General features: G+C 37.8%; 1 protein-coding gene and 3 long non-coding RNA genes across 9 annotated transcripts; 2 read left to right on the top strand and 2 right to left on the bottom strand.

Annotated features, from left to right (window-relative positions):
• Window positions 1–2,056: 2,056 nt before the first annotated feature.
• On the bottom strand, window positions 2,057–8,053 carry LOC308193097. The gene is made up of 4 exons (XR_013949376.1): window positions 7,921–8,053; window positions 4,500–4,578; window positions 4,225–4,320; window positions 2,057–3,161 (listed from the first exon to the last, which is right to left on the bottom strand). It is a non-coding gene; the product is annotated as an uncharacterized lncRNA (long non-coding RNA).
• Window positions 6,029–89,932, top strand: MYOM2 (myomesin 2). 6 transcript variants are annotated; one of them, XM_080587328.1, is made up of 39 exons: window positions 6,029–6,876; window positions 15,140–15,219; window positions 17,820–17,953; window positions 18,972–19,091; window positions 20,253–20,391; window positions 20,592–20,749; window positions 21,628–21,720; window positions 31,090–31,178; window positions 31,258–31,308; window positions 31,598–31,762; window positions 35,962–36,123; window positions 38,337–38,478; window positions 40,054–40,253; window positions 41,425–41,478; window positions 44,217–44,344; window positions 47,666–47,849; window positions 50,685–50,859; window positions 51,986–52,107; window positions 52,869–52,889; window positions 54,155–54,342; window positions 56,874–57,000; window positions 61,363–61,541; window positions 61,714–61,828; window positions 62,400–62,556; window positions 62,663–62,769; window positions 64,639–64,683; window positions 65,181–65,317; window positions 69,356–69,500; window positions 69,617–69,676; window positions 70,914–70,981; window positions 75,468–75,581; window positions 76,946–77,033; window positions 78,553–78,591; window positions 79,267–79,372; window positions 81,902–82,065; window positions 82,397–82,433; window positions 82,551–82,573; window positions 83,421–83,476; window positions 87,443–89,932. In XM_080587328.1, the coding sequence occupies exons 3-39, from the start codon at window positions 17,847–17,849 to the stop codon at window positions 87,752–87,754; spliced, it is 4,377 nt and encodes a 1,458-aa protein (XP_080443454.1). In that variant the 5' UTR covers window positions 6,029–6,876; window positions 15,140–15,219; window positions 17,820–17,846; the 3' UTR covers window positions 87,755–89,932. The 6 variants fall into 6 exon arrangements, with proteins under 6 accessions (XP_080443454.1, XP_080443455.1, XP_080443453.1 ...); XM_080587329.1 differs by lacking the exon at window positions 6,029–6,876 and adding an exon at window positions 8,084–8,220; XM_080587327.1 differs by lacking the exon at window positions 6,029–6,876 and adding an exon at window positions 9,029–9,297.
• Window positions 53,550–58,484, bottom strand: LOC308193098. The gene is made up of 3 exons (XR_013949377.1): window positions 57,117–58,484; window positions 54,733–54,818; window positions 53,550–54,062 (listed from the first exon to the last, which is right to left on the bottom strand). It is a non-coding gene; the product is annotated as an uncharacterized lncRNA (long non-coding RNA).
• A 16,147-nt stretch (window positions 89,933–106,079) lies between the features above and the next one.
• On the top strand, window positions 106,080–109,870 carry LOC308193436. The gene is made up of 3 exons (XR_013949631.1): window positions 106,080–106,320; window positions 106,947–107,181; window positions 108,214–109,870. It is a non-coding gene; the product is annotated as an uncharacterized lncRNA (long non-coding RNA).
• Window positions 109,871–121,896: the final 12,026 nt, after the last annotated feature.

Genomic DNA, 121,896 nt, shown 5'->3' with positions numbered 1-121,896 from the left:
ATGTGTGACTGCCTGTAGATTGAGAGATGGCACAACTAGTTATGCTGGTAAGCTCCATGTAACCCTGATGATTCTGTGTCTTGGTGAGTGGTGAAAGATGGTAGCATTTTTCTGGTCCTCCTCTCATCTCCTTGGCTGGCACCAATAATAGAACACCTTCTTTTTCTTTTGCTGCTTAAAGATTATTAAGGAGGGAGGGAGTTGGGGGTATGTGGGGGGAACAGCAAAAAGCGATAATGAGCAAGGTAAACTGTGAGGCAGAAGTCCAAATGTTGAAACAGCTGCTCTACATTACTTGAGAATGGGGCTTTAATGGACTATCTCCCTGTGTTTCTCATTATGCATAATTATTTTCCAGGGCATGTGACACACTAGGAAATTTCTGCCATACTTCCATTGGAAAAGGTGTGACACTGCACATGTCCTTTCTGCTAGAAAGGATATATATGTGCAGTGATTTGTTCTCTTTTCAGTGCCATATTAAAAAACAAACAAACAAAACCAAACCAAAACAAAAAAAAACAGGAATGGAGGCATTATTTCTATACCAGATGTGTTATGTGTGAGCTTAAAACACAATAGATCAGAGATCCACAAAAAAACTGGCCTCACTTGTTGCCCATTTGAACTCACCAAGTCCAGAAGACGGTTCTTACTTTCCCTTCCACATGCCTTTGTTTGCTGGCTCTTTTCATGATTCCTCTGAAGAAATGACCTTCCAAGCTGTTAGCCAGACTTTCAGCCAGCAGCTATCGCAATCATTGTTACACTCTTTACACATTTATACTCACTGTATTAAGATTAAACAGGAAAAAAAACCACCTACAAAGCACAGTATACTATCTTTCTGTATGCACGCAGCTAAAGTTCAAGTTTGGGCTTTTGTATCTCAGTACAGGAATGCAATGCAGTCTTGCTCAGTTAGTATCCCCTGGAAAGCTTCTGAAAAGATCATAACCCTAAGGTGTCCTTTTGACATGGTTCCTCTTTCAACAAGTTTCTTCTTTCTTCAAGATTTTTTTTTTTTTGTAATGTACCACTGCAAACTATTTTTTCCATTGCTTAAAGTTTATCATGACCTATGTCTCTCCCTCATCTCCGATTGATTTTCCAAAGGTCAACATATAATGCAAACTTCCTCGTTATTTCATTGCCTACTTCTAATATTGTCTAATCAATCGCTGTATTTTCTCCTTTGTCTGGAAAATGACAATTATAAACATCCTAAAGCAAAACTTTTCCTTCTTCAGTCCTTTCTAGCACTTCATAGAATACCTGACTTCTGTGTGCTAGTGGGCTGCACCAGCGTCATAGTCAGAAACAGATATTCTGTCCAGCAGTTGCAGTGGGAAGGTGAAGTGCTGTTCACACCCTCAGAAAATCCCTCGCTGGTGATCAGTACTGTGTCTGGTACTCCTTTATCTGCCTATATCCCTATAGTCTCTATTTCACAGAAGCACAGAATGACTGAGGCTGGAAGGAACCTCTGCAAGTCAACTAAAGGCCCTGCTTAAGCAGGGACATCCAGAGCGGGTTGCCAAGGACCACGTCCAGGTGGCTTTTGAAGATCTCCAAGGAGGAGACTCCGCAGCCTCTCTGGGCAACCTGTGCCAGTGCTCCATCACCTACACAGCACAAAAGTGCTTCCTGATGTTCAAATGGAATCTCTTGTGTTCCAGTTTGTGTCCGTTGCCTCTTGTCCTAGCACTGGGCACCACTGAAAAGAGCCTGGCTCTGTCTTCATTGTATCCTCTCTTCAGATATTTATATATATTGATGAGATCCTCTCTGAGCCTCCTTTTCTCTAGGTTAAAAAGTCCAAGCTCTCTCAGCCTTTCCTCATAGGAGAGGTGTTCCAATCTCTTGATCATCTCTGTAGCCCTATGTTGGACTCTTTTCAGTATGTCCATGTCTATCTTGTACTTGTGGTGCCCAGAACAGGGAACAGTACTCCAGGTGCTGATAGAGTGGGTTTTATTCTGTAAACATTTTGGTGAATACTTTCTATTACTGAGAAATACATAGGACATTCCCAATCTACTATAAGTGGCCGTAGGATTAGTGTGTGAGCACCTTCAGAGGAAGAAAATACTGGTTTTTTTGTTGTTGTTTTTCCTTTTTTAATTTAAACCGAGAAGCCAACAAGTACTACTGAATGGAAGGCAATATTAGGTAAAATTCCAATTCAAGAAAAAAAGTACGATTTTTGACAGCAAGTGTGATTAAATGTTGGAGCAAAGTACAAGGAACAGGGAAGAATTAATCTCTGTACATATCCAAATTAAGACAGATTTCCTTTTTTTAGAAAATGTACTTCAGCACATTTTATTAATTTCATGATGTCACTCTACCAAAGTAGAAAACATAACTGAATAGACCGTGAGGTACAAATACGATGGCCATGATGATTCTCTGGCCTCAAACTTCATCTTTCCACTCAAGAGTTCCCATGCAGTGGAGACTGAGCAGCTAATTTGGGTCCCTTTCTCAGGGAGAGGGCAAGTATCTGTCACTCCCTGAGGTGTCCTAAGCAATCCCAATGGTTGCTGCCATGTAATGATGTTGCTGTTGTTGTTGTCCTCTCGTAAATGCCCAGACATCTTGACGACTGCACTCAGCTTGAGATATTTTCCTCTCCTCCTCTGCTGTAGTATTTGTGTCACTTGGGGAACGCTGCCAGTGGATTGGATCAGGTACAAGCATAACCAAGCAGGCCACTGAGGCAGGGACGGAGAACAGCTGTCCTAGGCATTCAAAGCTTTACATTCTGTGCAGCTCTGGTGTGATCTGGGCCTCAAGATATTTATCAAGCTGGAAGAAGGCCCTTTTTGGTCTTGCAGCTCACTGAATCTGCCTACCTATTATTTAGATACTTTACAGTAGAATCCAGAATGGTACCTAACGCTGCCTTATTGCAATAGAAATTCAAGAAAGAAACAGGTTTTATGCTAACTGTGGAGAATAAAATATACTGCCATCTCTGTGATACTATTAAGCTATTTGTATATCTGAAGTCTACAATAATGCACAAATGATTTGATTCAGATATCAGTAAGGTAGGAGCCAAAATATATATACATCTATCTGTAAAAGTTCTTTAGTCAGCAATGTAAATATTGCCTCGTGATAAAAATATAGTTGCAGAAGAATGGTCAGCAAGCCTAGGACACAAAACAAGACACAGGTTAGATGACTTACGGAGAAAATTAGAAAGAATAAAATATGAATAACTTGTATAAATTGCATTTGAAAGTGAGGAGTGTTAATGTGGGAAAACCTACTTACCTTTACTTGGGTGAAAACACCCTTTGAAGTCAAGTAATTCTTTAACTTGAGGATGAAGGATGCTAGTGTCAACTACACTGGGTGACTGATTTATTGACAACTGAATGCCAGAGAGTGAGAAGAGTAAATTAACAGCTAAATGGCATGGGCAAAGAATCCAGCAAAACGTCCCATCAGGAACACTTGCAGTTGTGTAATGACTGAGGAGTGGTAATAGTAATGGTGAGAGCTGGTAAGTGCCAAATGTATCTTAGTTTGAAGCACTAGCAGGACTGCAGCACTGCTCCTAAAGACCCAGAGAAGAAACTGCAGGGCAGTTGGAAAAGGATCAACGTGACTCATTGGCATTTCTTCAAAACAGGGGTTTCGTCCCTTGTTGTCACTAAAAATGCCAAATTCTCTCTTTTAAAATAGTGTAAATTGGGGGCCTTACTGGGACCAACAATGTCAGCGTACTTGTTGTTGTACCTATTTGTGTTGAACTCAATCCTTTCATTTATAACTACCACAACTTATATAACTTACAAATTCCTTCAAAGAATTCCAGCAGTAGCAAAGAATGGGAATTACAGGGTACAACTGCTATCATTCCTAAAGAAAATTGTTCCCGGGCTGCATTTCCAATAGTTCTTGCCTGTTTACAGTGAAATCCTGGTCAGATTTCCACTGTATCATTCTTTTAAGCAGCTGTGCATGTGAACAATTTAGTCCTGGAACCAAATAATATCATGTTTTCTAATGAGAATTACCTGCGGCCAGGAATATACTGAAGGCTTACAGCTCTAGAAGACATTTACATTCATATGTAAGTCAGATAGTGTATCATGTGTGGCACAGGCCATACGGTGCATAGCTACATGCTTTCAGTGACACAAACTGATGGACGTGTCACACAAAGTTCAGTAACCCTAAATAGCAGGATATGCCTGAATGTGATACCATTAGATGTGTTCACACGTGCTCTCGCATTGGACTCGTTGTGCAGGTGATCTGCCGTGTGATCTGCTACGTACTTGTTTCCTTCTCCCGTTTTCCCTGTGAAACAGGAGCAGACAATTTCCATGTTATCTGTGTGAAGGTATGTGGAATGGGAAAATGTTTTTTCTCAGTAAGGTGATGTGACCTTGTCAAATGGGATGAGGAGGAAAAGAGGAGAGCCAGAGACAAAAAACCTGTCTGACTAACAATGACAAAGTCAATAAGCAGTAACAAACCTGGTTTGTGGCACTACTTAGAGGAGGGTAGTGGAGTGGAGAACATTTATGCCAGCGACATGGTCTGATCGAGGAGCTCCTAAAATCAGGATGATAAGAAAAGGTGGTCAATAAACAAACATACAGAGACACAGACCTGGCAAACAGTGATCGAGACTGTGAGAAGAAACAAAACTTGCCAGTCACACTGACTGATGGGCTATCCCAGAAAGACTAACCTGGACTTTGCAACTGATACGATTGTAAACTGGGGAGATATGGGGAATTGTGGGGGGATCCTGAGTGCTGGATGGGAGGGTAGAATCTGGTAGAACTGTGCAAACTGATGAAGGATTTTGGGGGAAGGGAATGGGGGAGCAACAAAAGAGGAAAGAAACAGATATAGATGTTAAAGGGGCCTGTTGTGTATAAGCACACTTGTCTGACTGTGCCCTGTGCCTAATCACGGCTGTCTGTCCTATTTTCTTTATACCCCTTTTAAAATGTCTCTCTGTGCAACCTCACTCTCCATCCTGTGTATGTGAGTGCCGAAGTGCCAGCTACTGGGGGACCAGTGTGAGTGAATTTGGTGCCAGCTGCTGGAGCCAGCGAGGCCCCAGAGCCAGTGGGGGCCTTTAACCTCCAGCCACTAGGCCAGGAATGGTGTGTGTCCCCAAACCAGCTACTGGGCGAACCAACTGGGTGCCTGGAGCAGGGCTGTGTGCGACAGCCTGGGTGCCTGGTGCCAAGTGTCTATATCTTCCCCAAACTGGGTGTGTGTGGGATGTGCACATCTGTCATTTGCCAGAAGTTCTAAGATGGACTCAACGGGCCCTGGGTATCAGGTGGGTGGAGGATGCTCAGATTAGTTGATAGAGGTTACGGTTGCTACAGCACATACCTGGAGAACATTTCACTAGGTATTGTGTGATACTTGAATAAAGGTACCAGGGTAAGACAAAATCATTATCTTATCTTTGTACCTGGTTGAAAAATAGGTCGTAATGGTAAATGAAGAAAGAGCTGCTTATATACTGCTAGTGGGGTCTCCCATGGTATGGCTTGTCTAACTACAGTTAGTTAATTGTAGTCAGTGCTGCTGTTTTCATTAAGCTTTATCATAAACACTTCCAAAAGATTTGAATAAAATAAATAATTTGCAATCTGTGCGGTAACTTCAAGCCACTGGCAAGAGACTAACTTGCTTGGCTTACCTTAAAATTTAGCAAAACGTGTTTAGTTAAGTAATCCTACAGTGTGAAACCCTGATTTTGATTAAAATATCCCTGTCAGCCCGTTACCAGCTTTAGAGTATTTCATGCTGTCCAAAGCAGTGGAAAATATATTTTTGTTGCCACTTCCAGTAACTCACAAAATAAGAAGTTGAAACATTTTGCTGTATGAGGCAACCCTATATTTTCAGTTTGTGTTTGACCTAACCCTCTGTCAACTCTTTAAAGAGGCATTAAATCAAGAAGGATATGATTCAGAGCTTTCCTGAGTCAGTAAAACCTTACCGCTGACTCTGATGTGCTCCAAAGTAGGTCCTTGGACAGCAGAGTGACACATTACAGCTTAAATATCTTTCAAAAGGTTGACTCACTGTAACTCATGGGCATGCTTGCCTTAAATATAAATAAGGATACTTGCCAAGAGGCTCACTTTATCTTATGTTGCAGGGGAAAAAACGCAACATTTGGTATATTCAGGTATTTTAGCATTTGTTTGAGGGCTCATACTGGCAGTATCTGATGTTCTGGATGCAGTTCAGCCTAGCTCTGTAGAATTGCCTGTAGAAAATCCTCACCTGGCTGCTTAAAACTGCCTCTAGCAAGTGCTTTTTGCAGCTGTTGCTGTCTTCTCTCCCAGGAGATGCACAGCCTTCCCTTGATTGCAAGTGTCTCCTCCTTCTCCTGCTAACATCCTCACTCTCCCATGGGCTCATCTTGATGCAGCCTGTCCTCGTTTCTGGGAGGCTTAGTCTGAGCTTTCAGCAGTGTGCAACTGCATGTAGCCAGCCTTAAAATACTTGTGAGTTGGGCACTCAACAAAAAACAAAAAGGCTCTACTGAAGGAAAAGGAATTGCATCCAAAAAAATGAAAAGCAGCAGAAGGAAGGAGGTAGAGAAAAAATTGTGCAAGCTTCTTAGGAGCTGGGATGGGGTTGTCCTCTGCCCACCTGTGAGAGGCAGTCAAGGTGTGTTTTCCCCTGGGGATCTGTGCTCAGCTGTAGGAATACATTTACAGGGCTGTCAGCAGTCATGTGCAGCTGTTACTGCTCTCTTGTTAGCTAACCTTGATAAACAAGAGCATTGATCCCCAACATTTTGTGAATTAAATCATTTAGATTCACAAGACAATTTTAGGATGCTTCATATATTCTGCCCTTTTGGATAAGGTACATTATACTTGGCATATACGTGGATCCCATACTTTATAATAATCTCGAGCTTCTGACCGAAGGTGGTAACTGAGGAAAGAGCCTGATTTGTTTTTTATATGGTTGGATTTTTATCTATTGTTTTGTCTTTCATTCGTAACGCCAAGGGAGATGCTAGGACCTGGGTAACTGAAGAAAAATCCAAGAAACGATTGCCAGTGTACAAGATCTATTCTTATGATGTGGCTCTAAAAACCTCACCACAGGGCTTTGTAAATAATTAGGACTGCTGCTGAAATGAGGAATTTCATTTCTAGTTTCCAAACTCTTAGTTCATATGAAACTATAAATATACTAAAAGCATTTGAAGAAATCAAGAGCTAAAATATTAACAAAGCCAGACTTCAGAAGCTGCCTTACAAAGATGCGTAAGTTTTTCTTGGAAATGGAGAAAGGCAAAAGCACAAGGCCACCACGAAGGCACTCTTGAAGGCAAAAAACATACATCTTTTAATACCATTACATTTCATTTCAATGCTGTTTTGATGTTTCCTCTAGTAGCTACAAAGCTAATGCATCTTTTTTTTTTTTTTTCCTAAGCTCCATTTCAGGTCTTGATCTCCCCCTTAATGGGAATAGCTAAGCCATTACTTAAGCTTGCGAGCATTTAAACGTCCCACATCAAGGCACTGGTATAAGGTTGAGGGGTAATTCCAAAAGACCACATTCACTAAAGGATTTTAGCACATGCTCAGTTTTAAGTGCTTGAATAATCCTTTTGATACCCTGCTTAATCTTGGCTTTAAAAAAGTACCTCTTAGGGAAGAATTTCTGTTTGGGAAGTGCAGGGATCAGGGGAAGATGTCTTCAGCATCAAGGAGGAAGCCTGTGTGAGGCCATAATGTAAATTGTTTTATGATTAAAATGCTGGATAATTTTTGGATGGTAGGTGCTTTGCCACCTAAATTTCCTTACCACTCAATAACACAATATTGCAGTTTCCCCTTCCACCCTGTTTTGTGAATGTCTATAATGAAAAGGATAATTTATTTTTTGACTTACCTGGAGACAACCTGGGGCCAGCCCCCCTGCATGACTGGGTCCTGCCTCTGCTCTGTTCCCCACAGCCCTCAGGTTGCACTTTCACATTTTTGACATCCAACCACACCCTGAGGAAACAACTTAAAATAGAAGACAGCTCAAGTGCAAAGGCAGACAGAGCAGGCTGTACATTCCTCCGTTTCTTTATAGGTAATAAATATAGAACAAGAAATTAAAAGCAGGGAGTGTAATGAGAACTTTAAAGTTTTCCTGCAAACCAACCTCTTACCTCCCAAAGGAAAACAGGAGAGGGGGAGCTGTGTAAGTAAAGTGGGTTTGCTCTGGTTTATTACACACTAATCACTTTGACAGCTGTTTCTGAAGTAACATCTATGCTCGGTGCATATGTGCTCATTCCACTGCGTCTGTCTCTGCAGTTCTAATTCTGTCAGACTGAGTTATAATTTAAGATCGATGGGAGGAAGGCAGAAGTCTGTGTCAAGCAAATGGTAGTCCCTGATGATGAGTGGGAAAGATCTTTAACCAGACCTATTTAGGCACCTCGGATGAATATTGCAGATGTGATTAGAATCAGCTTGTTAAAGGATTTTCCACATCTTTTTCTGCTTCCCTGACATGTATGCATTAGAAAAAAGCATGACTTAGAAGCGCATCATTCATGTACCAAAGTTTCTTACGAAACTTATGCTCTGAAAGATCTTAATTGCCACTTAGTGACTTTGGTCTTGATTCCCTTCTTGTATAAGTGAATTGAAAATGGATCTTGTTGTTTTCAATATTTTGGACATCACTTAATTACTTATTTATTAGATGTTGCTGACTTACTATTTATGTCATTATGAGCCCGATCATGAGGTGTGATTAGGTGTGCTATATATTCCCAGACATGTTATCCTTATTTCCATACAGAATAAGAGGTTGATGTGATTGTTTCTTTATGTTTGTCACAAAGACTTGTCAGAGTTCCCTTCCCTTCCCTTCCCTTCCCTTCCCTTCCCTTCCCTTCCCTTCCCTTCCCTTCCCTTCCCTTCCCTTCCCTTCCCTTCCCTTCCCTTCCCTTCCCTTCCCTTCCCTTCCCTTCCCTTCCCTTCCCTCATCCCATATGTGTTCATGTCACCAGACAAAACCCTACAGGGTTGCTCACCACCAGAGCAGGGCACCACCACTGAGCCCATGCTCACCAGCTCTGCAAGCAATGCTGCTCCCCTGCCTCTTCTGGATGTGTCTGAGCCACCACAGTGGTGCTGTGCGATGATAGCATCCATGCTTCTGCCTTGGAGCTGCCAGATGTAAATCTACGAGCCCTACAAGCACCGAACCTCCATTTTAGTTGTCAATAGTCAGGGACCATCAGTCTCACAGAATTGTGAGCTTTGGGTACGTTTTTTTCTCTGTTTGTATATGCCTCTGATTATTAATTTCTGCTATTTTACCTACAAGAAGCAGAGAAATCTCTCTTGGGTTGACTGGTGACATTATGGAGATGGAAACAGTGAGTAGGAATTGGACTCTCTTTAAGCCTATGTTAATAGGCTTTTTGTATAGCTGCTATGTTTTAATGTATTGCAGCCATGCTCTCCAAAATCCAGGGAGCTCTTAAGGAGGCAATGGGGAGGCTCATTTTACAGCCTGAGGCACTAAGGGAATCTCATGTCTCTAATAAGATTCTGGAGTTTATGGCTCCTCACAGGTCTTCAAAGATACTGATTATTTTAAAACTTCAACCATTTCTAAACAAAATGTTTAAACTGTTTTCTTGCATTAAGCAGATTCCCATGTGCTTGGTGTTGCTGAAAAAACAAACCCCACTTTAAAGAAACTGCTTTATTTAGAAGTGAGGTCTACCTTTTATAAAAATACAGTTCGAAACTGCATATGGGATAGGGCTTTTCTTCCGCCCTTATATCATACCCTTATTGCCTATTAGGCTGACCTCAGTTTTGGGAGAATCACTTGGTTAGTGCTAAATATAGCATTGCATCTGCCCTTAAATGGGAGTGAAGGGGCAGTAGCCTTCAGAGAGGGGAATTATTTTTGTTTTCCTCAGCCAGAGTTTGCTAAGCCGGGAAAGGCTGGTCTTCCTCTCTGCTTTGCAATATTTCTATATCCTTGGTAAGTCCCTTCTTCATCTAGCTTGTTCTTGTTCAGAACAAATGGGGATTATGGGGAAAGCGTTGGGTGCTTTTCTGTGCAAAATGAATTATTATTACCCTTCCTTGGGAAGAGCCAGCAATAAGCAGGACACAGATTAATTGATGAAAAGACAAAAAAAAAAAGGGAAGTGTTTTATTTTGTGCATGGTCAGTTTGATTTTACTGCGTATTACATTTCCTGTTCTTTTTTTTTTTTTCTTTTTTTTCTTCTCCCTGCTTTTACAGAACTACATTATACCAATCTCCAGTTCTATTGGCCAATGTGCTTTCACAATTGCACATATATTGACAGTGTCACTTTTTTATGGGTTTATGCTGTATGAAGAGATAAAGCATGATATTTGTGAAGTCTGTGCACAAATAATTAAGCATAAAATACATTCTATAGTAGCTGGCAAAACTATTTGGCATGCTGAAGAGTAGAATGTAGCTGGGACAGAAAGTTCTACTTCTACTTTTTGTCTATCATACTTTTCAATACATCTTCAGAAGACACTTTTCTGGTGTCTGTATTGCTTTAGGCTACGTGATGTGTTCTGCGCCACATGAAAATTCCAGCTAAATACCACTGATAGTGTCTTGGGAAATCATGTTCATGCTCTTGAATCTTTGCCTGTGGGTTGATAATACCTGCCAATGAAAATATCATAATAAAAGATAATAAAGCTTGGGATGATGGGAAGTGACTGACTTTCACCATCTCCCTGTCTCACACTCCTTGTTTTCCAGCTGAAAGCATGTAGTACACTAACCAAGTGAAGGGAAATCCTAAAACTTTATTGGAACTTGTTGCAACTCTATCTGTATTTGGAGTGTTAGGATGGCAAAATTTTGGGTCAATGTGGCCAAATTCAGCCTCATTTAATTCCCAGTGAAGTAATATTATGAATTCATAAGAAAGCACCTACATCAGTACCCTCTCTGGGTTATATGTTGGTTAGACGATGGGGATGGGATCTCAACGCCCTTCCATTGTGAGAGTTGTGGAAAAGCCAAAATTATGTATTTTTTAGACTAGCAAGCATGCAAGAACTGGTGCTCCCCTGCACAGCAATGACCTCACTGGAGGGAAGGGTACAGAGCGGGACAGAGCCATGGCTCTGCCTCCTACCTACATGCTGCAGAGCATAGCTGGGGGTTAACTCCATCAATGGTTACAGCTGTGACCATCAGCACCCATGGTATATGCCAAATTGGCTGCACGCTAACTGGTTAGAAGGTGAAGCAAACCATTCAGGGACTATTACAAGGTCAATGTTCACATTCTAAGTAATCATACATGTGCTACAGCCAACTGATTGCATTAAAATGCTTAATATACCTGTATGTCTTTGCAAGCAGGTTTATTTCATGAGTTGTTAAATGTCTGCTTATTCAAAACATATTAATTTATTAACAAAAAATAGACATGTGATGTGAAAATGTTGCTTTGTTGGACGTTCAGTTGTCTAGAAATCAGTGAGAGAATTCTTTTTTTAGGTTTAATGAGGCAAGTAATGTGTCTAGTTCCGGAGATGACTTGAACCAGATCAAAGCTGTTGTCCACAAGATTTTTGTTTAAAACCAGTTTTTAGGCTAACACTGTTCTCAGACAAAGGAGGTGTGATCAGTAAAATGTGAGACCAGCAATGATGTAGCTAAAGACAAGACAAGGAAAGAAAAGACAAGGAATCTCAAAGCTTGATGACTAATGTCTGGAATTCCATATGGTTTAAGCACTGGAAATTCCATATGCTTTTTTAATTTCAGAAGCATTTGTATTCTGTTGTCAAAAAATTAAAACTGAATTTTTATTATGCAGAAACAAAAAAACTTCAATGCAAAAGACAAGTGTTTGAAAATGACAGTAGATTTTTTCTTTTTAGTTCATCCTTTTTCATACACAGAGCTTAATTTCCTGTGTAAGATCTAAATACACACATACACACAGAGATAAAAGACTGAAGAGAAATATTAGCATTTCATAAGTTTATTACTGAAATGGGGAAGATGTTACCAGACCCTTTACATACCATTCTGTTTTAGACTGCAGTGTCTATGAGCCACATAATGATTCATGCAGGTTTTACAAGATTTTTACCAAAGTGAATTTCCTGGAGGAAAATGTTCTTATGTATCTGTTGTAATTTCTACAGGATTGATATAACCATCTGGAAAGGACCGTATGTTTTCTGAGGCAGAGTGATAATTCTTTAAAATGGTCATTAAAAGCAACTGATGACTGGGAGGTGTTTTTTTATATATATATATATATATTTAATCTTCTGTTGTGACATATAGGTAGTATGGAATTAAATATATTTTATCACATAAATATCATGGGCTTTAATGTATGATGGGCATATAAGTTGGAAAACCAGACCTTCCAAAAAAACTTTGAGTGATGTGGAGAACAGCAAGCGGAACCACAGACAGGTAGAGGGACCAGCTCCTGTGTCATGGGGAAAATCAGGACAAACTCTTGATTCAATGCAAGTGTTCAAAGACATTTAAGAAAGATGAGATGCAGAGGAAGCTCAAGAATGAGGATATGCGTTTAGGAGCAGGACGTACTGATCTTTCAGCCAGAATAAGGAAGATAGGCTACGTGAGGGCAGGCAAGAACCTGAGAATCATTTTTGGCACTTGCAGATGGACAAGGACAGAGATGAGCAAAGAAAGTGCAAGTTGCATGGTATAGCATTGGCAGGTCAGGCAGAGAAAGTACATGCTGTATAGTGCATCTCTCATGACAGGAACCTCCTGAGTGTACGAATGCAAGTTGTCTATCTATGGTGAGCACAACCATGTTCTATTTCCCATGGCATTTGTCAATCCCATCCATCAATTTATTTGGTGGTGTGCCTGCTCTCTGAGGCTAGGTGAATGATCATCCTAGAATTTACTGCCTGTCCTTTAAATCTTAAATTAACTCACTTATCAAGCTAACAATGTCTCTATATCAGACCCTTGGCTTCCAGCTCAAGAATGTGGCCCCCTGTCACATGGTCCTAGATTATTGCTTTCTATTCAGGTCAGTATTACTATGGCTTGAAACTATGCATATCCTGGCCTGGGAACTCTGCCCTCTACTCGTGAGTTTTACTCTTTTATTCATGTACATAAATTGTTAAATACATGCTACTAAACATGAGGAAATGTATATTTGTGTAAACTGGTCTAATTCACCCATGTTTTATATCATTAATCTTTAAAGGCATTTTGGTTGACCTACTATTTTTGTTTGCATTTAATAGTCCTCTGAGTGGTTTATACAGCACACAGATTAGTGCAGTTTAGGTCCTGCTGATGTCAGAACCACCGTTTACAGTCACAGAAATAAATAGGAATGAAAAATAAAAATGTAGGTGTACAACTGTGCTGTGTTCCACCAAAAGACTGAAGGTCGGATAAGAAACTAAGTGAGGAACATCTTAAAAAATCCTTGGCCTGTAACTCTAGATCTTTTTCTTGAAATCCAGGGAAGTTAATAGGATCTGCATGGATGGACTTCAAGGGTTGTTTGTGACACACAGACCATATATTTCACCCAGTTCACTCTTGCAGTCACATACTAGTAGAACTTGGTGACCAAAACTTGAGATTTGCTTTTTAATTTATTACAATTATTCAAACTTTTAATTTGCCTTTCTCTTGGACTATTTATGTAATCTTTTTATGAAATTTTTAATTTCTCACTGGGAAATGGATTTTTTCTCCCCCTGATGCCTCTGTCAGAGCATTGCCTGCATCTTGCTATTGGGTCAGTTCCACCAAGTGACATGCCAGCATAAGTATGTCTCCAGCCACTACCAGTAATAAAATCTTGATTTACCTAAGTCAGTAAATTCAGTGGGGCTAAGCTGTCATCTGTGTTATCATATTACCTAACTCTGTTACTGGCATGTTGAATTGTTACATATTTCAAACATCTCACATAAATGTATATCAACAGAAAACTGGAAAAACAGTCAACATCTTGTTCCTAGGAAGACAATAGAAATTTCTCTTATCCCAAACTCAAGATACCCTATGGGCTCCGTAGACTCTGCTAAAGCTGTTTTTACAGTGGGGCTGTGATTTTTCTCTTCAGATACTCATTGTTGCAGCTCTGTTAAGTATTAAATACATACTCTGCAAGCATCATTGTAATTAACTGATGATGATTATTACATTTGGAACTGTTGCCAGGCAGCTCCCCTCTGTGTTAACAGAAGGCAAAATGAGTCTGGCTGCTAACAAGCTCAGTTAATTGCTTGCATGGAGGCTGGGAGCAAAGGGCTATGCCTGTTTCTATTCTATAGATGTTTGGGTAAATGCGAAGAACATCTGAACCCAAATTTTGAGAAACCCTGGGTGCTGATTAATAGAAGAAGATACACTAGTTAAAATGGAAGTTTTACATTCAGTGGAAAAGGCTGAACTGTAAATGGCTAAGATATTTTCTCAGAAATGAAAATAACTTAGACTGTGATCCATCCAGACACTCAGGCATTACTCTGCAACCTTTATACGTCAGATCTCAGGGGGAGTTATATACATAGCAACGCATAAATTGCATCTTGATAAATTCACAGAATTGTTTAACTGGGCCACACGTAAACATGAGTAGCTCTTAACAGCTGAGTCAGCTGAATCCATGGGTTTGCCATTTGCACCTTCATTTAAGTGAAAGGGCTTATTAAAAATAGAACAGAGGGAACATTATACCATTAACTGTCTGGTTAACATACAAACTTAGGGGAAAGTCAAAAGTAATGTACACAATAGTCACACAGTTAGACTGCAGGAAGAAAATCAGTATTAGATCTCTGCAGGCATTGGGTCATGTACAGATACCAAAAGTAGGAGAAGTCAGAGCTACTTACTTGTTTGTGTAACTGTTTATGTAGCCAAGAAAATGTGTTACTCATATAAGGAGTTAAATAGGATCATGTCAGCTCAGCATTGCACACCTCTGCAAGGTATTGAACCATGGTGTACTAATTCGGATGATGTTAATTTTCTTATTTCTCTAGAAATGTGGTAATATATTTCTTTAATGCCTGTTTCTAATGTTGTCAACCTGCTTTATTTTTGTCTTGCAGTGCCTGGTATTTTGCCTAAAGTTCTCATTCCTGCACTCGTGACTTGAAGCTCTCATATCTCTTTAAAAAGGATTGAAAAGGTAACTAACTATAGGCTGTGCAGAAGGTGCAGCTGTCAGGTGGTAAATTATAAAACCTCACCTCTAAATCTTACGGCTTTTTTTTTTTTTTTGCTAAGATGTTTCTGCAATTAACTATACCTCCTAAATATACCTAAATATACCTGCAGAGAGATATTTCTTGGAAAAGTAAGACTACCTGAAGTGAGAATGTCATGACATGGGGGCATCTGACTCAGCTTTTGAATACCCGAAACAAACTATCAAACACAGCTTGAATTTATAATTGTATATGCTGGAAATAGGGTATTTGCAGATAATTTACCATATTTTAAGTTTCAATTTCTTCAACTTAAAAGCATGTTTCTTTGCTTTTAATTAATTAGGGTGTGATTTTGAAGGGTTCGGGCAAAATTGCCAAATAAACACACAAAAAGGAGGACTTAGGGAACTGAGAATTACAGTTTTTCAATAAATCATCTTATGTTTTTCTTCCTAAAAGCATGATATGATGTATAAGAAATCTAGCACCCATTTTTCAAGAATAAATTGCTGCAACAAAATGTACAAAATGATTACTCCTGCATGTACAGTCTGGCTAGTAGTACAATTAGGAAAAACATTAAAAAGTCACATTAAAATTAATGCAAAATTATTGATAATATCCATGATTTTCAACAATTTTATATTTGATTTCCTGTTCTTAGATGGAAATTTTGCAAATGATTTTTCAAAACATGAGATAATAATAAAAATTCTGTTGCCTGACAGAAAACATCACTGCTTTCAGCATAAATAATAAATATTAAAAAAACTATTTTCAGCAGTATTTTACTGAACTAAATTGTTTGCATGTACTTTTCACACAGTAAAAAGATAAATGAAACAAAAAGAAATGCTTGAAATATGAAAGTTGACAATCAAGTAGTGACTGAGTTTCTTTAATTTTGAATTAGATCTCATTTTACCAGAAACATGTTTTCATGAAATAGTTATTCCTCTAGTTTTAAAGTGTGTACTACTCATTTTTCTCCTCAAAGCATGTATACCTTTCCAGGTATACAACAGGAAACAGAACACAGATTTGAATTGTTCCGTATCAGAACCTTTGAAATTAATTAAGGGGAGTTCACATTGTATTAAAATGAGTTTATAAGATTTCTGTTCAAATTCCATTGAGCTTTCATTTTATATGTGTCATAAACCTGCCTACTTCTGGGGCTTTTTGTGACGAATGCAGACATTTGGTGTGGTTCTGAGGCTTTCAATCGGGCCAGTTCTTCTCAGTTGGGCCCGTGGCCAGGCAGGGCAGTGCTGTGGGGAGCTGGGGCACGGGCTGAGGCCTGGGGGTTGACATGGGATCCGGGGCCATGGGGAAGGCCTTGGGAGGGCTAAGCAGGGACAGTCAGGTCCATGACTGCCCCTGGGCCTTGGAACCCTCTTGATGCGTCCCCTGGGTGAGCTAGTGGTGCTTTACCTCTGAGGCGGGTCCCAGGCCATGCCTCTGCCTGTGACCCAGCAGAGCTGCCTGGCAAAATCCCACAAAACAACTGGGGCATTCCCCTTACCTTTCAGGAAGAAATCAGATGTTGTTTTGTGAATCTGCCTAACTAAAAACTTTAGGACTTGGCCCAAGCTGCTTTACAGACGTTGTGAATGGAAATTGCTTCAGTTGTCACCAAAGTGCAGCCATTTCTTGGGGAAAGTGTTGGCTGTTCATTTGCCTTTTGGAGTCCCTCACATCCATTTAGACCAAGTGGCCCCACATCCAAATGAGAATGCAAACAAGACTTACAGAAGCAGATCGTAGTTACACAACCTGGCACCTACTCAGGACATGGCAGGTAGCATTCCCAACTTTTGTGAAAAGTTATCATTGTACTCCTAATGAGCATAAAGGGATGTGGACACCTCTGCCTTCTTTTAACACCATAGTTGGGAATTTGCTTCTCTCTGACAGAGTGGGAAACTTGCTTCCCACCCACATGCTTCTGGGAGCTCCCTGAACGTTCCTGAGAACCTTCTATACTGATCAAACTGTGTCTTTGTCGCGGAGAAATTGTGCAGGAGGACAACCAGAATGATTGGAGGTCTAGAAAACACATGAGAAATGATTGAAAAACCTAGCTTTGTTTGATTTAAATAAGAGACCTGAAAGATGTTAAAAAAAAAAATCTTCAAACCTTCAACAGGCTGCTACAAAAGTGAGTGGATATAGTCTATTTTGTGTTGTCATGGTGAACTGGACTAGTGAGTGCAAATTGCAGCAAGGAACAAAGCAAAAGGTTTGAAGAATGGAGAACTGAAATATCTAGAAAATGCCCCCAAAACTGGCAAATTTCTGTCCCTGAAAATTTCTAAGGAGGTATTAAATGACATCTACGAAGAAGGGAAAAATGATCCAACAATTTATCTTCTAGCTCTATCATCTGTAATTGCATGACTCACTGTGTGGCTAATAAGATACAGTTTGAGATGTGCATATATATAATTGATGGCTCTATTTGTCTGCAAAGTGATGAAATTTTGTACATCTGTTCCTGTACACACGTATATGTACGTATGTAAAAATATCAAACCTAAATGTCTGAAATATATGGCTAAATGTGATTTCACTACAGGAATTGTTGATTGTAACAAACTGAAGTATGTCATCACTAGCAGTGCCATTTTACCAGAGAAGGCACAAACACTTCGATCAGTCCTATCGCAACATTCAGACAAGATATGTACTTGAGGAATATGCAGCAAGAAAGTGAGTACTGTGTATTTCACATATGTAGCATAGAGATGCTTCTATTTTGGATAAATAGTTCTTAGAATCAAGATATATACATTCTCCTCTTCCCCATTTGTGACTTACTCAGAATGTTAGTTTTCCAAGTCCTTCCACAGGGATGCTACTTGTCCGTATTCTCCCACCACCACAGCTAGACTTTCTAGCTATGCAGCAACTCATCTACACAGATCCTTTATCTGAGAATCATTTCTGTTTACTACCTCCAACTTGGAATTTCCTTTTTTTAAGCTCTGATTGAACTCAATATGACTTAAGAAAAATTGCTATGAAATTAATTGGAAATCACAGAAGCATAATACCCATTCTTCCATATAACATGAGGATATTCCTTCTCCTAAGTTTGGCTATTCCTACTCCTGAAGTTAGCTATTTCTATTTTTTTTCCCCTCCGAAACAAAACAAAACATTTTTCTTTTATGTGAAATCTCAGAGTTTTAGTAATAAGATACAGGTTCTTTTTTATCTTGAAGCCTGGAATATTGAATCTTGGTTGCTTAAAAATCACTGTCCTCCCTCCTCAGTAATTAAGATGCCTAGCTAACTGTCCAGCTTGTCCAGATTCGCTTCTGAAAGAGGAGAGTTTATGAGGAAGGTTATGTGAAGTGTAGAGAGGCAGGAATATTTAGAAATAGACAGTATTATAAGGATTCTTTGTGCCTTGTTTCTTAGATGAGCTGGTACCCTCATGATTCGCTGCACAGTGAATAGCACTTGAAAGATTGGAGACTAAGTATAAATTTAATAGAACTGAATGAAATAAAATGCCTAACAATCCCCAATGACAAATGATGGGCATTAGGCCTCTGAAGGACAAGTGAGAATCAGAGCTACTAGGGCACTAGCATAAACTAGCATTCTTACTGAACAGTGCTCAGTCATGGAATTCAGCTCATTTAAAGTAATTTCTTTGACTTTAGCAAGTTCATGTTTTACCAGATCTGCTGGGTTATGACGGTGTCTTTTATATTTGAAGGGCTGCTTCTAGACAGGCTGCTTATTATGAATCATCTGGCTTGGGAAAAACAACATGTAGACTCTGTGCCAGGAGGGCACGCACCTTGGCTCATGAAACAATGCAAGAATCCAGGAAAAGGTAAAGCTCTGACCTGTGAAGTGGCTCTGGTCCCATTTAGTATCTCTCTTTTGCCAGGGCTCTTTTCAAAGTCGGCAAGACTGGAGTCTTCTCTGTCACTGTTCTTCACTAATCTATTTTGGCTGGAATACTAAATGACTGAGTGTCACTTTCAGTCTTATATTTCAACCCAGAGTTGTTCCCTCTAATCCCCAGCCTGACCCTTGAAAACAGCTTTAATACCAAAAGAAATTAGTATCTGCCTAGGATCCCAAATATTTTCAAACAGATCGACTGCACTATTATTGCATTTCTGGATTGGATCAATTTAAGCATTGAGTTCTTTCCATAATACCAGAGGACTTATCATCATGTCTCAATTACAGACTTGATATGAAGTCTTTGAGTAAATGTGCTGACAGCAATATTACAGTTAGTGAATTTGACTGTTTCTGCTCTGCCATGCTTTACAGTGACTGTAACAAAGACGTAGAGAATATGTGCTACAAGAATGAATTCTACCATCTTTGTAGAAAACATGTCAAGGGAATCGTACACATACATAGGGTTCTAGTACTTTGACTGTTTTGAAGGATATACTCTGGAAGTGGAATGTTCCAGGAAAATCAAACTCATTTGCATAATATATTATTTTAAAAATAATCTTAAATTTTATCAATATAAAATTATACATGGCAGAACAAGGCTGGTATTCAAAGTACACTGAAATAGTAAAAATAAATATTTCAAAAAACACCAGAGAAATCATGGCTTGATTGGTGAAGTTCATATAAGTCTTCCCATTTGCTTTACTACATGTTGGGTTATACTTTGAGAGTCTAGAATGACAGTCATATTAAAAATTTCTGGTAGTCAGCTCCTTACTTTCTTGCTATTGGCAAGACAGAGTACCATAGGCTGCTTATAGAGTCATCAGGATCGAAGGAGCCTGAGCTAGCTCCTCCTAAAAACTTTGATGAACTTTTTATAAGAATTTTGAAAAATTTGTAGAGTCATTGCTTCCTCTTGGATTAGGATAGGCAGATAGACTCTAAGAATAATTCCTAAACTAGATTTTACATCCTGATGATATTATTTCAGAACCCTCAGCTGCCTAATGTGTATGAGTGATAATCTTAAAGCTTCATGTTGATTACTCTTATCTTTTCTCTTGTCCTACAGGACTCATGAACAAAAGTCTCATGCTAGCGAAGAGAAAAGGATCCGGTTTGCCAGTGAGTTGTCGGCTTTGGAAAAAGAGATTCACACAGCCAGGCACCGTGCTAGGGAACAACTGGATAGACTTGCTATACAAAGGATGGTACAGTACTGAAGTTTTTTTGTTTCTATGCAAGCACAATTATAAGATATACTAAAATTTAGGTCTGTGTTTCAAATATTGTTAGGGATTTAGCATCTTTTAATCTTGTGGATTTAAAATTAAATCTTTTATCCCCTTTGAGTCTGGTGCTGAATTCTTCCTTTCTTCACCTGCTTTTATCATTTTGCCTTTTTTAATAGGTAGAAGAAAATATGGCTATGGAAAGACATGCTGTTGAGGAAAGAATAAGTCGAGCTCCTGAAATCCTGGTGCGCCTGAGGTCTCACACTGTCTGGGAGAAGATGTCTGTGAGTCTTTGCTTCACTGTACAAGGATTTCCCACCCCTGTTGTCCAATGGTAAGAGACTGGCCTTATCCAGGCCTCTAAAAATGTTGTTAATCTTTTTCCATTTGGAAGCTATGGCATAACTGATAAGTGTTGCATACATAATGGCTATGTTAAAACCCTTTTTTAATCCTCATATATGTGCTGGATTGTAGCACTCGATACCACAGTGGAAGGAGTGGGAGGAAAGCTGGCCGAATGGCCCTGTGCACTGTGAGAAGCAGAGCTGGGTATTTCAGAAGGCAGTCTGTGGAAGGCATTCCAGTCTTTTTGGCCATTCATTTTCCTGAAGATGAAGTAGCAAATGTCCCAATACACAAAGCTCACAGGCTACTTGCTAAGCCTGGGTAAACTTGCACAGAACCATTGCTGTCATAGACAATTGTTTTCACAGACTGCCTGTGTGTTCACTTTGTGTCAGCCTCTGTTGACGTGGAAAGTCATGTAATATCCCTGAAGCTGCCTAAGCACTGTCCTGTATATGGGACATCCACAGAGCAGACTGTGAATAACTAACCCGAGGCACTATTCTGTTGCTGTTTCTCTTTTTTGAGCTTAAGTGCTTTATTGCGATCAAAGACAAAATTTCCTTCCCATCTTATGTCAGGGATAGTGGATTGGAAAATTCAAGTCACGTCCTGTCTTCCCTCTACTGCTAGCTTTTCTGGTTTGGCTCCACATCTCTTTCCACATTCTTACTGCAGTGATGACTCTCCTTCACTTTCATGGCCCAATGTGTATCTATCCATACACACTGGAAAGTACACAGGTAGAGAAATTTATAAATATATAACTCAGATGGTAATAAATTATACCTCTAAGTAAAAATCAACTGAATTACTGCAGTGAATAGAATCTGCTTATTAGTTCATTTTTTTCTTGATTGTCAGGTACAAAAATGAGGAATTGATTACACCTGCAAGTGATCCAGCAAAGTACAGAGTTGAAAGCAAATATGGAGTACATGTGTTGCATATAAACAGGTAGGTTATTCTGAGGAATTCAACAGATTTTTATACTCTACACAAAATATTTTATATCAAATACAATAAAACAATCATACGAATGCTGCAAGAGAGTTGTTAAATTCAACAGACTTCTCTGTTGGTACTCACATTTAGGCTATAGAAGGTTCACTAAATAGCTGGATATTAGATCATGAAAATGAAATGAAAAAGAAAAATTAGATATTTCTATTATTTAGCTCCAGCGATATACAAGAAGGTAGCAAAATAGAGGTAAGTAGCCGAAAGAAGTAGTTCCTTTTATATTAGAATTTTATTTTCTTGGCAGTCAAAGTGGAAAGTTGTCTGTATATTTTATGATCTTGTCATGATGAAACTATTTAAGGTAATCAGAAGTTTAGATGCTCATGGCAAAGATACCCAAACATCAGTTTTTGTTTTATTATATGGTAGGTTCTCTTTCCTTTTGATCTAGATTTGTTTGTTCTCCGAAAAGAAGTGTTAAGTTAAAGAAGAGAAAATATATAATTTAATTCATTTTATTTTTCACGATGTTAATGTTGCAGTATAGAAAATGCCCGTGTACAACAGCTTCCTAAAACTAATACTAGATTGTCTTAAACACTGAAATATCACCTGTTACCTATGACTCAGTACAAGATTTTTTAAAAAATATAAACACCCAAATTAAAATGAGGACATAACAGTGGTATTCAAAAGGAAAAATTAACATCTAGAGAAGAGACACACAAAAAAGATATTTTTAATTTCTCCAGAACATGAGTATCAGCTGTGTTCACATAGCTGGAATCTTTGTGGCTAGCACTTGTCTAGCCAAACATTCATCTTCTACCTTGTCTTCACGTGTCAGCAGTGGAAGCAGCCCTGAGCACAGCCTTGTGGCATTACTACAGAAGATAAATGTGTCATTCCTTGTACTTTTGGGAAGGACTATGCAACTTTGTCATCCTGAAATGAAGTCCATCTTGACTCTCCACCTTTCCATAGCTCAGGATGGGAGAAGCATATTCCTGTACAGAAATTCTCAGCCAGAAATACTCTGTTGTTGCTTCTTAAGGGATACTTCTCAATCACTAGTAGTACTTACAGGTACCTCTGAGATACTCGAAGTCTTCAGCTTCCAGGCCATGAGTAACTTGCTGACTGCTCTCTGTGACATATCTCAGCACAGCTGTTTTTATCCCACTAGTATTACTTTTGTAGGTGAGAGCAGGAGGTTAAAAGATAAAAGCAGGTTGTCCTCCTGCAATCGTCTTCCTTGCAGCAGGGAAAAAGGAAAATGTTCTCCTCTGTATGGGTGTGAGTGACAGTGAGGAGATGGATGAAATTTAGGTGACTTCTTGACAATGAATGATTGTGCTTGTGTTTATCTCCCTTGGTTAGTGTTCAAAAGTGGCTGCTTGGTGAGTCCTGGTGCTTGATATGTAGCATAGTTCCTTTTTGTGACATTCTGGGAATAAATGGCTTTTTGAAGAAATGAGGATCGGTGTGGATGGTGGTTTCTAAGCATCAGTAACCATCAGGCTGAAGGGTGATATTGTCTTATAACCCCTTGGAGATTTTTTCTTTCTTATACTGGTTATCAGTCATGTAGATGGCATTCACAACCAGCTTTGGGATTGTTCAGACATACCTTAGAGTCATTTATTGGCACCCACTCTGATTCCCACATACACTTATCATCATCCACTGCTTACTAGGTGCAGATCTGTATGTATTCATACACGGTCCCTTATGTTCAACCAAGCTGGCATATTCAGAGACTGTTGCTGTATTTCTCTTTCATTCTCTTTGGTAGTGTGATCTTTTTGCCAGCTAAAGATGCCCAGCTGCTCTATGACAGGTCTCCCTTCTCCACTTAAAACATTGGACATTGAACATTGGACATAAAACATTGGACATTGGAGGATTATAGACCCAGAGCTATGATTTATTTACCATAGATTTATACAGTTTATTAAATTATATATATATATATATATATAAGCTTAAATATAGATCTTTATTACTAACGTATTTTATTTCAAAATTTGACTATCAACTGTGTTGTGCTTCCCAAAAGATGGGAAATCAGCTTGCAGGACATGGAAAAATGTTTTGATAGTGTTTTACATTACTAGTATCAGTGGTATTAATATTAGGCAATGAAATGATATGTATTTGGTTAATATATATGTATATGTTATTAATGTTTTAAGGATAAACTTGTATCAATTAACTCTGGATCCTCCATAAATATCTCTATACATGCATATTTGAAGTATTATTTTTTTTCCTAGAAGTAGAACAGTTAGGATTTTCTACCTATCCACTTCTTCTGTGCTCTTCTCAGCTGTTCATACCGAAGTGCTGAGCTGCATGTCATCTGATCCACAGCCACTCAGAACGGCCTTGGAATTTCTTGGCTACCTTTTTAGTGCTTCAGTGAAGCTTAGGGAGTGAACTTTTCCTTCTGATGCAAGTGTGATATTTATTCCTATGAGTATTCCTTGATCCCAGTGGAAAAATTCTTGAGGCACCAAAACTAGAACGTCATTTTGTCATCTTAAAGTAGTAACTGGACACAATTTCATCCCTCCCATTTGCTGTCTTCCAGGGCCCATAAGCCTATACAGTAACCAGATCACTTTCATTTCTCTGTCTCATATTTTTATGATGCTTTGTGCTCAATTTACCACATTTTCTGCATTAATTTAATGCTATCGATATCATATAGCGCCACTCTCTTGCTCCTTTTAGGCTTCCTCAGCTGGGAGCCTGGGCTCAAGATCTCCATTGTGCAGTAAAAAAAAAAAAAAGGGATTTGAAGCTTTTATTACAATTTTTGCACATCTCACAGTTATAGGAGCCTGCACTGAGGTAGTGGTTCATTTCATCTTCCATCTCACTTCTGATAGGTGATTTGGAGAAGACTAAGTGGAATTCTCTCAGGAAAAGCTACTGGTAGCTGAAGTGATTGACACATGCCTGAAAATGTGTGGGTTTGGTTAATATGTTTTCTTTATCCCACCTAATTTAAACTAGAGATAGGCATATAATCCAAGAAAAGATTTCTGTATTGGAGATAGTTGAATATACCCTGTTGCTCTATAGCATGGCTGAAAAATATTTTGTATGTTAGTGTATATCGCAGTACATCCTAACATACTGAATTTCTTATTTAGTACTACTTGTTTAGCCACGGGTTTGTTTGGTTTTTTGTTTGCTTTTCTACGATGCATAGGATAGTTTTTTCACTGGTATGACAGTTAAGTTGTTCCTTAAATGAATCATTAGGCTTTATGCAACTGTGAAAGGCTATATTATGTTTCATAGAGGGGACAGCAGTATGCTCCAGTTGTTCCTGACTCCCTGCAATGAGCAGGCAGGTGAGCTGGTGGGAGTTGGATGGTAGAATAAGCAGAGAAGGAAGCTTGATTTTCCAGAGCTCTGTCAGTGTGATGTGGCTGCACACTGCCACTTGTACAAGGCTCAAAGATTGGCAGTGTTTTATCTTTTATTAAGGCCCTCTTCCTTTCCTGTTTCAGCAGGTCATTGCTTAAATGTTCTAATTGCGGCAAGAAAGGGTTCGTGGTTGCATCAGCAAAAATGTGTGGCAAAGCCAGCAGAGTGCAGTGTAATACCTGCTGCCAGAAGGCAGAGCTAGCCCCCTAATCAAGCGCTCAGCTCCTAAGCACTGTCAGCATTGCTTTTTAAAAAAAAAAAAAAAAAAAAAAAAAAGCTTAAAATGGAACGAGCCTTCTTTTCTAACTATTGTCATTTAGCAAATGACACTATGCAGTCAGTACAGTGCTATTTTAGTTTGATTAGGAACAAAAGGCTTAAAATGATTTAAAATGGAAATACAGAGAATGAGGGCTGCCCTTTCTCCTGCGGTGGGTGGAAGCGGGACGGAGTGCAGGCACTGCGGCAAAGGCAGTCCTCCAGTTCAGGAGGCAAATCCTGGGAGCTGTGTAGGGTTGATTGTGTGGTGATAAACAGTAGGTCCCAGGGCTTTGCAGATATGCAGTGTCAGTGTGTGCGTAGTCAGCATGTATGGTGTACTTCTCTTCTTTCCTCGCTGAAACGCAGGCAACATCCCCCAAATGAAAAGGTCTGTGATGTTCTGGCCTGTCAGTCACTGTCCCCTATCAGCTGCAATAACTGGGAGCCACTGAGATGAGCTTGAGGAAGATGCAGCCACAAAATAGAGCTCCCCTATTCAATAAAAGCAAAAGCCAACCAAACAAAAAGAACAAGTCCAATTCAGTCTGACTGGAGAATCACTCTATGAGATGGTGTTCCTGCAGAGTACTTCCACATTTTGGTGTCATTTAAACATTACACCGAAAATTTTGTCATTTGAATTCAAAGGAGGCAATTTTAACTCTGTGTAATTTACTACGTTGTGCTTCCTGTTCTTGACATGCACCAAATTGTGTTCTAATTCAGGAAAAATGTTACTTCACTCTCAACTCCTGTGTTTAAATCTACACAAGGCAGATGGATGAATACATGCATTTTAAACAGATGTATCTGCCTGGGGAATATTCCCCGCACAAACATTAGCACTTCAGAACCTCATGTGGATTCAGGGCAATTTAATTTTCACGAAAAGTATTCGTACCTTGGGACAGATACAGCTCTGCCCTCACACTTCATGCTATCTAAATGTACTCTATGCATATTTTATCTGACCTTTGTAAAGGTTGGAAAACACGTTCTTCATCATGATGCAAGAATAACTGTTGGAGAGACCACACCTTTCCTCCTGGGTACTTCAAATATGATTTCTAAGTTGTCTTGACTCAGTGCACTTTGCAGTGCTATTAGGAAACTTTATTTCTTTATTTATTTTCAGCATAAAAGGAAGCAAATAGTTTTTAGGATAATCCTCAGTCGAAGTATTATCTGGCACCAAAGAAGAATTAGGGCTTGAAGTAACTTGCCATCCTGTTCAACTTTTTTTCAGAGTGTATATTAAACCAATGTGCTGTGTAGACCTTACCCACTAATGCCATACACTTCCAACACCAGGTTTGAAGGCAGACCACTGAGTATTAGGCTATCTAAGATGATTTGATTTATCCCCTGGTGAGCTAGGTTAGAGATCATAAGAAGGAACCATAAAATGCTTTCAAAGCAGTGACCTCCAGAAAATAGGTAGAATTATTAGGATCTCTTAAGTAGAAGAAAGTGCCTGGACTGGGGACTTATTTTTATATGTTCATAAAAAAAGGACCTTGTTTCTCATCATAAAACAAAAGTGTTGTAAAAAAAAAAAGTGTGGTCAGTCAGTGGGTCAGTAATTCTTCTTTCTTTTTTACCCTCTGATAAAACTAATTCTCACTCCATCACTAATCCAGACAACCTCTGTCAAATAGTTGCTTTCAGACACTGAGCTGGTTGGGTTAAAAACAATCCTTTTGTGAATCTCCTGTCTGGAGACTTTAATGATTATTTTTTGTTTCCTCTACTTTGGAGACCCTCACAATCAGGGAAATCATGAGAGGCATTTTGCTGTTCCTTCTGAGATGGCAAGACAATGGGGAGGGGACTGAGAGTAGCACAGCTACACATCCATTTGAAAAATTAATCAGGTATTTGGCATTTTGCTTCCTCGTTTTAGGGAGACAGCTTTGCAATTCTTACACCTCTAAATTTCTGAGGTTTGGAGTGGTCAAGCAGACTGTGGCCTCACATTTGTTCAGAATATGCTTCTAAAGTTTTTGGGTTATTTTTATGCCATCCGGTGTTTAATCATAAATCATGTTTCAGATACTGAATCCTGTGTAATTCTTAAGGTAATTAATTCCTATTGACTGTTTTAGCTGCTGTTTTGCTAGAAAATGAAGCCAACACTGAGAGCAAAATATAACTATTTTAAAGTGATAGTTAATCAGAATTAAGCTCATTTTAGATACACTGTTATTTTATTCTTGTGCCAACGGTCTGTAACAACAAAATGTTAAAGAGCAATTAAGCTGTATTTGATGAAGCAGAGCAGCCTGAAGTAATGCTTTGCTTATGTAAGCGAACAGCCCAGTACGGCAATGGTGGGGCAGTCATCCATCCCTCAGATATAGTTTGGGGGCTGTAAGCTGCCTAACTTGTGTACAGCCAGGGATGGATCAACACTGCACCTGCAGCATGGCTCCCCCAGCACACGTGCTGCTGGATGGAAGTGTGCACTGTGCTCCTGGAGGGTATGGCTTCTCCAGGAGAAGCCTGGACACCTAGGCTGGAGGAAGACCTTGTGCACCTCCATAGTCTTCAGGTAGGATGGTGAGGGGGCTGGACAGTGGGCAGGAGGACAGGAATCCTTTATAGGGCATGCATTTGGGGACATGCAGTGTATGCTATACCTCCCTCCAGTGACTAGGAATTGCTGTCCTAGACTTTGCCTGCCATGGTAACCTAAAAACATCCTCTGACACAGTGGCCCCCTGGCATGGGATGCACTATATCCATGCTGCTCATCTTATCTTTCAGGACAGGGCAGCTACATCCAGAATGTTTTCTGGGAAATGAATCCTGCTGTCTCCTGAGCTGTGCCCAGGAATCTTTCTGGGGACCTGTCACACACCAGGGCATGTCTAGGGCTGTTCTAGCACATCAACGCCAGAGTAATCAAAATACAATTTCTGGGGACAATCCCTAACACTGTTTAATATATATTTTATTATATACGCAGTATAGTATGTACTATATACTATATATACCTCCTTTAAAGTATGGATTTAGTGCAGAGTAACTGGTACACCTTATTGTTCCACTACAGTCAATTCTGCAATGCCCCTTTAAAAAAACTTTTGACATGCCACATTTGCTGTTAGCTTATTTCATTATAGCAAGGCACTGTATTTGGCTGTGAAAAGTGTATGAATTATGTACATGTCAATATAGAGACATTACAACGTGACTTAGGAAAAAATCCTGTACCACAGGTTTATCTTGCTTTTGGCATCTTATAATACAAACATTAATACCGTGAAACCGGAATAGGAAAAAATTGTTCTTGTTTTTAAGTTAGTGTTACCAAAGCCAACAACTTTCAAGCAAGTCCAGAAATCAGTTAAGCTTTATGTAGATTTGTGAAAAGGTATGGTCATTTTTTAAATCCTTCCTGAAAACCCCAAGATATTGAATAATATTTAGCTTAGTATTTCAGCTGTTCTATAGTGTTTTTCAGACTTTTCCTATACAGACTGTAGTGGAGCACTCACAGGCTTCATATTCTACAGCAGGCTTTCTGGTTAAGTGGGTTAATCTTAAGAGTTACTCCTCTGGCTTTAATAGTTAATTGTATGATAGACTTGGTATTTTGCTGCTTTATTTTGTGAAAATTGTGGCCGAAGGTTTACCTCTAGGAGGAGCTGTTACTCCTGTATGTTTAGGGAGGTAACTAAAAAGACAGCTTTTATCAAGCTGTATTTTAGGCATCACAGTACAGATAGTATCATTTTTGTGATATGACACTGTCCAGAATATATGCAAGAGCTGGAAAACAGGTGTCTGATGTGACTATCATAAGTGCTACATGGCCCCAAATTGGCATCCTGTTATACAATTTACATCAAACACTTTTACATATTCTTTCTTCTTTCACACCTGGAATACACGACCTCTTAGAAGACAAGTACAACCATAATTTCATCCCTTTCATCTGGCAGTTGCCAAGAAGATACAAATTCGTTCTTTTTAGAGGAAACTAAGTGTATGCAGACATTATATCTCATCAACAGAAATTCCTGAGAGTGTCTCTAATAAATGCACTGGAACTACACAGAAGCAGGATTTAATTGTATGTATTTCAGCATTCTGATTAACTGATGGCTAGACCTATTAGAAATTCCAAGAAATAGAAAAAAAATCAATAATCTTGTTTGACACAGACATATTTTTGAATACTTGGCTAAAGAAAAAAAGTTCAAGAAAAGATATCAAATTGGGCCAAATAAAACATTTTGTTTATTTAAAACCAAAATATTGGAGTATTTCATATTAGAGTGTTTAGTATGTTTCTAAAAATAAAGCAGAAGTAAATTCTGAAATATTTTTGAATTGAAATGTTAATTGTGAAATGTCAAAATGAAATATTTCAACTTTTTCAAAATAATTTTTTCCTCCAGACTAAGTTCCCTCCCTCCCTCCCTCCCTCCCTCCCTCCCTTCCTTCCTCCCTTCCTCCCTTCCTCCCTCCCTTCCTCCCTTCCTTCCTTCCTTCCTTCCTTCCTTCCTTCCTTCCTTCCTTCCTTCCTTCCTTCCTTCCTTCCTTCCTTCCTTCCTCCCTTCCTTCCTTCCTCCCTTCCTTCCTTCCTCCCTTCCTTCCTTCCTTCCTTCCTTCCTTCCTTCCTTCCTTCCTTCCTTCCTTCCTTTTTTTCTTTTTTGGGGGGGTGGGGTGGGGTGGATATCACTCTACCTAAATCTGTATTTAGAACAATCTAAAGTATTTTTAATGTTTGTAGCCAATAGGGAGTTATATTTATATTTATTAGACACATATCACATAAGTTTATTTAACTGTAGTTTCATGTAATTGCACCAAAAGTATATTTGCACGTAAGGAATTAGTTTCCTTTCTTTTACCTCAATTTTATGTCATATCCATGGATGTAATACTTCTCCTGACTGAACCCATTTTAAGTAAGTAAAGAATTGGGAAACCAAGGTTTGGACTTGTATCTTAACTAGACATATATCTACTAACATAAATTATCCTTCAAGAGAGGATGCAGTAAATAAGACATTCCAACACTGGGCTCTACGTTGCATGAATTAACTATTATTTTATTTTATTTTATTTTATTTTATTTTTTATTTTATTGTCCTTACATAATAAATATATTTTCTCACTAAAAATAAATAAAACCAAAATTTTTGTGCCCGTAAAGAATTTAGGTCATATTCCATGGTTTTGTATCATTTCACATGTACTGCCTAAAAAGAGGTATGAGAGAGGCAAAAAATACCTGTATCTACCTGCTGGGGATAGCCACAGAGGGATGAATTTTCTGCAAGCATCACATCCTTTTCTTCCATGTCTCTTTCTTAAAATATGTGGCAGAAGAGCAAGACAAATTAAGAAGGTTACATAGAGAAAGGAAAGAGCCAGACTGGCATATTCCAGCTATCTCCTTTTGATCACTCTCTAAAGGTCATTTCCAGTTTGCTTAAGTTAATGCAGCCCGCACACTAATCTGTGATAAAACTACTGCAAAACCAGTACCAGATTTCTGATTGTCTTTCATCAACTTCTTGCACAATGTGATGTGAGCAAAGAACTTTATACACTTTGCTTAGGGTTGACACAGCTTGGTTTGTAATATTGATCATTAAGAGCATTTGTATTTGCCTAGTCATTTATTTTCCCATTTTCCCTTTTCAGAGCTGATTTTGATGATTCTGCTACTTATTCAGCAGTTGCAACAAATGTCCATGGGCAGGCATCAACCAATTGTGCTGTGATTGTACGAAGTAAGTCCTACTTCATGATTAAAATAAGAAATAAATATTATGTTCTTGTCATTGAATCTTTATTGTCTGTATTTTACAGGGTTCAGAGAGGGTGAAGAGCCTCACCCAGCTGGGATAATGCCCTTCCACTGTAAGCAAATATATTTTTTTTGCTTAGATAGTTTGTACACCCTTATCGTTAATAAAAGCCAGAATAATGTTTTACAGATGAGAAAATAAAATATGCTTTTTTTCTTCTGATTTTGCTCTTTAAGCACTCAGTAGCAACCTGAGCTGTCCAGATGCTTTTTCTTTCCCATTTGCATCTCTAGATCAGTATATAGTATACTAGAGAGTTCTATCTCCTCTTCAGATTCGACAGTAATCCGTTTGTTATAACTAGAAGTTACTTAAGAATGTTTTCATTTTCTCATGCATAGTGCCCCTGTCATATGATGTTTGCTTCACACACTTCGATGTCCAGTTTTTGGAGAAATTTGGAGTTACCTTTGCAACTGAAGGTGAAACACTGACCCTTAAGTGTTCTGTGTTGGTCACCCCAGAGCTGAAAAGACTACGGCCCCGTGCTGAGTGGTATAGAGATGGTAAGTTAGTACATTGAATAGAAGCTATCTGGAAAATGCTGGAGAAAACACTGATCAGTCTTGGAACATGAGATTCACAGAACTAATTTCAGAATAGAGCAAATAAATATCTCTAGTTAGAATTTACAGACTTGATATCTTTCTAAATTACATTGCTTTGTCCACCTTTTCTTGAGTGCACATTTACAGCAAAGGAGGTAATCTCATATTAACTAATAACACAGTGGTTAGAACATTTACTGAGTAGGTGGAGAACCAAAGTCAATTCCTAGATTTGAGCATAATTTATAATTGAATGCTGTGACCACTGAACTGGAGGGTACTCACAAAGCAGTAAATTAACGTTTGAAGCACTGAAGTGTGGGCGTGGTTCTCTCCTTCCATCTTGCTCCACTATCGTGAATTTTACGTTAACACATATTTAATTTATAGTTCAGAAATACTTAGAGGAATCAGGCCTGAAATACAGGCTTTTGCTCTGCTATGTAAGTACCACATTTGTAGGCCTTTGTCTCTTTTGTCAGTGAAAAATTATGCTATGCCAAGTGAAACAGTCTTTACTGGAAGTACTGAAAAAAAGCATCCCTGAAGCATATTGCAGTGTTTCATTAATGGTATACCAACCCTGTATGAGTAGTATTTGTTCACCATCCACCCCCCCCAAAAAAAAAAAAAAAAAAAAAAAAGGTATTCAGTTTACAACTTTTCACCAACTACAGTCTCAGTGTAGGATCCTAAAGTCAATATTCTGGGGATTCAAGTGAATGGTGAGACCTTTCCCCAGAGGGACAACATTTGGGAGTAGCAGACTCCCAGTGCTGGTATTTGGACTGGTCCTAGACAAGGTAGTAAAATTCCATAGCTAACAAAATGTGGTGCATAAACAAAGAAGTATTAAGAAGATTAATAAGGAAGTCGAGAAAATTTGAGATTAGGAAAATCAAAAAAGGAGTCATTGCTGATAGTTATACCTTTTGTTTCATGCACATAGTTTTACATGAATTTGATATTAAATGAAATTATGAAGTAATAAAAATGGCTGTTTTGTTTGGTGAATAACTTAAAATACAAGGCTCATCCTTGAACCCAGATTCTGTTCCCACTGAAGTGCACAGGGGTTTGTAAATTGCTATCAATAGACTCTGAGGTGAGCCATTATTTTCAATGGTACTTTTACTTTGTCTCCTACTGGACCCAGATTCTCTAGGTGCCAAATCTCTGAACTTTGGTTTTGGGAACTACAGCCATAAAGAACTACTAATTTTCAAGGGATGCCCCATGTTGTTTGAATTTTCATCCACTGTGAAATGTTCTTGCACTAGTTGAACAGTAATTTATCCCTTCAAATTAATTCTTTATGATGCCAAGATAATTTCTTCTTGATATGTAAAAAAGTTATGATCTATTTTTCCCCTTATTTGCCGTAAGATTACCTTCCCCATGAAAACCTGAGATGAAAACATGGTCTCTTTGAAGGCAATGGTATTTTACTAGTGAGTCAGATAGACTTTCATCCCATTATTCTATTTATGTTACAGGAAAATATGATGATATGAACAAGCTTAAGATTGTCTTTCCTTGTGATCCTACATGGATCACAATATTTTGAAGAGGTGTACAGATGTATCAACTGGCAGAACTTGTTTCCAAATACAGCAGGAATTCTTGAGCTATGAACCTTTGCTATGTGCTACAATTCCCTGTATTGAGTCTCTTGAGAGCTGGAGGCAATGCATAAATATAAATGATGAGAAGGTTAATAATTTGTTCAACATTATGTGCTTTCAATGTTCTTTTTTATTTTTATTTTTTTTTCTTTTGAGAGGTAATATTTAATTCTACTCTTGTATTAAGACAATCTGTATTTTTCCTAAGATTTTTCACTTTTTATTAATCAAATAATAACAACTAAAGCCCTGAGATGGATCTGTATGATTTACTTTTAATAATTATACACAAGAGAAATATGTGTTTATCCAGTATTAATAAGCTTCACTTGAGTGAAGCTTATTGAGGTTGTCTACTAGACTCCTAGGGGCATATAAGTCAACTGAATCAAATCCTCTAAAGTGTTTTGGGATTTGACAAACATGAGTATGATGTCTACAATTCATGGCCCACTTAGAACAATTTAAGATACTGAAAGAACTAAATCAAAATAATACTTCAGGAATATATATCCAATCTTGATGTGAGTTCAGCTGGTAAATGGAGCTTTCTGTTATTGATCTCTAGTGTAATATAAACATTATAAAGCTATACAAACCAGCATTCTGCAGTTATTTATACTGTAATCTAGAATAAAAAAATTTAATTCAGAGAAAAAAATCACAGAGTGCAGAACTGAGCTTATATTTCAGCAGACCAAAATACATGACGAAGAGAAACTTCAACTTATAGTAATTCCCCACTCTATATGCGATTTTTCAGCAGGTTGTTTTTCAGCAGAACAATGTTTTAGGAAAAATATCTCATGTAGTGAAGTCAGCAAGTGAGGGTTGAGTCACGCTGAATCTGAGTGATAGTCTCTTCCAGGTTAGTTCCTTGGTAAATTCTGATAGGGGTGACAGAGCACAACATGTGAGTAGACCGGGGATTTGATCACCACAGTGAGGCCCTCGTATTGTAAAATTATTGTGATCACAGGTACATAAATACCTGCTCTATTAAAACCTGTGAATACCTTTACTCTTCTTCTTGGCTTATCATCTTCTTCTTACCTTCTCTTGTCATCCATCCAGACTGCATTAAAAAAGAGTCCTCTTACTTTCTTAAGGGGTTTGGTGTTTCTTTGACCTTGTGTGAAGGAAAGAAGTTTTTCTGCTCTTAGCAAACACAACTGGCTCCATAGTTTCTGGTTTAAGGTGCACATAAGCAGTGGGAATGGATGATTCTGGCCTTAATAGACAAAACAGGTTTTCCTGCCGTTTCTATATATTCAATCTAGAATGTCTATGATTCCACTCAAGCCTGGAATCTAAATAAGTGACCTGCTGTTCAAAGCTGCTGGTTGTTCAACTTCATTTTTTCTTCAAGATTTTCCACAGAAATCACACTTAGTTAAAGTTTCTAGGTGGAGACATTTTCTGATTTCATTTAAAGTACTTCATGTCTCTCTACACTTAGTAACTGTACCATTGTGACATGACAGAAAGGGGACACGCAGATTTTCTATGCAAGGATCTCATGATAAAGGATCTCGTGTGAACAAATGTGACTGAATTTACTTTGTACTCTTCTCACTAAACAACTGTATGTTTAGGTGATCATGTAATTTACTGCTGTAAGTTTTAGTAGTGTGTCTTATAGATGCTTTATTATCTGAACATGTTTCATTTTTTATACTTTCTTATGCAACTCAGCTGGTAGCTGGGAAACCTGATTCCTTTACAATCATTCAAGAGCCTGCTCCAGACTGTATTTAAGCAATAGAGTAATAAACATTTATAGATATTCAGCTTCTTTAAATATAATTCTGCTGCATCAATTAGAATAAATTAGTATGCAATAGGTCTTAGGGAGTTAAGTATTAAAAATAATCCAATCAATTATTAAAAAGGTGATATGAAGACAGTCTCTTGGCTAGCATAAAATATCCTGCCCATTCTTTTGCTCAGGTTTCACTAGGCAATCAGATTAATTTGCATTAATCATGGGTCACCACCTCTCACCTGTGAGAAATTCAAATTTAATTTCATTCACTGCTCAACAGGCATGCCTTGAGGATTTAAATTTAGTGTGTATTTATAGCAGTCCAGATTAAACTGAAATCTTGTCTCTTAAACTTGGAGAAATAAATTGAGTAATCTGACATTTGACCTGAACAGGTAGCAAAACTTATTAATAGTGAAATGAAGTTCCACCCTGCATTCATTACAGGGTATGACAGGTTTTCACATAATAGTTTCAAAATGTGGATAATATTTTTCTCTGTCAGCATGTGCAAAGTGTCGGTGATGGAAATTCTGCTGTTGGCATTACATAGGGTATTCTGAGACTTCATATTCTGTAAAATTCACTGAGGAAACAAGTTTCCTCAGCTTGAGTTTTCATAGCATCAAAGTACTGTCACTCTGAATAAAGTTATCATAAAGCTGGCATAGTGGGTACCTCTGATTAGCACAGAGCTGCACAGCTGCACCAGGACATTTGCAGTTCTGGCCAGCGTGGTGATGGGTCTGATGGGTCTTCTGTTCCAGATGTGCTGATAAAGGACTCCAAGTGGACAAAGCTGTATTTTGGAGAAGGCCAGGCAGCTCTGTCCTTTACTCATCTGAACAAGGATGATGAAGGTTTATACACCCTGCGTATGATTACAAAAGGTGGAGTGAATGAATGCAGTGCATACCTGTTTGTCAGAGGTAAGGTGTTCATTCCTTTCTTGGGAGAAATTAAAAAGAGCAGTAGAAAGAGCTATTTTATTAAAAAGTCACATGTAAATAATGAAGCAGAAAAGAAAGCTGGCATTGTGGTATTCCATAATTGTTAGATGTATACAGTAGTCTGTGCTAGAAACAACATAGTCACTTTACATGAGTGGGGAGCTTCAAAAGGACATGCTTCTGATGTTATCTTCCTTCCTGGGGAACCAGATAAATCATACTTATGAAGAAAGCACCTGTTCCTTTGTTTTCTCCTTTCCTGATAGGAACTAAACATCTTCATATGGCACCAGTACTCACTGTGACTGTTTTACTTAGAGATTGCTAAGTGGGAATGAGTCTTGTTGGGCATTCTCATAACCTGTGCCTGGCCTTAGGAGGAGGCACGGGACAAAGCAACAGAAATATTCCCACCAATGTACCAATCACAGTCAGCTTAATAATCAGAGAAAAGAAGCAAAGTAAGAAATTAGCTCATTGAAGAAATACAGTTTTCACAAGAGACATAGTTAAAAGGAAGATAAATGTATTAAAATAGAATAAAGGTCATAATTTGCCCTTGCATTTGCATGTACAACTCCCAGTAAAGGGAGAATGAGCTCCCACATGCACCTCCAGGTAAAACTTAGTTTTTCCTTTTAAATTCTTTTACTGAAGGATGAAAACAACTCTAGCTGAGCAATGCTTTCACTCTCTTAAATACATTGGACAGCGTGTTCGGCAGTGGCAAGCTGGAGCAGCCCCACTGAAGCCATTAGAGCTGTACTAATTTTAAACCTACAGAGATCTGGGATGTTCTTGGAAATGTATTGTAAAATGCTTGTCTTGCAGAAGTGTTTTCCAGACAGTTTGCATGGAGCAATGAATGTTTTTTTTGAATGGTCATGATCCATCTTCCTCACAGGACTAGCACATGGGCTTCATCAGCTTTGCAATATGTCCTAAACAAGCCACCCTTATCTCACTGGAAACAATTTGCTGAAGATTTTTAGTTCCCAATTACCTTCTAAGAAAGGAACTACTCAAGTGAAAAATGCTCACTAATGTATACTAACTTTCCCAGAAGATTTTTGCATATTGGTGGGTCAATTTTAGGTATCTCTATGTTCCATTTTGCAGTTTGTCTAATGCATTCAAATGCACAGAACCCAGGACTTGAGCTATGTCCTCCAGAGTCTGTAGTGTCCTCTGTTGGTCTTTTTCTCATCTTTTTTTAATGTAGGTTGTGATCTGATGCTACAAAGTCATTGTCATGTGTACAGTCAGGACCATAGAAAATAAATCTTTTAAGGGATTACGGGCCTGATGCTGAGCATCAGCCACCTCAAAACTGATTGCCTTTGCATTATGGCAAATGATTTTCTCAGTCCCTAGGTTTCCTCCTCTATGATACCTCAAATTCATCTGCAAGAAATGTGCATAAAGGACAGCAAAGTCTGGGGTATCCTTGCGGGAGGTAGATTGTTATAGGATCACAGTGGTTCTTTGCTGATATTTTAGGAAAAGTTGGGAAAACACCAGGTTAAGGTTCAAATTAAACTTGCAGCTTTTGCTTTGTTATTTCAGAAAAAAAAAATCCATACAAGGATAAATTTGGCCTTTATACAGGATGTTTTTGTATTACAGAAATCATTCTTTGAAGGGAGAGAACCTGTTAGGAGACTCCACTAGGAGTCATGGGTCTATATCAATCAATACCTTAGAAATGAAACCACACAAAAATATCTTAATGAAAGTACATTCATTACTTTTAAGACTTTAAGTAAAAAGCAGCCTTAGAAATGTACCAGGAGTTCGGAAACTTTTCATTTCCTAAGAGATTTATTTTCCTCAGCTACATAGCTGTTACTGAGTACCTTGGTCTGGTCAGTAACCCACTGACCTACAGCTTTCATTGGGAAAGATCAAAAACACATGGGGTAGTAGGGCTTTTAATTCCTGTGAGACGTAATGGGGGCTTGATGCTTCAATTGTTTCCACACCCTAAAAAATATCCCTGAAAACTTTTAACCATGGGGAGAGATACACATGAGCCTGATTCATTAGTGCAGTGAATTGGTGTATAATGAAATCTTCAGGCTCCCATTCACGTAAAAGACCAGCAGAGTGAACTGAAAATATTCCCTTTTGTCTTTGTTGTAGATTTCAGAGGAGTCACAGTCAAAACTGATTTATTTTTATTTGTGATCCAGATGCTGATGCACTGATTGCGGGAGCACCAGGGGCACCGATGGATGTGAAGTGCCATGATGCTAACAGAGACTATGTTATTGTTACCTGGAAGCCACCAAATACGACCTCTCAGAGCCCAGTCATTGGATATTTTGTTGACAAGTATGTAAACATGGGCATTTATTTAATTTTGTTTATTGCCCAAACCATGCATGTACTTAACAACAAAAATGCCATTATATCCTTGACTACTTAGGTTCTTTAGCTATATTTTTGCAGACCCCAGGCACTGTAGGTTGCCTACTTTGTTAAATGACTGGAATGTTTTCTGGCATACTTTTAGTTCTAGTAATCTAGTTGTTTCTCAGGCAATTCTGAGCACAGTCAGGGAATTAGTAAGGACCAGAGGCCATTCCCAGTAATCATTTGCAAGCAGCCACACTTTATCAGACCATGAAAATGTTCAATAGTATGTATGTGGCCAAATCAGTGAATGAGCCCTGGCATTATTTAATTTATAGAAGCCAGAATCCATAGGTATCTGGAATTAGATTTAGTCTCTTTAATCTGTATACTGTAAACACTGGAATCTAGGATTTATTATATATTTTTCTTTCAGCCATAACTGTGGTATATCAGGGGCTCAAGTCATGGGCTTTTGGGAGCTGGTTGTTTAAATCAGAATGGCAGTTCTCTCCCTCTTCTAGTCTGCTTTGTATTTTGCTGGGGTTTCAGCTCAGTGCAGGCAGCCCAGGATCAGGGTCCCAAGTGCTGTTTTGCATCTCTTCCACTGAAGTGCAGGCTTGCCCCTTGCAGCCAGAGCAGAACATCTGATATTTAGTATTTGAAGCTGACAGTCAGCAAAAACATTACTGAAATGATTTCACAGTGTATAATGCTCTGCACTCAAAAGCAACATTTGTAGCTCATTGCTATTTGCTACCCCGTAATTTGGTCTAGTTCAGAGACAACTGTCTGGGAATTGCTGGAAAATGTTGGCTTATGAATAGCAGTCAGCATGAGGAAATTAACTTAAGCCCTGGGGACTCTACCAGTTATATCTAATTTGTGCAGTGCATAGATCACAGGAGTATTTCACCTATTTTGTGTATAATCTAGCGAGCTGTTCTTTTGACATTTTTGCATGGATTGCTGCAGTACCAAGTAGCCTTTGATCACGACCCTATTTTTTCCAGTACTGTCGGGGCAAGAGGCAGTCTTCTCCATGAAAGTTTACAGTAATAGGAGACAAAACAGATGTGTACACACAAAGGAGCCACTATGGGGACATCACTGTGCTTCATGATGACTCAGTGGTCAAACCATTGTCAGAGGGAAAAGCATAACGGCGCTTGCTTAAAAAGATGACAAGAAAGAGATGGAAAAAAATAGGTGAAAGCTCCAATTTCAGCATCTTCTGGAGAGATGCATATTAAAAATAAAAGTGAATAACTTGTATCATATGACAAGTTAGAGAACTAAATGGAAGGGAAGCAGAGAGAGTTGACAAGCACAAAAAAATAACCTTTGCAACTGCATTATGAATAAATACGAGCAAGGTGAGAATTGGTTGTCTGATCAGAGGAAAGAGTGTATAAAGAGTGTTTCATTGATGACTGACATGGTTTAGTCCTTCAGTTTAATGAGGGTGGCTTCTGTGATTCTGGCCTTAGTATGTAGGACAGTGTATTTTATTGTGGGATGACACTGATAAAAGCTGTCTTATGCTACTCCAAGATGTGAAGTAGGCTTGGAAAACTGGGTCCAGTGCAATGATGCTCCTGTAAAAATCTGCAAGTATCCTGTGACTGGTCTTTATGAGGGACGGTCCTACATATTCCGCGTGAGAGCAGTGAACAACGCTGGCATTAGCAGGCCTTCTCGAGTCTCTGAACCGGTTGCAGCTCTTGACCCTGTTGACCTGGAAAGAACACAAAGTAGGTTCTGCGAGGCTGGAACAGATGATGAATATGCAATCTTACATTTTTTTCAGATTCTGTTTGCTTAGTTAACCTAAGCAGCAGTGTTTACTTCTTCCTTTGAATGAATATCTCACTAATTTCAATGGGAGGGTGGGGGGTGGGGTGGAGGGTGTATAGCTGGAATGGCAAGGTCCACATGGACAATTTTTCATGGACCTGGAGATTTCATCTCAGTTTTAGCTGTTTTTGCTTAGCTTTAAATACAAATAATATAAATTACTTCAAGGAATAATGTTTTCAAGCTTTCAGTATGCCCTGGAAGCTTGTAACATTTGCAATGTGAGACAGGCACTGAGGTCCCATAAACTTCTATATTTGCTGGCAGAAACATTTGAAAAAGTAATTGAAATGTCTATCTTAGCAAAAAAAAAAAAAAAAAATCACAATCCCACAGACTGCTGCATTTATCCACTTTTTTTTTTTCTTCTTTTTCTTTTCCTTTTTTTTTTTTTTTTTTCTCCTCAGTGAAGTGCCATTACTGGCACAAAGCTCCCCTGCTACAGGTTGGGGGTATCTGGTATTGTGACTTTTCTGGCAGATGGAAAAAGTAAATCTAATAAATAAACTCCTTTTGAGGTCTTGTGCTAAAGGCCACTTCAGTCTGCAAAGGAGCCTTATGAGAGCTCCTCCATGAGTACAGTAAGCTGTCTTGCTCTGGGGAGTACTTTTATTCCATATATTGTATACTTGTGCACTTTTTGTTTTGTGTGCTCCTTTTATACATAAGGGAATTAAAGTCATTATGAAGACTGCAGAGCACTGTCCCAATGCTGCTTGTAAAACCTGAGCTGAATATGCTGTTTCCATTGACTTTATGACCAATACCTATGGCAAAAGTCAATATACAATTGTTTGCCAATCTGCCAGACAATTGAATAAATCTATTGTGGCTGTGATTCTTACTTTTTAGCACATCTTTAAATAGTACTGTCTTGTTTGGGTTTCCTATGGAAGTTAAAGAAGCAATGTATGACTTTGAGTTGATTGCGTCTGTGGAAAGATTGAAAGCAGAATTTTACAGAAATAGAGGCATACAGGGTTCTTGATAGATGATGAACAGTAATTTGCAAAATTTGTAAATATAGTAATCTGGTTCAAGAAACTAACTGAATGCTTTGCTTAACAGCTATTCATGTGGATGAAGGGAGAAAGATTGTAATCAGTAAAGATGACCTTGAAGGTATGTTGTATTTCTATTATTTCAGTCAATTTGCTTGTATCCCAGGATTTCAGCAATTTGTTTTGAAACATAGCTTTGAAAGAAATCCGCCTACTGAGTAAACTTTTTATAGTAACATATATAGTCAGATATTTTGGCTTGCAAGCCTGAGAGAACACAAGTGAAAGGTAAAGGTCTAAAAGGACAGACAGTACCATACCAGTTTCATTATGTGCTGACAGAGTCTCCTCATCTTTTACCTTTGGCCAGTGCTAGGCTGAGTTTGAACAGCTGAACATATTTGATCACCCAAATTTCCTTTTCAGCTATCCTTCTGGGAGCTAAATATAGTTTATTTTTTTTTTTTTTAGATTGAATTTGATGATCTGAGCAAGTTGTTTCTGCTTTCTCACACACACACACACCACACAACACCACACCACACCAAAACAAAAACACCTTATGCAAATCCATCCCAATTCTTTAATTAATATCTCTCTCCCTGAACAGAGAGGTTGTTAAGGTTATAGACTAAACATTTTATATAACTAAAATATATATATAAATATATATATATATAAAAAAATATATGTATAACTTTAGTGTATAACTAAACATTGTTTTTCCTCAGAAGAACTGGAGAGATCATTTCCAAATTTTGAGTAAAGCCCAAATGTCTTCCATATCTGTTTTTATTTCTATATGTGATGATTTTTTATTTTTTATTTTGGCTTGCATAATGATTTTCTTTTCACTTAACCTGTCAAAAATGTTAACTATAATGACATAGCAGATAACTATCTTCAACGAAGTAAGCTTATAAACCTGTAACTCCAATAATAACATAAGAAAATCCACCTGAGAACAGGTGCAATTGAATAAAGAATTAGACGTTAAATAGTTTCTCCAGTGCATGGGTGGGACAGATGAAATTTCTCCATTTTGATGATGGTATCCTAAATGAAGTGATAGGGATGTTGTAGGATCAGAATCACAATATAGGATCAGAACACATTTGTTTAACTTGTTTGGCTTCAAAGGGTATGTTCCTCTTCTCAGGATTGCCTGAGAATGATCAGGAGGTTAAACAGCCAATCTGGTGTAAGTATAAATAATAAGATTGAGATTCATGTTTCATTTATTCATATTTAATAGAGGAATATGAAGCTCCACATACTATTGCTTGTATAGATCATTATTTTCATCCACAAAATTGGATACTTCTTTTGAAAAAGTGATCTCATAGATCACAAATGTATTTCCTTTTTAGTGCCAGGTGACCTTTCATTCTGAGCAAGTGGGCTGTACTATCATGTCATATCATTATAAACTTTGTCAGCTTCAGGTTTTTCAATAATGTAAAAAAAAAATATTTTGAGATTTACTTATGTAAAACCAATTGGAAGACATTTGACTGTATGCATTGTGTTGCAGATAGCTATATTTAATGATTAACATTATTTTCTTGACTGTAAATTGGAAAATTTGTCTTAGACTCATCTGGTTCATGTGCCTTTCTTAAAGAAAAAGGTTATCTGTAGGAAATCAAATATTAGAAAGCACTGAGAGAGTGCGTATCCAATTTTCTTTGGATATGACCATATACTTTTAAAAAGTCTGGTTTTGATTGGGAGATTGATATGATGAAATAACTAGTGTGCATTTTGAGCCTTGTTTGTTCTAGAGATGTTTAGAAAATGTTAAAACATCACTTCCATATTTAGATATTATTATAGAATCATTTTTCTCTTTTTTGATGTCAAATGCTGACCATTTAGAGGACATATGGCCCCTGTTAACATGAGAAGTGACAAAATTTGGCTTAAAAGAATGAAACTTTTTGCTTTCTCCATTGTAAACAAACAAACAGACAAAAAGAAATTGAAGGTGTCTGCTGAATTGCTATTTCTGAACTATTACCAAGAGGAAGCTTCTTCAGAGCTGTGTAGCTCTGCCTGAGGCTGTCTCTCATTGTCCTGAGCCATTCCTATGTAGTACTGCTTTACACCACTGTAATCCCACTGGTAGGGGAACTGGCTTCTTCTCATGCTGCTGTGGGTGATTGCGGACATGAATGGCCACGCTGACTGCCTCCAACCTGGCACACAGGTCATGCCTCACCTTGCTGTTAACACTGTAGGGCAAATGAGGAGAGGGGGTTTGGCTTGGCCACTCCAATTGATGGAGTCAGCAAAGGGCTGGTGACATTTGTCTGCCTCTGATCCATGGTTTTTAAAAGTGCTTTAGACTATGCTAGCTGGTAATACCATCACATTATATTGTTAATAGGTTCTGTTTCCTTTTCTCCTTTCCACTTTGCTGTTCTTCTCCTTACTGTACTTCGCTTGCAGGTATCTTCTAGCCTAAGTTCTTGTAATGCCACATTGGAATTCTGTCTTTGATCAAAAAATACATTTATTTTCATATAGTGGGGAGTTTTTTTTTTTTTTTTTTTCCCAAGGCTTTCTGTCCAGCAGATAAAAGTAATTCAAATGTGATCAAAGGAAAAAAAATGTGTGACAAATGCACAGCTTTTCAGGGGCATATTTAACTTTAACTGAAAAAGTAAATAACTAACTTTTAATGTTGATACTTCATTCCTCAAAATGGAGCTGAAGTGAGCAAGTGGACTGCATGGATGATGTCCTAGCTGAGCACTGTGCTGCAGGGTGGGTGTTCAGAAAGTTGAGCTGTAGTGTAAAAGCTGACCCTGAGGTTAATCTGCTGTTTAACGCCCGCTACATTTATTACTCTTCCAGGCGATATTCAGATTCCAGGCCCTCCCACCAATGTACATGCTTCAGAAATCAGCAAAACATATGTTGTACTCAGCTGGGATCCACCTGTTCCCCGTGGCAGGGAGCCATTGACGTACTTCATTGAGAAGGTACATTGTACTGCACAAAGGCATTCAGCTATGAGGGGTTTCATTGCCACATGCAATTATATTCAACTCATTTTTAGAACTGCAGAATGAGCAATAAAACTAACACTTTCTGAGGTCTCGCAGGATCAGGTAATGAGATGTTAGAGAGGCATGGACAATCAAATGTCATATTACATGATTTAATGAATATTGAAATTCAAGGTCCAGGGAAAAGGATACCCCTGTGCAATTTGCTTGCTGCTGTCTAAAATGAGAGCAAACTAAGTGTGTAAGGTAGCAGTTTAATGGGAAAAAAAATAAATAAAATCTTAGATTTCACATCCCTACAGGCAAGACTTGCAGTTTGCCTGTATTACAAGGAATGTTATGGTAGTCCTGCAGTAGAGCAAGGAATAAGCAGTGACTCGTAACTTGATTCTCACTTTTCTTTTTGCAGGCTTACTGCACCCTGTGCTATAACCTGATATTTCCAGTTTATTCCCTAAAAGCCTAGTAGTGAGGCAGATGTCTGTTTCAGGTTCACTGCTCCCTGGTAGTCTTCCTGGCAGCCCTTAGACTTGATAGGGAACTTGGGTGATGACAGTAGAAGAAGCTTGTTCTTCTCCCATCTAAGCTACTAAGATTTAGATAAATCTGTCCCCGTGCCAGCTGTGTAAATTAAATATGTTGAATTACAGCCAGAGGTTGTAATCTTTCCTCCTTGCTTCAAAGTTTGCCCATTACTTCAATAAGTAAAATGGGCCTCATACCTGACCTCTAAAACTCTTACATGCCAAGCTATACTTAGTTTTTATGAATGATGGATCTAGCATATGCCCCCTCTTAATGATCCATGGACAGTGAAACCGTCCATAAAACTGCCACACATTCAGTTTCCATGTTGAATATTGTGTCAGCAGATCCTTACCACGCATTTTTTTTCTTCTCACAACTGTTCAGCACATTCCTTTAAAGTTAATTTATTAGCTAACCATTTTGTGCACATCACCCCACTTTTTGCAGCTCACCATCCTGCCTTTTTATTCTCAGTCACTTCAAAATCCCCAATTCAAAAGCCCTTCATATCCTATCTCTACTGTATTCAGCATCCATTACCTGCCGGGTGTTGAAATAATAAGGATAAAGTGAAGTCCACTCACTAGTTAGATTTTCAGCTAAGCACGTTTATGATTTCTCCCACTCTGCCTTTCACATTCAAGAAAGGTAATAGTAATTTCCATTTAAATAAATATCTTGTTTTCTCTCTATGCCACACAATATCATGTCATTGCTTCTTTGTATTTATTCCTAGTTGTATACATCTGCTCTTATCTATAAATTTCATGCCAACGAAATTAAGCATTTTGAACCAGCTCTTTGTCTTGTATTTATACATCAGCTGGAAGGGAAGTTTTGGTCACTGACTCTATTTAGAAAAAAAAAAGGCAATATAAGTAACGTGCCCTTCATCAGGAGCATGCTTTCGATCACAGTCTGACGACAAGTACAAGATTTATTCTAACTTTATCTGCCTATAATTTAGAATTGTACATCTGAGCTAGTTACCTACACTTTCCTATAGAGATGAAAGAGAAACTGGAACTTTCATGATTCGGATATCCTATGTTAGAAGACTACTGTTGGATGAAATGTGGTCTGAAAATACCTACTTGTTTTCAGAATCAGATCTCATCAGGATGAAAAGTTCAGATGTAAATGTCTGCTGAGTGGATACTTACACTTAGCTGAATTTCAGTCTAACTATGAACTAGAAAATTTATGTATCTGCATGTTTTACAGGAATAGCTTTATATCTTCAGAAACACTGTACTGAAGTGGCAATGAGGAACAAATGAATCTTAATTAAATGCCAAACTTACTGAGGGAAACTGAGAATGAGGAGTAAAAGGCTATTATTAGAAAAAAAGGTTCATTATACTAATTAATACCTGACTCTAAAATCCTTTGGCATATAAATAGCTTATATATATGAATAGCCCAATCAGTTCATAGGTGAATATTATTTTTTTTTGTTTTACTTTTTATTTTTTTGCTTTTCACAGTCATTTGTTAATTTAGGAAAGCACGATTTCTAATTAATATATTTCAAACAAAGAAGTCTCAGTGCTGAGGAACAAAAAGAGTTTTTAAAGGCCTCAAGAAACACAAATTGAAACTGAGTTCTCCGTGCTGAATAGCAATGTTCCTTTAAAGCATTCTTTAACAGATAGATCAAATCAAACTACAGAGAAAAATGTGATGTTGATTCATGCCTCTGTGAAATTGAAATGCAAAAATTAATGTTTTTTATACTAGAAAGTAAAATATATGGCAAAATGATGTTGTTTTCATATATTCCATCTTCTGTTTAACGAAGAAAATGGATGTTACATTTCCTTTTTGCTACTGAGAACAGCAGGTGAGTTCAGTATCTATAGAAAAGATCTTGATATATGGGCTCCAGCTGTTTACCTTTTCATTATTTATCTATAGTAAGCCTCATTATATACAGGGTAGTTTCACAGGACCCATGAAACATTGCTTCTTCTGTAAGAAGTTTACAGTCTATCAGGTTTTGTTCATGGACTCTCTGTTCCAAAACTTATGAAAATTTAATTTTTATGCACCTTTCTGTGTCAGAAGGTAATTTTATTTAAGCTGTTTAGTGGGCACTTGAGTTTTACTAAAATCACTGAAATACACCATGACTAATTTTTGTTTTGGGCCAACAGATTATCCAGGGGATCTAATGGACAACATAATTCTCCCAGAGTGCTGGTTTGCTGGCTCTCTTCTATGTATTGTTATGATGCTAATTAGCTCAGCTACTATACCAAAAGCAGTGCAACAGAGAATATTCAGAAGTAATTATTTCATTTGATGAATGCTTTAGAGACACAGCTTTACATAACAGAGTACATAAAGATATGTCAGTGAGTAGAGTAACATCCCCCTCCCTACCTTTTTGCTGAATCTGGATTAGGACTTTTGCTTTATACTCAACCTTTGAGTGTTCAAGTGAATTTTGCAGGACATGAGAGTTACTCTTTTGGTACCAGTCATGGGTGACAGTCATGGCCCTAGCTGAAGGTTAGCTGTATGTACAAGAATACATATACCAAAGTCTAGGCAGACAGGGAGACAGTGAAGCACTCAGACCTTTATTGTAGAGAATTTGAATGCATGAGCTATGAGAATTTGCATATGCTAAAGTGAGGCATTTGAGAATGATCCTTCTCCTTTAGCTCATGAGCAAATTCATGACAGTATGCAATATAGCAATATGTTCACTTTTTGACAGTTCCCAGAAGTGATTTGCAGCTTTTTTTTTTTTTTTCCTAGTCCATGGTTGGCAGTGGAAGCTGGCAAAGAGTCAATGCACAGGTTGCTGTAAAATCTCCTCGCTATGCAGTGTTTGACCTTGCAGAAGGAAAATCATATGTCTTTCGAGTTCTGTCAGCAAACAAGCATGGCATCAGTGATCCATCTGAAATCACAGAACCTATTCAACCACAAGATACTGTTGGTAAGGCATTAATTGTAAGGCATTAATAATAAATACAATTGATGTTGTACAAAATGTAAATAGAGAACTCTCCTTATAATTAGATTAGCATAATTACAATAATAGTAATCAATTTCATTTTGAATTTCAAAAATACCAAGATGTTAAATTTTGGAAACATTCAAAATTTTTCATAATGATCATAAATCTCCTTGCTAAGATCAGTAATTGTTAAAAAGTTAAATTAATTTTAGTTAGTCATTCCTCAGAGTGCTCTACTAATACGACTTTTCAAAAAATAAGATAATATGTGTTAATTGCTAACTTAGGTAATTGTATTGTCTGGCTCAGGTAATTATATACTACCTAATTCCCTACACTTTTAGCTAGATAAAGTAGCCTTTCCTTTCTTCCTTAGTATTCTAAGTTGCAAGTTACTGTTGGTGCAGAATTCCTGTGGCATGCAGATGAGTAGATTTCAGTGATGGGGGAAGATACATCTTCATATTCAGTGGTAAAATTCCAAATGAAAATGAAGTGTTTATTTCAGGGCCACATTCAAGTACACAAATGAAAATTTAGGGAGTGGTTATTCAATGCGTTGTTCAAATATTTAATGTACTTTTGCAATTTAGCAAAGGTCACAGATAACAGCCTCATGTATTGACAGCTGTCACTTTCAGAGCACATCTTATTAGTGCACTTGCTAGAAATGTAAGAAATGAATACAGTATCTGATATGCCCATAGCTCACTAAATATTGCTAGACGTAGACTTCTTAATATTTATCATAATTTTTAAAAAATGTAGCCCACTGCCTTCAGCTTGATCTGTAGCTATGCAAAATGAAACAAAATTATGTTTTTCTTTTATGTATTCTTGATTTGATGTTTCATTAATGCATATAAATTATTTAAACTGTTCAACATTCCCCAAGGTGGGGAAGAAAAATACTGTATTTATTTAACTTAGTACAGAAAATAGACTACCCCTTAGGGGTTAACACACAAAAAAACATTTTGAATAAATTGTAGTCATACTTGAAAGCAGAAAGAGAAGATTCTATTTTAAAGAGAAACTGTAGGAGTACTTTCAGAGATGGAGTTAACCACCTGAGCTAAAATGCATCAGACACACATGGCTTCATTTAGTTGCTGGCACACAGTGCCATTTGACATTCCTGAGGGTAGCTGAGACACCTTCATGGGGCTGCCAAACATTACACATGAGTTATGGGTGGCTCTCTCTCTTGAGCAGAAACTAGAGGGCAGAAAGGGTATGCTAGGCCATCCAAAATGACACTTAGTACTAGACAATTGACTTGAGTGGTAAAAGTGGATGCAATTTGAGATTGACATCCAGATTTAAGTATCTCCATGTAGGCATCTTCAGGTGCTTGGGATGTGTCTCCTTTCACTGCAGTGAGTGGAGCCTGGAGAATAAATTGGCTGACCAGCTATGGGGCATTTACGTCAGGGTGAGATGAATCATTTCAAACACTCCACCAACCACTGATCCGAGGCTCAGTTCAGTTGCCCAAGCAGACATTAGTAACTTTTGAAATGCTTTCAGTCTGCCATTTCAGAGGGGTGCAGGTGTTCAGTATCTCCTGAGTCATATTGCCAACTCCATGAAGAAGGCTCAGATGCTCTAAAATGGTAGTAAATGAATTTGGGTAACTGAATTAAGCCCTAGAACTTTGACTATAATGCCAGCTTAAGAACATGTGCTTGTAGACACATAAACTCCTTAACATAGGTACCTTTATCTCAAGCTGAACCCACTTCCCACTTGATATTACAGCCTTACTGCTGTACTGTGTACTTATACATTATAAGAGTATGTAAGTATTCTTTTGGGACTGACCAAGAGTTCCAGTGGATAGCAACCAAGATGGCCAGGGTCCCAGAGGTTGTGACCTGTAGAGAGGTCAAGGTAGCTGGGTTTGTTTAGGGTGGTCACTTAAAAAGATGATGGTACCACACTGATCTCAGCAGTGCCAGATGATGAAATACAAGGCAACGGCCATAAACTGTAGTTTAGAAGATTAAGGTTTGACAGTACTTTCTTGGTGAAAAAGGTGCAATAGTGCAATGCTGGAACAGGTTATGCAGGAAAGCTGTGAAATCTCCATTGTCGTAAGTTTGTGAGACTCAGACAAAGCCATGACTGATCTGGCTTAGTGCTGGTGATAGTTTCACCAGGTGACGGGGTGGGCTAGGTGATCCCCTAAGATCCCTTCTAACCAACGTTCCTATGCTTCTGTGAAATCCATCTTGCTAAGTTTAGCTAACCACTTAGCATTCAAACATATGCTTGAAGTTGTCCTGAAAAGTTGCCTTTTCTGAATTGCCATCATCATTAGTTGACTGACAGGTGGTATTTCCTAACTCTCATGATATTTGTACCTTTACTGTTTAAGTGCATTTTTTACTGATGCAGTAGTGCTACAGGAACTATATATAAACTTCATATTTGAGAAAGAATATTTGAAAGAGCATTTTCATACCTGTATGCCTTTATCCACACTGATATTTGAAAATATGTTCCCTTATAATTCACACTTCAGAAAACCTGTATAAAATCAGACTTGTAGGAAGCCTAGCAGCTTAGACTAAGTTTACTGTAATTAAAGAAATTGAAAAATAAATATATTTATAAGCATTCATATAGAAATATCGAGAAAAGTGACTTAGCAAAACAAATACACTAAAATATAAATCATATAGCAATATTGACATGGTAGGATAAATCATAGCTAAAGTGGTTAAACATAGTAACAGCATGCAGCATTGTATCTACTTATTTTTACTTTGATGTGTTCCATAACAGTACATGTCTTTCTCTTTTTCTTAGTTGTTCCATCTGCACCTGGTCGAGTAGTGGCCACAAGGAATACAAAAACATCAGTTGTAGTTCAATGGGATAAACCAAAACATGAAGAGGATTTGTATGGCTACTATATTGACTATTCTGTGGTGGGATCAAATCACTGGGAACCTAGTAACCATAAACCTATTAAATATAACAGGTATTGACAATACTTCTGTATTTTGGGGAGGTTTGAAAACTGTAGTTAATTTTAATCCAGTTTATGTGTTAAGCAATGGTGTTATCATGGGAGGTGGATGTTGAATGAATGAGATGAAAAATAGTCTGCAGATTCTTGGAGCTAGACTTTTTTCAGACTGCTGGGCAGACTTCCCATTGGGGTGAACAAACCTGGTGCACTTGAGAAAGCATATGCGAAGGAGAGGGGACTGTTTTGGTTTAACCCAGCAGGCAGCTAAGCATCTTCCCCCCCAAGTGGGATGGGGGAGAGAATCAGGAGGAAAAAAAATTAAAAGCTTGTTGGTTGGGATACATACAGTTTAATAGGACAGAAAAGAAAGAGAAATTATAATGATAGTAATAATAATAATAATAATAGGATGTACAAAGCAAGTGTTGCATAATGCAGTTGCTCACCACCTGCTGACCAATGCCCAGCCTGTCCCAAAGCAATGGCAGCCTCTCTGGCCAACACTCCTAGCTTTTATTGCTGACCATGATGCCACATGCTGTGGGACATCCCTTTGGTAAGCCTGGGCCAGCTGTCCTGGCTGTGTCCCCTCCAAGCTCCTTGTGCACCCCCAGCCCCCTCGCTGGCAGGGCAGCACAAGAAGCAGAAAAGTCCTTGGTCAAAGGGATTGGGACAGCATAAAAATAAGAAAAAACATTTAATTTATTCATAGGTAAACACATCCTACAATAGGATAGTTCTGACTATTCTGATGTGACAGTAATTGCCCAGAACCTCAGAATATAACTGAAAGCTATTTTGGGTGGTTAATATGAAAATGAAGTGAGAAAGGAATAGATTGGAGTTTTTCAAGCCAAAGTTCAGATGAAATGTACTATAGTTTACATGATGCTACCCAGTAGATCAGCACTATCCATTTAATATGAGTCCTATAACTTTTGTTCCAGTGCCCCATCCAATTATATTGTACTAACTCATAGGATTGTATTTCAGTTTTCCTCCTGGAAATATTTTCCTTTGTGAAGCATTCATGAAGTTGAGTTATTGTTGCCAAGATTTCATGTTATAGCAGACTATATCTTATCAGAACCATGCTAATATGTGATGCGATTTTTTTTTTTTTTGTTTAACCCAGGTTTGTTGTTCATGGTTTAGAAACTGGTGAGCAGTACATCTTCCGTGTGAAAGCTGTGAATGCTGTAGGATTCAGTGAAAACTCACAGGAGTCAGAGGCTATAAAAGTACAGGCAGCCCTCAGTAAGTAAGATTCTACGCAACTCAGTCTCACATTTCTTTGATGAGTGACCTATTTTCAGCAACTAGCACCTTTGGTCTTATTTTGTAGCCATGGAGCACATCTCCTCAGTGAAGTTTATGCTCTGGCATGTAACTGTTCTACAGAGAAAAGATGATGTAAAAAAAAATGCTATTCATAAAGTCTATTAGAAGTATTGGGTCAGATTCACTCTAATGCTCAGTCTGCCTTTGGCTCCTCAGCTGTAAGAAATAAACTTGATTAAGACAGTAGATTCTGAGTGACCTGGAGTGGTGAAAATCAATTTAGTATGGCATTTGCTCCATTTAGAAGACTTCTAGGAAACTTCATTACTGTGTGGCTGGACCAAACAGAAAATTGCATTAGGCTGCTCTAGATCAGAGAACAGTCTACCTGCACTTGTGCCCTGCAAACAAAATTTCAGCGTATGAACAATCCACTATTCTACCTTCAATGGGAATAATATGTGCTGAGTGGAGGGCTGAAAAATATTTAGAACACAGATCTGGGCTTCTGTTGTCCAACTTTCATTTCTGCATAGTTTCAGTTTCTTACTGAAAAACTTAAAATGGAACAACTTCCCACACCCTGAATAGCCGCCATATCTTACAGAAGATAACCAACAAACATCCTTGTCAGAAATAATCCTTTAAAAGATTTATAATTCAGAATAGCTCTTAGAGGATGCCTTCTTAACTCTGAATGAGATGTTACTGACAAACCTACTCTTCAATTTTTTTAGGACGAAGTGTGTCTCATATGGGTAGGTGGGACACAAACACTTCTATGTCTGTCACCCAGTCATAAATGCATTCACACCTTTTGATTTGTCACTATGTGTTTTGAAAATGAGAGTTGCATGGGGTATGTCACCAAACACAAAGCACATGGATCTTATAAACACTTATGGGATGTGAATGGCTTTAATCCGTTTCAGTAGCCTTAACAGGAATTTAGCACGGCTATTTATAAGTGACTTACATTTGCATGGAAAGAATCTTTCTGCGGTATTATTTTAAGGATGTTTATGGAGTTTGCTGTGTTCATTCTTAGTTGCAAAGTGCTAGTAATTGCAAAGGCCATGTTTTATGGCCTCTGAAAGTCACACCACGCTTGAAAAAAAAAGAACAAAAAGACCATTTCTGCTGATTATTATCCGTTTTCATGCTAATCACTAGTACAGCTAGAAGATCAGGGTCTGTGTCAAGGTCTCTATTAACATACTCTCTTCTACATGAGGAAAGTCACATTGTCTCAAGTTATACTGGCAATTCAACTGAAAAGATCAGGTGAGCTTTAAGTGCAGGACCTTAGGCTGTACTGACTGTAGCACAACAGGGCAAGAAAGGCATGTCTTCTGGCAAACTGTCATACACAGACAGCAAATACAAAATGGTGCTTGCTAGAAAGGGTGTTTGCCAGTTCGATAGGTCTAAAAAGCAGCTCAGGAAAACACTTCTCTTTATAGGAAGCTGCCTACGTGGAATTTATGCTTCTGCCACAGGTGGGAGTAAACTCATGAAAGAAATGTCTTTTCTGTCTAACATAGATTAAGCTAATGAAAGCCTAAATATTTTCTATTCCTTAAAGGGCAGATAGCGCTCTTTGTCTATAGTAGGCTTGTAACATGGGGATAGGAGGAAAAACATGAAAGCCATAGATCAGACAGTCATATGACTTTATTTCATTTAAGTTCATAGCCATTTTTTATTGATTAATTCTTAATGCATTCCAAAATTTGATTAGTTTATTTGCTTCTTAGCAGGAAGATGTCTTCTGAGCCATTTCAATCTTTCAGCATAATATTTGGTCTGGAGACACTTTTGCTGACATTACTGTTTCCAATACTGAAGATCTTCATCTGTTCCTTCTTACTGTCTCCTGAGAGGGCAGCACATTAGGCAGATGTTTCATACAGGAGCTTCCACATTTATGCCTGGAGACAAAATTAATGTTTGTTAGCAATTTTAGAACTACACTGCAGTGTTTTAGACTGTCCTAACTCTCAGGATGTTTATTTCTTTATAGCTTGCCCATCATATCCTCATGGTATTACGCTTCTGAACTGTGATGGTCATTCAATGACTCTTGGCTGGAAAGCACCGAAGTACAGTGGAGGTTCCCCAATCCTTGGTTATTATATGGATAAACGGGAAGCTAACCATCAAAACTGGCACGAAGTCAATTCTTCCCTTATTACCCGGACAATTTATACGGTTGGTACTTTTTAATCCTTAGCTTTCTGGACTTGGGCTATTTCTTTGCTTTTGGCAGAGTTCTGTTTTCTTACAGATAAATTATTTAAAGTTTATTTACTGCAATACAAACAGGCCCTCCCACAGTGTATTTTGGAGTGCAACAAGCCTAAAAACTGGGCTGGAGATACCATAAATCAGTGACATCTGTTGCTATGAAATTCAAAGACCAATACTTCCATCTAGATGAGGAAACTTTTGAAGAAATAGTTGTGAAGCACATTTCTTACAAAGGACAAGATAAGCTATGGAATGCTTCATAAACTGTATTCATTAATGAATACTATGTGTATCACCACTGTAATAACTTGCAGAGAAAAGATGGAAGAAGCGTTTAGCAGGACAGATTACCATGTTGTCTGTAGAACTGGAGACATGAAAATGAAATGGAGATGGGCTGGAATGTAACGGTCCCTGCTCTTTCTCTCAACTTTTGCCTGCAAATGGAAAGGGGAGTATATAGATAAACATACCATTATGTCTACTATCCTCCTTTCCAGAGTACTAGATCAATAATTTTAGTTTTGAAATAAATTACTTCTGGTAGCTCTTATGTGTTGAATGTTTTTTTAACAGAGGAAGTCTCTGATGTTAACCTCCAAGAGGAAAGATTAGTAAGATAGGATATAGCAAGTAATTAATATCAATATGATACTTATTATCAATATGATAAAATCAATATGATGCTTGCTACATTAAGTTAATCAGATTTTTTCTCCCCCAAATGCTTCTTAAAATTATCTTTGCAAGCCATCAACTTTTCCATAAATGCCAGGGCAGAAGTAGGTCTTTAGCAGAAATTTGATGCTAAAGTAGAAAATGCTTCAGATGAGCTCAGTAAGAATATTTCATGCATAGAAGGCAGTTGGCAATACTCAGGTGTATGAATGCTTTTGACTGAGTTTATAACTGGCATCTCTGACATATCAGATGGAACATGGATGGTGAGAAATAAAAAAAGGGTGGATAGGATAGGCTCAAAAAGGCAATGCTAAGCAATGCTTTCCAAATATTTTCATTGTTTAATGCATTTGTAAACAAATGAGTAATGTAAATTAAGGGAAACCATTCAGAATTTAATTAATATGATATTTAAATCTCAGTCCTGCTAGTAGCTGTATTTGTGCCTGAAGGTGCGTCTTCATACATTATTTTGATGGACTGGAATCTGAAATACTGATGGGAAATAAAAGGAAGACAGTTTTTAGTAGCACAGAATATTTATGATAACTGCAAGCAGACAAAGCCCTCAGATACACAGTACAGCACCAGGAAATCACTAAAGTGTAACCTTCTCTGATTAAATAATTCTATGGGAACCCACAGACATTCTTTCTGTAATAATCTGGGTTTTCAAAACTATATTTACAAGCTGAGCTGTTGTTGTCTCTTGTAATTTATACTATATAGCTCTCTATTGTCAGGAAATTCTATCTAAATTGTATCACTGCCTGGCTTTTCCTAGCTTACTTTGTTTGCTTTGGTCTTGCCTCAGATAACCATCTCATCATATGTTTGTTCCCATAAAAAATATCACACTAAAATCCTTTCTCTTTTCTTTTCCCAGAGAATATAGTCATAGTTTATTTATTCATGAAAATTTAAACCAGTCTAGATTTACTGCTACTAGATGTACTGACCACAGATGCATCTTTCTCTTGAGATATATAATTAAGCAGAACTCTGGGAAAATTACCCAGAGGACTGAGTTGCAGAACACTTGCTTATTGTGGTCTGGTAAAGGAATGAGGTGCTCAGGGTGTCAAAAATCTCATGCCTTATAACTTGTATACCTTGACCTCAAAATCTGAGATGGTGATGCGGTGATAGACTCACTGGGAAAGTCCAGGTTCATTTACTAGGGACATTGGCAGAGGAATAGCATGGATTCCATACTTACTTCCTCATCTTGTAATGGTAGGTAATGTAAAGAAAAAGACACATAAGCCGGAAAAAAATTGGCAAGAGAGACTTTCCCAGTGTTATACCAGCACACTGCTGAACTGAATGAATCGGCTTTTCCTTTAGTTTCCTGTTTTCCTCTCTCCTGTTCAGTCCACTATAACCTCTGTAGGCCAAAACACCATTTGAACTCTTCCTGAAGTGAATGGCTTATGAATAATCATTCATAAGTAGTGAAAGAAGGTATTTCATCTTAGAACACTCTTCCCTAATTACCTGCTGGTGGCCATTCATTGTGTGAGGCTCCCAGGACCTTTGTTCTAATCTTTTACAGCCTCTCATGCCCATGCATTGAGTGCTGTTATTCCTAGGATGATGTGACAGAAATGTGGAAGTACAGCCTAGACCACTATAGCGTGTTTGGTTTAAGAGTAAAATTCTCTAGATTAGAGCCTGTCAGTACTCCAAGCAGAGCAGTAAATCCTGATAATGAATTAAACAATGGCAAAATGTTTATTTTTAAGTGTTTCATTTATTTAAACATGGTAAATCATAGCTTTTGATAATATCAATTTATTTTCTCAAAAAAGGTAGAGGATTTGACAGAAGATGCCTTCTATGAATTCAAAATTGCTGCTGCAAATATAGTTGGAATAGGTCAACCTTCAGATCCTAGTGAGCATTTTAAGTGTAAAGCTTGGACTATGCCAGAACCTGGTAAGTTAATTAGTTTCTCATGGATTTAAATTTAATATAAAGTCCTTAAAACACAGACATTGTAATACTCCAGCCGAACTGCTCGATGTCTTTTGGTCCATTCTTGCCATACTTACCGGTTGATTTTGCCAGTGCTTCTGAGATCCCCTGTTAAAAGCTGCCTCCACATCTCTGCTGATGACATTGGATGTCCTGAGAAGTAGGTGACCCTTACTTAGCTTGCTGAGCATCACCTTCTTTCACTGCCCATATCAGAACAGAAAGTCTTCAGCCTTTATTGTGTGTTTTCATTTCTGTCAGTTTTTTTTATCCCCAGACCTATAAGCTCCATCTCACCCTCTTCACCAGTACAACATATTTTGCTTCTGTGTTATACCCAGGACAATAACTTCAGTATATTAAGACTATTTCTGGAGCTTCATACCCCAAAACTATGGTTTTGTTCATAAATAAGACACAGCAGGGGCCTATTTCATGGCCTATGGGCAAGTATCACAACATACCCCACAACTTACAGCTAAATTCTCACAGCCTCACCTACTGTGCTCCCTTATTTATGTGATTACCTCAGATTGTACCCAGGTGTTACCTGACAGATTGTTATTAGCCAAGTGTTAGAAAAAATGTGCTAACAACCACATAGTAGGAACACTTGTGCACTGGTACTCAAACCTGTGTTTAGGTTGCTTGTAGTTTAACAGTGCAGATACAGCCCAAACCTGTTAATTGCAATGCTATCTTCTTAAAAAAAAAAAAAAAAGTTAAATAAGAAGTATTGTGAATTCAAGACCCCCAGCAGAAAAAAAGTTGATCTCGTGAGCATATAAATTTGTTCCTGAATTTTAGACATCTAGGGAATTGATTCCCCTCAGTAATGCTTGAGTTCTGTAAATAATCTGTGAAAGGGCTTTTGAGGGCCACTATGCTTATTTCATAACACTCTCACTAGTGCTGAGCATCACTTTTGCTGAAACTAGTTCTGATGTCTGGTACTGATTTCCCTAAACAAAGGGTGTCACAATATGTATAATGATATATGCCCATAATGAAACACAGGCATCTACCACTTTAATGTATTTCTACCTTCTTTTCCCCCAAATGCTGTAAAACACAGATGTGTTGTTAAAATGTATCCTATTTATGACACCGAGCTTCGGAATACAATTAAGGATCCATTCTAATACCTGTTTAAGTAATCAGGATCTGTCTGACACCTACACATCTGCTTCATGCCTAAATGTTCATGCAGATTTTTTCTCTATAAAACAAAAACAAATGCCTTAAATTATTTTTGTAAAACTACTGGAATTTTTAGTTATTTCAAAAAGGCATAATTAGCTTAAGAAGGTGAGAAAATTTCATTTTCCCTTTCTGTTTTATGTAAAATATATTTATTGCCTAGAACTAGAAACAAGTAATAATTCAGTGAGATAATAGAATCATTTACTATGGAAGAGCCTCAGATGTCATCTAATTTGACTCCTTGCCCCCATGCAGGATCAGCTATACTTATCTAGCTGTTGACAGAGGCTTGCTTAATCCATCCTTAAAGACTTCCACCCATGAAGGAAGTCCAGGTTCTCTGGGCAGGATCTATTCCTAATCTTACTGTGCTTACAATTCAAAAGTTTTTCTGATATTCCTGAATCTTTCTTCTTGCAATTTAATCCTTTTTATTCCTTGTCCTGTCCACTGAAGATGTGAAGAAGATACTGTTCCTTTCCTTTTTGCAACAGACTTTCTGTGTTTAAAACTTTATCAGAGCCCCAGCTTTCCCCTTCAGTTAACAAAAAACAGTTTGTGCAGTGTTTTCCCCTGGATCATGTATTCCCTATCTCTAAATAAATATATTTTTTTCCTCTTTTGAACTTTTTCTAGTTGGTTCATGTCCTGAATGGCAGCACACAAACTGGACGCCTTATTTCAAATAAAGATTTATCAATACTGAGCAGAGAAAGAGTAATTCCACACATCATAAAATTATTTACTTGTTTATAAATCCTCTTCTATTTGTCTTTTAAAAAATATTGCACTGTTATACTAAGTTTAGGGTTTACTTCGTTTTAATATCCAGATTCTTTTCTGCAAAACCACGTGTCAGAGAGTTGTTCTCCATGTTTTCTAGCTAAATTCTTCTCTGAGTTCATAAATCTTACCTTCTGGATTTAATGACGTGACAAAGTTGTCAATAACAACATGTTTAATCTTTTGACCTTAACTCTCATTGTGTTAATTACATTTTCTTATCATTCTGTAATATTTAGTATAAATACATCATCAGAGGAACGATTATTTTCCTTATAGAAAGGATGGATCTGTGATTTATAGTGTTTTGAAAATGTCAGTGAAATTGCCTAGTGTAAACCAATGAAGACTATCCTTCATCCTTCATTTTAAATGATATATAAAGAAATAAAATAAAAAGTACTTTCAGGAAATGAAGAGAATGAAATTTTCATTTTCATAATGAACAATCTGACCTTTGTGCACCTTAGCTGATTACATTGTTCTCATTATGAAACAGCTGAGCAGAGTATTGCATTCTTCCTGCTTAAAAAACACCACAAGGAAACAACCCCCTTGTCTCCCCAAATCCAAACCTGTTAAAATATTTCCCAAGCCTTTTTTAAACAGTGGCTTAGCAACAGCAAAAAGAAATATTTGAGATTTAAGACAGGAAGAAAGAGGCTGATCCTTTTCCCTGGCTGACTAAAGATATCGAAGACTAATGTAATGTGACTGCAATATACTCCCAGTGTCAACAAAATATTCTTCCACATTTTGATATGGAAGAGAGGCTTCCTTCGAATGACCAAAACCCCTTGCAAGACTTCAAGTGTGAGTGATGTATTCCTTCCCCAGAGCCCATTATTATTTCATCATTCTACAGAACTTCAGTCTTAGGTATATCTGTAAGCCTCTGTGAGCTAGAGATGATATCTAATGAATTATTTTACATGACTTTAAAAAAAAAAAAAAAGAAAAGAAACATCTGTGGACTCAAACTCCTCAGAACAGAACATACTTCATTACACATTTTCTTCTGCTATCTAGATTTCTAGTAAATGCATCTGCTGGTGGAAATTTAAGTATCTTTGGATATATAGACATTTAAGTTGGGATTTTCCCAGAGCCCTGAGAGAAGACTTTAGGCTCCCTGAAAATTGCGGTCTTTCCACAAGAAATGTAATATTTAACCTCATAAGATCTGCAGCAGGTACCCATATGTTTTTTCCTGAAATGTGTTTATCCACTATGGAGAAACTCCTGCTGTTTTTGCTGTAATGTGCTGAATTTCAACCTTTAGAAATCTCATGTTCATTCCTCACAAGTTGACATCATATAAGCTGCAATGGCAACCATGTTTATTTGTAAGTTTTTTCTACTTTGTTTTACATAATGAGACAATAACTAGGAAAAAGTATTATCTTTATTTAGGCCAAACTGACAACACTGGTATGTCCTTAAGTCTCAGGTACTTTCCTCTTCCTTCACTCTAAATTTAAATTACAAGAGGAAAGCTGTCATCTACATTCTTTGGCTGAAAAGCAGTATTGTGTCACAGGTGATGTCAGTATGGTAGTAAATGGATATGGTTATGCCTTTATAGCCTAAAGATATAAATAAATATCAAGAGTGTAGTAAAAAAAAAAAAAAAAAAAAAAGAATAGTACTTCAGGTTAAACCGAATGGAACCAAAACAGTTAAGTGAAGGGAGAGGAAAATATTGCAGTGAGAACATTACCTGATAGCTTCAAAAGGAAGAATGCTCACATGTTCCTACAGCATTGGGATGCTTTAGATGTAAATAAGTTTCCTAGCAGATACTCTATTCAGAAGTTCTTCTTGGCTATCATTATTCAGCTCACAATTAAAAATACTTTTCTGCCAGGGCACATGAAGTCTGATCCCAAGTCCACTGTACTGGTGGGTTTTGGACCAGGCTGAAGGATCATGTTTCCTGTATACCAAGAAAAAAAAATCCTGCTGCTAAATTATGAACCTGAGTCTAAGCTCAGTGAAGCAACTTTGATTTGGGACTAGAAAATTAAATAATACACAAGAAACCTCTGTTCCTTGTTGGAAAATTTTAAACTTCATGGATTTTCCAGATGAATAACTTTCCCTTAGAATGGAGTTACTGAGATCCAGCTAAGAATGCATGCTTTCAAATACTAATATCACTCACCATAAAAAGCAGGTATTACTGTATGCCTCAATATCACATATACTAAGTCTATTGTATAGGAGGAGATATTTGAAAGCAAACAGTCAAAACAAAATCAAAATTGTGCATTTCCATCTCTACTTTTTAAAAGTTTATTATATTGAAGTGAAATTCCAATATTTGAAATATTTTAGGTCCTGCCTATGATCTCACGGTTTGTGAAGTTAGAAACACATCACTGGTTCTTTTGTGGAAAGCTCCTGTGTATGAAGGCAAAAGCCCCATTACTGGGTATTTAGTGGACTATAAGGAAGTAGATAAAGAGGACTGGATCACTGCTAATGAAAAACCTACTGCACAGCGCTATTTTAAGGTAACATTTACATTGTAGTTAGTGTTAATTCAAAACTGAGTTTTAAGAACACATGGTTGGGTACAACAAAGATATATATATATACATATATATGCTTCTGCTAACATCTTCATATAGTTAAAAGAGTTTAGACTGTCCTCTTAAATTGACTATGATCTTTATTATGTTCAAGGTTACAGATTTACATGAGGGTCATACCTATGTGTTCAAAGTTCGTGCAGTGAATGATGCTGGGGTAGGCAAGTCGTCTGAGGTATCTGAACCAGTGCTTGTTGAGGCAAGGCCAGGTAATGAACTGTTTTATCTCCTCTACTTCTAAAATACTGAAATACTTAGAGGTGGATTTGATCAATCTGATTTGATATTTTAGTGCAGATAAGTATTTTGAGAGGAGCTCTTAGGCTTAAAACTTGAAAAACTGCTGTGGGTACAGAGGTACTGCCAAGCCTTGTTGCTTTATTTACTGCAGGAAATATTTTGATAATCAGTTATTTTAGTTTTTCTTTTCACAAACAGAGGTGCTACTTGCTCTGAGTGAAAAGAAGGATAACATTACAAGTCTATTTAAACTTCAAGACTGATAATAAAATTGTTTACATATTCTCATATTCATTTTCATTTTATAGCTTTGTTTCTCAATAAGTTTTAATATTTTAGCATGCCTTTTATTTGAGTAAGAATGTTGCTAGGATGTGATGCTGAATCAGAATATGACATAAACATTCTTCTATATATATGCAAGTAAAACAATATATATAAGTGGAGAAGGACAGAATCTGCATAGGCTTTTATCACTTCTGAATTGCAACCCTAAAAAGAAATGTACCTTTGACATTTGATTTGATTCCCATTTTGCAGGAACGAAAGAAATCTTTTCAGGTGTGGATGACGAGGGTAATATTTACCTGGCTTTTGAGTGTAAAGAAGCTACAGACGCATCTCATTTTGCGTGGGGTAAATCATATGAAGAGATTGAAGACTCTGATAAATTTAAGATTGAAACAGAAGGAGATCAGTAAGTCATGCAAGTTTGTATCGAAGTACCAGAAGCTTGTACTGTTAAAAATCTCTATAACATGAGAAAACCTACTAATTATATCCTTCATTATTAATTATTTTAGTTCTAAGCTGTACTTCAAGAATCCTGATAAATCAGACTTGGGAACCTATTCTATCTCAGTTAGTGATACTGATGGAATTTCATCCAGCTTTGTTATGGATGATGAAGGTAAGGTTCTTAACATCTCAAGTGCTTCTTCATTTTATCACCTTGACTGCACTGAAAATTGCCCAAGAAAGAAAAACAATCAAACCACACATTCTCTCCTGTGCATAAAGGAAGAACAAAAGACAACTCAACTGACTTCATGTGATTAGTTATTTTTCTGATTATCACAATAATGAAAGTTGGGATAAATTAAGGCAATAAAAAAAAATACATCCAATTAGATTTGTTTTCTTTATGCTGGGACTATAATGCTGTTTGCAAAGATCTTTTTCACTTTCACTAGAAAATGTTTCTTTTTTCGTTGTTTTGTGAACTTCTTCATCTTGTATGTCACTTACGCTGTGCTTTGACTTTCTAGCCTTTTACACCTTATAATTGGTTCTTCATTAGCTGCCTAACAAGGAGTCTTATCTAATATGACAGAGACAGAACTTGAGGCTCTACATATGATATAATAAAGCTGAGATGCACAGAAACTTAAATTAGCTTTGCTTTACTTCATTTTAGCTATGCTATATCATTGGAGTTACACCAAATTTGCTTCAGTCTGACTTTGGTTTTCCAAGGAGGGGTACTGAGGTGAAAGGCAAAGGGAAGAACTTTGCTGTTTTTTTCACAAAAATGACTGTTGCTTTCCCAGCCCACAGGCTGCAGTTGTTATGCCCAGTTCCCAAACTAAGCATGATTATCCCTCCACTTACCTTCTTTTTGACGTTCAAGAAGAAGCAACGAGACCGTGTGCAAGTCTGATAGTAGGCAGGACTTCTGTCACAGTGTAAAACGCATCAATCCCATTCAAAGTTGAGAGTAAATTATTGTGCAGCCACAAAAAGAATGGTTCTCCAGGACATGGACCATTTGTGTATATTCTTAGAATTACCAATATCTGCTTTTGCTAGGGAAGGTAAACTTGCAATATTTTTGATTAATATTTTTGCTATTGATGATCAGGCCTGCATTTGATTATGAGAACTTCCTTTTGGTTTAGTTTTGAAGCATCACTCCGAAAACTGTTTATAGGTCTTGTTGCCTTCAGTTTTATATTTCCAGGTTTTTCTATTCAAGTTAAGTTGTTTCATGACCCACTTTTAGCACGTCTTCTCTGGTCATATCTGTCACTCAAAATTACACTTGTATTTGTACTGTGTCCCTGAACGAGTGTCAGTTTTTGTCTTAGTACTGAAAACCATTATATCACAGCCAACTTCCTCAAATGCTATAAATTCTTCTGTAATTTTGCTAAATCCTCAACTATGTCACAAATACTTGCTATTTTTCATCTGTCTTTACGTTATCTGTAAATATGGAATTGGCAGTGATGTTCATATTCCAGATCTTTACTAGTAATTAATATGATAAATAGGGTTAGTATGAAAACCTAAGAATATGATTTCTAGACTTGCACAGACTTCATGAGGATTCAGTGTATTAAGTAGAACTTTCTGCACCTTTTTCAGACAAATTTGCACTCAATATTGTTTCCTGCCACAGTAAAACAAGATTTTCAGGTACTTTGTCAGAAAGGAGGCCAGCAGATAAAAGAGCCTTATGCACTGTTTAGAAGCTATTGTCTCCCATCCTTAGTTTCAGTCCCACAGGAAGTTAAAAATAGGTTTCATCCCCTGTTTAGATTCTCTCGCATAAGAGAGTATGCTTGAAATAGGAACATTCACTAAATCCATGCATCAGAAATTAAGTTTCTTAAATCTTATTTTTAAGACATTGTCTTCTGAAGATAGTTGAGTATTTCACATATAAGACGTAAGGAGATTAATTATTTGCCGATGCTCTTATCTACCTTCTTTGACACTCATATTCTGACTACTTTTTCAGAATAAATGAAAACATGCATCTTTTTCTTAATTTCAGAGTTGGAACGTTTGATGGCAATAAGCAATGAAATAAAAAATCCAAGTAAGTTGAAGATCTGAATCTATTCTATATTTCTAGAAGAAATATAATTATGTGGTTATGACTAGAGTTCCCAAAAGGTTCTTCCTGAGACAATGGAAGCTTCATTTTTCATGGAACAACTTGCTTTCCTTGTCTTTCTATTCATTTAGAAGAATATTAGTTTGCATTGAATAAAAATTGTCATTACTTATAAGTCTTTTTGGAGTTTAACTTTACTTTGACAATATGTTATAGGCTGCTACTAGCAGATTCCTTAAATATTGTGCAAACAATAAATTGTAAACACTGCTCTCTCTTTGAGAAAGTAATTTAAAAATGAACATTAAATGCATTTTCCCTGCATAAAATTAATTCTATATTCAGCGTTCCAAAAATAATGGGGATATACTAATATTTTACTACAGTAGTCTCTTTTCTAAGAAGGGTTCATGCATTATTGACTCTTGATTACCTTTTTTAAATTATTTTTTATTATTTTATTTTTTTTCTCCCTGCAGCAATACCTCTGAAATCAGAATTAGCTTATGAGGTTCTTGAGAAAGGTGAAGTTCGTTTCTGGATTCAAGCTGAGAGTTTATCACCAGCTTCTACCTTCAGATTTGTTATTAATGATAAAGAAGTTGAAAACAGTGATGTAAGTGCATATTGAGTATTATATATGTGTGAATTTGCTTAATAACAGTTTATGCACTAATAGTTTTTTTTTTCTATTTTTATAGTTGTTTAAAACTACTTAGTATCAGTCTGATAATACTTGAAAGCAGTGTCAATCTTTAGCCTAAATCTTTTTTATAATGTAGAATTCATGTTGCAGAGCGATCTTATTCATACCAAAAAATAAGAGACCAAAGTTCAACCCTCAGAAGTCCATGTTAATTTTGGGGAGCGAGATGACCAACAGCAAAAGAGAAGAAGTTAGACCCTTAATAAATGCATCTGATTAAAAGTAGCACCCAAATATTTTAGGAAAAGAACTCAAGCCAAAAAAGCTGCTTCAAGTACAGATTTTGACTGCAAAACAGCAAGATGCTCTTCCCTGAGGCCCTCTGAGGCCACTGCTAGTAATTCTATGTATAATGTGGGAGGCACTTGACAATGCAACAGTAATCATAGATGCAAAAGTTTTAGATGGTGTTTCCTTTATTTTTATTATTATTTTTAATTTTGGCCTCGACAGTAAATAGACACTGAATGGCTACATTAAGATGAAAGAACAGAAGAAATGCATGGTCTAGGATGAATGCATGGTCTTATGGTCTAGGAAGACCATTCATGCTAAGGGACACTAAAAAGACTGGGCTGAGAAGAAAGCAAGGTCATGTCCTTGCCAAGCTGGAGTGTGGTTCATATAAAGGGCATATAGCACAGTAATGGAAATATCTTTTCCTGTGAGGAATCCACCTACAGTGCAGCTGTTTGAAAGTTTCAGTTTATTCCTGAGGTTGCAAAGCCTGTTTTTGGCCAGAGAAGCTTGTCAGCATTCTTACACCATAGAAAAGCAAGGAGCATTTCCTTTAATTACATATTGACAGGTGGAAGAGGAAGTGTTCCTCAGCAAAATACTTCTCTTCTCTGCATTTCTTAATTTAAGAAGTAATAAACTCTGGCACTGAAAGCCTGAATATTAGTGACTAGGATGTATTGAAATTGCAATATTCTGTCTTGGCAGTCTCAGTGGAACAGAATAAGCTATTTTTAGTTCACATATGTTTTGAAAGTGTTGACATCAGAGAGAGAGAGTGCCTTGAAGTGGATCTGCATTATTTCACCTCTTTAATTAGTAACCCACAGGTGACATTTACTTTTGGAGATTGATGATATTTTTGTGGAAAATCACATAAAAGCCTGGTATTTATGGTGCCAATAAAATCATTGAACTTCATCTTGCTGCATAATGGCAATAGTTAGAAGCCTAATTACACTCTAAAACCTGCTTGGAGACTGGACTACAGTCACTGAACATGTTCAATAGACCATTATGCTGGAGAATTGTAGCCTGTTTCTTGACACTGGCTAAAGTGATAAATTTTTCCTTCTAGGTCCTACAAAGGGAACAGTTTCTATAACATTTTGAAATAATCTGAGAATGGAATGAACTGAGCCCCACTTACTCAGCTGTAATTTTAATCTTTTAATGATTTTTCTTTACTCTAAAGCAAGAAATACAAACATTTTTGGAAGTGTGTTAAAGGATCAGATTGAAACATACACCTTGCTTTTCTTGTTCTGCTTCTGGAAAATCTCAATTTAACCTTCTCTCTGAGAACTCATTAAATTCATGCAAGTGTTGTCCTTGACTTCTGTGGGCAAGAAATTATAAGTGAGAATTTGAATTTGCGCTGTTTGACAATTTGCTGCAACTATACCCTATCTTTTAAATCTACCTGGCCTATCTTCTCCACTCATATATATAACCTCTTATATAAGTAATTATACTTATTTTTGGTTATATTAATTATTTTGGAACTTTTCACTTTGCACAGATTCCTATACAAGAGAATAAATAATTTGTGAAGCTTACACTTTCCCTTCTTTTCTAATTGATTGCCGTATCTTCCTAACACCTTTCTGAATTTCAGGTGCCCATTATTTCCATATGAATTGCACTGAAGTCTTTTCATTCCCAAAGCCTCAGTGTTCCTTATTCTGATTTCTAGAAGAGGGCAGGCACCACCTCTGTTCAATTCAAAACAGGGTGAAGGTCATCTGGTCCTACTGTCTTCATCCATTTTAAGATATTTTTTGTCATTTCATAATTCCATAATTCTTCCTTTTTCAGGTATTCTGTAATATCATTTGGTTTATAATGTGCATTGGATGTATTTATGCATTTTTCCTTTTGTTGTTGTTGTTGACGTTGTTATAAACTTGACAGCACTTTACAAATTCATACCCTAATTTACACTTGTACTGTTGGTACATTTGAAAGCACCAGTAACGAATGCTAACAACCTTGAATATGTCAATGCTATTCTTAGATAGGCACCTCAGGTAGCTGCAAGTGTGGCAGATTTCCCTACCCTTACAGCTGTCCTTCAGTTGACTACTTTTGCAGGTTTTCCCCAGTTGGTAGTTTTGGTGTACTGAACATACTTTCAGTGAGCATACATTGCATGAAGTCCTGCATCTGTGTGGGAGCTATTCTACCAGGCTTGCTGTCCCTGTAATAGTGAATCTGTTCTTGAAGCTGGCCAGGAGGCGTCCCTCAAAGGTGAAGAAGAAATATATGTGGGGTCATTCTTTCTAATTTTAGACAAGTACTTAAAGTTCCTTCCACTTAAGGAATTGGTCCCAGAGAGTTCAACAAGTGTTATTTTTATCCCCCCCGCCCCGTTTTTTTTCCTTTCCTCTTTCTTATTCTTTCCTAAACACGCAGATAAAGCTTGTGGCTTTATCTATCTGTTTCTGGTTTTGGACTCCAAGAAGAAGGTTAATAAAAATATTCTGTTTATAAGGCCTTCTGTCTCCTTATAACAACTACAGGCTCTGTAATCACTTAAAAGTGATACTTTTGTCCCCTCATGAATGGAACAGTTGTCTTGTAACATCCTTGGCTGCATTAGTTACCCAAACACATTCACCAAGTATATTCTGTGAATTATTTTTTGCTTTACTTTAGGAATTTTTTAGTTGAGATTCAAACAATGTCACTGTTAGTGGGACACACGGTCCTCATAGTTTACTCATTGAATGAAAGAGATATTATTTAGGATAATATGGTTGTATCTAAAATAGTACCTGCAAATTCTAAACACATTTTGCAATTATTGTCCAATATTTGCTTATAATTTTCTATTTTCTTGAAGATTCCTGCTAATTATTTATCTTTCTAGAATAATTATTAGAAAGCAAACACAAAAAGGACACAAACAGTGAAAACCATATTTATCTTAGAAGTCAAGTCAATATTTGGTATTTTGGGTATTCTCCAAGGACTTTAGTAGGTAGCTAGATGTTTTGACAGAATCCTAATTCTCTTTTGCTGGACTTTGTTGATCTTCTTAGTTCCCAGAATCTTTGTGGGTTTTGAACAGGGAAGCCACAAGTTACTGTTCTCTCTCGTGGTCTTACGCTTTAGCGTTCCCCAAAAAGAATATGTAGTAGAAGATGAACAAATCATTATATCCTTCCTAAATGTATTTTTTTTAGTGAGGAAAAAAATCCTGTATCAAGCTGCCACTTATGTCTCAGAGGTATTTAGTAGTTATGATGGTTTGAATTTGTTATGGATTTATTTACAAGGTACATATTTGAAGATCCACGTCTGTGTCTACAAACTTAACACTTGCAGCTATCTTTGTACTCTGCTAGGAACAGTGTTTCAAACTAGCAAAACCCTTTGTTGAGCTGGAAGCTGTACTGCAGCTAAAGGCTGGATGTGCAGGCTCTTCTTCAAACGTGCATAGTACAATAAACTATTATTTTTAAATCTAAAACATCTGTATTATGATGATTTGAGGATTCCAAATGCACACAGAGGTTCCTGCCACCTCTGGGACCTTGTTGTACAATAGCAAATAAAAGCACAGCCCTCTTCCTATAGTTTATGATTAAAAAGAATGAAAACATGAAAAAAATCAAGTGTGGAGTTGGGGGATCCAAAACATGCCTACTTTGGTAGTGAATCGTAAGTAATTAACACTATACTAAAGTTATTGTTTCTTTATTTCAGAGGCATAAAATAAATTGTGACCGTCCAAATGGTATTATAGAAATGGTGATGGACCGATTTACAATTGACAATGAAGGTACCTACACAGTACAGATTCAAGATGGAAAGGCCAAGAACCAGTCTTCATTGGTTCTCATTGGAGATGGTAAGTTCATTGAAACATGGAAACTTTCAGTGAATCAGGTGAAGAAATGAACTTCAATTATTCCTTGAGTACTTTTGTGACTAACTGATCTTTTATTCACCTCTTCTGAAATCTAGCATTTAAGGCAGTATTGGCTGAGTCTGAGCTCCAACGAAAGGAATTTCTCAGGAAGCAAGGTAAGAGAACAGATTAGTGATTTTTGGCCCATTTTGCAACTAATGATACATTCCTGGTGAATACTAGGTGCTTCTAACTTCCGTCGACTTCATTAGAAGATAAGTATATCATACAGTTGGAAGGGATATTGAACCCTTGCTGGATGTGGATCTTATTTTCTAACATTGTTGTATAATATTGCAACTTTTGACAGAATTTTCATTAAGTAGAGAAATAAAGTGGGAATCCCTACAAGAGGTTATTTTTGCTGAATATTCATGAGAAGTATGCTTACTGTAGGCTCCAATCCAGCAAAACACTTCAGCACGTTTAGTTTTAAGCACACAAGTTGTCCATTCATTATAATTGACAGAAGAGCTGACAGCAAAACATCAGTAAAGGAAGACTAAAATCCTGAACCTGTGGTTTCTGTCCAGGCAAAATTTCAGGTACCAAATGTACATACATTTGTTTTATAGTCTAAGACAAAAGTAGATTTAGGGAAGAAATTATACTGTATATATACTCACAATCAATGATTTAAGTGAAAGTCTAGGACTTTGCTACCTCCCATGTGTGGGTATTGCAATTATAGGCCCTGATCCTCCAGACATTAAAACATACTCAAAAATTTACTGATATGAGTAACCACAATAACTTCAAAGAGTATGTATATAGGTAAATTTACTGAAGGACATACATAATTGACTTTGGAACCTAAATAGGGAACAGGGATATTTCTGTTCTGCTTGTAATGATTAATATATATTTTTTAACTTCAATTAATTTGGACAAAAGCTGTCTGGCATGGGTTTTTTGCTTTGAAAGTGTAATTTGGTGAGCATTTGAATACAGTTTTTTATTCTCAAGTTCCACCTGCATTAAACACATCATCTTGTTTGTAACTATTCTGTTTCTTTCCTATGCTTGCTTAGAAATTGGGTATAAACGTATTTAGTAAACTTACTTGTTTTTCTCACTGTTTTACATTTTGGAATGCTACATGATTTACCCTATAAACCGATAGATACGTGCCTCAGGTTTCTAATCTATACTTTAGAAACCTGTGTTAATACAATGAATACTTACAGCAGGATTTTCCTTCTTGTTCATGGGTAGTTCAGGAGTGCTCTCTGATCATTCTGGTGTAGGGATGTGAGAATGTAATTATCAGCCTTTTTGTTTCTTTCACTAGAACTCTCTGTTATCCTTTCCTTCATTTAACAAAATATGCTTTAAGACTATTTTGTTTCTTAGGTCCTCACTTCTCAGAGTTTTTGTATTGGGAAGTTACAGAAGAATGTGAAGTTCTACTTGCTTGTAAGGTGAGGAAATATACTTAAAATAATTTTTAGAATTTGTTGCTTAGTAGCTGAGGTAGGAAAATGTGTGGAAAGATTTTGATGTTTTTACAATGGAAAAATTCCTACTGAAATATTTTTATTTGGACAAATTTTAAATCAAACTTCCTGACTTGTTGTTCTTCAGCAATAGTCTTCATTAAAAAAAAAAAAAAAAGAAAAAAACAAGATCAAATCCTCAATGTAGAACGGGAGCAGTCTTAAAAATTAAACAAACAAACAAACAAACAATTTTTGGAAATATGTAGATAATCTAATCTTTTATAATAACTGCGAGTCACAAAAATTATTTAAATAAAATAATCAGCCCTAAGTGGTCCTTCTTCCTTCCTAAAAAAATAGCCACAGTTCAAACTCTTTCCTTACAGTTTTCTGATTTGGAACTTCCTCTAACAAATTGTCCATTATTTAATCAACTGTAACCAAAGATGCAATAAAAGTTTTTAGAATTGAAGTTATAGAACAGGATTTTTATTATATTTGGCTAATGACTTTGGAATCATAACTAATGCATATGTGCATAGAATTCAGAGTAACTTCTGCTATTAAGGTCTTTATATGCCATTCTGAACTGATATATTTTCATTTTTGTTTCTCTTTTCTAGAATGACTAATTAGAGGTCTCAATAACAAAGTTAATTGAATTCAACAAGCATTGAACTCTTCTTCATTGCCTTTTCCTATTGTACAGACTTTACTTTATTCATTTTCTTCATTCTTTTGAATAAGTTTTTGACTTTTAATTAGATTAACTTGAATCATTCATAATGAGTAATATACATGCAATTTTTTTTTCTTCCTTTTTTTTTTTTTTTCCCCTCTGCTCACTAATTAGGAGGCCTTTAACCTCAGTTTATTCCCAGCAGAAGTGACCTAGGTGGTGAAGCTGCCATTCTGCGTGCCCCCATTTTAGTGCTCAGGACTCATTAGCTAACACAGTACTTTTGCTGGTACTGCACTGCATAGTTGCTGCTTTTTATAATCTCATAGTGCATTTGCCTCAGGCATGAACTCTGCTTATTCTTTCATTAATTAAGTGATGCTGAACCAGTTATACTAGTGTTAATTCTCTACAAATTAATCTGAAATTATCCTTCTTGTCTTTGACAGTAGAGCCTGTTTATACCACAGAAATTTTGAAAGGCTGATTATATGCTTTTTACCAGTGTACTTTTTATTTTTTCGGTCAGAACATTTTATGTAAATACAATATAGGACGTGGGCAGTCTGCAAATTCATCCTTTTAACTATGCCTTTGACCTTATAATGTTTGTTACTGTTAGTGTGTGACTGGCTGTTAGGTTCAGGCCATTGTTGTTTATGGCCGTTTAACTGTTATTTATACATAGGAAGAAGTTGAACAATAAAACCTGGATTTGTCTGACTAGTTTCAGGTACCTGACATTCAAGTCAGAGGTGTGGCTGACCTGGGCGGTATCTTCAGTAATAAAAATATCCAAGGAGCAATTGTTGCCTTCCTAGGCCATACCATTTCCTTCAGAGTGGCTCATATTCACACTGCTCAGTTGGCTTCCTGTAGAGAAGACTGGGCTTGCCTAGATCCAGGTCTCTTCTAACCTCTTTGTAGTGCCTTTGTGCAAAAATAATCTTTGTGGGTGTTCTTACCTCTTGAAAGAGCCTAGGATAATGTGAAGGACGTGATGTGACATGCAAGAGAGGACTTTTGACCAGGAATTTCTCAAAGACTATGGCATAAAATAGAAGACTTTAAAAACTGGTAGCTTGTGTAAGACAGATAACTGATGGTACGATCCAGATATATAACAGTAATTATATGGTTCTACATATAAAAAAATATGTAAAATATGTAAGGTATGGTTCTACATACAATGGTTCACACTGGAAGGGACCTTAAAGGTCATCTACCTCCAACCCCCCTGCCATGGGCAGGGACACCTCCCACCAGATGAGGTTGCTCAAAGCCCCATCCAACCTGGCCTTGAACACCTCCAGGGATGGGGCATCCACTGCTTCTCTGGACAATGTGTTCCAGTGCCTCACCAACCTCACGGTAAAGAATTTCTTTTCCTTTTATCTAATCTAAATCTACCCTCTTTTAGTGTAAAGACATTACTCTGTGTCCTATTGCTACACTCCCTTACAAAGAGTCCCTCCCCAGATTTTCTCTAGGCCCCCTTTAGGTACTGGAAGGCCACTATAAGGTCTTTGCAGAGCCTTCTCTTTTCCAGGCTGAACAACACCAACTCTCTCAGTCCGGCCTCACAGGAGAGGTGCTACAGCCCTTTGACCATCTTCGTGGCCCTCCTCTGGACTTGTTCTAATAGGTCCATATCCTTCCTGTGCTGTCAATAATAATGAACAAATATAGATTGTGCTATGTCACAGAACATAAAATGTAGCATATGTACTCAGGTACCACTTCCATTCTATGGGATTGGACTTGACTGACTTTTGTTTGACTTAATCATTAATTCCGTAATAGCTGAGGCTGATGAACTGTACTGATGAACTTTTTAGACCCTGAATGCGAGGGAGACATGTTTGTCCATCTCAATAACAATTTGATGGTGTTTCCTTTTTATTGCATGTTTATTTTTCTTTACATGCCAGCATCTACTATCATTTTCTTCAAGTAGTTCTAAATTTCAGAATGTTCAGAAGCTACCCACTCTTGCATAGCCTTGACCTTTATTTGTACTGTATTTGTTAAAAGCAAGATTTTTGGTGTGTGGTTAAACAGTAAAAAAGGTAACTTTTCATAGTAAATGTCAACATGAAATAACTTCGGCACTGCAAACTGCATGTGTCTGAATCTCAGTCTATTTATTGTCAGATTGAGTGCTAACAGTCTTTGATGAAAAATTGTTGAAAAGCATTAAAGGCTTGTTCCTTCGGGCTTTGTTCAAATAAAATTGCCACTCATGTCATATGACTACAGGAACAGCCACTTTGTAGTTACTGGTAAATGTAAAATGCTGCTCATTTTTTTTTCAGGCAAGACATTGCTTTAGGCCAGGTTGTGATCCCAAATACTCTGTCAGAGATACATAGCAACCATGCTAGTTATTAAACAGCAATATATGTGATTAATGTGAACAGGATTTAGAGAGCTTCCAGGAATCAGCACAGGAGAAAGGTGGTGGTGGTGGGGAAATTCCTCCTATTTGTCTGGTCATCTCTACAGGGAGCTTTCATAGAGCTGTTCATCTACAGAATAAGACACTCTAACGTGAAAGGGTTAGAAATTGGTGCATATATTTTCCTCCTAGCAAGCCACTTGAAAACTATTTCAGAACTCAGAACTAAATTAACTTCTGGGCTGCCCAGTATCCATTTGTTCAGTTCTTTAAGGAGTTTTTTTTTTTCTTTTTTTTTTTAAGCGACTGCCTGGGGATAAAACATCTTGCCAGCCCTGTCCTTCTACCAAAGCCATGTTGATGGGGATTCAGGCTAGGCACAGAAATACCACTGTATTTCTGTGATTTCTGGAAGGATATGGGGATAGTGATGTCAAATAAACCATACTGCTTCTGAAATGAAGAAAAATAAAATATATTACCAAAGTTTCTAAGGAGATCTGGGCTTTTAACTTCTTTGAATTCACACTTTGAGACCATTCATCCAGCAATATTTTAAGCGTCACTATTAGACAATTTATACTTCAAAATTATAGCAGTACTTTAGGTATAGCTGTAGTTTATTTATGCATTGCTTAGAGCAGCTGCTACTATTACAGCAAAATTTGGTCTTTCAAGAACCTTCTCTGTATCTGCAACATTTTGTTAAGCTCCTTTGTATTGAAAGAGACTTCATTTGTAGAATCCCTCAAGTTTTCGTATTTCCCATAGGATACAATGTAGTGTAAAAAAAGAATTTGTAGTGCAGCTCACAATTTTGAAGTCTTTTTGAAGGAAAGTAAAATGCTTTCAGAATAGTAATTTCAGTTGCTTTTTGTGGTTTGGCCCTGAAAGGCATTGCTTAGATGGCCAGGATGAATGCAAATTGGCTGAATGTTCTCCAAGATAGGGCCTAGAATGTGTTGCAGGTCTGTGGCGACCCATGGCAAACATAAAACAATAAAGGAGAGTTCAGCATCTGTAATTTCAAATATACTTCTCATAGATATCTCTAGACAAACTACAACCGTATAGCAAGGATGCAAAATCCTTTAAGGGAGGAGATTGTCAGGATTGCCTTTAAGGATTTGATAGTGCTCTTAAGCTCTGAGCTGCCTTCTTCTGACCAGTTCTGTGCTGAAAATACAGCACAGAGTAGGACAGAGTAGGACTAAGTAGGACTAAGATTTTGCTGAGTAGGAATTGGTTTTTTCTACTTAGCTATTTGATGTACATTATATTAAAAAAAAAAAAAAAAGCCTTCTTATGCTGAAAGTACCTGTGTAACTACATACACTACAATGTATTTCATCAAGATATAGCCATGCTTATGTGCCTTTTTTATTGTACAGGTTGCAAACACAAAGAAGGAGACTGTTTTCAAGTGGTATAAGGATGGTTCTGGGATTGATGTCGATGAGGTGCCTGATCTGCAGAAGGGAGAATGTCACCTCCGTATTCCCAGGGTACAGTATCACCTACTGATTAGAAACGACAGTTCTGCTTGATGTGTTATAGATTTGCCAGGCAGAGCACTAAAAGAGCTATCATGATTTCTATGAACCATTTTTAGGAAAAGGTGTATTCGCTGCCTTTCAATTAGCTAGTGAGTTGTTACTGCTAGAAAAAAATTATATATTTTTGTTATCAGCTCAGCCAGGTTATGCTTAAGTTGCTTCAGCATCCTTTGTTGAACTCTTTTTTTTTTTTTCTTATTGCTTCTTAGTTTTTCAATTTATTCAAGCACCTCATATTTGACAGTTGTCTCAGTTTTATTTAACAGAATAAATAGGTTTGAGGTATATGGCTTCCTAAGATTTATATTTATGCAAAAAAAATAACCTAACTTGTGTATGAAGCTTTACCTTAAAAAGTTGCTTTCTTTCTCAAGTGCCAAAACCTCCCCTGGATCGAGTCTTTCTGCTTTCAGAATAATGTGCATTCCATTTAATTATTTTATTTAATCATTGTCTTCATATTCTTATTATTTACTCCCTTCGTTTCACTTGCAATAGGATACTGAATTTCCAGTCACTTCATTTTTTTGAGTAGACTTTTCTGTGGGAGGGTAGTTTCAGCTTAATTGAATTGCTGTCATTACTTATCATTTAAATATATGACTCTTTTTCCATTATTTAGTTGTTTGTGGGCTTGTATAAATCTAAGATTAAATTAAACAACCTCTAACCTGAATGTAAGTATTTAGATATTTCCCTTCGTGTTTTTAAATAAAATAAAATAAGATCATCCAAACAGAAACTACTGCCTTTAAAGCAGTATCACTGTGTTAGATTTTAGAAAGTAAGCCCTCCAAGGGTAATCAATACATTATTTACTTAGTATACATATAATTTGACTACAGCTGCTACTTGAATGAAAGCCACTTAGTTGATACTTGGACAGTTAAAGGATATATATCAATTGTCATGCTCTACACAGTGACTCCAAAAAGTAATAGTTTTAGTTGAAGAAAAAATGCATTTCTAAAATTTGTGTGGGTTGAAGTTACCCTCTATTATATCTTACTAACCTACTTATAATTTCTATTGACCAGAATCGATCCTATTTGTCTCTATGGAACAAGAGAAAAGAGAGACAGGAAAAAAAAAAAAGCTTCTCAAGACAATTGAACTGAAATCAGATTATGTTTTAGGTTTAGGGACTAACTATAGCTGCATAAAAAAGCATGCACAAGCCACTTATAGTTTAGTAAGATTATTTATCCAGAACACAGTACAATGTGTATTGTTTAACTTGTGAATGCGTGCAGTGGTTAAGCAAATATATTCTCATTAAGTTGTTCAGTAAACATCCTGTGCTTTCCTTGTAGTTGTCTCGCAAAGATGAAGGTGTTTATAAGGCAACACTATCAGATGATAGAGGTCATGATGTATCTACTCTTGAACTATCAGGAAAAGGTAACATTCCATTTACTGCACTGAAATAATGTACATTCTCTGAAGAGGTGTTCAAGATCTATCTTTGCAAATGGCAAGTCAGCATGCATATTTGGGGTCCTTTTTCAGTTCTTTTCTTATGTTATAGGGGCCTGGTCTGCAGATGACCAGTTTAGTATGGGTGACATTGGGCTTTGTAATGTTACTCTTAAATACCTTCACAGGCAAGAAGTAAGTTTTAATTAGACACTCCCCTTTTATGTTTTTTTTTTTTTTTTTTTTTTTAAAGAGCTCTTTCCCTCTGTCAGATTTGGTAAGTTTTAGCGTCTACAAAAAAACTAACAGTACCAGGACCTTCAAAGCACCAAATATGTTGAGGTGGGTGTCTCGGTGACTGTAATTTTGATTATAAAATGGTAAAGCTGTAATTTTGAAAGTGTGAAAGAAGAGACCCAGTTGTAAATGTAGGGAAATAAAAATCATACACAACTGAATTTGCAACTCATCAGAGTAGGATTTTCAAGTAACAATTATCCTGATCACTGGAATGAACAGAAAATACTGTAGTTCTCCATCTTTTGATCGAGGTCCCCTCCTACTTCTGGAATGTATACTTCAGTTACAGAAAAACTAGCCTGTGCTGGAAATGTAGACAGTGAAATGCCTGTTTTGAGAAAACATGATGTCTAACTTGTGGAACCAGGAGGCTTTGAAAATGTTAACCAGCAAAATCACAGGAACTACAGTATTAAACCAGTCAGTGCATCCCCTAAATGGTTGATTTGACCCTGATAAACAGAGATGTTTAGTAAGAACTGGGCTCTTGAAACTGCATATTCTATGAGGCAAGTTAGTTTGAGCTCAACGTTCATTGGAATTCAAATGAAAATAAATGCAAACAAAGATAAGAGGATCTAATTGAAAATGCACTGATGATAGGCATCTACACAAGGTTTTATGTGTTACCAGATATTCTCTCCCTTTTTCATCCTACACAGTGACACTGAATAGGATACTTGTGCTACAGAAAGTGCCCTAGTCTTCTGCCCTTTTGTCTGAGGTTCTCCCCTTCCACAAACCCAACAGCTCTGTCATCTTTCAAAAGCTTGATATGATACCTGTTTTCTTCCTGCTGTCGAGAAGTTTACATTTGCCAAATGCCATCCTACAGGGAGCAGGTGAAAACTGTTTTCTCCAAAAATGCAGTAATTTTTATTTCTCTTAACTCTTCTTTGTATGTGAACTATCAAGTTTTAATGACCTTCTATTGTTTCTGGCACGAAGGATACAAAGAGAAAAAATTTGACAGCACATCTGACTCCGCATACAGCAGAGATATTCATTAACACAGCACAGAATTCATATAATGTACGCAGTCTCCAATTTGTCCTGCATACCTGTTGCAATTTTAATGGTTTTCTTTGCCTAAGGATGTGAAGATTTCCCATATCATTTTAATTAAACTAAACATAACAAAGCTATATTCTGATTGAATTTTGATTGTATGCTTTCTTTTTATTTTTATTTTTTTTCTCCTCAGTGTATGATGATATAATTCTGGCATTGAGCAGAGTCAGTGGTAAGTAAAGTCTCTCTTGGATTTTCATGTCTTTTTTTTTTTTATATTAAAGTCATCTGAGCCTGAGGCAGACAATTTTTATTGTAAGTGGGAAATATATGGGAGTCATGATGCTTATATCTTTATGGGCACGTTATTAAGGTTCTGAACAGGCATTCAACCTTGCTAATTGACACTATTAAAAGGGAACAAAGAATTGTTCCACCTGGCTTATTTGGTTTAGATACTGTGACGATGATATAGCAGTCATTTTCTTCATACTTCCCATTGGTAAGCAAGCCTTATGATACAGAGAGAACTAGATTCTGATCCTATTGACAGTAAGAAACTGGGAGTCATTCCAGTGAAAGAACATAGGTTGTACAGGAATAAAATTTTTATGCAAATAAAATCATGATACTATTATTTCATGGCAATTACGTAAGTAGCTTATTACTTCACAAAGCAGTCATAATGTTTGTATATGACAATAAAACCATAAACTCATGCTAAAATTTTAGCTGATGTAAATCAGCAGATCTTTGAGAAGCATGAATCACTGTCTTTTTGTGGTACTCAAGAACAGTGGATCAGATCTTGAATTTCCTTTTGTCCTGGTATTGCAAACTGTCCATTTGACTGTTTTCTGTTTATTCCATTATCCTGTTTGATTTGCATATATTCTATTTTATGTAGGTAAGACAGCTTCTCCACTGAAGATACTCTGCACTGAAGAAGGAATAAGGCTTCAGTGTTTCTTGAAGTACTACAATGAAGAAATGAAAGTCAGCTGGTCTCACAGGTAGGTGAGAATATTTTTTCAAGTTCATGTGTACATTCAAATTTATCTGAGAAAATTATAGTCTTTAAGATTTACTATATACTATGCTGTGGCATTCATTTAGGAAGTGGAGCACTTTAGTGAATTTTTTTCCAGCATCTTATGTTCCCTTTTCACATAGTACATATGGTAAATGAAATATTAATAGACAGTTCTGTAATGTCCAGAAAAGAAGAATCAGCAGTATTTCAAACTCTTATTCAACACCAGACTGTTTGTCTTCCACTATATCTAGTTAGTTCAAAGATAGTAAAATACTGGAGCATAGTTTTCTGCTCAGGGTTGCCCTTTTCTATAAATAGATGAAATTTCTCTTCCAGGAGTAGGTGAACACCAAACATCTACTCTCACCAGCCTGTACCAAGAAAGCAAATCCTGAATGAAACAACACCTCCCCCCCCAAAAAAATAACAAACAACACAACAATTTTCAATATATAGTCTTATATAACCCCAAATATTTTAATTCTATTCATTTTCTTTGAAAATATATTCAATGACACAGGGAGGAGGGGCAAGAAGTACCGAATATTTTGAGAATAGCCCTCAGAGCTGAGAATATGACTAGAAATGAGCTGGGAAATTCCAGATACTTTTCCAATCTCTTCTGTTACATTAATGTTAGCCTTTGGAGGTACTCTTTATATATCTGTGTATTTACAGTTAAATGTATGTTCAAATACTTTGCTATGTTAGGCCTTCATTTTGTGAAACTGCAGGTAGGGCTTTGAACGATTTTAAAACTCTTCAGGTTTTTTCAACTTTCACATTCCTTGATGACCTCCAAAGATGACACACAGTGAAGTGTTCTGACCAGGACAGGAAGAGGCTGGTTTGGCTGCACATTGTCTTAGTTAATTAGGAATGTAAGAAAAGTGTCAGTGATCATCAGGTTCAGGGAGCTCAAGCAGGCTTCCACAAGGGTACTCAGCTGTACTCATAATTCAAGCTTTGTATTCAGCAGGTTCTGCTCCTTCTTTCAGTAAATGTGATATTTGTATGAAGGAAAGGTGAAGAAAAATATCTTTTTGCCTTTGCCTTCTACTGTATCTGCTTGAATTTTAAAGGGGATGTTCCATTCCACCATCCACTTCCTAGCAATGTAAAACTAGAGAATGTTCCATGGCAAATAGGGAAACAATCAGCACAGATATTTGTATTTGCTGTCTCCCTCCCCCCCCCACATACTAATATTCCAGATTTTATGGTAAACCTTACATGTTGATCATCCTGAAGATCATTAAACACAGATTTTGAACAAATAACATTTCAATTATTTCATTAAATACTATGATTAGAAGCTAGAGTTGTTATTAAAAGCTAAAACAAAAACAAAGACTGAAACCAACCAACCAACCAGCATCCTCCAGACTCACCAAACCTTCTTGCTTTTTCAAATGGAATTGTCAAGAATTACTCCCGGAGAAAAGAAAGGCTAGATAATTCCTTTTATTTTTTTAACTATTGTCTGCATATCCCAAAACATAGCATGCAAATTTCCAGCTAACTTTGAATTATACTGCTTTGAATTAACTTTGAATTAACTATACTGCTTTGCAGGAAACATAAGTCATAAAGCCAGTATGCATTATCCACTCATGGCATGGTGGGGAATGTAGTATTTTGTAATAAATAGCAGTTTCCATCCAAGTATCTACCCTGGTACATTGAACTCAATGTAGTTCTCTTACAGAAAGGGAAATAGTAAAAATTCCTTTTCCTCGTCAAACAAGCTATGAAGCCACATCAGCCCTGTCTATGCAAATAAATTAACTCATTAAAGAGAAGCAAATGCTTACTTTAATCTCAAGCATATATATATATGAGCATATATAGATATAGATATAGATATATATGAAAATAAATATCCAGCTAAAGATGCTTGGGAGGAAGATAGTAGAGAAAAATTTCTTTAGTTTATGAGGGAAAGAAGAAACTTCTTTGCAAACCATTGAAAATAGCTTGGTTTGCATGCTCTCCCTAGATAGCTTCTTCTATTTCCATTTTTCCATTATTCAGAACAGATTATGGACCAGAAGAACCACTAATCTGAATCAACAGAGCATTTCTTATATTCTTAATTTAGGAAGTGATGATAAGTCAATTGAATGCTACTGTGTTTTTTTTTTTTTTTTTAAGACATGTTTATTAATTATCTGCAATTAGAACATTTGCTTCTTGTCTTGTTCTTAACAACAAATGAACAAACAAAGGTATATTTTGACTTGATGTGAGGATAATAAATTATATGCAAGTCTTCCACGGATTTCTTAATTAGTTTTTGAAGTTAATGGAAGGCAAAGATCTTTTGTTCCTGTTCTATTTCATACCCATGCTAGAAAGAAAAGAATCTCCTGTGAAATTGCTCTCATTAGTTGCATTTTATTTGTAATTTAGAAACAGTGTGTTATCCTTTGTAATTTTTTATAGATGGTCTCTTACAGAGAATATCCATGAAAATAATGTTCAAACCCATTTCTATTCATTCAAGGGAATCTAAGATTTCTTCTGGTGAAAAGATGAAGATTGGAGGTGGAGAGAATTTTGCCTGGCTGCAGATAACTGAACCCACTGAAAAGGATAAAGGGAACTACACCTTTGAAATCTTCGGTGACAAGGAATCCTTCAAACGAACACTTGATCTGTCCGGGCAAGGTATATTTATAAGACCATAATTTTTGGATTAAATCCACTTCATGGATTAGATAGAATTAATCAGGAGTAAACAGAGCAATGTAGTAAAAATGGAAAACCTTTGGTCAAAACCAGATGCAATTTAGTTGCATAACTGGTATGATCTTTTTAGTCTCTTATCTGTTTTTACCACTAGCACTGTTGGGTTCCAGAGGTTTGGTTTTCCATTTTGGTACTGTGTAACAATGTTTTTAAAACAGCTTTAGTATGGGTATGTGTTTAAATGCTTATACTGAGCCCCATATGCAAGTGATGTTCACGTACAATAATTCTGTCAACTGCTTTGTTACAGCTTTTGATGATGCCTATGCAGAATTCCAGAGACTCAAGTAAGTGCTACAATTTTTGCATTTTAATGCTATAGCAACAATCTTAATTTACAGAAAAAATATTTATTAATAATGCTATTAATAACATTATGTATGTCTCTTCCTCAACAATTTTAGGGCAGCTGCTTTTGCTGAGAAGAGTAAGTTTATTTTACATTTTATCAAAGATGATCAAAGATGTTCTACAATCTAGTCTAGTATTCTCTTTAAGGCATCTATCATTATATGTTGGAATAGCTTTCAGAGTTCTGAAGTTGCAGAAATCTCCTGTTACTGAGGAATAGTGCAATAATAGTAACCATTTGTGGGTTTGCACTTGATGTGCATTTTACGCATTTTGTAATGCTCCTCTGTCTGTTTTTGTCTGCAGAGTTTTGGTGAGGTGTGAGCTTCTGGGTGTCACACAAGGAGGTGTTGGCTCTGAAACCAAATAATTGTATTGGGATCTACCCACTGAGCAAAAAATAACATGCTAATGTCTGTGGAGTACAATGGATGCTAAGAGAGAGATAGTGGGGAAGCTTGTTACTGTTAGGGACTGCATGAATTCTGGTACATTGATATTAAGTTCCCTGATAATGAAAAGATGTTTCTACCCACAAACAAAGTGGCAAAATAGATTTTTCTCTAATCTTACATACCACCAAGTTGCTAAAATCATCTTCTTTGCTTTGGTGCTCAAAGCTCCAGCTGTCAAACTTGGAAGCAGCTTCAGGGATGTCAAGTGTATCAGTTTAGAACTCCATAGCACAACCTCTGCTAAAAGTCTGAGAAGATTATAAAATACATAAATAGGAAATAACACAAAATATTGCAAAAATTGTATTATTTTACATTTCATTAACCAAGCGTTACAGATGTTTGTTTTTAAGATAAGCCCAACTACAGCTGTGATTGATATGTCACTAAGTTATAAAATCATGAAGAAATAAGTAATTTTGAGTTCTAAACGTCACATAATCCACATATTTTTTCTTTAACTCCTAGATCGTGGTAAAGTCATTGGTGGCTTGCCTGATGTTGTTACTATAATGGACGGGAAGGTAAGGACTGTTTTTGTCAATTTGTTGACTGGTGAGATATTTGCTTTAATGGTGGAAAGGGGAGGAATACAGATGATTTTGCAGAAGCTGAGAGAAAAAGGAGGAGAATTTAAACCACCTAATGGTGGTTATTTAATTGAGGCACATGCAAGTCATAAGTGAGAATGTGTACCATAAGCTGTCTACATAGTCAGGGGAGGCAGAGTCTAGTTCAGTTCTCAGGTAGGCAAGGTCAGCCTCCTGGTGCTTTTGTGATGATTATGTAGAGACTCTGAGTTAACTGCATACTCCAGTCTGGGCTGGATTTCAGCTCTGTGTGCTGATCAGAACAGTTCAAGGGCCCACTCCTTCCCTGTAGTAGAAACTGAAGGAGGAGGAGACAGCCACTCTCTGAGACCCAGTGTAAAACAAAGAAAACCTAGGTCCCATTCTCCAGCAGGCCAGTCATAGAGCCTTATGTGTGGTAAGAGCAAAGCAGGGTAAAGAACCTACCTGGTCCAATGGATTAAACTCTTTCCTCTACATAAATTTTGGCAGATAGCCCCACTTCAATGTATAATTACATGAGATTGAAGGCCAGTGAACACGTGTTTTTTTGACATCAGTAATAACTAAACACCCAGATACAAAGTCAAAATGGGTAAATATTCCCAAAGTCCCCTCCTAGGTCAGCTTTTCTGGTGGAGATGAAATTTCACATCTGGAGGTGTCCCTCACTGGGGTTTTTGTCATGGTGGAGTGGGATCTCATGCAACCTGAGCCCAAATTCTCTAGACAGCAAGATGAGAAAAGACTATTAGTCTGAGCTGCTATCAGTACTTACAAGTACAAGAAAGCTCTGGGGTTTAGTCTCTCCATCCTTGGGGGTGAATTCTAGGCTTCAGACACCCAAGTCTTCAGTCCAGAAAAATCCATTTCATCCTTTCCACACTGCTTTCTCCTGAAACGAGCCTGTTTCTACTGTGTGTTCTGTCCTTCCCTATGGGGACAAACTAGGTCTCCTCAGCCTAGACAGAAAAATCTCTGAAAGAGAATGGGGGGAAAGGACAAAAATCTGCATCATTGTGCATGGTGCAGAGGAGGTAATGACTATCCAGCACTTCTCACAGCACAAGAACTAGGGTGTGCCTAATTTAATGGTCACTACAATTGAAAGGAAGTAGTTTTTCAAGTGTTTCATAGTTAATTTGTTCCTTAGTACCTTAGGTCAAAATAGATTTGGGTCCAAAGAAAGAAAACAGGCAATGTCATGAAGAGAAGTCTAGCAGGGACTATTAAACACATTTGTCTCAATACAGCTCATGCTTATAACTAGTTTATAACCCACCAAATTGTGGAAAGTAGGAAGGGAGCAGTATTCATTCTCATTTTTGTATGCTTTCTCAAGTAGTTTCTTTTGACTTCTAAAAGAGCTAGATGGACTTTTATTCTGACTGTAGCAGATTAGCTTGTGAGCCAATGTGACTCATACCATCTGCTGGCTATTGAGAACATATTGATCAGGGTGTTTACGTCTCTTGTGTGATGTGCATCTTCAGAGACTACAGCTGTGTTGTTCTATGTGGAAATTGTCCTTATTGCCAGAGAAAGTGGTTGGAGGATCAAGTGAGCCTTGCACTGGATACTGAAAGCTACCCAACTTTGGACAAAACTGACATGATCTCCTTCTTGGCCTATTCCTTCCTTTGTCTCTATTGAGTATTCACATGAGGTGCCTTCTTACTGTAGTAGACAAAAGCACTTCACAGTAAGAGAGCTAATCTCTTAGGAGGTTAGGTATAAACCACTTGATGACCAACATCTTAAAACAATCTGCTAGGAAAGAGCCTGGCAACGTCATCCCACCCCAACTGCATGTACATACTAGCTGCAGTTTCCTCATACAAAATCATGCCCTAAAAAGCATGACCTCAAATCAGGGAAATGCCACATAGCAAGTTTCCAGAAGTAGAAGGGTTCAAAGGAGGCCTAACCATGTGAGGATTAAATAACTGAATGTGTGAAGGGAAAACCTCTGATTCCTGAAATCAAGCAAAACAAAATGGACCCGAAGGAAGTGAAATTTTAAAATCATCTCTACATTAAATATGAACAGCTACCATGCAAGATTCATGTAAGTACAAGAGAGAAGTAGCTACACACATGCGTGCATGTACACACACACACACACACACAGAATAGAGAATTTTCCCCATACAATGGAATGGTCTATCTGTGCAAATGTATGAACACAAGACAAAGCTTTACTAGTGCTTCTTAAGAGGGTATAAATGATTTTAGGTCACATCTATAATTTAGTAAATTAGAGCAGGCCCAAATGATTTAAAATGACTGGAAAATATCTGTTCTCTGGCAAGCTTTTAATATTAACATATTAAGACTTGATTAATGAATTAATTATTAATTGCTCTTAAATGAGATCACTTTTGAAGGCAATAGTTGTGAAATGCTGCCTGAGTTACAGAAAGGACAGTAAGATTTAAACTTGCTGTTTGCCATCAGATTTAGTTGATTTCCCAACATTTTATTTTCATCTTTGCATCATTACTCCTTTAAATATTTTATAGTAAAGCCAGTTCCCATAGTCATTAGTTAACTGTAGATCCTACATGAAGGCATTCCTTTAAGGGTACTCGCACACTTAGGTTGTCACCAGGTTGCACCCAGAGCATGTAAATCTTCCTTCAATGGTCCTCTCTGATTTTGGAGGCATGTAGTATGTAGAACTGCTTCTACTTGGGAATGTACGGTACTTTTGATTACTTAAAATTTCTGCCTGTTTTTTTTTTTCCTCTTCTTTTTTTTTCTTCCCCCCCCCCCCCGAGTTATGTATCGTATCTTTTCAGAATTCAAGAAAAATAATGCACAGAAACATGCACATGTGTGCACAGATGGGCTTTCTCTCCTCCCTCTAGATTAGAATTCTGTGGAACCTGAAGGGTAATGTTGAAGGGAGGGAATATAAAGAAGCATTCTGATACATTTTTTTGCATTTATTTTTTAACGCATATGGGAAATTATGCTGATTTAAATGATATAGGCTAGAATTCTGGGCAGAATGATATTCAAGCAAAAGTGAACAAAGTAGGTAGTTATCAATGCACCTTCTCAAATGATTCTTAAACCTATTCTATCATCATTTTACCTAAATACATAAAATTTACCTACATATACATACAGTGATAAAAATAGGTTTAGCGGTAACTCCATATAAATTTGGAAGAACGACCATCAGAATTTTGTGGGCTTCTTCAGTCTTTTTTCAGTCCTTGGAAAATACATGAACTTCCAGGATGGCCTACTAGGTCTTTTCAGCTATTCTATTAATACACTGTACATGCATGCAACACTTTTACAACCTTTATGAATTATTTAGTCTTCATAAAATATTTCCATTTTACGAGTCAGCAGCATTTGGAATCAATGACCAATGATTCATGTTATGTACTATTTTTTAAGTGATGTTTTTTATCATCTCAAGCAATAACCTCAGGAGGCCTAGGTCAGAAAAGATTTGCTCAGTTCTCCTTGGTGCGTACAAGGAATCTTCAAGGATGTTTTTAAACCTATCATTGCCTGAACATCATGTCAAACTAATGGGTTGCCAGGAGTTTCCTGCAGGCAGGACTGCATTGACAGTCCAACTTACCATCTTCAGGATCTGTTGCCCTGGGGCTATTACTGCTTCACAGTCACTGGTAAGATGGTAGAAAGAGTGAAAGGAAGTAAAAAAAAAAAAAAAAAAAAAAAAAAAGCAACAAACAAACTAGGAACTCTACTTTTCAGTCCTCAGAAACATGATATCTGTTTTACTTTAATTAACTAGGAATAAGAAATGCCTGAAAGCAATACTGAGAATACTGTTAAACAAATCTGCCAAATCCTTAAAAATATTTCTCTTCTTTTTTTTTTCTCTTTTTCTCTCTCTCTCTCTTTTTTTTCTTTTTTTTTTTTCCCCTCCATCAGACTCTGAATCTGACCTGTACTGTGTTTGGAAACCCTGACCCAGAAGTGGTTTGGTTCAAGAATGACAAGGCCCTTGAACTTAATGAGCACTATGTGGTTTCACTGGAACAAGGAAAATATGCCAGTTTAACAATCAAGGGAGTGACCTCAGAAGACTCAGGCAAATTTAGCATTCATGTCAAGAACAAATATGGTGGGGAAACAGTGGATGTCACTGTAAGTGTGTACAGACATGGTGAAAAAATGCCTGAAGTTAAACCTGGCCAGCTTGCAAAACCTAGACCAATACCACCATCAGAAATTAGTTCTTAGAACCTGAGAGCAAGACAAAATCCAATAAATAACACGCGTAACTACATTTGACAACCAAAATAGCATACATGAGCTGTAGCTGAGGTATTCCCCCACATAACTAATTGGTACTCTCCAACGGCAAACTGAGCTTTTAGGAGTTTTGCTTTAGGGAAGTAGTTGTGCTACAGAGCTGTGCAATGTGCAATGATCTTATTATAAATCCATGTAATAGGGTGGGACTTGCAAGTAACAAAAAGTCAATTTCCTGCCAGAAGTTTCCATGTGCAATGATAGATTGCATAAACCCACAGTAAAACTCCATTTCCATTCCCCCACTCCCCACTCCTCTGAAAAGTAAACAAACCAAACAATCTGCCCCCTGCCCCAAAAAAAAAAACAACAAAAAAACAACAACCAATCCAGCACGCTCTTGAGAACATTGACAACAAATGTCCCATCAATAAATGTAGTGAACTGCAGTTAGACACATGTTCAGAAATGATTCCTGCTTTGCTACACACACAGTCCCCTTGGCTTTGAAGTCTCTGATTGCATAAATTTAGTGGATAGTCCCTATTTAGTAATGAAATTGTTATTTTATAGTGTGAATTTATCTTTAGTGGAGTTTAATAGAGTTTTACAGATGTTCACTGTTTACGCCTTGAAGCATAGGTTACATGGTTGTATTTTGTTTTTCTTGCATTGTGCTAATAAAACTTTAAAAGTCACCTTTGCTACTCACTGCTCCAAATCACACCTAACTAGTTTTGTTTACTCTTTCATTGTTTAATTATTGCTTATTGCACAATTTCACAGCTGGTAGCGTGCAGACAATCGACTTTCAATAAAGAATGCAAATTATGGTTAATCACAGTCACTGGGTGGCACTTACAATATTAATTTCACTCTTTACAATACAGGTCAAGATGCAAGATCAAATTGGTACCAAAAGACATGTATACAACTCAGTCACTTAGGATAATTATGTCTTTGATTCTCCTCTATACAAAATGAACAAAACTCTTCCATTGGTGGAGTAATGTTCTGCCAGGCAAAGCTTTAACTATACACGCTTCATGAAATCTTCAAGTAGAATGGGCTTCAGTGAGATTACTCACATATCTTTCATACATAGCAGATGACTACAGCACTGTTTTTTGTTTTTAGAACATGTTCTCTATTAAGTACAAGTGTGTTTATCTGCTTAGATGTACCTTTGTAATTTGCTAAACAGCTTCCAGCAAATTCCCCAGTGGCACTGGAGAGCCTGGATGAAAGTGTTTGGTGCAAATGTTAGGTCTGTAAATTTTGTTTGGGGTCATGCCTGAATGCCAGAGCTTAGGTATGAAAATATGGAAATAATTCTCCTGGGTTTGTTTGTTTTATTTTTGTTTGTTTACTCCAGCAGACAAGCTGAAAAAAAAACACAATTCCAGAGTAAATTTAACCTCAGGGATTTTTTTTTTTCTTTTTTTTTCCCCCCACTTTTTTCTCATCTGAGTGACATAGAAATTCCATTTTTTGTCTGGCAAATAAATACTTCACTTGATTCAAACATATATTATTGTTGAGGCAGATTGAACAGCAGAGGAAATGAGAAGCTAATTTTCAGACTGTCAGAGCTAGTAGGTTGGAGCACTCATATGGGAGACAGGAGAGCAATATTTAGTCATTCCCCTTCCAACTCTTCTCAGTCCATGGGGATCTGAACTTCTCTCTCTGACCATCAAGGGTAGTGCATGAATCCCCATTCTTCCCTGTATTTGGAAGTGCTGCTTCTCCCACTTATTCATCCTTTGTCACTTTGTATAACTAAGGTAAACAGGAATTACATTAAACATTGATATATGCTTATTTTGGGTGGAAAAAAACAACTGTGCTTATGGAACCAACATGACCAGTTGTACAATCATGGTTTGGGTTGGAAGGGACCTTAAAGATCATTTAATTCCCACTCCCCTACCATGGGCAGGGACACCTCCCACTACATGAGTCATTTATTCAGACAAGTGTCTGGCAGGGTTAAACACTCAAAAACATGGCATTACTGAAAGGTATTTTAATTAAGAGATTTTAGAACACGAAGCAAAGTGATGAATTATCTTCCAAATATCTATCAAAACAAGAAAATATTTTTTGTATGAACCTGCTATCATAAGAACTTCAGCAAATCTTTCAATAAAATATTTCAAATTCTTTTTCTTTTCCATCCTAATTTAGTAGTTAAGGCCTTTAAGGTTTTCAAAATCTTTCTATTGCAGGCTCACAAAGCATCAGAGCCAGTCTCTGTAGCATACAAAGTGAGTATCAGCAAGAATTTAATATTATTCTTATCTCCTTCTACAGTACACAGGTTAATTTTAGCTGAGACTATCAAATTATTGCATGTTATGGCAGATTTTCAGAGGTATCCTTGGACACAGGAGACAAGGTTAGCCTCATCTCAGTTATACCTTTAGATGGCCTTCTTAGTTAAGCAAGCCTCACTTATTTCCCTTCAGGCAAAAAGAAATAATTTATTATGACACTTAATCCTCTGCTGAAGTACAGAAATTATCATTCACAGAAACAGTGTATTCAAAAGGCTAAGGACTTCTTATAAACTGTGCAACATTTTCCAGTGTTCAATGTACCTTTGATTCGCTTGTACACATTTAAAAACCTTGTTATTGGTGCTAGGAAATTAATCAGGTTAACTCTGTTAAAAAAGGGACTACCTTTTCAGAGTGACTGTGCATCTAGCTGCCCAGTGGGGCTATATAACCGGATGGATATCAGAGGGACAAAGAGGATGCTCTGGTAATTGTCAGATGGAATTCATGATGAGGCACATTAGCATTTGCACACACCCATCACAGACTTGGTGTCAGCATTAGTTTAGTTAATAAACACTTTGAAAGAGGAAGAGAAGAAAGTAAGATTTTCTGGGGAGGGTCTGACGTCAATGAGCCTACCCCCACCTAGGCAAACGGGGATCTCATTTATACTCAATATGAATCTCTCCTGTTATTTTTACAAATTCAGAGGCCCATTACAGTGAATTAGCTATTTGTTACCCTTAAGAAGAAATGCTTCTGTTAGAATGATTTTCTGTCACTCTGGTGAGTTTTGTGTTGTCTGAGATTCATGTTGCACTCTTCTAGGCAGTGCTAGCGTGGAGCATCGCTGGCTTGTCACGGGAGGCAGATAAGATGTCAGCCAGTTGTCTTGATGGGCCCAAAACCGTGGCTGTGTCTGTCATGTTGGCATTCTGCTACAAGCCTGGCAAGGCTGCCTTTTCTCTGAGCACCTGCTTCCTTTGAATCAGCTTTGATATGTTACTGTTTATTTGCTTGAAAACAAGTTCTGTGAAAATTCCTCCCAAGGCCAATTTACAGGTGCTTTTTATGAGAAAAAGTGTATTTTATTTTTTTTATTTTTTTTTATATGACAGTATTTGCCTCCAGTGTAAATCTTTCCCCAGCCCATAATGTTCACTTGCATCCCAAAGTTCAAAAATTTATGCATACTACATTAATCTGCTCTTGTATGGAGACAGAGGTTCAGTGATAATAGCACCCTAAGTGCTGTTAACGCACAGACAGTTTCTAAAGGAAACTTTGAAATATAATAAAGCACTTTATTTTCAGTTTAGTAGAAATGAGAATCAAACCTCTAGATGGCACCAGAAGAACAAGATAAAAACGAACAGGTCTTAAAAAATTCTGCCAGCTATAGCATATCCATCTTTTTGATGCAAATACATCACTTAGGGAATGGGAGATTATTAAAAGCATTACACTTATGCCAGTGACAAGGACAGGTCCAGCAAATGACTGTTTCCCGGAAACAGCAGGTGATGCTGCCTCTTAATCTGCACATGATACACATTAAGAGGGTAAGCACGCCTTTGTAAAATATTGCAAGATATTGCAGTATTACAGCAAGTTCCTTCTTAAGATGTGAAAACTATAGCATATCAACTGTATTGACATGGGGAGATACGAATTCAAGCTCTAAAGGTAAACCTCTTGGACAAAGCAACCTCCACTGTTTCTAATATTGTGAGGCCCTTTGCCCTACACTTTTTGTTCAGTCTTTATAGAGGGATGATTCCATTTGAAATTAGCAGAAGGACTGGGAGCAGACAGTGCAAGATCTGGCGCCCAGCACTGCCACTGCAAGATTCAGTGATGTTAGGACCTGTAAGAAACTACTAGTAGCCTTCCATATTAATATTTCTTCCTTCATTGGAATGTGCAGTAACTCAGTACTGGCTTTGTCCTTGGATATTAGCTCAAGGTTTATCAGATTGTTACATTTTAAAAATAGCGCACTTGACCTCACCTCATTTCCTTTACGAACATTTGAACTTTGTGTGGGTGCATTAAAGGACTGTTAAATTGTAATAAACTTGTCTAATTTTTTAAGTTAATGTAACTTCACTTTCTGTTATTGTTGCTCCTATCTTCCATTAATATTGTACATCTGAGCACCTGGTAGAAAAAAAGACACCCCACTGCAGTTAGTAGTAATATGCGTAATAGATGCAGCTGAAACCTTTCCCATGGTATCCTAAACTACCCAGCTGGGTTGTCCCATGCAGATTTCACCTGTCACCAGTGTCCCCCAACAGGGAATTTGCCCTCCACCCAGCCAAGAGCCTCTGTCGGAGGCCATTATCCATCCGATGACGGTGGTGCACACAGCATGTAGAAGAGAGGCAGATGGAAAGAGCTACAACTTCTGTTAAACACGGGGCCAATGTAGCTCTTTAACACGTTAAGTCATGGTAAAAAGGATGATCAAAATCTTAGTCTGCTGACTTAGTGACCTCCGCTGGACCATTTTGAATGAAGTGCACTAAAAGCCAGTCCAACAATCATAAATCAACCCAAAGCTAGCCCTCCTGATTGCAAGATAATGTGTGAAAAAGAATTCCACAGTCGTGTGCCACTTTTGCTGTCTGGGAAAAAATGCCTTCCATATATGAAAATGGCAATCAGCCTCCTGCATGGTGCTTAATGGGAGGTAAAACACAAGACGACTCCCTGGCTGGGAGTTATGAGGCCACATGCAGATGTCTCCATCTGAGCTAATCACTGAAACTCCCTTCTTAGAAAATGGAGAGAAACAAGTACTAGTAGGGCACAAGTCATGCAATTCTAAAGTAGGTGTCTCAAATAATTGAGATGAATCATGTCTATTATTTCCACTGACTGCAAAGGGAGATCACTATAACCAGCTTGGATGGGAGACATCTACATGGCTGATGTTTGAATTTAGGTGTGATAAATTCTGCACCATGTTTCTCTAATTGAATTGGCTCTTTAGTCGAAAAATCTATTTACAGAGATGCTTCATAATAGCTGGAATTTTTGCCATGTGTTTACAGGCTGGCTTCCTCCAGCAGACTCTTGTATCTTGCAGTCTTTACTCCCTTCTCTGATTTTCATGTTATTTTGAAATCTCTGGGCAAGCCTTTGCAGACTTCCAGCTGCCGCTTGGTCCCAATTCATCATCGGCTCTCATGATTTGGCCTTTATCAAGACATTGTGTCAGGCCTTCCATTCTTTTAAATACGTAAGTCTTCGACCCAGGTTCAGAGTGACTGTGCTCGTGCTGTTAGTGTGGGATTTGTTTATGCCCTTGTTCCTCTCAGTGCCATCATTCTGTGGCAACATCTCAATCAGCAGAGGCTGTGAGCCTTTCATGGTCAATCAGTGCCCTTCTGCTAAGCCTATAAGATGTGACTTGTGCAGTTTCTCTGTCGAGCTGGCCAGGCACATCTTCTGGCTGGAGAAGCATGATTCCATGGGGCTCGTGTGCCAAACATCTTCCCCTGCGCTGAAGGCAGCTAAGCAACTGGTCAAAGCTCTGAATCCTCCTGGTCCTGGCTTTGACCTGGTCTGCTCTTGTCTTCTGTTTGTCTCTAGTTAGTTCCCTGTTATCTTTCTTTTCAACTATTACTCTCTAGACTTCATGGTTAGTTGATATTATCTGCATTTCTCTGTAATTCAGTCTGCTGTCTTTTGATACTGCCTTAATGCCAGCATCTAATTCAGAAAATAAAACAGTGCCAAGCTTGATTATCTAGTTCTTAGGCCAACCTCCTGTGCACATTAACTTCTTCTAGCATCCTGCCCCCAAAGTGTGACTTCATCAGAACTGCCCAATAGGGATAGTCCTTACCCACCCTAAGTCCAAAACTTTGCTAAGGTCAGTCTGAACAAATAAAAGTACTAGTTAATTAAGCTCAGTGCTGATGCCTTGGCACTGGTTAATTTACTAGCATAGTTTGTGACTGAAGTGTCCAAGTACCAGCAGCTGTATGAAATGTTTGGGTGATAGCATCGAGTCTTGGTGTCCTGTTAGTAAGTATGTAATTGAGTCAACGTGGCCTGCTGTTCTCAACCACTTTCAGCAAGAAAGCCCACCTTAATGAAATGTTTGGTTCAGTCATCTTTGTGTTTCTGTACTGTCCTGAACCCATCATTTCTAGATGCTGACCCGTTCCTCTTCATGATGCATTTTTATCACCATCCACTGATTGTCATACACTAATTTTGGGGTAACATGAGGGAAAACAAAAGTTATGATAAATTGGCATATTAGTACCTGAACTCTGTAATGCTGTACGCAGCACTTTGCAGGCCTAGACCCTAAGAGCTTCCTGTTTTTCGTAATTTGGATAGGCCTCCAACTTACATTCAGTGAACACTGGTAGCAGCTTTTGTTGCTAAAGGTTATGTTCTGACCTTTCAGGAGTAGGCTGGGCTCTCATGAGACATTTCTCCTTATCTTGGTGCTTACCTGAGCTGCTCCCGTCTGGTTGGCATTTATGGCAGGTAAATAGTCTCCCAGGTTGCCTCAGACAGGCCTTCATTCTTCAAGCGTGACATGTGGAGCCTTTTTAGGTTGCCGTCGGGTCTTAAACCTGCTTTTGTGTTCTCTTTAAATACAATCCTGTTTTACATGCACAGCTCTCCTTTTAATTGTTTCAGGTGGGTAAATTCCCATGGGTCTTACTCCTTTCAGGCTGAATCGTCTGAAGTGTGTGCTCCGTCCTGTTGCGATTGCCTGAAGTGTCCCATTGCGCATCAGAGAGTGTATCTTGCAGACGTTGGTGTCCTGTAACATCAAGTCACCTGCATTGGAGCCCATTTAATTAACCACGATTTCTATTGTCAGTACTTTCTCCTTACCTCACAGGGCTAAAGGCTCAGAAACATAATTTAAATCGGTTTGAGAGCTCAGCTGCCTCTCCTCCATGGTGCTTCCTGGTGGGTTGCGGCCAGCACTCACGTCCATCCTGTGCCAAAATGTGAACTGATAGGACAGTTCCATTCTGAGGAGCACAGCTAGCAATTCCTCTTCCATTCCCTTTGGGCCTGACAGGCTTTAATTGAAAATGCCATGGGCCAATGACTTTGTAGCAACTGTGCTCCCAAGTCTCCTCCTGAGGCCTCGGGCTGTAATTACAGATACTCCACAGGCATTATAGGATTGGCAGCTTATTCATATTCATCTCTCTTCTTTCAGATGATCTTGTATCCTGATGGTCTGCTTGTTACATTATGGCTTCTTACCTATTCCTAAGCTTCACGAATGGCTGATACGAATGTGCAAAATGTAGAAAAACTGCTAGCTGCACCTGTACTTTTCTAGACATTTCCTGAAGGCTCTCAGTTCCTCAGGATCTATTCAGAGATGTAGTAGAGTTAGGAAGTGCTGACAGTGGGAAGAACACTTGCTCTCAACACCTTCTTTGGAATTACTTTATACCAGGAGTCTTTTTTTCTTCATAGTATATCAAAATGATTAGGGACAGCAAAAAATCCTGGCACAAGGGTGTTGTTTTGTGTTTATTCCCTTTATGCAGCAGATAACTGAAAAAAGGAAAACAAGGAATAGAAAGACCACATGGCTTCATTGTCAATAAAAAAATAGGTACTTGTGGGAGGGATTTGATTCCTCTTGCATGTTTAACTTGAAGTTGCGTACATCGTGCTAGCAACACCTAAGCTTTGAAAGGTTTTACAATACATTGCCAAGCTTCAGTTGACTATTCAATTTATTGACTGCTACTCAGGAAAACAAAATTACTGGTTTGCTATGGACTGAGAACTAACTTATTTTCTGTTTTTTTTTTTTTTTTTTTTTTTTTCCCTGGAATATGGCCACTATATGCAGTTGACTACATATAGTCAACTATATGCACAGAATTCTTGCCGTTCTCCCTGCTCATTTAAGGACACGGAAGGATGGGGTAGTAGAGGGAGTGGCTGCATTCATGTCCTAAACATCTCTGTGCTATTAACATTCAGGGCATGCTATTGTGTATAAACAGCTGTCAAACAGAAAATTCACATGCTGAATATTTTAATTTCAAAGTCCTAATAAAAAAAAAAAAAAGGAAATGAAAACTAAGTCTAAAACAGCACCGAATAAATTCCAAGTCTGTTCATATCAAATATGCTTGAAATATGAGTTTTATAGTATTTTTAGAAAATCTGGAGAACCTAAGACTACTAGTAGCATTCTTATTCTCTGAACATACCCAATCCATTCAAGTATTTTGGATCAACAAATAAACAGATCTCTGCAGTGTTTGCAACTGAAGTAGTGCAACACTGGGTTTGTGCCAAAGAAACTAGAATTCACTAAAACCACAGGCAATCAGAATATTAATTGTTTGGTCTATATTCATTGCCTGAACTGAGAGAAAGGTCAAAAGAAAGTAAAAATGGCAATTAAATCTGTTTTTTAAATTATTCATGCACAATAATCAATGGTGTTATGACAATATATGCAAAGGCAAATTAAAAAATCCCCCAAACCCTGATATTTTTATTGTCAGTTCTTCAACTTTTTTAATTTAAAATGTATTCCTTAAAGCACTTTTATGCAGTTTTTATTTTTTATTTCCCACTAAAGATGTGGTTTTATTAAGGACAGTCAGCTAGAAAACATGTGGAAGCACACAAACACAAAAGCATACAGTGTGTTCAGACTTTGTACTAACTGATAATAGTATTGTTGCTCATCGTTTAAACACTGCCAGCCCAATCCTATCTGCAGTGCAAGAAAATGCACTCTAAAAGCCAAGTTTAACAATCCTAACACTTTTTGAAGCGATTTTAAGTAGCACCACTGTGCAAGAGAACATTTCTGTTTCTCTGGTCTACTTTTGTGAATAAACCGAATCAAATCTATTTCTCTTTGAAATCAACATTCCCATGGACTGAAGATGGCATGTATGAAAGCTCTCTAGTGATCCCTTTTTAAAAATCCTGTTTACATTTGCTTTTACATGTGACTCACTATTATGTTTTTTTTTTTCTTTTTTTTTTCTGAAGTTCTTTATGACAAGTCTCTGCCTCAGGTTGTTTTTATTTTACTATTATTTTATTTTAGGCAGATATTTTTGTTGTCGTTGTTTGTAAATATATCAGCTGTTATCAGCTGTTTCTGTGACTGAATTAAAGAGGAATTATGTTAAGTTTATTACATATACACATACATGCATATATTTTACATATTATAAAAAAATCTACAAAATTATGTCGGCAAAGTGTGTTCATTACCCATGTTATGAAAATTAAAGCCCTCAAAACTCTTTCTTTTCTAACTCCCAGAGCTTTGGACATGACCTCAAAATCTGGCTTGAGGTGATTGAATGGAGAGAAGTGGGAAAGAGGGTTTGCAGAAGAAATGTGCCTCTTGTTGTCCTCCTGAAAACCTGTCTAAATTTGGCCATGCTAGTAAATTGTAATTAGCACATGTGTAGAGATTTTCCAGAGGTAAAAGTCTGTGATGGCTGTGTGCACAGCTCAGGCTCCAGCTGACAGGCAGCTTGCCCTTTCCCTGAGATGACTCCTCTGGGATGCTGGAGGCAAGTCTTGCTCTCCTCCTAACTGGATGCTACAGCGAGGAGCAGCTCTTTTCTTCCTCCTGCTTCCCCATGGGATTCAGGCAGTGTGGAAAAGGGAGCTGGTTGCTGCCAGTGAGGGGTGGGAGACGGGAGATGGCTGTGGGAAGGCTAGCACTGCCTTGAGCCCAGGGAGGAGAGGGGAAGAGGGCCCAAGGCAAGGCAAATGACTGACAGAGTGAGGGAACGGGGCAGCTTCAGGGAGAGAGGAGAGTTTTGAAACCATGATGGGGAATGCTAGCTAGAGGGGAGGGAGACTGCAGCGAAGGGAAGGGCAGTCAGGCTGAGATATGTGTGTCGAAGAGGCAACAGTGGAGCAGAAAGCAGATGGATAGGAAGGTGCAAAAGCAGCAAGGACTGGAGCTCATCCAGCACAGAAGCAGGGGCTGGGTGACATGTATTTCTCTGCAGAGCCTGAGATCACAGAGATCTCTGTGTATCTGAAATTAGTACACTTGATAAAAAATGCTGTTGACTCCCCAGTGTTATCACCTGTGGTAGTTTCTAGGGGTGCAGAGCATTATATGTGAGAGGGGTAAGAGGTCTGAGACTGGAAAGATCTAAGCAGTAAGTCTTACAAGAAGAAAGAGACTGGTGAGAACCTGGCAGAAAGATGCTGCTGTGACTGGAGAAGACCACGTCAGACCACGAGCCAGAGTGATAAGGAAAGGATCTAACTCTGCGGTACTAAAGCAAGACTTGCAATAACACCAGCCAAAGTATGCAGGGAAGAAAGAAAGAAATGAAACAAACAAGCTTGCAGGCTGAGGAGATTGATAATGGGTATACTCGTGGCTATATGACGGTGTTTGCAGTGGGATGCTCTCTTCTTCCTGAGGGGTTGCTGATAGGGAATTGTTTATTTTGAGGAGTTTCTTCTCCTCACCAGCTGTCCAAATACTAACAACAGAACTACCAACAAAAGAAAGTTCATGTCTGGGCTACACAACCCGATTAAATGTTCTTTTCTGGTTGACTGGCAATAGGATGGATCTCAGATAGGGCAGAGAAGGAATTGCACATCTATTTTCTCTGCAGTGATTTCATCTGTCAAGCTGCATACAGCTTTCTGCTTCGGTTTTATAAAGACAATACCTTTAATAGAAAAAATAATAAGAGATACAGTGGCTGCTAGTTTCAACGATGTGTTCCAGGTTCTCTGTACCCAGCTCCAGTGATGCATTGTGGCCATAGCATTAATGTTATGACTCTCTTGTATGTAATGTTTCTCTTGCTCTTATGGCATGGTACAAAACAACTGCCAAGAATCTGGCATATATTTTTCTTATCTGTAGAAGCACTTTGTTTTCAAGGTATAGTTGCAGCATTACATTTGCAGGAGTCCAATTTTATATATTTTAACGGCAATCTTCTGATTTTTAAGCCCTGCACTGTTAGATTTCTTTATTTTCCTGAATAATAATAAACTGCCTCAATGATGAACCTAAACCTAATTTAGAAGAGAAACTGGAAGCTCCTTCAGTACATCTAATTTTCCTTTTTATTCTATTTTGGTGGCTAATCCCGGATGGGGCATGAGTATCACATCCTTTTTTTTTTTTTTAACAAGGATTTGATTGAGTGCATTAACTCTTCTGCAGTATGAATCACATTTGAGAGGCTTGACAACAACTGCTGCAACATTCGTATTCAAGCCAAAATGGCAACTTCTTAGCTATCATTTACCGTAAGAATATTTTAAAGTGAAATGCTTTAACAAAGCACCATTTAAAATCTTCAGAGAAAAAAATTAACTGGACAGGATAAAAGAGAAAAGGTAGTGCACTTCAAGCATAAAAAATGTCATGAAAGTGGGCAAGCGAGACTTTCTTGAAAAATTGAAGTTGTGAGCTGGAGTAAGATTAGCAAGTCAGAATGTAGGATATTCTGACAACACAATTGTAAACAACCTGATAGAAATAGTTATTTTATAGCTGGTACCAGCTGAAAAAATATATAGAAGAAAATTAAAATACAAATACAAAATATAAATACAAAAAATACAATACAAAATATAGAAGAAATTAAAAGAAAAAAATTGTCCTGTATTCATTCCTCCTCCTCCGGTGCCCTGACATACAAGACTGCATTAGGAGTCCTTGCTGGATTTTTCTCCAAAGGTATCCTTCCCTCTCCATTTTCTAGGTTCTTCATAGGGGCCACTGAACATAACTCCGGAAACAAATAGATGATTCTGTGTCTTGTATGATGAAAAAGCACATTCACATTCATGAAAGCTTCTCACATTCACAGAAGCATGTGAAAAAAGTGCTTTGTGAAAATTAGCAGTACTAAAGTCCAGCCCTCATTCTGTTGCTTGCAACATGACTAAGTGATAAACATTCAAAATCAGATATTAGGAGGAAATAACCTTCCTTGAGGCCAGCAGAATTCACATCGGAGGAAGTTGCTCACTTTCAACAGTGAGGATCAGTTAACATGTGGGGCATAGATTTCAATAGCAATGGAGACAGAGGGTCTCTCTGAATAGCTCCACGTTAGTTAAATCACAAGTTATTTAAGAATTTCCTGCCAACTTAGTTTTTTTTTTTTTTTTTTTTTTTTTTCCCAGGCAGTTATTTTCTTCCTGCCTTAAAAATCTATACAGCAATTGCAGTAGTCCCAGATGATCTTAAGGTATTAAGTGAAACCCTAATTCCTTTCTTCAGCTCATGGATTTAGGGACAAGACCTGAACAAAAGAATCAGTGGCACTGTCGTCATGAAGGATATACAATTCAATAGCAGTGAGAAATAACTGAAATGGGAAGTCTGACTAGATGTTCCTGTGAGAGATTTCCCTTACAGGGGAGGAGAAGTGAAGCTTTTCTGTGTCAGATACATAATGAGATACAGCTGTATTTGCATCAAGAGATGGGGATCATTAAATATCATGAGTTGGGTGCAACTCCTCATATATCTTCAGGCTGAAATTCTGAGTCACAAGCTTGCCATATTATTAAAATAAATGGGGTCATACAAAGTGACATGTTCTTGGGCACAGGGAAGGTTTGGCCCCCAAGGACTTTACTCACCCGTGCTAATTCTGCTAATCAATCAACTGGTCGTTCACATTTAATCCTGACACTAAAACATTCTTGCAGGAGAATCTTAATTTGTGAGCTCTTTGTGTTCTCTTGCGCGTCAAGAAGTTAAACTAATTTGATATTGCGCTCCCCTGATAATGAAAAAGGCTGATGAGAGTAAGAGAGAGTTTACAATAGTGTGTCTCATTAAATCATTTTGCATTTCAGTAGCCTGATGGTTTACCTTTCAAGCGGTGTTTGTGATACAGGGCAGATTAAAAAACTGTCCAAAAATCATACTAAAAATATAAGTTCACTATTTTTATTATAATAACACTCACATTTCTCAAAAAGTTCACACCTGAATGGTGCTAGAAGCTGCACAAATATAAACCAGACCTATCAATGAGATGCAATGTTGTCAATGGTTGCAATTTCTACTGTACCGCCTCATAATTTAGACTCCAGGTCCCAGGCTGCTGTGATAATCTGTGTTTTAATTTGAAATATAGGTATGCATTTTTAACCTTGTAGTGGTACAGAAAAAATTTGAGAATATGAACTAGAAAAATGAGAAATAGAAACGGTATGATAGCAACTAGAAGAGTATGTACCCTTTAGGAATGAAAAAAAAGGTAAAAAAAAAGGTGCATTTTACATCTCCCAGGAGAGGTGGTTTTATTTTGTCCATTTTAACCACATAAAGAGTATCCTCCCCCAGTACATCTAAACAAAAGCATCCAGGATCCAGGAGAAGACTGGTGCCACTGGAGCATGTTGCAGAACTGGCTGTTATGGAGCCTCTTTCCTTGGAGGCCGCATGAAATGGGGAAAGCTCTCCTCAGACTGCATGAGCTGCGTTTGTTACAAAGCAACCTGCTCCTCATCACCATTTTTACTTGTAATCCTTCCCTCATGACATGACAACGGGATAATCAATTTATTAGACTTAAACCATGCCTTGGTGGCTATTGAACTGCCTGATGAGAGATGGATGCTGGAAGCAGTGGTACACCAAATGAGTTGTTCTAATGAGCCGTGTGTAGCCCCACAGGCTGTGGGCTGTGAGCATTCCTGGCTTACAACATCACCATAAACTTGAAGGCATTTGGCTGACAGCTAGTGGTATATGAACACAATTAAATTAATTTTACCTTCACCTGAAATTAAAGTTGTGTGAGGATCAAGACTTATCAGAAAAGAACCTGCTTAAAACCTAAACCCAAAGGTTAACTCATGGATGGGTTTGATTTCCAGGGAAAACAATGTGCAAGTCTTCTTGATCATATTCATGTTGCAGTCTACTTACTGCAATATACAATAATATGATGTACAGCTTTAATGACAGACTGTTATCTTTAGCCATGAAGTCATAAATAAGCATCTTTATCCAATGAAAAGTTCTGTCCTTTTCAATGTTGCAACATTTTCTTGTTCTCCTCTAAAGCAACTTTTATATGCTTATGCTTATTAACATAACTGTCTCTGCTCCTTAAAAGAAAAATACAAGCCCTTATTTTTCACACTTTTTAAATAAATAACTTCTATGACTCTTTTTGTAAAAAGGTTAGTCTGAACCCAATTCACATTAAAGCAGGAGGTAAAGACCTTTAATATTTACAGTTTAGAGGGGAAAATTAAGGTCTAGGAGATACCTAGTACCTGATGGGCTCATTAAAAGAAGCATAATTCAACCATTATTTGGTAAAATAAACAGTTTGCTAATATTTAAAATGACTACCTACACTTTATGAAACAAACGTCACTTTATATGAAGGGTGAAAGCAAAGATGAGGAAGAGGAGCTGACTTCATTTTAGAATACGAGTAGAAACACACTAATGATGCCAAAAAGACGTGCTAAAGTTTCCTGATTATGCTGAAAAGCAGGCCACGCACATGAGTGCTTAAGTACAAGTTAATGAATATTTGGCCATGTGTAGTCTCTATGCACTGCTGCAGTGTTCATGAATCAGAGTGGCAGCATCTCTGCAGACCGCTGAGTCCTGGAAATGTTAATGAAGCAGTGCGCAGAAGTCATAACTATTGCCACTGTCAAGTGGCCATGGAAATGATTATCTGGTAAGATGTTGGAGGCAGAGCTGCTATCACCTAAATTCTCATGGAATTCATCTGATTTACTAACTTCTCACTGCATCAAGACTTTTAGTTTGTCACGGCAACCTAGGAGCAGATAGAGGAGTAGGATGTCATCAGGCAGCAGTCATAATGCAAGCATAAGTTAAATGACTCTAAAGTTAATGATCCAGATTCTTCACTGCAGCCGCGAGGCACACCACGTAACTTGGGGGAGGTGCACAGATGCAGTAAATTACTTTGGATGCCGTTACCATGACCCTGGGCCAGCTGTGTATCAGACCAGACCGGTGGCATAAGTTACAGTATGCAAACTGCTGCTGTGAGTGGTCCTGAATGGCCATTATGGCAGCTCTGCAATGCCAGCACGGTGCTGAATCCCTGCAAGGAAGCTTCCCCTTCCCCTTCCCCTTCCCCTTCCCCTTCCCCTTCCCCTTCCCCTTCCCCTTCCCCTTCCCCTTCCCCTTCCCCTTCCCCTTCCCCTTCCCCTTCCCCTTCCCCTTCCCCTTCCCCTTCCCCTTCCCCTTCCCCTTCCCCTTCCCCTTCCCCTTCCCTTCTTGTAGGGTTGAAGGCAACACAGGAGCTGCTATGTTTTTCTCTGCCCCACTAGAGGATTGCTGCACCATGAATAATCTTTCCATTGCTGCTGGCCCTTTTAATCCAGTAAAATGCTGTAAATCATCTCGAACACAGGGTAAAAGCTAAGGCAATCTACTTTTCCTCGATTTGCACTTGTTTCTGTTTTACGTCCTATTTTATCATAATAGCATGGACACTAATTTTGCTTTACTTGTAAAGCCTAGATCCAAGGAAATGCTTTTAGTAGTATCAAAAGGCTATTAATCTGTGTAAGAGACAGTAACTGAAAAGTGATGTTATTGACAAAATGCAACAGCATCCTCTCTACAGTTTCCACAGTGTGATCACATTAATGCATGTTAAAGCTGCCTGCCTGCCTGATCTGCTGCCTGCTTTTTGGTGATAAGTATTATCTATTATATTGCAGGGGCTTTTAGTCAGAGCCTAGTATATTTTGCCGTTTTCTGAATTTATTTCAAGATCTTAATTTCAGGTTTTATCACCTGCTGATAATTGTTACAGACAAAATAACAGAAATTAATCTAGTTGAAGAACAGGGAGCAACATCTGCAGCCAGGGACACCAACAAACAGAAGTTTGGAGGTAGCAGCTGAATCATGTGAAAGTAGGACAGACCTAGCAGGGAACAGCCACCATTCATCTGTGCAATAACATCCATGCAGTTTTAGTCATAGCTGTAAAATTAGTTGGGTTTTAGTGAGCTGCCACTCCCTGGGGGTAATGTTCAGCCTACAAAAAGCATGTCTAGATTTCTTGCATTCTTGTTTTCTTATCCCAGTAACCTGGCTTCTGAAGGCCTCCCCTCCCCTCCTCTCCCCTTCCCTCCCATGGGATATACCAGAGTGGGGCAATACATCTCAAAGCAGTCACTGTGGTAGGAGACAGGAACTCCCAAAGCCTGGGTAAATGTCAATGCCATGGAGCAACTATCACCCCTGAAAGGTCAGATACCGCAGTTCCAGCACATTCTGGGCCAGGAAGCAAGCAACCAGTCAAGCATATCAGTTCAGCATAATAATACAGTATTACATTTATCTGACCAGCGTGAAATGAGCCGCAGTCCCATGCTTTGTTTTCCTTGACTTCCTTTTTATGTACCTATAGAAGCCAACTGCATTTAGACTGAATAGAAACACCTAACACCAAAACTGTGATCCTCAAACTCACTCAGCTTCTATTCTGTCTAATCCTCACCATTTACATTTGCTAAATACCTAGCGCAGAGCATTAAAATTACAGCTGTGATGTGTCTGGGATGCCCCTGGGACTAGCTTTTATGTGTCTGAATCTGCCTCTTCCTCCTGCGTCCTGAGCTAGTGTTTGCAGAGAGGTGAACCTTGGTCTTTGACTTACAAAGCATGTACAGGCCTCTCCTCCTACAAAAATCAGTACCCCGAAAGAAAGCAGTTATTTCTTCTTTCTTTTTTGTGGGGTGGGTTGGGGAAGAAAGAGTCTAGGAAGTTTCCAGGCTGCAAATCCCAAATGGAAGTCCAGTGCTGCCTGGTCGTGCTACGGCACTAATTCAGCACAAACCCACTCTTCTGGACATGCCTGTAGGCTGCTTTCTGTATGGTATGCCATTTATTTATTTATTTATTTAATTTATTTATTTACTTATTTATTTGTGGATCTAGCTGTCCTACATCAGGGTGCCTAACAGTTAGGCACTGCACTGCCTAGCACTTTTATTCCTGTGTTCACATAGGTTCTTATACTGCCTGGTTGCTTTGTGTATGGGGTGTGTTTTGGGAGCTACATTTTAAAAATCTATTTAATGAATTTGTCATATTGTCAGTTTGTTAAATTGAAAAAGCATGCCAAGAGCAGGAGCTTAATTTTCTTGAATTTACTAACATACACAAACTTTATTTTTTATTTAAACCAAACAACAGCACAAGGAAGAAAGCAGTGGTAGATGCTAACAGACCTTTCATGCTTTTACCGATTACATATTGCAATAGAGCAGAGATTATATATTGATTCCATAACATTTTTCAAAATATTAGTTGAAGTTTTCACAATCACCATGACTGATTATTTAGACAAGTAGAGATAAATCACTCATATGATGACTAATCACTGGCAATGACTTCCTTTCCTTGGATGATTATTCTATTGGAGATTATTGAACAAACTAAAAGTTTCTAAAGCTGTTTTTTTTTTTTTTTGTGGGAGAGCCAACACTTTTTAGAAGGGCTCTGCATATTATAACTTTACTAGGGCAGACTGCTGATCGCTGCCTTCACTCTTCTGACATTATCAGAACATCTAATTTCTACTCCGCTTTAGGGTCATGCTAAATTAGCGATTTAAAACAGTTGCTGTGATGTTGACAGTTTTAATTTGTTCCAGCTGATATTCTAGTAGGCCTATTGTCTGTTCAAAGTAGATTCTGTGGTTCTGAAAGAGACAGTTTCTGTATTTTCTGAATGCAATGCAATTTGTACTCATATTGCAGCTTCAGACATCTCCTTGGGGCAAGTCTAATTGAAGTTGCCTGATTTCTGTTACCAATCACAGCCATTTCAAACTGCATTTCTTTTCATCTCTAATGCTTTAAGCTCCTGCTGTATTAGCAGGCCCACTCAGGTGTAACATTTTCTCTGAATCTGTCTGCTTGACCACAGCCCTCTGGTTTGCTTCAGTCTCCCAGCTAACATTCAGAAGCACCTGATGAGCTCTGAGACCATCTGATACTTATGAGAACTTGTTTATCCTTTCTTAAAATGGTTGCATGGAAATTAAACCGTAAATATGGCTCTGACTCACCTTTCAATAAGTTGTACCTTAGATACCTGCAGTCAGCTTTAGCGCAACTCCCTACAGTGTGGGGCAGGAGTCTTCATGAATATGAGGATCAAAATCCATCCCTTTACCTTTCCATAGACATTTAAAGGCCTAGTATTTCAACAGTACCGAAGAAAGTTATGTTACTGGATCACCACACAGAACTGTATGTGATTTTTTTATTGGCAAGAAAAAAGCTTTTTTTTTTGTTGTTGTTGTCAGTACACGACGGGTTATGAAGAGCTAAACATAAGCTTGCATGCACTTGTGTTGTAATTAATAGAACTTATAAAAGAAAGGGTGAAGTTGGAAATTTCCCTGAGAACACATTCTCTGTGGTAAAAATACACAGATGTAACAAGCACTGCTTTAGGTTTTAGGAAAAGCATGTGAGGGCTTTACTTACTCTTCTGATTTCAGAAAGATGGCAAATGCTTGACATTTGTAGATATCTTCTGTCTCAAAGCCATAAACAGAACTCTGTTAAGTGTAATCATCTCATCATTAATTATCTCCTTTTCTGTTTTTGTTTTTGACCTTAGTGTAAATTGCATTTTAAATATCTTTGATTTGTTGAATATTGTGCCTCGTGTTAGACTCAGTTTGTAGGGATACATCAAAACACTTTTTTTTTTTTTCTTTCTAAGCAAATAACTAATCATGCAAAGCTTTCTTCTCAGCAGTTCATGAACTAGCTTTTTCCATGTGGTTTTCCATCCACACACAGGTTTTTTTTCTTTCTCCATCTCTTCTTTCAACATCTAAGCTTTTTTGTCTGTTTGTTTTTCTTAGAAACAAATGTTTGAACTCGGATGTGCCTCTTAATTAATAGCTTTCAGGAAGAAAGCCAATGAAGACAAAGAGGCAAGAAGCACTAACAGGAGAACCAGGACTTGTTTTGCTCGAGTGTCTTCGACAATGCTTAATATGAGCAGTTGAGGGAACCTCTGCCCCGGCTTCCCTTTCCCTCCCCTCAATGCCTGCTTTTTCCCCATTAGGAAAGGCATTTAACGGAGCATGGAGGCAGGTAATTTGGATCTTGGGACAAAGAGGGGAGGATGGAGTTTAAGACAGGAGATGATCAGGGTGGTCAGCAGGAGAGTTGCTTCTTGCAGCGTCTTAGCATGGTGGTATGTTCTAGCTGCAAAATAACACAAGGGCAAAATAACGCTTACGTGAGACCCCAGGCTTTCAGTGGAATAGACGGGAGATCTACAGATCCCCTCTGCCACGTAACCTCCATATGGTGAAATGGAGTCAATATAAGGAGTCAATTCCACATTTTCTCCAAAGTGTACAAGATACGTTTTATCATCTTTAATTTGGAGATGGGGAAATAGGGCACCAAAAATTAAGTGATTTACTAGTGAAGAAAACCAAAGGTAGGAACAGCAGCAGAATTAAAGCCCTCACACTGTCCAGTTTTACCTCTGTTTATGTTTTGTCATGAGGCTGCATACAGAGACTTTAAAAATTAATCTCATTTGTGAAATAACTTAAGACACTAACCAGACCTTCACTAGTTTAGTGTACTGCAAAACCTTCACAAATATTTAAAGGTGGCACAGTAGTAGCTAGATAATTGATTGTGAATTAATTCTGATGCTACTTTGAAAAAATCTAGAGCCCGATCCAGAGCTAACACAGACCAATATATTTCCATTGAAATCACACTTCTTGACCAAGTTCAGCATTGCAATATTTCCCTTAGTAATAATACATACAAAGTGGAGTATTTCAGAAATTACAGAATGGAAATTATGGACAAAACTACCATGCTAAGAATCATTATTGTAAATCCCTAATAACATATTATATGCACATGGGTCCCATTGTAGAACATAAAGCATTTTTTATTTCAAAAGTATTTTTTAATGTGCAGCACTTTCATCCCATACGTAACATTATACAATTTTCCAATTAAATAAAAATGTGTAAGGAAAATCTTATTTTTATATAAAATCCAGACATATAATACTAAAAAGACACAGATTGAGAAAATCTCTGATTTTTGTTGTTTGTAAATATAAATATGTGCAAGAAAACCTTTCTCCCACAGGGTTGGTGACCTCTGAATGAATTATTATGGGAAAGTGAATTCCTCAGCGGAACATCAACATTCAGGCTAAGGTCCTGAGGATATACTTGGGTCCCTGTAAATCTTTGCCAATAATGTTCTATCTATCACATTGTTGTCTAAAATAATGATGCTCCATTTTTAAGTTAAATCATAGTGCACTAGAAATGCATGGAACTAGTGGAGTCTACTGAACCATGACATTAAAAATTATAATCATTCTACATAAGTCTCCGGAGACTTGAGGTCATCCATGAAGCTTTTGTTAAACTTTTTTCTCTTGAACTTGTCATGCTATCAACTGAAAAAATAGACGTACCAACAGACTTCTAGCAACATTAGAACCTACTAAATCCAGCAAGATCTAAGAGAGAAATCTTGTATACTTATTTCATTGATATAAAAGTTTTCAGAAGGCTTAGCCTTCTCATTTAAATAACCTAGCAAAGAAGAATACTTTCCAAAAAAATGTTTTATACTTTCAACGCCTGGTGGCTATATCATTCATCAAATCTCAGCCACTGGAAAGAGTGGATTTTTTTCTTACATTCAGCAGATCTTAATAAACTGTATCTAAGAAGATTATTTGACATTAATATGTAGTTTACATACAGTACATCTTTTTCAATCCACTGAAACTCTTCACGATATATGTATTCATTACTGTGTGGTAATCAGTGTGGTTTTCTTGGGTCAACACACCAAATCAAGAGGTATATTAGTTTGTTTGCTTTTAAGAGAGATTGCAGTGGAGATGCTATAGTCAGAGGTACTAATTATAATATAATATATTAGAGTTTACAGCAGCTGTTGACATTTTAAATCCATAGTCCAAATTTATTAATTGATCTCAACAGCAGAACATCATATTCAGCTTGCTGTTGACTCCTACATTTCATTGAAAAATGATATTGCTTCACCTTATGTATCAGAATCAGTTGGCAGAGAGCTTTTCTGCTGCAGAGATATCTATACTAAATTTGTATCACAGATTAAAAGAGAAGGAAATGTTTAAAATGACATTAAAATTGAGCAGTAAATTTTTCACTTTAAAAAAAAGAGGGGAAGAAGATATCTCATTTCTCATTTCTCACGAAAGGTAGACAACTAATTAGTCTCACTCCAATTAATACTTGTGTTATACAGAAGATGATTGATTCTGTCTAGATTTTTGTCCTTTGAACATATGGCAACAAGGAACATTGAAAGTTTTCATCTTTCATTTTTGTGCTGGTACCTTAAAGTGCGAATATATGGGTTATACTCAGACAGTGGTGTATTATTTTGGCTGCAGAAATAAGTACATGATATTTAATCACTTTATTTCCATGCTTTTCCTGCTAAACAACAGGTCTTGGCCATGCAGAAAGAATATTGACCACATATACAGTCTACAGATGGCTTTTGAAAGCATATCCAGACTGGTGATTCCAGTGTGGAGAAGAGGACATAACAATAATGGGCACACATCAAATACAGGTTTAATGTAAGATGCAGAGACTAGACCTTTTGCAAGATAGTTGTTTACAAAAACACACACACACAACTAGCCTGTCTTAATTTCCTACAGCCTGTCCCATTAGACTGCCCTCTCCCTCAGCTCCTGCTCTCTTCCCATTCTTACAAGCCTCCTGCCCAAATCCCCACTCTGACGCACAGGCAGATCCTGACACAGGCTTGACCAAGGAAGCTACAACCTCTTTCCTCAAATAGCTTCCATGTGTTCTACAGAAACTGCTTGCACACAGGCATGCACAGCATGGCTACTGCAATGCAAGGTTGCCTGCAGTTGTATGAAAGCAGGCCCACAGTGAAACATTTGGAGCAAAATCACTTGCTGAAGACGGTTTGCAGTATGATGGAGGAGAAGAGTAATGGGTCAAGCTCTGGGAGCCAAGGTCCTGCCAATGGAAGGAAGGGTGCTGGAAGCAGTTGTGGAGAAAAGCTGTAGCTTGTGGTTTCTAGAACATAGATCAGTTACTAGTCTCTCCATTTAAATGTTAACACTCTTTCAGCCTCCCCAGCCCACCCATTCGAGGGATGGTGATGTAGGAAAAGAGTTTGCTAAACTGTGTGATAATTACTTTGGAAAAAGTTAAATATGATTTGCTTGAACAGGTGCATATTTTAAGCTCTCTTGTCTTCATTATGGGCTAGATTTTCTCAAGCCTGTGGTGGAGCCTTTACCAGCAATAAAGTGCAGACTTCTGACAAGAGGGATACACAACCAAGTTCGCTAATTGAATGAATGCTGATCTTAATCTACCATCCCCTCCTATTTTCAGTTGATTTCTATAAGCTCTCTGCCTATGGCTGTCTACATTTCATCAGTGTCCTCTATGCCATTTCTCTTTCTTTTTCATTAAAAGAAAGAGGGAGAGGGGACTGTTTTCTGAAGAACTGTGTAGAAATCAATTGCAAATTCATACACACAGATATCCTAAAGGAGGCAGACAAAGACAGATCTCCCAGTGTGACTGAACACTAGTCCACTGCAGACTGCTACAAGCACTGGGCCACCTGCCTCGATGGTTTTCTTCATTTCTGTGATTCAGAAATGTTCCCTGGCACAAGTCACAGCAGTGCTCCTCACTGACTGCTGCTCTTCTGGCCTGCTATGAAGGGAGAGGACTGCTGAGAAGTGGATTTACCACAGCCAGAGTGCTTTCCCATTCTGTATGCTTTCCTTTTCCATGTGTACACGACATGTAGAAGGAGCACAGAGGCAGGCTGGTACTTAGATGTAGCTTCTCTTTGAGACAACAAATCTGTTGTCCCCTGTTCAGTGGCATCTTTACAAAATCTAACCTCAGCCTCCTCTGTAGAATGAATTAGGCCCGTGATACTTGAAAGTGCTCAGAAAATAAGGCAAGAGAAATCCACTCATCCTGAGAAGCAATAAACAACATAATTTGAACAGTATGTAATTGAACAGTGCTACTTCTGTAAGCATTTTCTGGCCTTAGCTTGTAAATTAAATCAATTCCTGATAAAGAAATACATGAAAATCCAATATCATTACTTTACTTGCTCATATACCTTGATAGAGGAATATTTTTCTGTAACAAAGCATATTTTCTGCACTGCTGAACTACACTCATCTGAACAGGATCTGCCTCTTTTAGATTTATACATTTACTTGAGTGGCTTGCCTGCTTGAAAAAGGGAGTTTTGTGAATCATTAAAACAAGATAAGCTCATAACCACAAACCACTGTCTGGGATTTTTATGGAACAATATGCATGTTAACAGAAGAGTCACTAATTTTCAAACATGATCATCAGTACATATTCAGGTTTTTGCTTCATCAGTGGTTTATGGACCACTTATAGGGCTTTCGTGATTCACCTGAATCTGGCAGAAGAGTACTTCAGTGACAGTAAGAGTGAACTGGATAGGAAACCAATGTCCTTTCATTTTTCCAGTATTTCCAAAGTACTTCTTTTGTAAAGAAAGCATCTTGAATGGCACCAACTGTGAACAGTTTGTTGCTCTGTGATGAGGCACTTTGCTTCCCTGGAATGAAAAGAATCTTCAGGAGCCAGATCCTCAGCTGGTGTGAATATATGAATAGCACTGAAGTAAATACACTGCCATTTAGGCTGCCTCCTGATGTTCCCCTTCATTCCCAGAGAGTGATGTGTGTCATCACACTCACACAAACCTCGCCTGGCTGATGTTACTCAAGATGCTATTTGCAAAGGAGGAGGGCTTTGCTCACTGTAAGGTGAAAGGGGCAGTGCTTCTCTATCCAGTTCATCCTCTCCACAACTGAAAAACTGTTCAGAAGCTATTGGCTCAAGCAAATCACCACAACATATTTTTACTTCCAAAGCAGAAAACAATAAGCAGCTTCTCAAAGGTACATCAGTAAATTGAGGAGAATGGAACTACATTCATTTATTCTGGTTGAGGGTCTGCCCTAGCTTTTAAGAGTATGTTTTTTATATCTGACTAATTCTTCATTTTCCACACACTAACTTCTATTGCAAAACACTTGTTTTCCTGGTGCCCACCAAGGAAGTTCAGGAATCACCATGTACCACACATAACAAACACTGTGCAATAATTCTCTTATACTGAATCTAGGGACTGGAGTAGAGACAGCATTGCATAAGGAACTAGAGGGAGGAAAAAAGAGGAGTCACTGAATTATATGCAGCAAAAAGATACTGAAAGAGACCCCAAGGGAGCTCTTCAAGAAAAACAAAAGTAGACTAGGAAGATAATGAGAAATGAAATAGTGAAAGCAGAGGAAAGGGACAGAAGAAAGGTGTTTACAGTTTTCTTTGGCAATAACACTAGGAAGGCAAACTTTTTTTTTTTTCTTTTTTTTTCTCTTTGTGGTCGGCTGTGCCAATATCTCTAGCATGGATGTTTTAAGTGAAGTAGTGAGAATATCCAGCCATGCTTTGCAGAATTAAAATACTAAGATCCAATCTAGTTTAAGAAATCTTTCCTATATATATTAAAAAAACCAACAACAACACCACCACAACAACAAAAAAAACTTGTGTAAATCTTCTATATGTATTCCTTTTAATTATGACTCACACCTTTGATTTAATAAGTAGTCATACTACAAGTATCATTTTACTGTGATGTGCTAATCATAAACTTTTTTTCATTGTTTTTAAAAGCATTAAATGACTTGTACATAAACCAAAACACAACACTGATTTCTTTACTTTGACTGTAATGTCAAGCTGATGACTACTTCTCTGAAGGAAGAAAGTGGCTTGTGTCCTTGAAAGTAATGTAGGTCTCAACACCTGAGGCTAGATGAGAGGAACACCATGAAGTGCCCCACTATCTTCGAGAATTTTGGATCTCTTGGCTAATCTCTCCCATTTCCTATAGGTCTTCTGAGTTTGAATAAGGCATGAGGATGTATCAAAATTATTGAAGAAGCCTATATGTAAGCTTGGACTGGGCACTGGCACAGGTTGTCCAGAGAGGTTGTGGAGTCTCCACGCTTAGAGATATTCAAAAGCCGCCTGGACAAGGTCCTGGACAACTGGCTTCTACATGACTCTGCATGTGCACAAGACCTCCACTGTCCCCTTCAAATCTCAGTCATTCTGTGTGATTCTGTGTGTGCAGATCACACATTCAATTACTAGAAATGTACAAGTGTGTGACAGTAGTCTACTGAACAAAAATTCACCACCTCAGTTTCTTCTTGTTGCTAGGGTTTTAGAAAAGCTCAAAAGGCTGAAGTGCCAAAAGACATGACATGCATTTCTATCACAGCTACAAATTCCACAGCTACACAAATAAGTATATACAATTAATTACATTTGCCTGGCTGAAGGACAAATTAAAAGAATATCCTATATTATGAAGAGCCTTGGGTTACAGCTGGCAATCGCACATAAATGTGGTAAAAATAAAACTGGCTTTTTCACTTTATTTTTCTTTCAGTCTTTGAATCATCTAGCTAATAACATATTCAAAAGATATTAAAAGTTTAATGGAATTTACCATAAGTTACATGCAGACTTCTTTATTCCTAAAGGATGATTATAATTATTTGAATTCTTCACTTCATTAAAGATGTTTAAAATAAACCCAAAAAAAGTATGTGAACATTCTTCGATGGCTCAGTTCAGATATGAATACAACTTTGATTTTTCAGAAAAAAATTGTTTAGTGAAGCAGAACTTGCTTTTAAAATAAAACCGATTCCTCTTTTCTTTACTAGATTATGCATTTTTGTTGGCTGCATGGATATGGCTAGGGCAATTCATTGCTGGGGGTTACTTCTTCAAACTGATTTGGCAGGTTTTCTGCATCTTTATAAATTGCTAAGAGAAGACTACTCCCTAATTAGAAGAGGTAAAGTAAATGTACAAGCAACTTGGTTCCATCTCAGTTGTTAATATGGGGGTTGGATTCTGGTACAAAGTCTGATAAATCTAGTTCCACAGTAAAAGTAGCTGGTGGTAAACCAGAGTTTAATTGCGACAATATCAAGTGTAAGTTTGTTGATTTGCAGTGGTATAAGAACATATGTATATATGTTCACAATAAAACATAAGTATAGCAATGTCTAACTTTTGTGAATCTTTTTACAAAATAAAATCTTTGCAATATGCTATGTTATAAAAAGCAATACTTTTGTACTGCAATATACTTATATCGTAATATAAAGGAATCAGATGCATGAAACAGGAGCTATGTGCAAATATGATGCAGGATAATAGTCCTTACCCAACAGAATTGACAGTTCGGAGTCTGGAGAGGAACAAGAAAAGACGTGTAGAAGAAGGCAGTGAGAGGTGTGCTAATCCTGCATGTCAACAGATACCGTGTAGTCTATGTTCTTGTTGCCATTTGGCAAAGAGTACTTGAATGAAGAAAATAAAGCAATGAGGAAGACTTCAGCATCTTTTTCTGTACTGATTCTAACTAGTCATTACAAGCTAGTCATTGCAAGCTCTTGGTACTGTACTTTCTGTTCTCCTAGGGCTGTGATCTCTTATCATGGCTGAACACTGTACGTGTTCCTCAGGATTTGATGCCATTGGACCAAAATCACAATTGCCAGGTATATCCAGAGTACTGATTTTCTTGGGGTTTTAATATCTGAAATAGGGATCTTTCTGATGTATCTGTGTGTTTATACGCTAGTACATAGAGCACATTCTTGTACCTGGAGCTTATCCTTCACAGAATCAGGCAGATTTGCTTAAAAGTCCCAAGCCCCAGATTTCTGACTTGTACAAATCTGTTGTTCTTGAACATCCCTGTGGATGACTATTGAGATTCCTGTGACCCAAATGGGTTCCATAACTTTCCTTTTCCTCAGTCTCGTTGTTGTGCTGTGTAGGTACTCATTTAATCTTCACAGCACTTCGGTTTTATGATCCAGTTACCCTACAGCCTGGGGACGGTGCTCACTGTGGCTGCTGCGTGGGTGTCTGTCATCAAACAAATCTGTTCGTGATCAATCTGTAGTACAACCACAAAACAAGAAGACTGCCAAAAGGATTATAGGACAACTACTCTTTAATTTTGATGGCAGAAATGATGTGCTGGTCCAGACATAAGAAATAAACCAGCTGTACAGATTGCTTATTTTATCTAATACCTAGAAATGACCTCTGGCATATGGTCTGGGCCTTCCAGAATGCCCTTTCCTAAATGTGCCTTCTCTTTCAGTCATAAACTCATAGAGCACCACTCCCTCTCTTTTTTTCTGTTTCTCCATTTATGATCATTCATGTCTCTACCAGAAGAGCATGTTTCTACAGTTCCTTTCCCAAATCTGTGATTTTAAAGACTGCACTCATATTTAGTTTCTATGGAATGTCTAAATTGCAGGATTAAGTAGAGATAAAACGAACTGCTTGGAATCAACTTGGCAGCATAACACATAGCTAAATGAAGGCTAATTTACTCAAATGAGAAATGGAGTATGTTAGTACACAGATGCTGTATGTGCAATGAATGATATCTAAGCTTCATTCTACCACATCTTATCTGCTTTTAATCTTTTGATCAAGTTCAGACAAGAACAGTAGTTGCTTTGTTTATCTTGCATATCTTTGTTTTACACAGGTAGATAGTTCAAAAGTTTGTAAATTCTCACAGTCTGGTTAGTCTAAACAGATATGATGAAATGCACAGAATGTGCATTAATATTGGCCACTTAAATTTGCAGGGAATACCTGTTGAAACAAATCATTTATTTACATTAGGGTTTAACCACTGCCCCTTGCAGCAGATTAAACAGGTAAACCAAGTCACTATACATCACAGAAGCAAAAAGAAATACATAGTATTGTCACAATGCTTTCAAATACATGAAGATGTTTTATGTTTCAAATTGTCTGCTCTTAGCAATGTCATAAATACAATGTTATTTTTGTGGTAAGATGTACTGTTCTTATAGAAGCCTTTTGGATAAAGAACATGCATCTGTCTTTTTAGGTTACCTAAGAATGTTGGACAGCTTTGATTACCAAAAATTTATTCTCAGTTGAGATTGTAGCACTTTTAGTTGATGGTCATTACTTCAGTTATATATTATGTTCTTAATGGACTATACTACTTTTGTGCTTTTGCTTTGTGATAAAGCCCTCTGAAATACTTTCTTCGACATTAATTACAGAAGGAGCTGAGTAAGTTTGGATTCTTATGATAAAATATTCAGAAGACAATGGGAACTTGGCCTTAAGTATTGCAGATTTTACTCCACATTTTCAGATGGTCAGATGTTCTTATTCCTAATGGAGTGTTCTTTATTTGTTATTGCCACTTTCTCAAGTTGCCTGTCTGTTTTACTGAATGTGTTTCTGAATCAGCAGCTATCAATAAGGCTTGAAAGAAATGTTTCTGTGCAAGGAGCCTTAACATTTCTGGAGACAATAAGTCTTGGGACCTTTGAGACCTTTCTGGTTTTGCAGTAATATTTCTGTCCCTTAGGAACACTGTGTAAAATTGAGGACTTGATTATTTCACTTCTGCAAATCAATGAAACACAGTCAAAGAACAGTAACAACAATGACTTCCCTGGAAATGCACTGCAAAACAAAGAAGGCTAATTACTAATTTTTCCATTCATGTAGACTATACTTCAAATAATCTCTTCAGAGAGTCCTTGAATATTAGTGAAGCTTCAATGTGCACTCATTTTTGAACTAAAAGTAAAGGACATCTTTAACTCCAGACCCACTGGCAATCTCCAGTAAGAACTTCTAAGCTTGGCCCATGCCTGCAGTTAAAGGACCTGAAAGGAATCTTCTCTGCACAATCAGGTGCTTGGTGATCTTTTGCAAAACAAGCACACCTCTGACTTGAACTACCATTATTTATACAAAGCTAACTTGTGAAACTATCTATCTGGCTGCTTCTGATATGTTGTTTTAGCTTGCCCAACTTAACTCTGTTGAGCATGCACATGCACATTAGAGAGGACTAGTGGGAGGGGAGGAGGGAAGGGGAGAAGGATGCAGCACTAAATCACGTATTTCCATACATTTGCATTTTGATGGGTGTTTTTTTCATATGTTAATGGCCCTTAATGAGCAAAAGGTTACCATACCTCAGTTGGGAATCTTCCTTCAGCTGTTTTCCTCCTTCGTGTTTTCTAGCTTTCATCCCTCATCTCCCTTGCTTCTGCTAGCTCAAGGCTACCAGTTTCCCTGTTTTCTTCAAGGTTTCCTCATTTTCTTCAGCTTAAGACTACATAAGCACTACAGCACTAAGTGATGAGCAGACGATCTCTTGTTCCTGGCTTCCTTCCCATGACTATCTGCTTAGCTGAAAGTAGAACGAAGACTGACCCTGAGAATGCTATTGTGGGAAGAAGACATTTGCTTATAGATCAAACATAACCACAAATTAAGGTGTAACTTGGGGATGCTGTTTCAAGTACACTGGGAACATTGAGTGCTCCACCACTGTGCCTACTTTTAGGGGAAGCTAGATATGTACCACCAGTCCTTTCCCATATGCTAATGTGCAGTCTGCTGCCAAAAGGCAACATCAGCTGGAATTGTAACATTTTCTAGAGCTAATTTTCTATACTGAAAACAAACAAAATTAACTCACCATAAAATACGAGTCCCTCCTAACAGTATAACTGATACTAGCCCCTAAACACTCTGATTCCAGTGGCTACACAAATTCAAATAGCTGATCAAGGGTGCCTTTATTGCACCTCTCGGAGGCTTCAGGTTTCAAGTGCCCTAGTTGCGTGTCAGAAGTCCCCCAGTCTGTGGTGTGTTGGCTTTGGCTGGCAGCCAAGGACCCGTTTTTTCTCCCTTCCCTCTCAGTGGGGCAGGGGATAAAATAGCAGGAAAAAAAAAAAAAAAAAAGAGAGAGAAAACATGAGTCAAGATAATGACAGGGAGATTATTTACCAATTACTCTTGTGAACAAAACTGACTTGATTTGGAGAAATTAACTTTTTTTTTTTTTTTTTTTTTTTTTTTTTGCCAGTTGGTAAAAATATTTACTTACTACTTGTGGTGGTTTTACCCTGCTGGGCAGCCAAACTCCACCACAGCCTCTCTCTCACTCTCCCCCCCCCCCCTCAAAAGAAGAGAGAGGAAAGAAGAAAGTATGACGGAAAGAAATAAAAGGCTCATGGGTTGAGGTAGGGATAATTTCATTAAAGGGAAAAGGAAGAGGAAGAAAACAAAACAAGCAAAGGCTGCACAGAAGCACAAAGAAAGAGAGAGAGAAAAAAAAATATTCTCTACTTCCTATCAACAAGCAATGTTCAGCCATGTATGGGCTGCTGCAGGGAAAGTTAACACCATCCCTGCCAGACCCAGTATAACATCCACCCCTTATTCCACAACTTTTGTGTCACGCTCAGGTTCCACATACTTCAGTACATTGGTATTCTCATCACCACTGTTTCCTGTCCTTTAACAGATATATCTTCAGGTACTTCTTTTCATTCTATACGCTTCTCCCAAAATGTCCATAAGAACTGTTGATGACTTAGGCTTCATCTGCCAAAGTTGTCACTCGGGACTGGTGGAGCAGGATTTCTGGATGCCAGCATCAGCTTAGCTCAAGTCATTGCTGTACTTGCCCACTTCTTGTGAAGTTGACCTGTTGTTTGTTCTGAAATGTCTTCATACAACACACAGCTTAGTTTTCCTTGAGGTATGCACCTGATATCCCCATTCTTTGCATCACCTACCAGGTGTGTCCCAGTCCCTGGGCGAAGACAATCCCACGAGTGGGTTTGCCTTTTCCCAAGGTAGGAGCAAACCACACTGCCTTCCCCAGCTACTTCCCTACACACATCAAGGAGACTTTAGCTCCTCCCACAGTGGGTAGGGGTTTTGTTTCAGTAGGACCAGGATGGTTGCCAGATCCTCTGGTATTAATTAGCCAAGTGGCTTCTGGTAAATTCTGGTGAAGTCCCAGTGTTTCCATGTCCCAGCACCCAATGCTTGTAACATAGTCTGTAACAGTCCATTGTACCTCTCAAATTTTCCAGAGGCTTGTGGATGATAGGGGTTGTGATGGAGATGTGATACACGCATTCAGTGCTGTGCTGCTTGGCCCAGGAGGTTACAAGATTGTTTTGGAAGTGACTCCCATTGTCAGATTCAATTCTCTCTGGTGTACTGTGATGCCACAGCACTTGCCTTTCCAGGCCCAAGATGGTGTTTTGACAGTGGCATGGTTTACTGGCTATGTTTCTAGCCTCCCAGTAGTTGCTTCTAACATGGTGACTATGTAGCACTTGCCTTGGCGGGTTTGTGGGAGTGGTCCCATGTAGTCAATTTGCCTGGTCTCACCATATCAAAATCCTGTGGCGGGGCCATTAGAGCTGGCTGGAACCATCTGTGTCCAGAATGGGGCAGCCTTGGCCTCTCCATTGTGATATGGACACACTATACACGGTTAAATTAAAACTAGTGTAAAATAATCCTGTTTGCATTTCATTTGAGGATATTGGGATACTGGGTACAGGATGAATGAAGTCCTGCTCCATTTTTAAAAACAAAAATGCATGAATGTTGCATAATGATGTTTGCCAGTCATCTTGAAATCATCATAATACAACTATGGGTGAAAGTACATGGGGGTACAGTGAGATTGGAGCTGTTCTTCAGAATGAATGCATCAAAAGGCATCAGTGTTTTCCAAGCGTGAAATCAGTGCTTTAAAAGCATGATTAACTGGAACAAGAAAAAAATTAAACAAGGGGAAAATCAGATATGATGGCCAACCCCGATTAAATAAAAAGCGTGAAAACTTATGTCTCTTACCCATTGTGTCTTTTTTTTTTTTTTTTGTCAGATTGAGTCCTTTAGTCTTCTCTCCAGTCTAGTTATTATCAGTGGGTTTCTTAAAAAGAATCACAATCAGTGTCCTGTGGATTTTTAAGGAAATATTCTTTCCATTACTTCAGAGTATTGGATGTTGCACCCTGCTGCTGTCAGGCCCCTCCTCCCGCCAGTATTCAGTCAGTCTGCATGAATGTGTCAGCTTCTGCAAAAAATAGAGTGGATAGCAATTCAAGTGAGTTTTGTATTATTGTTGTCAATGGCTAAAAAGAAAAGCTAAAAGACTCAATGGAATATTAAGGTCTGATAGAATAAAAATGACAATTCGACAGGTTCATGGAATCAGTTAAGACTGGAAGGGACCTCTGGAGATCATCTGGTCCAACTACCCTGCTCAAGCAGGGTCAGTCAGAGCAGGTTATCCAGGACCACATCTAGCTGGGTTCTGAGTATCAGTCCACATCACTGTTTACTTATCTATACCATACTTTGGTAGCTTGTCTATGATGATATTATGGGAGATAGTATCAATAGTCCTAAAGTCAAGGTAAACAACACTCACTGCTTCATCAAGTTAATCACTTCATTGTTAAAGACTAAGGTTGACTAAGCGTGATTTCCTATTTGCAAGTCCTCGCTTACTACTCCTAATCACCTACTTGTCCTTCTTGTGGCTGAAATGGTTTCCAGGAGCAGCTCTACCCCCACCTTCCAAGAGACAGAGGTGAGGCTGACTGACCTGTGGTTCCCAAGATCTTTCTTCTTTTCTTTCTTGAAGACAGGAGTGACATTTGCTCTCTTCCTGTCTTCAGGAACCATAGTTGTCCAAAGATAATTGAGAGTGGCCTTGCAATGGTAATAGCCATCTCCCTCAGCACTAGTGGGTGCAACCGGTTAGGCCCCATGGACTCAATATTTCTGCAGTCTATTTGTCCAGGTGGGCCTTCTCTTTTCTACCTCCATCCCTACACAGTCACAAAGCATCTTTATAGTCTTCCTTGGTTAGCTGTCCCTACTTCCCCATCCTTTATGCTCCCTTTTTACATCAGCATTTAGTCAGGAGCATCTTGTTCATCTATGCAAGTCTCCTGCTGCCTCTGCTTGATTTCCTCTTTGTTGGGATAGACCATTCTTGAGCTTGTAGAAGGTGATCCTTGAATATTGACTGTATGGATTTAGATACATTTGAGGAACAATCTTTTTAAAAACTTACCTTCAGTTGGTGGCCAATAATAAAACTGATGCAGAAAAGGTTATCAGTTTTATATATTTAGAATGTTTTGTATTAAAATGAGTTAAAATGGTTTAGTCAGGTATAGACAACCCTGATTAAATAAAAAGTGTCAAAGTGCTCTGGTTGACAGGGTACCTTGGGAGGCAATCCTGAAGGGCAAAGGAGTCCGGGAAGGCTGGACACTCCTTAAGAAGGAGATCTTAAAGGTGCAGGAGCAGGCTGTCCCCATGTGGTGAAAGATGAGCTGGTGGGGAAGTCTGGCCTGGCTGAACAGAGAGCTGTGACTAGAGATCAGGGAAAAAAAGGGCATTTTGGAAGAAGAGGCGCGCCACTCAGGACTACAAAGATGTTGCAAGGCTACACAGGGAGCAAATTAGAAGTGCCAAAGTCCAACTGGAAGTTAATCTGGCTACTTCCATTAAAGACAGTAAAAAGTACTTCCATAAATATATTAGCAACAAAAGGAGGAAGATATGTTAAAATTTTGTAACAACAAAAAGATATTATCATTTCTTTTCAAGAGATTAATAGGGATAGATATTACATGTGAGAATATTAGAAGTACTATTTAAGGAGATTTCTTTAGCTAATTAAGTAAAATATTCATTTATTAATATTTGAACTTCAGAAGAAATGGATAGCTGTGGCTGTGATTTTTGGAGTTAAAAG

Source organism: Anser brachyrhynchus (assembly GCF_964034855.1).
Source record: "Anser brachyrhynchus genome assembly, chromosome: 3".
NCBI lineage: Eukaryota > Metazoa > Chordata > Aves > Anseriformes > Anatidae > Anser > Anser brachyrhynchus.
Note: the sequence above shows the minus strand (reverse complement) of the source record. Positions and strands in the feature narration are given on the sequence as shown.

Bases quoted from the DNA above. Each gene is read 5' to 3' on its own strand.
- MYOM2 (XM_080587328.1), top strand. From the start codon at position 17,847: ATGTCATCACTAGCAGTGCCATTTTACCAGAGAAGGCACAAACACTTC. The intron at 38,479-40,053 runs GTATGTAAACAT...TGCTACTCCAAG, and splicing joins ATTGGATATTTTGTTGACAA to ATGTGAAGTAGGCTTGGAAA. The intron at 50,860-51,985 runs GTATTGACAATA...TGTTTAACCCAG, and splicing joins AAACCTATTAAATATAACAG to GTTTGTTGTTCATGGTTTAG.